Consider the following 138,240-nt stretch of genomic DNA (forward strand, 5'->3'; position numbering starts at 1 on the left):
GATTTGGTTTTCTTCCAGAATATTCCATGCAAGTAAACAAGCAAATTCATGGAAGTATTTACTAAACAAATGGCAGCACGCTCTTGACACTACTAGCACTCTGCTTTTCTTACCCATCAGTACAAACAGACTCGCCTCAGAACTCGTGCGATGGGCCGCCATAGCTGGCACCTGCTGACGACATTCAGGCCGTTTCCATCCGCTTCGAGTCCCGGCAACAGTGCCGTGACTATCTTCCTACATCCATCCTTGCTCATGGGCACAAATGTAGCTGTAGGATCGAGCCCCAGAATCGCTAGACCAGAGAGTATAAGCGTTTTACATTTTATTTCTTGTTGTGAAAAGGTAACGCATTCACATGGTTCAAAATCCAAAAGGCAAAAAAAGACAGAAGTGAAAAATCCTCCTCCCTCCTCTCCTGCCTCTCCCCACAGGAATCAGTGTTACTTTCCAAAGAGACTCAACGATGTCTAACATGGTTTTTTCCCTTTTTATAAATGGCAGCATGAAATACACCCCGTTCTGCACTATACTTACATCTTGGGGACTTGCCATTATCAGTCCATTATAGAGACGTCCTCATGCCTTCTTATAACAGCCGTGTGCTTTTCCATTGAATGGCGGCACCAGTGCCCTCGTGATGGCCATTGAGCTGTGTCTATGGTGTTGCCAGTACATGATACTGCAAAGAATATTCACTCTCATACATCAACAAACGCTTGAGACCACAATTGTTGGGTCGAAGGCAGGTATAGCACATTTGTAATTTTGCTGCTAAAAATTCTCCAATTCACACTCCCACCACCCATGAGACGCCTGTTCCCCGCACCCTCACAAACTCAGTGTTCTTGACGTGTGCCAAATTGATGGGTGAAAAATGGTATCTTACCTATCAACTTACAGAAATCAGTTGCATTTCTGTATGCCAATAATAAAGTAACAGAAAGAGAACTCAAGAAGACAATCCCATTTACAATTGCAACAAAAAAAATAAAATATCTATGAATAAATTTAACCAGGAAGGTGAAAGACCTATACAATGAAAACTTTAAGACATTATTGAGTGAAATCAATGATGACATAAAGAAATGGAAAAATATTCCATGCACTTGAATTGGAAGAATAAACATAGTGAAAATGTCCATACTACCTAAAGCAATCTACAGATTCAATGCAATCCCAATCAGAATCCCAATGACATTCTTCATGGAAATAGAACAAAGAATACTAACATTCAAATGGGGCAACAAAAGACCCTGAATAGCTAAAGTAATCCTGAGAAAAAAGAACAAAGCTGGAGGCATCACAATCCCTGACTTCAAAATACACTACAAAGCGATAGTAATCAAAACAGTGTGGTACTGGTACAAAAACAGACACACAGATCCATGGAACAGAATTGAAAGCCCAGAAATAAAACCACACATCTACAGGTAGCTAATCTCCAACAAAGGAGCTAAGAACATACAATGGAGAAAGGAAAGTCTCTTCAATAAATGGTGTTGGGAAAACTGGACAGCCACTTGCAAAAGAATGAAAGTGGACCATCTTCTTTCCCCATACACAAAAATTAACTCAAAATGGATCAAAGACCTAAAGGTGAGAGCTGAAGCTATAAAACTCCTAGAAGAGAATATAGGCAGTACACTCTTTGACACTGGTCTTAGAGGGATCTTTTCAAATTCCATGTCTACTCGGACAAGGCAAACAAAAGTAAAAATAAACAAGTGGGACTTCATCAGATTAAAGAGGTTTTACAAGGCAAATGAAACCAGGATCAAAATGAATAGACAACCCACCACGGGGCCGGCCCCGTGGCTTAGCAGTTAAGTGCCCGTGCTCCGCTACTGGCAGCCCGGGTTCAGATCCCGGGCGCACACCGACGCACCGCTTCTCTGGCCATGCTGAGGTGGCATCTCACATACAGCAACTAGAAGGATGTGCAACTATGGCATACAACTATCTACTGGGGCTTTGGGGAGAAAAAGGAGGAGGATTGGCAATAGATGTTAGCTCAGGGCCATTCTTCCTCAGCAAAAAGAGGAGGATTGGTATGGATGTTAGCTCAGGGCTGATCTTCCTCACAAAAAAAAAAAAAAGAAATGAATAGACAACCCATCAGCTGGGAGAAAATATTTGCAAACCATATATCCGACAAGGGGTTAATCTCCATAATATATAAATAACTTACACAACTGAACAACAAAAAAACAAACAACCCGATCAAAAAATGGGCAGAGGAAATGAACAGACACTTCTCCAAAGAAGATATACAGATGGCCAATAGGCACATGAAAAGATGCTCAACATCACTAATCTTCAGAGAAATGCAAATCAAAACTACACTAAGATATCACCTTACACCCGTTAGAACGGCTATAATCACCAAGACAAAAAATAACAAATGTTGGAGAGGTTGTGGAGAAACGGGAACCCTACTTCCTTGCTGGTGGAAATGCAAACTGGCACAGCCTCCATGGAAAACACTATGGAGATTCCTCAAAAAATTAAAAATAGAAATACCGTATGACCCAGCTATCCCACTACTGGGTATCTACCCAACGAACCTGAAAACAACAATCCAAAGAGGCATATGCACCCCCATGTTCATTGCAGCATTATTCACTATAGCCAAGACATGGAAGCAACCCAAGTGTACCTCGACTGATGAGTGGATAAAGAAGATGTGATATATATATACAATGGAATACTACTCAGCCATAAAAAAAGACAAAATCATCCCATTTGTAACAACACGGAAAGACCTGGAAGATATCATGTTAACCGAAATAAGCCAAAAAGAGAAAGACAAACACTGCATGATTCCACTCATAAGAGGAAGGCAAACTAACACACGGACAGAAAGAACTGTTAGGTGGTTACCAGGGGCGAGGGGGTTGGGGGTTGGGCACAAGGGGTGAAGGGACGCATTTATATAGTGACTGACAAACAATAATGTACAACAAAAATTTCACAATAAAGAAAAAAATCTATTATCTCACAGTTAAAAAAAATGGTATCTTACCATGTTTAAGCATGCCTCTGATCATGTGTTTTTGAGCCATTTGTACATTCTTTTCTGTGAGCTGTCTTCATAGCTTTTGCCCACTGTTCTATATGGTCATTGGTCCTTTTCTTACTGATTTGTCATTATTTCTCCCCATTTTGTTATTGCTTTTTACTTTTCCATGCTGAAATCGGCTTTTATGTAGTCTTCTTTTAATCTCTTCTTTCGTTCTTGTACTTGTCTGATCTTAGTTTTTGCATTTGGATCATGTTCCATCTGGGCTTCATGTTAGCAACGAGGTAGGATCCAACTTCCTCTTTTCCCAGATGGTTACCCAGTTGTCTCCATACCATTTACTGAATAATTCATGTTTTCCCCACAGATTTGAAATGTCATTTGTAGCATACACTAAATTCCCACATATATATGAGTGCTCTTCTGGACTCTGTTCTGTACCAGAGAATTTGTCTATTCATTGGCCACTGCATTTTTAAAAAAGTATTGTACCTTTATATTTTCATATTTATACTATCCTCTTAATCATCCTCTTTGCCCCATTTGAACTTTAGAACTAGTTTGTCTTTAAAAAAAACTGATGGGGGGCCGGCCCCATGGCGTAGTGATTAAGTGCACACGCTCTGCTGCTGGTGGCCCGGGTTCGGATCCCGGGCGCGCACCGATGCACCACTTGTCAGGCCATGCTGTGGCGGCGTCCCATATAAAGGGGAGGAAGATGGGCACAGACGTTAGCCCAGGGCTAATCTTTCTCAGCAAAAAGAGGAGGACTGGCGTGGATGTTAGCTCAGGGCTGATCTCCCTCACAAAAAAAAAAACAAAAAAACCTGATGGTATTATTTTTATTTGGATCACATCAAGTGTTTATATTAATTTATGGAGAATTGACATCCTGATATTGATGTCAGTAATAATATTAATCTTTATATCCAAATACAGGAGTAGATGCCTTTCCACTGGTTCATGCTTTTTTTATATCTCTGCAATATTTTAAGTTTTCTTCATTTAAAAGTTCTTGCATGCACATTTATTCTTACATAGATTCATGAGTATTTTTTAGTTTCTTTGGTAAATGGGCTCTTTTCCATTCTTTTCTACATATATTTGTGATGTAAATATATATTTGTTAATATGTAATCTAATATATAGCAATTATATTTATAGTATAAAATAAATAACAAATTATATAATATATAATTTTTAAACTAAACTCCAGACTTTATTGAGATTCCACTAGTTTGCCCACTCATGTCCTTGTTCTGTTCCAGGATCCTACATTCCGTGTGGTTGTCATGTCTCCTGAGTCTCCTCTGGTCTGTGACAGTTTCTCAGCTTTTCTTTGTTTTTCCTGACCTTAACAATTTCAAGGAGTACAGGTCAGGTATTTTGTAGACTAGCCTTCAATTTGGGTTTGTCTGATGTTTTTCGCTCGGTTAGACTGGGGTTATGGGTTTTTAGGAAGAAGACCAGAGAGGTGCCCTTCTCGTCACGTCCTATCAGGGGTACACACTATCAGCGTGACTTATCACTGTCACACTGGCCTGGATCACTTGCCCAAGGTCATGGCTGCAGCTTCCTGCACTGCGAAGTTACCTTCTCCCCCTTTCTGTTCTCTGTTCCTTAGAAGCAAGTCACTAAGTGCAGCCTACACTCAGAGAGAGCGTGGGGGCAGGGAGAAGCTGCATAAATTATTTGGAACTCTTCTGGAAGGAAAATCTGTTTCTTCTCCCACATTTATTTATTAATCCAATCATATCAGTTTGGACTCATGGATATCTATTTTATAATTTGGGCTTAATCCAAATGTACAATATTTATTTTGTTGCTTAAATTGTTCCCACTTTGGCCATTTGGAGCTCTTCCAGGCAGGCTCTGTGTCCCTTTGACATGCCACCATCCTTTTGTTTCTTTTGAGCACTTCCTTACTTTCTGATATTACGAGATGCTCCAGGCTCATCTTGTATTTGTCCTGCTCCAACCCTGGCATCAGCCATTTCTCCAAGGAGCTGGGTTCCTTTTCCTGGAGAGTGGTCTTAGAGACCAAGATCTGGGGGCTGGGTGTGCTTGTTGCTCCTGGGGTGGCACTTCTGGGCCCTCTCAGCAGACAGAACCAGGAAATATCTGTGTGCATACGTACCCATGTAGACACGCCTACCCCTCCATTATGTTTTGTAACTAGTAGCTATTTGCATATAAAAATGAAGTTGGGGCCTGCCCGGTGGCGTAGCAGTTAAGCGCACACACTCTGCTTCAGCGGCCTGGGGTTAACAGGTTCGGATCCCGGGCGCGCACCGACACACCGCTCATCAAGCCATGCTGTGGTGGCGTCCCATATAAAGTAGAGGAAGATGGCCACGGATGTTAGCTCAGGGCCAGTCTTCCTCAGCAAAAAGAGGAGGATTGGCATCGAATGTTAGCTCAGGGCTGATCCTCCTCACAAAAAATAAATTAATTAATTAATAAAATTAAATAGTTAAAAAATTAAATAAATAAAATGAAGTTGTTTCATGCGTACAAATTTTGTCCCCCCTCCAGCCTTACTAAATTTTCTTGTTTTTCTCTTTGTATCATCTCATTTCATCCCATGTCAACTCTATGAAGTCAAGACCATTATCATCCCCTTTACAGAGAAGGAAACTGAGGCTCAGCGAGCTTAAGTTACTTGCACCGATAACACATCCCCGAGAGGAGTTTTCAAACCCAAGAGGTCTCACTTTGGGGGCCTGGAAGCTCTACCCTGTGCTGCTTCCTTGTGTTCTGATGGCTGTAAGACCCCGCTGGCCTTCAGAAAGCTGACCAGCTACAATCAATGGGCAGCATTATGATGATGACCCGGGACCCACTAGGCACCAGGCATCTGAGAGGTAGGGGTTACCCCCTTTCAGGGTTTGGGGAGGTAAGTTACTGCTGGGACAAGTGGTGTGGAGCCGTGATCAACAGGCAAGACAGATCATGATGAATGGTCAGCAGAGTGGCCCAGATGGCCAGGCCAGAGGAGTCCAGAGCAAATACCCCTGGGAGTTGGATGCAATCCAGGGTGCTCGATCCCAGGGAAGGGCTGAAATCCGGGCAGTTGGGAAGAAGCTGTGTGGCAAAGGGCAGGCGGTGGGGGGGACGTCCAGCTATGGGGGACTAGGGCAATGATCTAGGGGACACAGAATTCTCCACCCAACGACTGCCCCTGTCCAGGCCCTCTCAACCGCCACCAGGCCACCCCACTTACTGTTGCTTAATTCTTCAGGGTTCAGCTTACGTGTGTCATCAGGCCCTTCCTGAGCCCCTACCCTCAGCCAGGCTGGTGCCTCCCCCGGGTCCCCTCAGCCCACAGGCCTGAACCAGCCCAGCGCTCCTGTCTCCATCTGTCTGTGCCTGGTTGCATGTCTGTCTCCCTCACAAGCCACAGAGGGCAGACCGTGTGCCCAGCACCAGGTCCCATGTGCTGAGGGAGCAGATGTGCGGATGCTGGTGGGTGCTCCCTCGAGCACTGGATGGGAGCATGTGAGGAGCATGGGAGCCGTGGTGCAGCAGATAGCAGCCTGGCCGCCTCTCCTTGGGGAAGGAGGGAGGGAACCAATGAGAGAAACTTCGAAATTCACATCCCACGCAGACAGGCAGCCCAAGTTCTCTGGCTTGCTCATCTTTGGGAAGCCTGGCACCACAGCTGCCCACTCCTGTCACAGCTAAGCTCAGCCCCCATGGGCGACAGGGGGGCTTCCTCAAAGTCCCTCCCCACAGGGCCACAGGCTCCAGCTCACCTCCTCCTGAAGCCCCTCTGGCTGCTGGGCCCAGATGAAGTTGGGCTTCTCAGAAAGTCAGGCTCGGTGGCCCAAGATCCTGGGTGCCAGTCCCCGTGCTGCCATTTTCCTGCTGGACAATTTTGGGCAAATCATGACATCCCTCTGCACCTCAGTGAGCACGCAACCACGGCTCAGGGCTCCGCACATCACAGGTCCTTGATAAACGGGAACTGCTGCCAGTGATGCTGATCCAAGAGTCTCCTGGGGACTGTGTCAGCCCTGTGGAGTTTGCAGGACATCGTGGGAGCTTTAGGACATCCCCTGTCCACAGTGTCCTCCATCATTCCAAAACCACACACTGAGAAACCACACTGGGGCTCAGAGACACCCACACACACACACACACAGCCCTGTTTATGGTTCCTGAAGAAGCCAAGGAGGCACTCTGTCAGCGAGTGAAGCAAGGAGGTTTTCCATAGGAAGGACACCCAGAACTGACTCCCAAGGGTGGGCAGGAGCAAGGAAAGAAGGTGCTCCAGCCAGGGAAGGGGGCCCCATCGAGAGCCTTAAGGAAGACCATCCTTGGGCCGGCTCCGTGGCTTAGCGGTTAAGTGCGCGCGCTCTGATGCTGGCGGCCCGGGTTCGGATCCCGGGCACGCCCCAGGGCACCACTTCTCCGTCCAACCCGAGGCCGAGTCCCACGTACAGCAACTAGAAGGATGTGAACCTATGACATACAACTATCTACTGGGGCTTTGGGGGGGAAAAAAATGAATAAATAAAATCTTTAAAAAAAAAAAAAGGAAGACCATCCTGACGTCAGCCCCACACCCTGCTGAGTGCCAAAAGGGAAGGGGGGCTTAGTTTATTTACTCCCTGTCTTGTTCCCCAAAGGAATTGAGGTAGCTCACAAAACCCAAAAGCCTGAAGAGGGGAACTCTGGTGAAGGAAAATATCATGGCTGAAAAGGAAGATGAAGTCAGGGGTCCCCACACACTGGGCTTGAAGACATGGAACACCTGCCAGAGGTAGCCACCAGTCTGGCTCTGAGCTCCCTAGTGGCTGAGGCGAAGAGTGAAAGCAGAGCCAGGTCCCTGATCCAGTGTGAGAGGATGACAACACACTCACTGGTTTGGAGAAACACCCTCCGGCTGCCATCACCTGCTCCCTGGAGGATGCACCCCCTCCACTCCAGGTTTAGCTCCTCCTCCCTCTTCCACTTCCTCCAGGCTGGGGTGGGCACTTTGTCTCTGCTCTTACAGTTCCTAGATCCCATGTGTTCTAGAACCTTCTCTCGTAAGGCAGGACTTTTTTCTGTCTTTCTTTTTTTAATCCATCTCAGCATCCTGGCAAGCAGTAAAATTGGGAATATTTGTTGAAAAAACAGATAAGTGAAACCCTTGGTCAGTGCAGAAACATAGAGATGTCTGGGCATTTCCCCCAGTGGCTGGGCATCTGGTCAGAGATGTGGGAGCCCCCTCTGCAAGGAGGAAGCAAGTAGAAGCAGGATGGGGGGCTAGACATAGCCAGACTTCCCAGGCTCTGATGGGGAAAGAGCTCCTCACCAGCCCCAGGGAGGGGGGATTCCAGCCTTGAAGAAGCTACAGGTGGAGACCCAGGCAGAAAACTCAGCTTTAGCAGTGATGAAAGTGGTGTCGACCAATTTTTAGATCTTTCAGCCTCGTTGGGACAAGGATTTGGGGCTGAGCTGCTGTGCCCCCGTGTGTGCTGTGCTCAGCACCCTCTCTCTGGCCCTCCCTCAGTGACGGCCGTTTGACATATTGTTTAGTGCTGGCCATCTACCCCTGTGGGCAGCAGGAAGGTGGGAGGGCTCCTCAGAGGCGACCGCAAGGCTGCGGGTCAGGGGCCATCCACTTCCCCTCAACCTTGAAGAGTCCCCTCTCCGGCCTCAGTGCTCTCTCTCAAATGGAGACACCAGGTTGAGCCTGTGGATTCAAGGATCACGCTCACGTAGGTACTAGCTTAGTGAAAAGCCCGGCATGTAGTAGGTTCTCAAGAAACGGTGTCTGCCTTTGATGGATGCGGAGCAGAGCGCCAGCGCAGTGCGGCGACTCGCCCAAGGTCACACAGCCGGGGCTGGACCCGACCCCGGGCGGCCTGACTCCGGCGGGCGGGCCGGGGTTTGTCTGGAGCCAGCTCGGGGGAGCGGTGTTTGGCGGAGCGGACGCGGACGTGGGCGGGAAGGGACTTCTATTTTGGAGCGGGTGAGAGGAGCACGGTTCGCCGAGGGGGCTGGGTCCCTCCCCGGGCTCCCTGCGCCCCACTCACCTTCTTGCGACCCTTCCCGGGAGGGGCGTCCTGGGCGGGTAGGGGGAGGTGGGGGCGGTGGGCGGGCGGTTACCTCATCGCTGCCTCCCCGAGGCTGCGCTCTCTCGCTCGCGCCGCCGGCTGGGGCGGCGACTCCGGGCGCTGGGGCGAGAGAAGGACGGAGGGACGGAGGCGCCGAGAGGCAGCGCCGCCCCCCGCGCCCCGCTCCGCTGCGGGACCCGCACGGCCAGGTCGGACCTCGGTGCTCCGCGCTGCCGGTGGCGCCTCCATCGCGCTGCGGGGCGGAGGCGGTGTCTGCGCGCCGCGCGCGGGTCTGTTCTGTCCAGAGCTTCGGCACCCGCCGGAGCCGCTCGTGCGTCCGCCGTCGCCTGCTCGGCTGTCTGTCTGCCCTCCCGCCGCCAGCTCCGTCCTCTGACCTGGCCTCTCCGGACCCCGGGTGCTCCGGGGGCCGATGAGGAGTGAGGCGGGGCTGGGGCGCACAGGGCAGGGCGCGCGTGGCGCACGGCGCGGCGCCGGCCCATGAGGCTTCCCAACGCGGGGCGCGGCAGCGCGCGCGGGCCATGGGGGGCAGCCTGCGGGTGGCCGTGCTGGGCGCCCCGGGCGTAGGCAAGACGGCCATCATCCGCCAGTTCCTGTTCGGTGACTACCCCGAGCGCCACCGGCCCACGGACGGGCCGCGCCTCTACCGGCCCGCGGTGCTGCTCGACGGCGCCGTCTACGACCTGAGCATCCGCGACGGCGACGGCGACGGCGCTGGCCCGGGTTTGAGCCCCGGGGGTCTAGAGGTAGCGGCTCCAGGGGCGGGCCGGGGCGTGTGACAGCGTGTGTGTGTGTGTGTGTGGGTGCTCGGTGCACACGTGTGTGTCGGCGTGGACGGCCCCGGGGTGCCCGACTGTGTTCATGCATTGAAGGGTGAATGTGTGTCCTGGGCTATGTGTGTCTCACCCCTTCTCGCCGGCCTGGAGGCTCCCAAGACCAGGCCCGAAGCCCGACGATTTTGCAAAGAGGCTTTTTCTCCCTGGCGTAAGTGCCTCTCTATTTGCCTGCCTCCGCTGGTGAGTCTGGATCAGGGCGAGGCGGAGCCTGGTGGCGCCTCCTGAGAGCGAGCCTTGTGTGCCCGGGGCCTTGGGCAGAGCCGCAGTGGGAGAGTCTAGGGCCAGACACAGGGGTGTACTTTCTAGGGGGGTCATTCTCTTCTCCTTCATTCCTGTGACCTGGAGCAAAGACTCGTTTAGTCATTTGTGCAAAGTCCAGAACAGACTTTGAATCCTTGGAGCTAGATGCCTCCAAGAGGTGAAGAGGAAAGAGCAGGCAGGATTCAGCAGGGCTTCCTGGAGGGAGTGGCATTTGGGCTGAACCTGGAAGGATGAGAGAAGTTTTGACTAAAAGCAGCAGCAGAAGCCTTCCTGGTGGAAAGAACAGCATGTACAGCTGCCAACAATCAGTGGTCCCTGAGAGCTGGGGGAACACGGGCCGGGTGCTTCGGAATAATCTTAAGGCAGTAATAACCAGCGAGGGCGTCTAGGGAGGGGAGGGGCCTGACCCGAGCTGAGCTGTGGAAAGCTGGGAGGAGGAGGAGGAGGAGGTGGAAGATAGGGGGTGGGCGGAGAGGAGACCGGGAGTTAAGGAGGGCTGGTGGCTGACCGGCTTCAGGCACCGCTTGTAAATTTTTGCCCAGACGCCCACGAGGGCAGTAGGGCCCAGGGAACTTGGGGGAGAGGGCGCACAGACGGGGATGCGGACGGCCGAGGCCTGAGGATGGAGTTCAGCGTCAAGGCCCCTGCAGAAGGTCAGGAGCGGGAGAGTGGGAAGGGGGCTCCGGCAAACCCCGGCCTCCCGCCCCCAGGAGTGGCCGGATCCTAAGGACTGGAGCTTGCAGGACACGGACGCCTTCGTGCTCGTCTACGACATCTGCAGCCCGGACAGTTTCGACTACGTGAAGGCGCTGCGGCAGCGAATCGCGGAGACCAGGTGGGGGCGCGGCCGGAGCTGTGTGTGGGGAAGGGGGTGAGCATTTGCCGGTCAGTCCGGGTCTTTGCCCGCGGGGAGTGGGCGGGCTCTTCCACCGTCGTGGGCCGGCTCTCAGGCCTGCCGGGCCAGGCCTTTGCCCATGGGAAGGTCTCCAGCTGTATCCGGTCTTTGGGACACACGGGTCTGGTGTTTGCTAGGGGTCTCTGGCCGCAGGAGGGGATGCTCCTGAGTGTCTGTACCCACTGGGGGGATTCAACGGTCGTGGGGTCCCGGCACCGCGGCCCTGATGCCCATCTGGCCCCCAGGCCGGCGGGCGCACCGGAGGCGCCCATCCTCGTGGTAGGCAACAAGCGGGACCGGCAGCGGCTGCGCTTCGGGCCTCGGCGCGCGCTGGCCGCCCTGGTGCGCAGAGGCTGGCGCTGCGGCTACCTCGAGTGCTCCGCCAAGTACAATTGGCACGTGCTGCGTCTCTTCCGCGAGCTGCTGCGCTGCGCTCTGGTGCGCGCGCGCCCTGCGCACCCGGCCTTGCGCCTGCAGGGGGCGCTGCATCCGGCGCGCTGCAGCCTCATGTGACCGAATTGGACGCCGCCGCCAATGGCGGAGGGGCCCTCACTTGCCTGGGACAACTAGGGACCCGGATTGGACGAGATTGCCCAACTCTCTCGGATTGGAGAGGACAGTCTCCCCCCTGATTGGATGAGGAAAGCTCCCACCCAGTCTCCTGGGCAACAGGCCTCTCTTTGAGCCTCATTGGACCCAGCCAGGCCCCAGGCCCCATTGGACAAGATCAGTCCTTTCTGGGACCTCATTGCGCCATGATCCCATTGGATGGAAGGGACTTGACTATGAATCTGATTGGAAACTCGCAGACGCTCCTGGAGTTTCACTGGACAAACTCTTAAGTCACACCTCTCAGGTGGTAATAAAGGAGGAAACAATTCACGTGCACCTGGCGTTTCTGGGCTGGGCCGGATAGTCTTAAACCTGGAGGTCAGAGCTGCCAGGCGTTGCGCCCTGTCAGTTAACTCCAGAACCCAACTTGTAGTGAGGGCCCCAGAAGGATGTGATGGCCCCAAGGCTGAGTCCCCAAGAAGCAGACACAAGTGGCTGAAACAATACTTTACTGTCAGGCTCTGCAGGGCCACAGGACCTCAGGAGGGGTCCTCACTGGGCTGGCCCAGCCTCCTCTAAGGCATTCAATAATATTAGTCATTAAATAGCAATGCTCATCCCCCAACCGGAATGTACAACAGAGGTCCCATTGTGCCATGTGGTCCCAAGGGGTCTGGTCCCATGAGGTCTGGTACCCGAGAGGCAGGGGGGGCTCCCTGATGCTGAGGGGTTAAGGCCACAAAGGAAAAGGAGAAAGAATGGGGACCTGGGGACAGCTGGGCTGGTCCATCACATCCAGGAATCCGGCTCAGCCCTTGGGCTGACTGAGTGCAGGGCATGCCAGGCCCTGGACTCTGTGGGTCCAGATGGGCGGCGGGGGCCCCGTGGCGTGGGAATGCGTGAGGGTTTTCGGTCTGGCTGTGTATCCATCCGGCCCCGAGCCCAGGTCCTCAGGGGTTCCAGGCCAGCCAGGGGGCTCCCAGGTGCATCTGGCGGGCCCCCTACACCAGGGCAGGGGCTGCCTTCATCAGAAGAGCTGGACAGGGCTGGGCCTCGGGGCCCGGGCAGCCCATTGGCCATCCGGCCAGAGTCCCCAGGTTGGCCACACTTGCCAGCCAGGACGCTGAGGGACGAAGAGGAGGAGCTGGAGGAACAGTAGGCCGAGTCAGGAGCTGGAGGGTCTGGGGCCCGAGCCGGGTCAGGGGCCGGTCCGGTGGGGGTCCCGCCAGTAGCAGCCTGCAGGGCTTGGGCATTGGCCAGGAACTCCTCTTCCAGGCGCCGGAACAGCTGCTGCTCCTGCTGCGGGTCAAGCTGCAGGGGTGTGCGGAAGACACTGGCCGGCGTGCTGCCCAACTCTGGACTGGGGCTGGAGACCCGGGGAGGCCGGGGGGCTGCAGGGCTGCGGGCACGGGGAGTCTGGGGGCTGCCTCTGCCCCGTGGCACCCACGAGTGCTGCCCATCTCGGTCCCTACGCACGAGCAGCACAGCCTGCTCCTCACGGCTCTGGCTCCGGGCCCGCCGGGCAGGGCTGGGCGCCGACAGCTGGGCTCCCCTGCCTCCTGAGGCCCCATGGGGCCGCCCCCGATCCAGCCGGTCTCGGGACTGGCTGCGCGGGGCGGGGGGCCGTCTCGGGGAGGCTGGGGTGCCTGTGGTCAGCCGCCGGCTGGGCCGCTCCCTCCGGGGGCCAGTGCCTGAGTCGTCACTGCGGGCACCAAGGGGGCCACTCTGGGCTGAGGAGGCGGAGGAGTCGCTGTCCCCGGAGTGGCGGCGGGAGCGGGGATGGGGGGGCAGCTGGTCCCGGGCCCTAGGGCAGGGGAACAAGAGAGAGGGATGGGGCACCATGGAGAGAGGACTGTTGTGCAGACAGAGCAGGGGGAGGAACGACCCAGCAGATCTGTGGTTGGTGAGGGGCCGGGAAGACACCTGTGGTACTGGTGGGGTGTTGGTGGGGGCTGTCAAGGGCTTCTGTCTGTCCTGGGAACTTCCAAAGAGAAGTAAGAGACTGCAGCAGCTTCTTGCGGCCAGCCTCCCCCCCACCCCAAGGCAGCGGAAGAAGTAAGGCCTCGCGGGCCCTAAGTGGCCCCTCCCCAGGCCTCCTGTTTCCTGGACAGGCCAGAGGGAAGCAGGGTTGGACTGGCCGCCACCCAGCCCCCAGGGCCCGCCCCAGCTGTGTTGTTCGTTTGGTTGGGTTGCCATGGAGATGGGAAGCCAGGCCTGCCCCCACCCACGGGAACTTTTCCCAGGGTGTGAGTCACTCTGGAGCACAGGCGCCTTTGTCATCCAGGCCAGGGCGGACACTCCTCACCCCCACCCTCTGGACCCCTCACCCCCATGTCCTCCCGCCTCTCACCTGAGCGGTGTCTCGAGCCCCTCCTTTGAGCTGCGTAAACTAATGGGTGTCACATCGGGCCGGGAGCCTCGGCGCTCACCCCCAGGGGCTGGGCTCCCAGCGCGGGAGCTGGGCGTGGGTGACACCCTCTGGGGGGAGAAGGTGCAGGCCCTCGGCTGGGGTGGGCGGTGGGCTGTGGGGAGAGAGGATGGGGGCGTGTGAGGGGGGAGCCACAGAGATGAGCCTCCCGCCCTCACCGTGGGCACTGACCCGAGGAGGAGCAGCGGCAGGGGTCGTGCTTGTCCAGGTAGTGCTCCAGCGTGTCCCAGCCGCCGCCCACGCGCACCATCACGTGGCTCCTCAGCACCTGTGGGAGCCGGCGTGGGCAGGTCACGGCCTGTCCCCTGGGGTGGCAGCCCACTCCCTGGGCAGGAGCAGCCCCTCCCTCTTACCCGCACAAAGATGAGCAAGCTGGAATCTCCCACGCGGTACTTCCCCTCCGAGACCTTGATCATGGGAAACTGGTCTGGACAGGTGCAGCAGCCTAAGATCTCCCTCACCTGAGGCCAGAGCGGAGAGGCCGGAGGTCAGGGGTCACGTCCCTCCTTCTGGGGCCTGATGTCAGCGGCTCCAGGATCAGGAGGAAGTAGGTCCTTCTGGGGAACGGGGGCATGGACTGTGTTGCCCCAGACGTGGGTGCAGCCTCTACACTTGACTTTTACCAGCTCTCCTTTCTCTCTGGCTATCAGGGGTCAGGAAACTGACCAGGAGAAGATGGTGGGGCTGTGGTCAGGCCAGGGCCTGGGACCCCAACGAGGCACATCCCGCAGCCCCTCAGCCTGGGGGAGCCCTGGAGCCTGTCACCCACTTCACAGACATGAAGGCCACAGGGAGGCCAGGTCCTGGGAGGAGGCAGGTCATGGACATGAGTGCTGGGGCCCACACCACACTGAGGCGGGGGTGCCACAGACACGGGGCACACGCACACACCAACACGCACACACAGGCCACCGCCCGGCGAGCACACGTCTACCCACACGCCCCCACCCCCGGCCCCGGCTGGAAGCTGCCAGGCTGGCTATGTGGGCGGCCCTGCCCACCTCCTCGCTCACAGCAGAACCAGAGGAAATGTGCAGGTGGAGCCTCGGGTGACCCTGGCCTGGGGCAGGGGTGGGGTGGCAGCCTCTGCCCACGGCCATGCAGCTCCCTCCCTCCAGGATGGGCACATTATAATCCTAACCTCCTGATAAGAAGGGAACTCTTGGCCTGGCTGCGGGAGTGTCAGGGACACCTAGGTCCTGGGAGGAGGAGGGAGCTGGGGGCATGGTCTGGCACCTCCTATGCGTAGAGCAGAACTAATCCTGCAGCTCCCAGCAGCAGCATCTCTGGGCTTGGCTTCCCAGATAAGTGATGAGGGCCCTGGGGAGCGGGAGGGGCCTGCAGAGCTTCCCTAGGCATTCACTGAGTTCCTACTGTGTACCAGGCACCTTGCCCAGGGCCAAGAGTCTCAGGCACCCACTCAGCCTCAAGCTCCGTGATGTTGTGGATGCAACTGTCTAGCGCTCTAGTGCAGGGAGGGCATACAAGAGGGGCTCCAATCATGCGCCCCCCCCCCCCCATGAAGGCATACACAGCACTTATCTGGCGCACGTTAGCACACAAAGGCAGGCGCGAGATAATTCAGTGGAAGCCCCGATTTTATCCCAGGCCCAGCTGGGCCTCTTCCTTATCTGGGCCTGCTCATCTCCTTGGGGCCAGGTATACACTTGGTGCTCAACATATGCAACCCTTTCCATGGGGCAGGCTAGCCTGCAGATACCCAGGTTCAGGGACCGGTTGCGGGCACCGGCTCTGTGTTTGGTCCCTGGCACACAGCACTGGGTGTGTGTAAGCAGGGGCCGCCAGGCGCGCGCACCCGTTGGAGAACTCACCAGCTCGTCGAGGTTGCGCAGGTCGCTGGGTGTCATGCGAGGCCCGCGGGTGGGAGCCCCCGGTGCAGTGCTGGTTTCGGCGGGGTCCTCAGCAGTGGGGGCGTTGGGGGCTGGGGGTGCAGCGCGCAGCTCCCGCTCGATCTCCTGTTCGAACTGCACGAGGCGAGGCGCGAGCAGGCCAAGGCGGGCCCCGCGCCGCGCCACCTCCAGCAGGCACAGCACCACACTCTTCTCGTTCTTTCGCAGCACCAGGTCCTCAGTCTCAAACATGAGCACTTCGGGCACACCCAGCTCCGTGCGGCACCAGCCGATGAAGGTGGCCACGTTGTCGCGGGCCATGAAGGAGCCGGGCGCCACGCTCTGCGCCTGGAAGGCCACACCACGGGCCGGGCGGACAGCTGCCAAAGCGCGGGCGGCCTCCGTGACAGCGTTGGCATGTCGGCACAGGGTGGTGCCTGTGGCTAGCCCCATCAGGAAGCCATCGCCGCCACTGGGCAGACCCAGGCCGTACAGGGCGTTGAGCCACTCGGCCAGGTCCTCCTTCATGGCCTCCACGTAGGCCTCACTTGAACGGAACGGCCGCACACTCTTGGCTGCAGAGCCCGCGATGCCCGCCACTGGGTCCGCCATGCCCGGGCCAGCCGAGTCACTGTGGGCAGGGACACAGGTCAGACTGGTGTGAAGGCCCCGCAAGCGCGCCGTACAGACTAAGCCGTTGGCCACCTGCACCCACCTGTCATCTCAGGCCAAATGCCTGGGTTTGAGTGCTGGCTATGAGAAACTTCTCTGTACCTCAGTTTCCTCGTCTGCGAAATGGGTACAATATTAACTTCCTCATAGGACCTAATGGGATAATTTTTATAAATGACTTAGTGTCCATAAGCGTTTGCTGTTTGGCTCTTTTGGGGGGATATTGGGGGACTTGGCTGAGTCCTCCCTCCCAGGCAGGGAGGCCCCCATCTTCATTGCCCTGTGTAGATGCCCTGTAGTTGAAGAGCTGAGCTCTAGAAGATGACGCCTACAGCCGTGGGCTCACAGGTGACAGGAGAGGAACCCAGGTCCCGACCTCAGGGAGGGGTTAGTTCCATTGCTCAGGGCTGCTGCGGATCCCACCTCTTCCCTCCCCCGGGAAGGTCCCGGGTCCTCCCTCAGCACCCCCCTAACCTAAGGACTGTGTCATTGTAACAACGGCATAGCAGTAATAGTAACCGTAACCGTAATGACCGTGGCCAGGGCGGAGCGCGCAGTGATATTATCTCCATTTTACAGATGAGGAAACTGAGGCGCAGAGAGGCTGAGAGCTCACTCAAGGTCGCAGAGCAGTGGGTGCCGGAGCCGGGCCGCGTTGCTGATCCGTGATCCGGCAGCCCGCTGGCGGGGCCCAGGCCCCGCCTCCTCCTCCGAGCCTCCCTAGATCCCCAGGCCGGGACTCAGAACGGCCTCCGCCAGCCCCTGCTGTCCTCCGTCTTCAGCCCAGAGAGGGAGCGGGGCCGTCCAAGGTCACACAGCCCGAGGAATAGAGGCCGCAGCCGCCAGGACCCATCAGTGCGCGCTGGGCAGGGGGTGCTAGGGGTCCCCACGCTCACCTGGCTCATCCCGCGGCCTCGGGGAGCATCGCCCCGGTTGGGGCCGGAGCCGGGCCGGGGCCGCCGCCCGAGCCACCGCGGATCCCGGTCCGCGCCGCGGCCTCCGCGCCCGCCGTCTCCGCCCCGCCTCCCTGGAATTCGGATCCGGCCTGGAGGGGGCGGGCGGGGCCGCGCTCTTAAAGGGGCCGCGCCGTTCCCGGGCTGGCAGGGCGGGCTGGGGGAGGAGCTGCAGTCTCCCGACTGGGGCGGGCCCGGAGCCAGGCGACCCTACCAGCCAGGACGGCCATCCCACCCAAGCTAGTTCCCACGATCCCTCCCACCCTCCTTGTTCTCTTGGGGAGAGGTTTGGGAGCTTTTAATTGCACCCCCTGCCCCAATAGTGGCCTCCCTGGGGGGGCCGCACGGCCCATTCCCAAGACCAACTCAGGAAGCGATAGGGGCCGGAGGCTGCAAAGTCACCTCCGGCCGGAGTAAACCTCTCTAGGTCAGATAAATGAGGCCGCCCACCCTCGGATGACCAGCTTCCTACCCGCAGGGCCAGCCTCCGAGAGGGGGAGGATGGCCCCCGTTTTCCCACTCCGTGTCCGACTGCTCACTGAATACTCATTTTTAACTCATGAGTTAGGGGAACCCGTTTCTCGGATGAGGACACTGAGGCTCAGAGGGGTAGGCAGGTGGCTAAGGCCCGCATATCTGACGCCGCTTCCCCTACCCTGCGGGCAGGGGAGAGGCCGGTCCCTGACCTCCTCTGGCTGCCCGGCTGGGCACAGAATAAAGGGGAGAAGAACCAGAGGGATGAGAGGCAGCCTGGGGCGGCCTGGCTCTGGAGGGTTAACCCCCGGCTGGTTTCTTTTCAAACTAGAGAGGAGGGACCTGGCCGGGATCAGCGGGAAATCCTGCCCCCTGCTGCTGCTGCTGGCCCGTCGGGGACGCCAGGACTGGCTGGGTGACAGCCTTGCTGGCCAGAGGAGGCCAGACTGGGGAGAAGCACCACCAACAGTAGCCAATGTTCAGAGCTTTAATAAAGCTCCTACTGTGGCCAGGCCTGCTCTGTGCCCTTGACCTGAAGGAAATGGTGAGTCACCCCTAGGAGGGACACTTTTATGGCCAAACTAGGGCTCAGTCAGGAGAGCAGCTGATGAGTTTGAACGTAACTGTTATGAAAATACCCTCATTCAAGGACCAGGGGCATTTGTCGAGTACCTACTGTATGCTAGACCTCCTCGTCTTACTGAATCCTCATGACCTTTCAAAAGGGGGGTGCTCCCCCCAATGCCCTGGACACCCAGGTGGTGCAGGTCCTGCTCTGCCCTCTCCTCCAGCCCCCTCCCCCCACCGCGGAGTGAGGAAGGCCTGTAACCAGTCATAATAATGGCTGACAGTTATGTGGCACCTACTGTGTGCTGAGTCTCTTGGCGCTGGAAACCAAGAGCAAAAAGCAGAGAATGAAACAGAGCCAGCTCAGGGCTGCCAGTCTAGCAGGGAGGCGGCCCCTGGGCTGAAACAGGGATGAGGTGCTGGGGAGAACGGACGGATGGAGCCAGGTGAGAGGCAGCAGGAGTTGGGGTGGGATGGGCCTGCAATTGAAAATCCGTGGTTGGGAAAGGAGGTGAGGGAGGCAGCCGTGTGATATCAGGTGGGTGTTTCAGGCAGAGGGAGCAGCCAGGGCATGTTCGGCAGGTGGGCAGGTGCATGGTGTGTTCAAGAAAGAGTGAGGAGGCCCGTGAGGCTGGAGTGGAGGGAGATCTAGGGAGGGATGAGGATAGATTGGGGGCAGATCAAGTAGGGCTTTGTGGGCCATGCCTCTTTTGAAGGACGTGGGAGCCATGGAGGGATTTAGAGCAGGGGAGGGGTGTGGCCTGACTTAGGTCTTAACAGGTTCCCTGTGGCTCTGTGGTGGGCAGGGCAGGAGCCCCAGAGGAAGCCAGGTGGTGCCAATGGGGATGGTGAGAGGGGGATGGATTCTGGCTGTTTGATAGGATGTGCTGGTGACTTAGGTGTAAATGTGAGGACAGAGTCAAGAAGGACTTGCAGGTTTGGTACTGCCAATATCTGAGGAGGAAAGGACTGCTGGAGATGGGTCGGGGGAAAGATCAGAGTGTGGATACTAAGTAATTTAATCCTCAAAATAATCCTATGAGGTATGAAGCTTTTATGTGTTCTCATTTTATAATTTGGGGAAACTGAGGCCCAGAATGGGCAAGGAATGTGTGGGGTCAGCAGCCGTGCTGGAATTTGACTCCTGTTCTGGACATAGGAGAGGTCGGACTGCACCCAGACTGAACCCTGCTGTTGGTCATTGGGCGAGATGGTTAAGCCCCCGAGCCTCAGTTGCACCATCTGTAAAATGGGGCAATAGTAGTAGTCACGTCATAGACTTGTGAAAAATGATAGCATTACTCAGCTCAGTGTAGCTGGGATGTGTGTCCACTACTCCTCTGAGGAGGAGGGAACCAGAGGAGGACTTGCTTCTCCCTACCTCCAGTCCCCTGAGCTGTGGCCTGCCATCACAGAGGCCCACGCTGACCATAGACTCTACCATTGTGGTTCTAGGACATGTGGCAGATGTGGTGCCAACTGGTGTGGCCACACCCCTGGCTTTGACCCTGTCTGTTGTGTGGTAACCTCTCCTGTTCCTTGCAGGACCTAGGGAAGCCACATAAACTGCTGGAGGGACAAGAGGTTTGGCTATGGTTGTCCTGAGCCCATCCCCGCAGGCCCTGGAGGCCACCTTGGTGTACAGAATGCTGTGGCTCCACTGCAGGCTTGGTCTTGCCCTTGGCCAGTGGGCACATGGCCGGATTTCATGCCCCCACTGCTGGGTGCCAGGGAGCAGCCTGCCCGGCCTTGGTTGCAGCTGGAGGTCGGATGATGGCCGTGGAGTGTTCAAGTGAAGCCCTCACTGGCAGGACCCGGCCCTGGCACTGGGCAGCTCTGGTGCTGGTTGGGTCCACTCAAAGCTCTCTAGGCTAGACAGAGCCTGTGAGCACAGCCTAGGAGGAGTGAGTGACCCGCAGGGGGCTTTAGGCTGCTCTGTCCAGATGTGGGTCCAACCAGGATGACTGCTCCTGCCCTGCCTGTGGACAAGTGACCCCAAGCTTCCCTGAGCTGCCTCCTCTGCCCTCCATGAGAGAAGCAGAATCAGACAGCCCGAGGGCCTGCTTTCCAACCTGCCCCCATCACACTGTGCTCACTGCCCTGTACCCAGCAGCTCTGTCAGGGGGGCAGGCTGGGGCAGCTCGAGAGCCAGCTGTTGGGCCCGGTGTCTGGGAGATTGGCTCCCAGTTGCATTGGCCTTGGCCAATGTCCTTGGCCCCACAGCCGCGGCAGCCCTGGAGCCCCACGTTCCTTCCTGTGGAGCAGGTGAGCCACTCGCTGTGGGCCTTTGTCCACGTGTGGGGCAGAGATCAGTCTCCCCATGGACCCCACAGCCCTTGCCCAGGCCGGCTGAGTGTGGCCTAGTGGGACCACGAGGCTCAGTTGGACATTTTGATTCTAAGTGTGACTGACCAGGAGCTCTTGGAGAGTTTGGAGCAGGGTGTGGGACCGAAGCAAGACTTTTTCTCTGACTTGTCCCTCCCACCTCTCCTGCTCCCCTCTGCCCCTGCCCATCCTCCACCTCCTCCTCCTCCCCACTGACCAGCCTTGTGCAGCCCTTCGAGACTGGGCTGGGCTGCCCGAGGGCATCTGAGGTCATTGCAGTCCAGACGTTTCTTTTGGCTGAGAGAAATTGGTCGGCCTGACATAAATGCCTCCATCCTAGGCCTAGGCCCCCAGGACCTGAATGCCTCTTGCAGGACTATTGAGCGCTGCTGACAAACCCCTCTCTAGGCAGAGACATGGGGCTTCTCCTGGGGCAGCCTCCAGCTCCAGGCAGGAGACAGGCAATGCCTGTCACATGCGATGGTTGTCTGTGCAGCAGCTTCCAGGAAGGGCCACTTGTTGTCCCTTAGCACCAGCTGCGGGCCTGGGAGGTGGCTGATCTGTAAGCTCCCCAGCCTTTCAGAAATAAGATGTGTGGGGAGGCAAGAGGGTGAGAGCATGGGAGGGAGGGAGAGGGCCCTCAACTCTCACCTCGGCCGCACAATGGCGAGCCCCACTCCTCATCTGAGGAACAGGGTATACTGTCCACCTCGAAGGGTTAGTAGGAATTAAACATGTCGGAGCAGTGCTTGGCACCATACAGGAGCCCAGTGATGTCGTGGTTAAGTCTGGGCCTCAGGGGTGTGAACACTGGCTCTGACACTTCTGACACCCGCCAAGGCTGAGGAGGGCGCGTCCTTGGCCCTTTGGAGGAACAGCACTGGCCCGTGTGGCTGGACTGCATTGAGCAAGGCAGAGCAGGGCAGCTGAGGTCACAGGGGCCCATGGGGGCCAGATCTCCTAGGGCCTTGTGGTCATGGCAAGCGTGGTGGGAGCCCCTAAAGGGTTTAGAGAATCGACTTAACAGTGTCAAGAAGTCACTCTGGCTTCTGTGGGGAAAGGGCTATGGGGGGGGGGGTACCGAGGGAAGCAGGGAGCCCCAGAAGCAGCCAGGTGGCCTGAGCCGTGGTGGAGGGGGAGGCGCAGGCATGATGGTTGGGCTGGGGCGAGTACGAGAGAACAAGGAATCGAGGACTCCAAGGTTCCGTTTGCTGAGATGGGGTGCAGGGAGGAGTGGGACAGGATCCAGCCCTGCTTTAAGCCCATCAGACACCCAGGAGGAGCTGGCACTTGGGAGAAGGGGGGCGATGTCAGCAGTATGGAGGGTGGGAGATCAGCCAGGCGGGGAGGGGGTTAGAGGAGCTCTAACACCAGCCTGAGGGCTCTCCTACATTTAGAGGAGGGGGCAGCAAAGGAGATCGGAGAACTGAGAAGGAACCACCATTGATTTGGCAACATGGAGGCAAGACTGATTGGAAGTGGGTTCTTGAAAGGGAGAGGACATGGAAACAAAGGAAACAGAAAAATGGTCTGGTGGCTGGAGGAGAATAATGAAGGGGTAAGGGAGGGTTTCCCAAAGCGGGGAGAGCAACGTATATTCACACAGGAAACGACCTGGCAACACAGAAAAAAAAGGAACCTGGGACCACAGAGATGTATGTTAAACATACGTGCAGGAGGGGTGCAGTGAGCGCTGAGGACCCCTCCCCGTCCACCGGCAGAGACAGGCCAGTGATGCAAACCCTGTGCCGGCAGGGCCACCGTGAGCCGTGAGGGATGCACCAGGTCCTCAGATGCTTCCCAGGGCCCTGCTGCCACCGGGCAGGGGATGGAAGGGAAGTAATTTCTTCCAAATTTTCTCACGCCTTCCCTTGGCTAAAGGTGACAATTTCTCCTGGAACCTTTGGACACTAGCCGGTGTTTTTTTTTTTTTTTTTTTTTTAAAGATTTTATTTATTCATTTTTTTTCCCCCCAAAGCCCCAGTAGATAGTTGTATGTCATAGGTTCACATCCTTCTAGTTGCTGTACGTGGGACTCGGCCTCGCGTTGGACGGAGAAGTGGTGCCTTGGGGCGTGCCTGGGATCCGAACCCGGGCCGCCAGCATCAGAGCACACGCCCTTAACCGCTAAGCCACGGAGCCGGCCCTAGCCGGTGTTTTTTGACTGGGGTGATGTGTTGAGGCCCGAGTTTGTTTCTTGACCGTCTGGTGATGAACTTCTTTATTCTTGGACTGAGTTTACAGTGCTTACTTGGAAAACCCCTTTCCCCAGGCAGGCATCTTTGAATGACTGCTGTCACCCCTGCATGGGAAGGCATCAAGACTTAAATCTTGGGGCAGGCCCAGTGGCACAGTGGTTAAGTTCGCAGGTTTGGATCCAGGGTGTGGACCTACACACCGCTCATCAAGCTCTGCTGTGGTGGTGTCTCACATACAAAGTAGAGGAGGACTGGCACAGCTGTTAGCTCAGCAACAGTCTTCCTCAAGCAAAGAGGAGGAGATTGGCAACAGACATTAGCTCAGGGCCAATCTTCCTCATCAAAAAAAAAAGACTTAAATCTACTGGCCTGGATCTAAAACAAACACTTGTCTCTTCTTGGACTTGCATAAACATAAGACTGACCAAAAAGGCCAACAGGTGAAGGGTCTGTGGCCCTTCTCATTTTCTTCCCAACAATTTTAGGAACGTGCCCATCTGACCTTGCACAAGGCAACCAGGGAGATCTTAACAGTAGCCTCCATTTTAGTATTAGGCTGTTTATCAAATTTTAGAACACTGACCCTGTAACATCAAGGAAGCTTCAGGGGCCAGCCCCGTGGCTTAGCGGTTAAGTGTGTGTGCTCTGCTACTGGTGGCCCGGGTTCGGATCCCAGGTGCGCACCCACGCACCGCTTCTCCAGCTATGCTGAGGCCGCGTCCCACATACAGCAACTGGAAGGATGTGCAACTGTCATACAACTATCTACTGGGGCTTTGGGGAAAAAACAGGAGGAGGATTGGCAATAGATGTTAGCTCAGAGCTGGTCTTCCTCAGCAAAAGAGGAGGATTAGCATGGATGTTAGCTCAGGGCTGATCTTCCTCACAAAAAATAAAAAAAATAAATAAGGAAGCTTCAATATCACTGAGTAGGAAGTGAAAATAAAAATGGTTCCCCTTTCAGCTGTCACTGAGGCTGACCTTTGTTCTGACGCGTGTGGAACCTGACTCCAAACGCCCACCAAACTGCACTGCCGCTGGAGAGTGGCATTCAGAGGCTGGCATGAACTGAAGGGGCTTCAGAGGGCAATAAGCCATGGTGACAGATCCTCCCCACACATCCCTCCTTGCTGCAAATTGAACAGACCTGGGCTATGACGTCCCCACGTCTCGAGACATGGCTCAGGGTCAAAGTGACACTCCAATCCCCTTTTCCTTGCTGGCAGCTCCGTGACCAACGCTGGGCATTCCCGCTTTGTTTTCACATCACTACCGTTTCAGATTTCCCCTCTCGACACTTGAACAAGCCTTTATCTGGGGCATGCTCCAGGCAGACATGCAGCGACTGCGGAACAGAGGCTGAGAAGGATGACTGTTTATAAACATTTGGAATTTTATTTAAAAAAAAAAAAAAATCACAACCATGAACATTGTTACAGTTAGAGGCCCTCTTGGTTCTCCACAACGATACTGAGCATGCTCACAAGGGATTCCCATTGTTAAGTCTTAGTTAAACAACCATCTTTAAATGAAGGAAAAAAAAACTCGGCACACTACCATTTAACTTGCTTTAATGTTTCTTCACAAATGGTGAAAAATACTAAAGTACAGACAAGGAATAATCATAATGTTGTGGCCAACATTATAAATATGGAATTATAAATTTAAAACATTTTCTGGTTTAAAAAATAAATCTGGTAGTCAATGCAGCTCTGCGGGGTCTCTGCGTCTAGTAGGGCCGGTCTCTGCGTTCCTGACGGTGCTCGCCTCTGCAAGGCAAAAGGGAGAAACGGGCGATGGGGTAAAGGGAAGGAAGCCCTTCCACAGCCCTGAGGCCTGGGCTGAGCCTCCTGCCTCCTCGTAACAGGGCGGGACTCGACCCAGGCAAAGATGGGCAGGGGCTGCCCCCTCGATGGCGCCCTGGAGCCCGCAGCTGGTTTTCACCCTCACATACTTATCCATTTTGCCAGGTCCTCCACGCCCGCCTCTTCTTCCTCCCATCTGTTCCATCAAAGGGCCAGGGGGCCCCCCGGGGCCACCTCGTCTTCCTCCACCAAAGCCACCTCGGTCCATGCCCCGGCCACCACGGAAGCCACCTCTGTCTCCACCACGGCCACCTCTGAACATTCCACCGGGACCACCGCGGTCCATGAGACCACCTCTTCCTCCCCGCATGCCACCAGGGCCACCTCTGCCACGGTCACCACCTAAGGTAAGGGAAAAGATGGGAGAGAACAGATCAGTGGCAAGAAAAAAAGAAGGGGTGGATGCAGAGGCTGCTCAGGATCTGCTGCCTTCTCCCAGAGCAGAAACAAAGCAAACTGTTTCCTTGATGCCAACATCTGGGTTACCATTTAGAACAGCTGACAGAAATATAATGAAAAGAGCCCCAGTGCTAGGGCTGCACTTACTGAAACCACTGATCTGGTTCTTAGCAGTGGGCAGCTAGAGTTTACCAAGCCCATCAAGTTAACAACAGAGGTTTAGTACCAAGAAGCTGAGGGAATGCTCACAAAACCTGTACCTACCTGGGGGTGGAAAGGGTGGCGGGAGGAAGCCTTCAGGCTTTGGGGCCTTACACTGGTTGCATTCCGTTCTCCAGGCGAAGTTCTGGTTTCCACACCCCCTGCGTAAAATTATATCACAACAGAAATCACCAATTGAACTAAGGAACTTGAATAAGCAAAGGCGACATGAGCAGGCACACACTGCACTCCACCACCACAAACACTGGGTCCTGGCTCAAACCATTAAGAGAATCTGTCTACAGAAAATGGCTTGAGAGCCACAGCCTCAGGCAGCAATGCACTCATAGGACCAGCGTCTGATCCAGCAAAATGTCTGTACAACCATGTACTTGTGGACCCTAGGAGTCCAGTGGAACCATGCCCTTCTTCAGAAGGCTCTGAAGCAACTGCTGAAGGACTGATTAGGCCACCTACCCCACAACAGAGCAATGAGGGTCATCATTATGCTCCTCTAGACAAAGAGAATCCAGCAGTCCTCCTCTCCCGAGTGGGAATGGGGTGACATGTAAGGTATCAATTTGCCAAGAGAAGTACATACGGATTGGGGCACTGCCAGTCTCCAGCTCGGTGCTGGACGTTTCCTCCTCCGGATGGGTTCCCTCGGGAACCCCGGGGCCCTCTTGGGGGGAAGCCTCCTCTGTCTCCTCCACGGCCTCCCATGCGACCCATGGGACCTCCAGGACCTCCTGGGCCGCCTGGACCTACAATAAGAAAAAAAAAAAATCTCTTTATAGCACCAGATTCGCTACAGGGAAATATATATCACTAAAATCACAGTTGTCACTGACCCATCACCTGCCCCATACTTTTCCACAGGTCCCAGGGCCTAACTCTGTGCTTTCCACGTACCTTCCTTCAGTTCGTTCCCACAACAACTGTCTGAGGGCAGGCATTTTCATACAGATAAGAAACCAAAGCAGAATAAATAAATGGCAGCCCCAGGGCTGACACCCAGGCAGAGTGGTTCCACGGGGATTCCAGCCTCCCTGACCAATCAACCCATGTTCTCTTCTTCCTTTTACTCCCACAAACTTTTACTGTCAGCATTCAATAGTCCAGTATTGATTATACACATCTTTATGTATTTCTGATGGGCTTGTCTTTACTCGAGAAATCATTTCTCAGACAAGTGTACTAAAAAGCCTTCAAAGCATCTAAGAAGTAGCTCAGAGAAAGTGTTCAGTAAATACCTCCACGGAGTGGTGGCGGCATCCCTCTGCCCTCACGGGGAGGCATGCCACCTCGCATGCTGTTCATTGGAGGCTTCTTCCGAGCAAGAGACACTTTAAGTTTGCTCCCTTGAAAATCTCTCCCTAGAACGAGATAACAGAACACCAATTACTCCCAACCTCCAACTCTTCCCTCCTTGAGGGACAGGGCAAGGCTACACTACTCCTTTTTCACCAACTCCATGTTATCAACTCAACCATCCCCGCTGCAGCAAGTGTGCCCCACCCACAATCTTCTCTAAGAGCTTCACCAGCAAGGCTAGAAAAGGCCTTCACCAGCATCAGTGTCGAGGCCATATATATATATATATATATATATATATATATATATATAAACTCAAATGTACACCGGCTCACATGTCTGTGGGGCTTTCTGTACCCTCTGGTATCTGCGCTTAGAGAACCATTTACCACTTTAAGTAAAGTGGATTTGTAATAGTAATGACTGAAAAGGAGGGATCTGCTAATCCAGGGTCAGTGACTGGCGTGTCACATGGCCGACGGGAGCCAGGCAAGCAGCTCCCTGCCAGCCATGCAGTCCTCTTCCAGGAGCAGACAGAGGGTCTCCTTGCTCCTATGGCTCTCAAGTTCCTCCTTCCTGCCATGCCCTATAGTCCTGCAGAGGGAGAATATATCTATCCCTTGCCCCTAGAGCCACTTCAAGAATGGTATTCTAACAGAGTTAAATACAGTAGCAAGACCCCATCTTTACTGGCGAGTTGACACATGCAACATTTGCTTCCAGACCCTCCGTGTGCCCCAGAGCAGGCAGAGTACAGAATGCCAGTGAGCACACCCTTGTCGATCTAGGGCTCCTACCATCAAACCACTCCACGGCTGCCTTGGCAGTTGGTGGGTCTTCATAGGACACTGTAGCATCGCCTTTAGGCTTTCCTGTTTCCTTGTCCAAGTAGATATGGATCATGGGTTGTCCAGTTCTCTTGTTCATCTAGGCATAAAAGCATAGTTAGGCTGTGACCAGAACATACTAGTTTGGAAGGAAAAAGTCCATGTGAAATTCAAAGAAGTCCCTTGAACTGTCAAAAGGAGTAATTTTTCAGACACACATTCAGTAAGATGTTAGTTTATCTCTGAGTAGTGGAATTATGGGTGACTTACTTCCTAAACTGCTACAACAAATATATACTTAAATGATTTTTTCCTCTTAGGTATGTTTTATCACAAAAACCAAAAGAGGCCCAAACCTCCCAAGTGTGTAAGTGAACAGAATGGGTCCCATTCCTTCCCTAGCCATCTTCTCCTGGTGTCCTCGCACCTGCCCCAACATTTTCTATGCCCACACTAACAGGGACCCAGTGAGAGCAGCCACCTCTTAGGAGGCACTCAGGCTTTGACGTCATCACATAAGACATATCTCACATACAGTAAAAATGACCCTTAAATCATCAAGTACAGTACACAGGGCTGTGAGTATGCTAAGAAGATTCTTGATTAACTCCAACACAGCCAGTTTTCCCTCCAGAGCTAGAACAGATCATGAGTTTTTCAGCTGAACACCAGATGCAGTTGGCTTGAATTCAGGAGCCAAAACGCACAATATGACTTCATGTGTGTTTTTGCATTAAATGTGCATCTGATCAAAGTCTAATCTATACATATTTGTTTATGTCTCTAGTGATACTTGATAGTGTCTATTTATATGGTTTTCTTTTTTTTTTTTTTTTGTGAGGAAGATCAGCCCTGAGCTAACATCCATGCTAATCCTCCTCTTTTTGCTGAGGAAGACCAGCTCTTAGCTAACATCCATTGTCAATCCTCCTCCTTTTTTTCCCCCAAAGCCCCAGTAGATAGTTGTATGTCATAGCTGCACATCCTTCTAGTGCTGTATGTGGGACGCGGCCTCAGCATGGCCAGAGAAGCCCTGCGTCGGTGCATGCCCAGGATCCAAACCCGGGCCTCCAGTAGCAGAGCGTGCGCACTTAACTGCTAAGCCATGGGGTCGGCCCTATGGCTTTTTTCTTAAAGGTGGAGGTTGTAATATATATAGCCTGATACCTATGGTTTTTATAAAGAACATATACATAAAGACTGAAAACAAATATTGCAAAATAGTGGTATGAATGATTCGATATGTTGTTTTTTTTTGGTCAGGAAGATTAGGCCTGAGCTAACATCTGTTGCCAATCCTACTCTTTTTGCTGAGGAAGACTGGCCCCGGGCTCACAGCCACGCCCATCTTCTTCTACTTTATATGTGGGGTGGGTGCCTGACACAGCATGGCTTGATGAGCGGTGCATAGGTCCGCATCCAGGATCCGAACCTGCAAACCCTGGGCTGCCAAAGCAGAGCGCGTGAACTTAACCACTAATATCCCAGTGGGCTGGCCCCAATGGGATATGTATTTCCAAAATCTCCTTTACTTTACAAAATTTTGATAGTAAACACCACAACTAGGAAAAAACCCCACACATAACATACCATATACATCACAAATAGAGATCTCCCAGAATTTAAGATCTACCAGAATTTAAGATCTACCAAAATCAACTATTTCTATCCAGCTGCAACAATCAGAAAATGTCATTTTAATAAGACCATTAACCATAGCAACTAAAAAATAAAACAAATCTAAAAATATAACTAATGAAGATTTGCAAGATCTTTAAGGAGGTGGTCTTTACTAAAGACCTAAAAAAACGGAGATCCACAATGTTCGTGGGGTGAAAAAAGAGACTACTCAGGGCCGGCCCTGTGGCTTAGCGGTTAAGTGCGCGCGCTCTGCTGCTGGCGGCCCGGGTTCGGATCCCAGGTGCGCACCGATGCACCGCTTCTCTGGCCATGCTGAGGCCGCATCCCACATACAGCAACTAGAAGGATGTGCAACTATGATGTACAACTATCTACTGGGGCTTTGGGGGGAAAAAAAAAGGAGGAGGAGTGGCAATAGAGCTCAGAGCCAGTCTTCCTCAGCAAAAAGAGGAGGATTAGCATGGATGTTAGCTCAGGGCTGATCTTCCTCACAGGGAAAAAAAAAAAAAAAGACTACTCGGTATTATAAAAATGCCAATTCTCCTCAAATTGTCTTATTCAGCAAACAATCAATTTTTAAGGAACTACATAAACTGATTCTCAAATGTATTTAGAAGACCGAGGATTAAATAACAAAATATTCCTGAAGAAAAACAACAAAACAAGAATTGGCCTTACTGGATATCAAGACTTAGCATAAAGATACAGCAATTAACTGTGCTGTTAGCACAGGATCATACAAATTAACCAAAAGTATACAAGATAGCCAAGAAATAGATCCAGGTATGTGTGGAACTTTCTATGTGACAGATATAGCATTATATACCAGTAGGGAAAGGATGGAGCTTTCAATAAATGTGGCTGGAACAAAAGGTCTTGCAAATAGAAAAAAATGAAGACACAAACCAGTAAGGAAAAGACTGATAATGAACAATTCAACTACCTTAAAATTAAGAACTTCTATTCATCAAAAGAAAATGAGTAAAAAAGTGAGCCACAAACTGGAAGAATATATTTGCAACAGACAAGGATCAGCATTCAGACAACATAAAGAACTACGAGTAAATCATCAAATGACAAATGACTCAATGAAAAATGAGTACAAGACACAGACATTTCAGACGATGGTATGCAATTAGAACAACATTACTAGCAATGAGAAAAAAGCAAATTAAAACCACATTTCCATTTTCTTCTACCAGATTAGCAAAAGTTAAAAAGTCAGGTGATTCCCAGTAGTGGTGAGGATGTGGTGAATGTGATCCCAGGAGTGCTGGTGGAGTCTAAGTTGGGTAGCCATACTGTTATCTTGTCAAGTGAAACATGCACATACACCTTAAGAACTAGCAAGTCTACACCTGGGTACAGCTGATCCTCATTATTCATGGATTCAATATTTGCAAATTTGCCTACTCACTAATATTTATCTGTAACTCCAATACTTGTAGCACTCTGTGTTATTTGCAGACATGCACAGAGCAGCAACAAAATTTAAGTTGCTTGATGGACATGTTCCCAGCTGAGGGAGAACACGATGATGTTCTGCCCTCTTGTTCCAGCTCTTGCTAGAGAAGATCAGAGAATGGAAATGGTATGGGACAGGGCAGTACAGTGCAAGAAGTACTGGCTCTGGGGCCAGCTGGATGAATTTGAATACCAACTCAGGGAAGTCACTTAACACTTCTGAACCTTGTTTTCTTTGTAAAATAAAATCTACCAGGATGAGCTGTTTTCAGAATTTATGATTATAGTCTATGTGAAATATGTGTGTGTGTGTGTATATATATGTGTGTACATACCTCCCCTATGAGCAGTGGTTAAGCATTCACTAATTCAGTATGTGTACTGACTTCACAGAACTTAACTACCGTGAGTAACAAGAATCAACTGTATACGTACACACTAGAAACTACTGCACCATCCACCAGGAGACATGTACAAGAACGTTCACTGCAGCCTGGTTTACATACTAAAAACCTAGGAACAACCCAACTGTCTAGTAAGAGAATGTATAAATAACTTGTGATGTGTTTATAAATGAAATACAGGATTCCCAAACATTTGAGCTTCTGACCTAGAAACCCCTCCTCCACATCTCAAAATCCCAATTTCTCTTAGTCTTCCTCATCTAACTAACAACTCCACCACCACTCTAGTAGCTCAGACCAAAACTTTCTAGTCACACCAGCTTCTTTGAGCTTGCCAGGCAAGCTCCTGCCCCAGGATCTCTGCCTTGCAATTCCCCCTCACTATTCTGAAATACCCTCCCCGCTCTGAGCTGTATGGTTGCATTCCTCATTTTACCTCTGCCCTTCTTGTGGTTACAACAGTATAACATTTACCATCATGTAACATAATGTATTCCTTTTTACTGTATGTTCCCCACTATATATAAACTCCAAGGGTTCTTATCTGTTTGTTCCTGGTATATTCCCAGAATAGAGCTGCCTTATAGTAGTGTTTAGTAAACATTCTTCAAAAGTATGTGAAACAAACATTACTGAGGGCACATCTATAAACAGAAGAAAAGGAATGATAAAATTCAGGATGGGGGGGCCGGTCCTGTGGCATAGTGGTTAAGTACGCGCACTCCCCTTCAGCAGCCTGGGGTTCACAGGTTTGAACACCAGGCACACACCAACCGATGCATGCTTGTCAAGCCATGCCGTGGCGGCGTCCCATATAACTAGAGGAAGATGGGTAAGGATGTTAGCCCAGGGCCAATCTTCCTCAGCAAAAAGAGGACTGGCATCAGATGTTAGCTCGGGGCTGATCTTCCTCACCACCACCACCACAAAAAAAATCAGGATGGGAGTGAAGAAGGGATAAAACTGGGAAGGGAAGAAATATGCCAGGTACTTCAAAGGTACTCATAAAGCTCTACTTCTTATGCTGAGAAGTGGATACATAAACATTCATTTTATTTTATTTATTTATTTATTTATGATTTTATTTATTTATTTTTTCCCCCCAAAGCCCCAGTAGATAGTTGTATGTCATAGCTGCACATCCTTCCAGTTGCTGTATGTGGGACGCGGCCCCAGCACAGCCGGAGAAGTGGTGCGCGCCCGGGATCCGAACCCGGACCGCCAGCAGCGGACGGAGCGCATGCACTTAACCGCTAAGCCACGGGGCCGGCCCTAAACATTCATTTTAAAAATGATATATTCTATATTTCACAAAAGTAGTGTCTATATGTGTTCTTACAATTAACTGATAATTATTTAAAAAATGACGCTGAGTTATCAAATATGCTTAAACCATGTTTAGTATTTCTTTTCTATAAAAAAAAAAAAGACTGTTTTTTGGGGGGGTATTTTTAAGGAGTAAACCACAGTATGTCCAGAGAGAAAAGTCAGACAACTTTGGAAACAACTCTCAACGTCAATTCGGTCTCTTTAAAATGTTCTGCGGTTGGAAGATCTGTCAGATCAAATGGTTACGCTTTTACTTACCTTAACAACTCCACACTGCTTAAAGAAATCTGCCAGATCATCTAGAGTCACATTGTCATTTAATCCTTGCACATAAATTGCACTGTTGTCAGAGTCTTCATCTGGATCTACAGGTGGGCCTTGCAGAGAAAAGACAGAAGGGAGTTACTGTCATGTATCTATAGGGGCTCATTAACCATCTGGTCACTACTGCCTACTGGTATTCATCATAGACCTAAGAGAACTACCAACTAAACTCACAAGAATGCCACGGAACCTCTGGTTTACTTTGCTTAAGGCTATTATGAGTAGACGCTTATGATAAAGGAAGCTCAAACTGCCCCTGACAGCAAGAATATCACACTGATCTATCAAGCTCTTGAACTTTAGCATGTACTTACTTCTGTGCTATTCGTTTATAAAGCACAATATAAAACTCAAGAATTCAAAATTACCTAGATCAAGATCTGGTCCTTCATCCATAGGTCCTGCCAACCAGGAAAGATCATATAAAATATTATTAGTGCACGCCTTGCAAGCTACAAACCTTACAAACACACATAACTATCTACTACACCACCATTTGATGGGGCTTCATTAAATTCAAAATGACCCGCACTGCTAAAATGGAGCAGTGCCCCTTTAACATTTGTGAAAGGTTTGCTAGGGTTTTTTTCTTTGCTGGTTTGCTTTTAAACCATTAACCAAATACACTCTCAATGGTTATGTGCCAAATTAGTGTTAAATTTAAGTCAAAAATTTTCCTCCAAATAAACCAAATTTTAAAAATGTATTCTCCCCCATATTACAGAAGCAGTTGCTCAATACTTCAAGTTACCCTTTGTTTTGTAACCATAGGTTAACCTTATTACCCCTAAGACAATGCCGGCAGTACCCATTAGTCTCTTTTGTATAGATCATTTTTAAACCACTTATGAAACTAATAAAAAATTATAGTTTTCTAAAAACTGACTGTATTTTTTTTAAACACTATCCATGGTAATACTCAAAAACTTACCACCAGGCTTATTGAAGCCACCTCGCTCTCCAGCGCTGCTGGGGGGATAAACGAAGAAATGAAGGCCTTTCCCTTTAAAAGCCAGTACCGCTCTGAGCCTTGGGGGGGCTCGTGGGGAAGAAGGGCACTGGCTAAACACATCTCCAAACAATGCATCTCTCTCATCTTGTCACTATGCCTTTCTTCAGGGCAGCTTGCTCAAATTTCCTTTATATACAACCTTGCTTGTCTGATTGTAAACACCAGTGTGGTTGGTTCCTTTCGTTTCGGGGGCTGGTATTAATAGTGCAATACTTGGCAAATTAGGGGGAAAAGAAATAGATTCCCAAACACCCACCCCATCAGCTGAAAAGTAGGGAGAGCTTGGTGTAGAGAGGGGGAGCGAGCTGGGGCAACTGCTGTGATGACCCTTTCCATGTTCATAAAGGTGCACCCTCAACCTCTCCCAGGGGAGAGCCAACTGAGGCCCTGGGCTTCCTAACAAGTCACAGTACAATAAAGCAGGAGACAACCACATTAAATGCCCACAACACACACCAGAGGACGCATCCAGCCAATCTTCAGCATAAAGCCATACATTTCAGGGCACTAATGGATTTAACAATCGCTGTGAAAGGAGAATTTACAACAAATACCAAGGCTCAACGGACTGGGGGTGCAACTTTATAGACACATTAGTTGAGAATAATGATGATGGCAGTGTAAAATGACTGCCTTATATATTTTAAAGGGGGAGGGAATATGAATTGGGTTTTTTTTTCCTTTAAAATTAAATAAAGGCAGCTCCTTAGTGGGAGGCCCTGAGCTTTTAATAACCAGTATTGCACCTTTAATACCTGAATATACAATTTCAAGCTGTTGCATGCAGCTTTGTTTCCTTTTTAAAAGTACACACCATAAAATGTTCTCTCTCTTTAAACACAAAAGTTTACACTTTAATGTTACACAATTCTAGAGTATTATACCTCCTCTGGTTGATTACCAAACAACAAGTATGCAGTTACCAAAGTTACAGAAGGATTCCATTTATACAATGAATACATTTTGTTAAAAATATTCTATGTATATTTTTCCTCTCCATATGGACACCGTGTCTAGTCCCACTTTTCATTATGCTGCCGGCTGAGTACTGAGTACGGGTACTTTTTAAGTATTGAAGTGTATACAAGGCTCTCACTTTGTAACCTGTAGCATATAAATGCGACAAAGCATGTTAAAAAGTTTCCACGTTTAACAGCCAATGAAAATATCAAAATATTGAGGCAATGAAAAAAGGGCATGTTAACAACATTGAGTGCCTTACCTGCAAAAGACACTGAAAACCATCACCACACCACAATAAAAAAGAGGAGAGGGAGGAATGCCCCTGTCCTGTCCCCAGAGGATCCAACCGACTGCTTCACAGTCTGTTGAAAAACCTATGGGGAAAGCCATGAGTTTTTCTATGGCTCCAGGAGAGACTTCTTCTCCAGAAAGAGGGGATGCCTCTACTAGCCAAGTCTAGCAAAATTAGTAGAATTATTATTTCTGGAGTATTAAAATGAATAAACTTGAAATTGGTTTTGCAATTGAAAAATACTAAGAATTCTAGGTGATTGGAGACGTGATGATAGTAATTTCAAGTGTCTATGTCTATTTTAAAACATCCATAAAGAAGTGAAACCTTTATAATGGAATGACATTCTCCAAATCAGAAGACTGGTTTTACTTTATATCAAATTATTCATAAATTTTTGCATGTTGTAAAATGACTGTTTCTTCCAATAAAGATTTCACCAAAGGCTTTTTTAAGTTATGCAGAATATGCAAAACAGTATTTTCAATCAATATCTTTCAATAGTAAACAGATTCGTTAATATAAAAATTAAAGGTCAACTTTTTATCTATTTAATTTTGAAGTCCACTTCTATAAAAAAGAAATCCTATTCAATTTTTCCTTGAATCAACAGTGGTACCAAACCCAATTTATGCTTAATATATAACATTCTGCATAACTTTTTTACTAGTTGATATAGGGACAGAACACACACAGAACTGAGCCTTCTGGATTTGTTAACCACCAACATTATACCTCACCTTCATCAAAGTACAGACACCAGAAAGGGAAGAGGGGATGGGAGAAGGGAGGGGAAGGGCAGGCACAGGTAGCAGGGTTATGTTATCGATCTAAACAGTTTTCTAAACCAGATTGTGCCATCAATCAAAATGGTCAAACCGATTTAGACTTTTCAAAATCTCCAATGGGGAGTGATCCTATAATTATATACATTACTCTGCAAAAAACTATTGGATTTTTATGTGTACCAGATGCACCTGAGGCCATGTTCAAGGGTTATGGGACCAAGATCTTCATCATTATGTTCGACAGTTCCGAGTACAGACAGAAGTTGGGGACAAACATTGTGGAAAACAGCTGCATTCCTTTCCTGCAGTATATACACCAGGTATTTCAAGACAACCATTCAGAGGCAATTAGTTAAAAACCTAGGATTGTTAGAAGGGTTGTGTGTGTTCCATCCCAAGTCTATTACCCACAGAGGCTTTTGACCTCTGGACACCATGAAGGGAACTGAAAGCTCTAGTTTCAAAACCATTCTTTGTTCTCCCCAACCCAACCAAGTAGATTGGCAGGGAAAAAAAACAAACTGCCACTTAATATATGCCACAAAGATGACATTTCCATGTTTTAGAGGATGGCTTGGGCTCAACAGATTGTCCATGGAAATGTAGAAATAAATTTCTTATGTCTTTCAGTCCCTTCTTTCCATTGAAAATCCTATGGATGAAACAAAATTAGGTAAAAGGAGAAAAAGGTTTGCTCTTACCCCATTCCACCGCGTCCTCCTCCCCGCCCACCTCTGCTCATGCCTCCACGATCAAATCCCCCTCTTCCCCTGCCCCGGTTATCAGGGCCACTCATGCTCCGGTTCTCTCCTGGTCCGGAAAATCCTCCAGACTCCTGCCCATAAACACCCATGCTACTGGGGTGGTCCTGTCGGAATGAACCTGAGGAAAGAGTCACATCTGTAAGCCAAGGACCAGCATTTACATCACTGCCTGTTTGTACTTTCTCCTGGAATCACAGAATTCTCAATTGCAAGGCACTAATCAAGGCACCATCTTCTTTACACCTGACAAAGCACCCCTAATCAGAAGGCTCTTATAAGTTCACAAAAAAAAAAAATGCTGGTTCAGAAAGGCTGAACTAAGCTTATAATAAACCTACAATAAACCACTCCCAAATAAAAAAGAACCCTCTGGCCAACAGTTTACAGGGTTCTGTATACTAAGACGAAAGTCTCCAAAAGCTGCTTCTTTAAACTACACTCAAAAAACAAAAGTAGAGCCAGGTGTCTTAGGGTTTTAGCATGTTGCTAAGAGGTGGGCTCCATCAAGCAGCACTACTCATTTCATAGTTGTAACGAGACATGCCCATGGATGGAATTAAAAAAAAAAACAACAATCCAGGCAGAGATTAAATTGTGAAGACAGCTTTGAGTTTTGGTTACTTCTCCACATAACCAAAACTCTACTCTGTGAGGAGGATTTTATTTTTCTTAATGAATATAAACAGAAAACAAAAACAAAACATAGCATTTCCTTGACTATTGAAACTGCAGTAGTCTTCAATAGCTACCTGCTCACTCTCGCTTAATGAGTTGGGGTGGGCAGGCCATAAGGAATGCTGGCTTTCCTCACTGCATATGACCTCCCCAAAGAGAGCAGGGCTGGCAGTCTAGAACATTTTCTCTGGTCAGTTACAAATTCTCTTTTCTCTTTCTTTTGCAAGGCATATTAATTAACAATTAAATGGTAGAAAAGCACTGAAGTCTTTACTGGGACATCCAAGCTGTTAGCCAGGATGTTACGCCCTAAAGATGCATCCTGGAGTCTAAAAGTAAACAACGGTAAAGATCATTTCCCCATGTTCAGAAACGCCAAACATAATCATTCTTATTTGGTTTTCTCTCTTAGCAACTCACTCTGCTGCCCGTAGCTGCTGCTCTGTTGACTATATTGACTTGGAGCCTGGCTGTAGGATCCAGTTTGGGGGGGGTAACTAGTGGGCGGCTGCTGCCCATAGCTGCTTTGTTGACCATAGCTACTCTGCTGTCCATAGCTGCTCGGCTGCCCATAGGTGTTCTGCTGAGAGTAACTGCTCTGATCATAACTAGTCGGCTGTGTAGAGGAATAGCTGAAAGAAAAAAAAAAGAGCTTTTTAGGAAAGAGAGGCTTATTTCTTTAAGCTCTCTACACAGAAGAGACATTCATAGCATGTGACACAGACACCCTTAAAAATGCCCTTACTTTCTACATATCAACGGTTTGAATTTAAAATAAGCAAATATTTTTGTATTTAGAACAATAAAGCTTTCAATGGGAGGGAGAGGATAATTAAAAACAACCCCTAGAGAGTCTCCCCTTTTGCCCCCACCACCATTAAACAACAGTTCTTTTCAACTACATTCAAGGCAGATTTGGGAGTTTAGGTGCTGCTTGTATTAAAGGAAGAATATGCACATGTGCACTCAGGGAAGGCTGACCCAGTGAAAAAGACATTGAGAAAAAGGAGGCAGACTAAAGTGAGGCATTCAGTCTAAGCCTGCCTCCAACAATTCCCTTGAGGGATGACTTTTCTGAAGGTACAAGGCCTTGGGGTGTGTGTCCACATAAAAATGGCAATTTTCTCTTGAAGATTTGTCTAAGTTTCAAACTGCTTTGCTATAGTTTCAAACTTTCAGAAATGTCTGATTAATGAAATCTGGACATCAATAAAGAGAAGATAGATAAGGAAACTTCAGAATCAAGGCACTGTATGAAAGATGAATATTAGACTGATATTCATCTTTCAGTATGTTAACTACATGGCAGGGAAACTAACCAAAGATACATTCTTACATAAAAATAAAGCTTAAAAGAACTGGTATTAAACTCTAGATGAACCGTGATAATGAAAAACAAAAAAGACAATATATTTTAAAGTACAATTAAACTAAGCCTCCCTCACCACAGTGGTATGGATTCAAAAGCCTCTCTTCACCAAATGTACCTAACCACCTTGTCAGATTAACTGCTCTCGGCATAACAGGTATGGGTGAGCTCTGTGGAAAAACTGCTGTAAGCCCTGACCCCTGTTGCTCCAAGCTGTACAGAGACACTTACCCAGTTAGCTGTATTTGCTCCTAAACCTGTTCACGTTTGTTGTACTTTAATGTGTAAACCAATGAAGTAAGTGCAAAAGAGGAATTGTTACTTCTGGCAAAACTAAGCACTTTAGGACACAATTCAGACAATTCATTTGAAAACTTGCTTCAAATTAAAGGTGAGTGAGACAACTTGCAGTTCTTCCTCTACTTTAAAGAAATCAAAACTGGACACTGTAGCTGCTGTGGGGTTAACATAAGACATCGAGAATGCAGAACAAATAAACCTGTAGTCAAAAGAAAAGGCCTTGGCCCAACCATTAAAAGACTAGTGCATAAATGGATCTCCGGGTTAAGTTAAATACAAAATGATTAAGGAAGTTTCTGTTTTTATAATGTCCTGCACTTTACCCATCCCAAATGCATCAGAGAAGGTGGCTTCTACGGTTCTGTTTACCTGCTTTCATATATGTCTATTTCTCATTCACCTGAATTAACTAAAAGAGCAAAATTAAAAGAACCTAGAGTAGTAAAAATGTTTTTGTTTGTATTTAGAGAAGAGAGTTATCGGCTGCCAGGTACTGCTATGGGAACCTAGGACTGAGGTCTATGTAACAATATGTGGTCAGGCTTATCACTGGGAGAGTCAGATAATGTATCTCACTTGAGGAAGCAGAAGGAGGCTGGTCAACAGCCTGAAAAACACTGTTTTGTTATCCTACTAGCTCACTGGCGACAGAATGAAGACACTGACCTGGTAGGAGGATAGGATGGTGGCGCCGTGACTGGCTGCATGGGGTAGCTCCCAGGCACCTGGGGATAACTGTAGTTACTCTGTCCATATCCTAGGCTGGGCTGGTTGTAACCACCTGTGCTAGATTGAGGTTGACTAGTCTCAGCGGGTTTGTTACCATCCTGCGGTCTAAAAGTAGAAATAAAAAAGTGAGATGTTTTTTCTCAATCACAAAACTCTTGGGTAAGAACCCTACAATCTATGAGCAATACGCAATGTTAGGATTGAGCTTAGAAATAAATACAAGTGTAAAGTGAACTACATGTCAGTCCAACTGTATCTGCTGGAAAAGAACACTAAGGAATGAGGACAATTAATCACATCCACAGAAGAGACACCAACATGCTCCATTCATTCCATATAATAAACAGCTATAAAAGGCAGTCACCGTAGTCTGCGTTGCCAGTTTAAGTGATCCGGGAGGAGAGGTGGTTTGTTACGGAGAAATGCTTTTTCTTAAAAAGGACTGTTTGAATACAAATAAGAAACTTTAACAATAATGCAAGTTTTGGGTTAGCATAACATTTATCTAAGTCCATGGCATTTATAAGTTTGGACTATCTGTGGGTTTATGTTTCTCATTTACTAAGAACAGACCTGAGAAAACATTTCCTAACGTGGACTGCCATAAATTAATCTAACCTTGCCTCAAAGTCTCCATTATGGAAATATCAGAGTAGGGCAGGGAGACACACACCCCTCTCATGCTCAGATGAACTAGGAAATATCCTTGTTAAGTGGTAACAATCCCAATTGCAAGGGAAAAAACACAGGTGTTTCTATTACTCTTAGCCCTAACAGTTTGCAACAAGGTTGTAGCAAAATGAGCTTGAGCTATTTTAAGCAACGCCCCAAGAATCAGGAGGCAGACCAGAGAGGATGTGGAAGTACTATACTAGTTTCTCCAAAAAGCTGAAATGGGTCACAAACCCCTCTTTCCAGCGGAAAAAGAAGCAGCTGTCACTGATCATGAGAGACAGCTGTTTTAAAGTGGTAAGGATTGAAAATTAAGAGAATAGGAACCAAAAAGGATGATTTATAAAAACCCAGTTAATACAGAACCCCCTCCCCCCAGCTATGGCTTGGATATACTATTGCAATGAAGCATCATATGGGGCTTCAAACACTTGATAACACTCTGAAATGCTCAGGTCAACTGAAATGGGGCCCTATAGGAATCAGTTTAACCTAACTACTGCACAGGCTGTCTAGCAGATGTAAACTACCAAGTAGCTCTGATTACTCACTATGCATTTTAGAAGTAATTTCACGAGTGTCTGCCAGAGCTAATTTCTCACTTCTCAAGCAGAAAAAAAGTCTAGGTTATAAGTTGATCTCGTTTATTCCCCAGAAAGTCTCCTTTCAAATCAGAAATCTGGGCCGGCCCCGCGGCTTAGCGGTTAAGTGCGCGCACTCCACTGCTGGCGGCCCGGGTTCGGATCCTGGGCGCGCACCGACGCACCGCTTCTCCGGCCATGCTGAGGCTGCGTCCCACATGCAGCAACTAGAAGCATGTGCAACTATGACATACAACTATCTACTGGGGCTTTGGGGGAAAAAAAATAAATAAATAAAAATTAAAAAAAAAAAAAAAGAATTCAATGTTCCTTCAAGACTGTATGCAGAAACCATCTAAGTGCACTGCCTAAAGCAAAGACCTGAAATCTTCTGTTAAGTAATAATCAATACTGTTTACCTGCTAATCAGTTATGGAGTATGAACTTCACCTGAATAGTCACGGCATAGCAAGGTACACAGTTATGAACTTATACTTGCCTGTGATATTTATATTACCAAGCCCCTACATAATACAGAGAAAAATCATGTCAACTCCTTAAGCTGAGACACCAATGCTTGACTTCTGGATACAGATATATCCTTTATTGACAATTGGATCATATGACTATTTCTGAATCACATGATGCTACCCCCCACCCCTGCACTGTGAACTACCATGTTTTTCCCAAAGAGAAAGCTGACACCCATTTACAGGGGCAATAACACCACAGGTAAAAGCATCAAAAGTACCAGTCTATGGGCCGGCCCGGTGGCTTAGCGGTTACGTGCACGCGCTCCGCTGCTGGCGGCCCGGGTTCGGATCCCGGGCGTGCACCGACGCACCGCTTCTCCGGCCATGCTGAGGCCGCGTCCCACATACAGCAACTAGAAGGATGTGCAGCTATGACATACAACTATCTGCTGGGGCTTTGGGGGAAAAAATAAATAAATAAAATCTTTAAAAAAAAAAAAAAAGTACCAGTCTATCAGTTCTGCTGTGAGGGAAACCTCACTCTCAATTTTCTTCTGGGTTTAGATAAATACAACAGCCTCCTCCTACCCTAAAAGGTCACTCTTTTGAAACTAGACAACACTTCAGTAACGTTTCTCATTTTGGCCCCTGGATGGCACCATTTCTCTACTAAATGGAGAATAATGTGTTTGCGGTGTGCTCTAGCACATTACTGTAATGATTATTATTATTTTCGTGTGTGTGCATGAGGAAGATCAGCCCTGAGCTAACACCTGTGCCCATCTTCCTCCACTTTATATGGGACGCCACCACAGCATGGCCTGACAAGCAGTGCATCAGCGCGCGCCTGAAATCCAAACGTGGGCCGCCAGCAGCGAAGCACGTGCACTTACCCGCTATGCCATGGGGCCGGCCCCTACCGTAATGATTATTAAGAACACAGTCAACACCTAAAAGAAGGTGAGAGTAGCCATTAAAAGAGAACTAAGTCACGGATTCTCGAAGTATGCACAGTTGCTTTCTTTTCTGAAAACCTGAGGCTGGTGCTCTATAGACTTAGGAGTAGAGAGTGTGGCCTTACCTTGCAGGTGCGGTGGCTGCCGGCTGCTGCCCATAGGCTGGATAAGCAGGCTGAGTGCCATATGCAGACTGAGCTGCATAGGAGGCCTGGGTGGTAGTCACCGTAGCAGTGGTGGTATCATAAGCACCAGTGCCGTACCCCTGGACAGGCTGACTGTATGCCTGGGGGGCAGTTGGAGTAGTATAACCTAGAACAAAGCAGAGCTACATCAGATTTCTGGCTCCTCAGAGATCCACCTAGACACTCATTAACAGAACAATTTGTAAACCACCTATTTGCAACCATCATGATATTTAACTCCTTTAAGTGTCTTCCCTTCAGGTAGAATAGCAACAATCCAATATTTAAAGCCTAGGTTCTCTGAAAGTATCCAGTTTTCAGCAAAGCAATGTCTCTTTTGCTCTAAAACCACACCTAACAGAAAGGAGGGGACAGAGGAAAAGTATTGGTATAGAAAACAGGGTTCCTTCTGCCCCACCCCTCAAGATTTAAACAGGAGACAAGTCTGCTTTTGCTAATTCTACACCAGTTTTGCTAGCAGGCCTTCCTAACAGGTTTCTCAACTCATTACTGAAGTACTCAAAAAAACTCTCAAGCAGGAATAAAATGTCCCCAAAAGGGAAGTAAAAGGCAAATGACACAGCATCTTAAAAGAGCTACAAAATAATGATCCAGGTACTAGTTTTAGCATTATAGCTATAATTTGGAATTACTTGCTTTCAGTCCCAAGTACTGCACCATGGGCAGTTCATGATTAAGGAAACTGGAAATTCCAGAGAACATTGTTTAATTTTCAGTGGGAGATGTTAACAATTGACTGAATATGCTAAGAACTGCAAATTTTGTTTCAGGTAACAAACAACTAAAAAAAAATGCTTGCTACCTGCACTAAGATTTGAAATGGCAGAGTAATAAAGATACACTGCAAATTATATTTGCTTAAGTATAACCAAAGGTTCTCTTATTTAATTTTTTTGGTAAATTAAATTAAACTTAATACTCCCAAAATAAACCTTTAAAAGGCAAATGGTTTTCACATAATAAAACTCTGAGATTCTAGGCTGGTCATCAAATTACCCACCTTCATCCCTCTCGTATTTACCCATCACAAACAAAAGGGTCTTCTTCCTGCTCACCAGTATTGATGGTTGCCCCTAGAAGCCCCCTTGCTATTTCCCTAACCAAATGTCACAAAGAGACCTGCTCTCACAGGTGTGCACCAGACCAAGACAGGTTCTCTCCCTAGTTCCTGCCTCTGCCAGACCAGGCAGGATCCACGCCCTTTCACCTGGAACTTGGGGTTGGAGCGTGACAAAAACCCAAAAATCTGCAGCTCCTAACTTGAGGCCCTTTCCTGTGAGAGGTGTTATAACCTTTCCAGGTGCTGGCTTCTCCTCCCTCCTACTCCTCCTCATGGTCAATGGGCACAAGTATGCCATGCAATAAAAAGTTGGGTCCACTCTGCATTTATATCTATCAAAGAAAAATCACAATCTCACTAAAGTAAAAAAGAGCTTCAGTACTTAAAACAATTCTTGAATTAAGACTGTTCATTTTAGTTAAGATTTAGGGTTTTAAACTTCAGTTAGAATAAAGTGTCCTCACTATACACACAAACTTCCTAGCCAAAAACAAATACTAACTTCCCTTTGTACAATCTAAAGTGTCACCCTTTGTAGCACAGAGTATAATATTTTCTTCTCCATCCCAGATATTTTAGGGAAATTCTGAAATTAATTATACACAAAGACAGTAATTTCCTTCTCAAAACTGTTGGACTGAAATGTATATGAAAGCATATTTCACAAAACAGGGAACCTCAAGCAATGGAAGTTTTTTGAGTTGGCATGTTGTTCATCTGAACTGTTTATTTAATTTAAAAGTTCTTTGCAGAGCCCTAATGTCAACCATATAAAGCATTCATTTATTTACATTTAACTGGAATCTAATTCCACCTACCCTATTACTACACTACTACACAGATTTTGTTTTTCCCTACATGATGACAGGCCATCTATAAGATTTACAAGAAGAGGAATTAAACAACAACAACAAAAACTAAAACTGATCATCAGGGCAATAACTCATGTCATAAAACTATGCAGCAACAGTTAGAGCCTCGTAGTGCTAAAGATTACAGTAATAAACACTGGGTTAATTAATAATCTTTTAATTAATCTGTAGTACCCATACAAGCAGCCAAGCAAAATGACAAAAATTAACAGAGCAAAATAATTCAATGACAATAAAAAAGACCAACAGCAAAAAGACAACCATCTACTATGTGCTGACGACTTTAAGGAAAAACGTATTAGGAAACATTACACAAACCCACCAAAATTTTTGTTCAACCTCAACAGTAAAAATTAAAGATTTCTATTCCAATTAATGAATTGAGATTTATATAGCCCCTTTCTCATGAAGCCTAATTAAAAAGTTCTAGAAAAAGGAAGTGTCTTTTTATACATCCCTTCCAATAACGATCCAATGACTTTTATTTTTTTTATTTTTTTTAAAGATTTATTTATTTATTTTCCCCCCAAAGCCCCAGTAGATAGTTGTATGTCATAGTTGCACAGCCTTCTAGTTGCCGTATGTGGGACGCAGCCTCAGCGTGGCCGGAGAAGCGGTGCGTCGGTGTGCGCCCGGGATCCGAACACGGGCCGCCAGCATCAGAGAGCACGCACTTAACCGCTAAGCCACAGGGCCGGCCCTCCAATGACTTTTATATGTAAAGGCAGCATGAGGCAAGGAAAAAAGTACTAAGTGTGCTTGAACCCACTTGCTACCTCTACCTGTTAGGGTCTGTTACAACTTAGTTTGGTTCAGCCTCAGTTTGCTCATCAGGGTTTAATTTTGGTTCCCACACTCCAAAGGATGATGGGAGAATTAAGGGAGATATGAAGGGTCCTCCTTAAACTATAAAGTCTATACCAAGATTTCCTTATTAAGCGCAATCTCTTGCTCATCAAAGTTACTAGTTTCTGTATTAGAATGTCCTACACTTTCCATGCCCATAGTCACGATGGGATTTTTTTTTAAATTTTTTTTTTATTTGTTTGTTTATTTTTCCCCCAAAGCCCCAGCAGACAGCTGTAGGCCATAGCTGCACATCCTTCCAGCCGCTGCACGTGGGACACGGCCCCAGCACTGCCGGAGAAGCAGTGTGTCAGTGCGTGCCCGGGATCCGAATCCGGGCTGCCAGCAGCGTAGCGCATGCACTCAACCGCAAAGCCATGGGGCCGGCCCAATGATGGGACGTTTTTCAATCAACGAACAATTCAAGTAACGTGGCTCTAGAGAATCTAGAAGACCACTGTGTTTCCTACAAATGATGTTATCATGTCCCTATAAAATAATCTAGAGACTCAAAAGGCTAGATCTAAGCTGTATTTATTTTCAAATGATACTTGCTTTAAAAAATGGGCAAAGGTGGTCAAAAGATACAAACTTCCAGTTATAAAACAAACAAATCATGGGGATATATCATACAGCATGGTGACTATAGTTAATAATACTGTATTGTATATCTCAAAGCTGCTGAGAGATCTTAAAAGTTCCCATCACAATAAAAAAAAAAAACCTAACTATATGTGATGATGGATGTTAACTGGTGATCATTTCACAATATATACAAATATCAAATCATCATGCTGTACACTAATATAATGTTATATGTCAATTATATCTCAGTAAAAAACAAAATAGCTTGAATACGAAAAGTTCATCTCACAATTTCAAAATGCTGTGCTAAAAATTTAAACTCCATAGTTTTAGTTCTAGCTTTTCCTACAGTTGCAACTAACACCAACAGAAAGTTTAAATATTTCCCATCCTATTCAAGATATGCATTTGATAGACAGATTAGGAAGTACTTCTCATTAAATCCAGGACATTGTCACTCAAAAAGATAAATTATAGATAGATTTCCCCCCACTAAAGCCTCTTGCAGAACTGAAGATAGTTTGAAAATAAGAGTTTTTACATCTCTAAGACTTCTGTATTAGATATTCTTTTATAATAATAATAATAATAAAGATGGGAGTGGGTGGGTGGGGAGAAGGCAGGGATCCTGCAACGTCACACAGCACTAAACATAAAAAAATTATTGTAAAATTTTCACATACTGTACTGTCAATCCCAGTATTAGGATACAATTTATTCTAATTCTTAGAATAGTTTATTTTTTAGCTCCCTGGAATATATATTTACATAAGACATACTATGGATTAAAATAATTCGTTAACACTTAAACAGAAAATAAAATGTGTCTGGACGGGAAACCAACCAACAGACAAACATAATACATGCAGGGTGGCAGTCTGCTCCTCTAAATAATCTAATCATGCAACCTATCCTTCAGGGAATAGGGGGAAATCAGCTGGGGAGTAGTCATCTGAAATACCTTTGGGAAGGTGAACAACTATTATTACAGCTTGACACAAAATAAAGTCAAAATAAAATAAAGCAAAACTTTTCCCAAAATCACATGAAGAAAAGGACATGGATCTGCAAATGGCACCTGAAGCAGTTTTCCATTAGCACCTTGTGTGTGATGTTAGAAAGTCTGAGGGTTAAACAAATGAAAACACCTAAAGGGTTAACATTACAGGGTTAGACAAGATGGAAAGCATTTCCCATGCAAGAATGAGCAGGATAGTCAAACCTGTACTGGTCCCTTCTACTGTGGAAAGCACAAAACAAAAAGTAGAGGGTACACTATCAGATGAAGCAAACAGATGCGAAAACCAGTTTGATTTTTAAGCAGCTCAGTTAAAGAAGGCTCATTCTTACCCAGTTTTAGCATTAGCACAATCTTTTACATATTCTTCATTTTGTCGTGAGATTATTCAATACACTGTATAAAATAGTTAAAAGGAAAAGTTCTTTTCTCCCTTGGAATTGATCCCACCCAAATTCTATTAGAGATTCCTCACGGAGAACACAAGGGAAAGGAAAAAAAGAAACAGCTCATCTGAAGAATACACCCAAGATGCCAAGGTATGGACCAGAATATACACCTGAGAGCACAAGCAACAAGCTTCTTAGTAAACACCCTAGCTGACGTGACCCAAGTGTTTTCAAGGCAGGCCTTACCAGTGGGAGGCTGTCCATAAGAAGTTGCATAGGCGGTCTGCCCATAGGTCGCAGTGGTCTGAGCCTGGGTATAGCTGACATCAGTGGGCTGTCCATAGGTTCCATAACTTTGTTGCCCATACGCCTGCTCGAAGAAAATTGATGCAAGAACTTCATATATGAACCTTATACTTTAGCAATAAAATGGACTGACTTCTAAGTTTCTAAATTGGAGAACCAAAATCAAAAAACTGCTTTCTAGTAAAAAGATTTTTAAAAAGAGACAAGTGATCACAATACCATGAATGCTTTTTTCCTCTTATCTAATTCACTCATATTTTTGTAAACTTAACCACAAAAAAGTTGCTGAGATAACTAGGCAAAATCTCAGTTAACTATACAAGATATTAACAAGACACTCTCAAGGGAGGAGCAATAAGGCAACAGGTGTATAACTGCCAGCACTCAGTGTAGCACAGTTTTAGCAACTAGAAACAAATGTTAGTAAGACAAAACAGAGAAAAAAACGAAAACGGGGCTAAAATCTGTCAGACAATTTTGAAAACCAGATTTTCAGCATGACACAAAGATCTGAAAACTACTACACCACTTTAAAGAAAATGACCTAGACACTGCACGTCTCCTAAGGTTAGCACACCTCAAGCACTGTCTTTTGAACTTGGACATCAGTAATACTTAAAACTTGGCAAGGAATGAGGTGTTCTTTCAGATATTAGCAAGATCATATTCTAGATTTGAATGACCAGTTATGTAAGATCTGCCAGAGACATCACATTCTGCCCATCTTAGAATGTTTCCACAGCAGAGCTGTTACTGTCCATTTTATGTCATGGACCATGCCAGAATGTGAGGTGATCTGGAGAACACCAGGAGGATAATTTCTAGAATCTGTTGGCTTAGGCTTTTAAACAAAGATTCTTATACTGAAAAGATCTCAGAAGCTCCATAGCTAGGGCAGCCATAAGAGATAACCCCACCACTTACTGTGCGACCACTGGCAAATGACGTAATATCTGTGCACTACAACTTTTTCATCTGCAAAATGTCATAATATCACTTTCCTTTGCAGAATTGCTGTATGATTAACTTAAATAAATTTAAACATAATAAAATATGTAGAAGAACCAAGCAAGGAGCAGAGCACCTAACTTGAGAAATGACACTAGAAAGGTATGGGGAGCGAGTAATTCCTAGTTTGGGGATGGTCTCATTTACAATGGCACTCCCACTGTGAAAGTTCTAAATGTCTGGGTATTTTATGATTACAAGCACATCACACATTTCTATTACCTAATTTTTGAAAAAGATCTATGCTAGCTATTGTTTTAATGGCTGAGAGAAGTATTTTACTTGGGGATGCAGCCACATATAATTATTTTAAAGATTACCTGGGTGGTCTGTGCATATCCTTGAGTGGGCTGGGCGGTGTAAGCACTGTAGCTGTAAGAGAAATTAAATGCAAGAAATGAATATAGAATATTCAGATTCCATTACTAAATCCTCTACAACCATAGGAAGCTCCGTACTCTAAAAACATTAATCAATCACATCCAAAACACTGTTGTAAATAAAAGACTGACTTACCCCTGCTGGGCTGCAGCTTGGCTATAGGTACTGTAATCTAGAGAAGGAGAGAAAATAGTGTGAAGTCAGCAGAGACAAGGACAAGGGAAAAAAGGGGGAAGGAATTCAGATGACAGGAAGATGAATTCTTTAAACCATTTAGAGGGGGACCTACAGGCCAACAAAGGTTGAACTGAGTACCTCTCATCTCTCAACACCAAACTAAAAAATAAGTCTAAGCCAGTTAAACTCAGAAAGTTTGAATATAGTGCCAGCTAATGAGGTCAAGATCAGCTGATTTGGCAGAGATACTTTGCATGTTCCCATGACCACAACCCCCCTTAACCACAGGCTGTCATTTCAAATACATGATCATCACCCTGAGACTAACAAAGAACAACAACCAACAGGATCAGAAGTTTTACCCTCATATAAAAAGGAGGCATGCAACAATATTAATATTACAAAGTCGAACATCAGACTGGTTACATCAGACTGGTAGCTACACCTCCTTAAAAACTAATTTTTCTATCACTCCTTCACTTTAGCAAGTTAGACCAACTATAATTCCCTAACAGGACTGTGAGATGGAAGGGCAGAAAACATGAGGACAGGCATCTCAACCCAGTGTTTTAAAGAGTTTGCTGACCATATCAGGGCTACATCTGCACAACTCAGAAGCTAGACACATTATAAATCCCAGTGAAGCAGAGTTAACGTAGAATTGTGATAATCCGCAGAGGAGAAAGCATTTAATCTTTTTGGGAATAAACTGGTTTTAGGTAACACCATCTTCTTAAAACTCAAAGTGATTTCAACTTAAAAAAAAAAAAAATCACAAATTTTCTTTCCCTCTCTTCTCTAAGTATACCTTCCTATAATTTTCCTTTTCATATGAAATTTACAACATGCACAGAAAGGGACTAAAAACTGTGGTCCGGTGAGGTGTCTAAGAGTAGTGAAAACAGACAGAAAATAAAATGGTTAGGAAGTTTTCACAGCACTACTGAATTAAGCTTACATTTAAAGGAGTTAAAATAATTATTTTAAAAAATTCTACCTAATTCTTTGCTCTCCACAAGCAATACATATCTTATTCTATGTTAGAAAACAGTACTGCCAATAGGGCTGAACAAAAGTCTCCTTTCTTTTCCAACCAGAAAGTAGTCCCTCATCTGAAAGCAACAGTTGACATCTCAGCTCTTCATGGTGGAGTTTCTACCTCAACTCCATCCTGCCTCACAGTCCACCTGGCCTCAGAGCATTTTCCTGAATCCATCTTTTCAAGTTGGCTCATCTTTCTACCTCTCTACACCTCACTTGACTACTTTCCTTCCTCTGTACACATCTTTAACTCAGAACCCTGAATCATTAACATGATCAAATCAAATGCCCAAAGGCTATGTATAATGAACAAACTGATTTTTCCAAGATGACCCTAAGACATTTTAAGGTTAAAACTTAAGGCATTTTCAATAGCACTACAAGTTATGCTCTCTGTGGCATATAAAAAGTAAATGCAAATCACTTCTTCCATGTGGTATTCACAAACACAACAGTGAAGCATCAAAAATCAAATATTTCAACCTACATTTTGCTGAGGTTTCTATGTGAGAAATGATTCTAAATCACTGACATGTAAGTTCAATGTTTGCAAGAGGACTTTTACACAAGAATAGTTATGTAAAACATAAAGTTGGCAAAGCTGATGTGGAACAGCGAATGATCTCCGATGTGCGTGTGAAACCAGCAGATTTAGCCCCACATTGTTCGGCTAAGTGAGGTAGCAAATTTGTTTCATGAGAACTTATATTATCAACCTACTGCACATAAACACTATTATACCGCCTTAAAAACGTTCCAGTTACACACTGGTCAGATTATTTAGCCATCAGTTATGTTTTGCTTTTAACCTCCAAACTTGCAGCTGAAGATTTCACTAAAAATAACAGGCCAGGTTGAGGAGAGAGGGGCTGTGATCCAGGGGGGCCTCTAGAGTGCTGGCAGTGTCCTATTTCCGGGTCTGAAAGGTGGTTACTTGGGAGTTTGCACTGTAATTCTCTGTTAAACCAGACATACACTTTAGGTACTTCTCTATATATGATATACATAAGTAGGAAAAACATGGAGCATTATCCAAGGTAGTGGCTTTTAGATACTTTAGGGCAGTCAGTATGCAAACTGCACAGATTTAGAGCTTCATACCACATAATAAGCTAAAGTCAGTATGGGGGAAGTTTGTGGGAGCCCAAATGCTTTGCTGTAAAGACAGAAATTAAGGGCTTAAAAAGCTCTTAAAACATCTAGCCTAACTCCTCCATTTCAAAGGAAAGGAAACCAAAGTCCAGATAAATTGCGGGACTCGCCAAAGGTTCCCCAGCCAGGCCTACTGCTGGGTGTCTACATAAACCACAACAGTAATTCTAACACAGTACCTGGTGGTTACCAGTAAAGAGTTTGAGCAAAATAGACCAAAAAATTGGCACGTCCAGCCACACAAAAATTTCAACATACACATTCTGACTCCCCCTTACATAATTCAAACACTGCAGGGAAGAGGAAGGTGGAAAGGCCTCTATGGAAACCACTTCCCACCAGGATGTGTATTGGACTGTGGTATTCCAGAGTCCTCTCTTCTAGGGGCACTCTGTACCCTGGCACTAACAGTCAGCATTTACTTGCCTGTTTACTGACCACACAGTTCGGGAAGAGTTCTTAAACTGTCCCTAAGTTCCTGGAGTCTTGAACCTTTTCGAATTAAAACTGTGAAGGACCCAGAGCTTCTCCTGTCTTATCTCGTCTTCTCCCACTGCCTCTAGGGCCTGGAATTAGGCCGTCTAAGAACTCCCCCGGAGGCAATAATGCCCCATCCTACCAATAACCACAGCTTAGCCCTAGAACAAACCGCAGGTGATGTGGAGGCTACACTCTCAAACGCTCTGTGCAGCAAGAACCACCCTAGACATCACGTCCGAGCTCCCACCCCGAGCTTTCTTTCCAAGCCCACTGTGTGCCTCCTTTCCCTCTTTTCTATCAGTCCACGAAATAAACAAGCCTGTCGGCTTAACATACGAGAATAAACGTGCGAGACGATTGCTCGAGCACAACTCAAACGCCGACTCGGGCCTTTTGTTTCTCCTAGGTCAAAGACACCAGAAATTTCTTTTGGGAGGGATTTCTGGCCTCGCGATTCGGGCTGACCTTATACAACAGATCTCCCTCAGCGTCTACTGAAAAATGATCCTAGGAGGCTACTTAATTACTTTCGGGGGAGGGAAGAGGTGGGATTAATAATTATAAAAACGGAGAAGCCCAGGGGGCAGCCGATGGGGAAGCTCTAAAGGGGGAGCACATTCCCTCTAAAGCCCATGCGGGCAGAAAAGTTCGGCTCGGGGCTAGAACCCGCCGAAGGGGCAGCTCGGCGGCACCGTACGCCCCAGCCGACCCGGCCATCAGAATGACGGGGCTCCCGCTCATCGGTCGGCGCCCCTCGGCCCACGGACCCGCGATGCCTTTTCTGTTGATATGCTTCCCCCCACTCGTGCTTCTCACTGAGGCAGACTCGCCTTCCAGCTCGAGCCGCCTCCCTGGAAATGGGGGTAGGGAGGGTCAGAGTGGCAGCCCCAGAGCCGCCGTTGGCCCCCCGCCTCCGGTTTCGGGGCGCCAGGCTCCAGGCTTGGCCGAGCCTCTCCCCCCACGCGGGGCCCGGGAGGCCGCAGGCCCCGCCCACGTGGCGGGCAGCCCGGAGCGCGGGACCCGACGGCCGCCACACAATAGAGACCACCGCGAGCCCCCCGCGCGCCGGGGGCGCCAGAAGGTTCCAGAACCGGCCTGCTCGGTGGGGGGAGGGGAGGGGAACGCAGGCCCTCGAGCTCGTCGGGCCGCGGCGGGTACCTCACACGCTTCTCAGCAAGTCCACTTAGTTGCCCCGGCCACCCCCGGAGACGAGCGGCCCCCGATTTGGGCGACCCAGCCGTCGCCGGCGCGACCGCAGCTCCACCACACTCACCCGTGGACGCCATTTTCTCTCCTTCCTTCTCGTTCTCTCAACGTCCGTCTCCCTCTCGCTTTCCCTTTAGGCGCCGCACTGCGCAGGCGCGAAACCCGCAACCTCGGGCGCTACCATGGGGCCAGGCCACGGGGGTGGGGGAAGAAGGGATGAACCACGCTTTCTGGTCCTTCCCGCCCGCAACTCTTGCGCTATTCCTCTCTAAAGAGCGCCGGACGTGACGCGCGGGCCAAAATAGCACCAAAGGGGCCGGAGCGGCCGGTGAGCGTGTCTTGGTATCAAGCCGGAGTGATTCTCCGCACGAGGCTAAGTCGTATGGAATGGTTACGTCCGCTGGCTCTAGGGACCGTCTCTGAAGAGTCTGCCTTGGAGGGAAACGGAGGCCGGCGGGAGGGCTGGGGGAAGGGACCCGGGCCTAGAACAACTGCTGACTAATCGGCGGGCGGCGGCGGAGGGGGTGGTGCGCCGGCCGGTCGGCAGAGGTCACGCGCCCGAGTGCGAACAAAATGGGCTCGGGGCGCTCGCGCCGTGGCGGGAAGTTAGAGTCCCGACTCCCAGGCGGGAGCCCCCCCCGGGCTTCCGGGGGCGGGGGGCGCGCTCCGCAGTGAGTAACTCCGACACGTGGCCCAGGCCGGCGGGGGAGGGGGCTGAGGCCGGTGGGCTGGATGGGAGGCCCCGAATGTGGTGCCGGGCCCGAGAGCCGCCCCCCCTCCCCGGTAACGGTCGAGGTTGAGAAGGCCCTTTAATATCCCCCATCCAAAACTCTTGTTTTTACAGAAGGGGAAACTGAGGTCCAGGGAATTTGGGTACTTTTCCTAAAGTCACAAAGCTGAGTCTGACCTACACCTTGGGACCCCCATTCTCTTCATCACCCGGAAGACTCTTCCCCGTCTTTATCTTCCCATTCTGTCCTCCTGGCTTCTCAGTAAGGTAGGCAGGGCCTGATGGTGCACAGCCCCATTTTATAGATGAAGAGACTGAGGCCCGGAGGATTCAAGTCCCAGTTCTGTTAGTCTATGGGCAAGTCCTTAACTCTTGCTGAGGTACCCAGGGAGGGATGGTTGTGAGGGTGCAAAAGGAGGCTGGCAGTGGGTGCCATGGCTCCGGACGAGGCTGGCACCTGTCTGCCTTCCTGGACTCAACCCAGTCTCCCCAGGCAGGTTCCCAGGCCCAGTGAAGTGCAGAGCTCACCCAAACCCCTCAGTGGGACCTGGAGCAAAGCTAGTGGCTTTATTTCAGTCAACACATATAGAGCACCAGCTATGTGCTGGGAGCACCCTGGGGAACTGGGGGATGAGTAAGAGCACCCCTTTTCCCCAGCTCAGACCACCTGTCTAAGGAGAAAGGCCAAGCTGTGCTCATTAGATAGGCTAAGATCCATGATGTGGGGGGCCAGAGGAGGGGAAGGGGACATTTGAGCTGGGCTTCAAAGCGTGAATAGGAGTTTGCCTATTGGCGAGATGGAGGGAAGGACATTGCAGGCAGAGGAGCTTTCTGCATTTTTCCTGCAGGAAACTGGCAGGTGGGTTTTGATGCTGAGGATGCCCTTAAGCAAGGGAGCAGGTGAGGTAGCCTTTGGGTCTCTGTGGGATTTTGCTTCCTGCCCTATGAAATCAGCTCCGTGGGAGTCCTGAGGCAGGCCTGGCCAGGGGTGAGGGGGGTTCCAGCAGGGCCTGGAGGACAGGCTAGATGTGAGGGAAGAGAACAAGGAAGAAAAACCTTTGCCTTGTGGGCAGGGAATTGGCATGTTTGAGGGCCAGAGCTTGAAACAGCTAGGCAGGAGCAGTTGCCTCTATGTTGAGGCCTCCTCTTGGTGGGCCAGCTGCTGGCTATATCTGCCTCCCACAATTAGGTGGATGGCTGCAGTTCATTGAGCAGGGTCTGTGGGCCCCGCCCTGCATTATCCCATTCCTTTTTCTCATCCTATAAGGAAAGGATTTTCTTAATCCCCATTTTACAGATGAGGAAGGAGAGGCTCAGAGGCTGGAAAACTTGCCCAGGGATGCACAGCAGGAAAAAGTGGAGTGGATACTAAAACCTTCCTGTGAGAAGAGGGGCTAGGGCTGGAGGGGCTGTGCTCAGGACTCACGAAGGGGATGTGTCAGTCCGGTGTCATTTTGTATGCGCTCAGGGTGAGGGACTCCTGTTGCCCCTCCTCCACCCAGTCTGCCCCGCCTCCTCCCTAATCTGCCTGCCCATTGGCTGGCCTCACCTCCTCCCTTAAGTGCAGCTGAGGCCATCTGGAGCCCTAAGGCTGAGCCCGGTGGAGGGGAGGAGGGAGGAAGGTGGCTGGTCCACAACCAGAGGGAAGAGGGAAGCAGAGGAAAGCTGGAGATGGCCCTGAGTTTGCCATGGGGGGCTCCACCCCTCTTTTTGGGAGTCCAGGGCCCCCGTTAAACTTCCCTGGCCCTGTGCCTCCCACCCCAGACTCCTCCTTAGGGCGCATCAGGGCTCAGGGCCCATCAGGGCTCAGGGCCCTTTTGGCCTGGCCCCTCCCCGTCTTCACACATAGGCAGATGGGATGGCAAAATGGCTAGGAACGTGGTTAGGATCCGAGCTCCTCCATGGCCAAGTTGCTGGGCCTGCCTCTCCAGCCTTAGTTTCTACTTCTGTAAAATGGAGCCGCTGGTAGGGTGGTTGAAAGGAAATCAAAGAAAAGCTGCAGAAATAACTGTTATTGTTTTCCTTTACCTCTAGCACACACCCCGAAGACCACCCTTGACCACCTTCAGCCCAGCTATGCCTGCCAGAGGCCCCCATGGCCTACTGTCACCAGCGCTGCCTCTCGCCTCCTCGGTCCTGATGCTGCTCATGAGCAGCTTGTGGCTGATGGGGGCTGGCCCCAGCCTTGCCCTAGCCCCAGAGCTGCTGCTGGACCCTTGGCAAGGTGAGGGCTGGCCACATGGGCCTTGGAGGAGGCAGGAGACTTGCTGTAGGGCCTGAGACCAGTTGGCAGGAGTAGTGTGCCCTGGGGAAGGTCAGCCTTGGACGGGAGCATGCCCAGCTCATTCACAGCCAAGAAGGGAAAGCAGAGGGGCCAGCAGAGGGGTGGGAGCCTGTGAGTAGGAATTCTTTTCAGATGACTTCCCTTTTTGATGACCTTTGCTGGAAATAAGAACTAAGGCTTTCAGCTAAGCATGAGAGTGGGGAGGAGGTGCTGGGGGTTCGAGGAGTGACCCCAGCTGAGTGCCTGTTTCCCAGTAATAACAGCAGCTTCCATTTACATTTGAGGAACCCAGCTAATGCTCACAGAGGTTAAGTGACTCATGCACAGTTGGTTGCTTTTGAGAAGACTGAGTGGTGGGTCCGGCTTGTTCTGTTTAATACAGCAGGGGAGCAGTCACAGTGTTTGAAGGTCCTTGGTCCTGGTCCCCTGCATGCGTGATTAAAGTGCTGGCAATGGGCAGACTTTGACTCCTGGAGAGGGGAGGCTGGCTTAGCAGGTGGCCCTGGCAGCGTAATTTCCAACCTGGAACACCTGGGACAGCCTTAGGGGTTAGGGCCACTAACCTGGCACATAAACCCCTTCTCTCCCCCAGTGCACCGGCTGCTGACCCATGCCCTGGGCCACACGGCCCTACCCGGCCTGCTCCTGAGCCTGCTGCTCCTGCCTACACTGGGCTGGCAGCAGGAGTGCCACATGGGCACACTGCGGTTCCTGCATGCCTCTGCCCTGCTCGCCCTGGCCACCGGGCTAATGGCCGTGCTGCTGGCAGGCCTCGGGGTGTCCAGTGCAGCCGGTGGCTGCGGATACATGCCTGTCCACTTGGCTATGCTGGCGGGGCAGGGTTGTCACCCTAGACGGCCCCATGGGGCACTGCCACCGTGGCTGCTGCCATGGCTGCTGCTTGCCCTGACGCCGCTGCTCAGCTCCGAGCCACCCTTCCTACAGCTCTTCTGCGGCCTCCTTGCTGGCCTGGCCTGTATCTTTTGCCTGGGCCGAGGGCCCATGCGGACATGTGGGTTCTGTGGCTGGGCCCCCAGGGTGCCTGGAAAGGAAGTGGCACAAGGAGGTAGCCCCAACAATGCTGGGAACCTGTGCACACACATTCTGGGAGCATCTCCGAGTCCTCCTCTAGCCAGGCTCTGGGCTGGGGACTGGGGGCTCGTGGCCGGGTGGAGGTGCCGAAGTGGCCCAAAGAAGCACCTAACCTGGACTTCCGCAGTGGAGGCAGCATCTACACTGAGATGTGCAGGATGAGGAGTTCAGGTGAAGAGAAGTGGAAAAGGAGAGAGTGGGCCAGGCAGAGGGCACAGAAAGGTCAAAGGCCAGGGGTGAGAGTGAGCCTGGGGCTGTCTGGGCACTGAACGGGGGAGCCGCCTCTGGCTGGTGGTGCAGGTGTGTTCAACACAGGCTCTTGCTCCAAAGATACTTAGTGCCTGACAAGGAAAACATTGCAGTTGGAGAGAACAGTGGGCACAGGCTGACTCCCTGTAGGCATTTAAGACTGGGGATGCCGGCTGCCCAGGCCTGGTTGAATCCTGGAGCATGGGCAGCATCTTTCCCTGGCTGAGGGCAATAGGGGATATGTCACTGGGCCCAAGAGTTGGCCTCAAGTCACAGACCTCAGCACGCCACAGGGCTCTGGGAACAGAACGGGGCAGGGGGTGGCTGAAACGGGATGAGACAGCTTTTGGGGTGAGGCATATCTGGCCCCACCTCTTACAGGCAGAGTAGCTTCGGGCAGGTCCCTTTTCCTTTCTGAGCCTCCACTGTGGACTAGGGTCACGACACATCCCTTGCACGGCCGTAGTGAGGAAACAGGAGGGAATGTCCATCACACACCTGGCACAGGGCCTGGCATGCAGTGTGGGCTCACCCCTGGCTGCTTTTGGTTTTCCTTGACCAGTGCCCTACCCTGGGCAGACAGATGCAGCTGGGGCTTTCCGGTGGCTGGAGCTCTCTGAGCGGCGGCTGCAGGCGCTGCAGGAGGGCGTCTTGTGCCGGGCCCTGGCGGGGTGCTGGCCACTCAGGCTTCTTCCCCCGACAGGCAGCCTGGCTGAGCTGCCTGTCACCCATCCTGCTGGAGTGAGGTGAGGGTGATGCCAAGGACACCAGCCCTGGTGGTGGAAGCTGTGGCAGTGGCTGGCAGTCAGGCCCTCTTCTGCTTCTGCTCCTCCAGGCCTCCCAGCCCCGGACCTCCTTACATGGCCTCCTCTAGCCTCTGGTTCCGCAGTGAAGGCTCAGCCACACTCCCGCCAGGCCTGGGGCCTGTGCAGCCAACCTGGGAAGGCTCCTCAGAGGTGGGCCAGGCCTGGGCTGGGCCCAGCTTCCCCCCAGGGACCCCGCTGTGGGCGGCCCTGGATGAGCAGATGTTACAGGAGGGGATCCAGGCCTCGCTCCTTGAGGGGCCAGCCCAGGGTCCTGAGAGCCCACTATGGCTGGCCAAGTCCTCCGTTTCCTCTCTGCGGTAAGGCAGGGTGGGCAGGGGTGGGGTCCCCTGGTGTGGGGGCTGGAAGTGGCCCTGACACTCCCTCCCTGCCCCTGCCATCCCACAGGCTGCAGCAGCTGGAGCGCATGGGCTTCCCCACAGAGCAGGCAGTGGTGGCACTGGCAGCCACAGGCCGCGTGGAGGGTGCCGTGTCACTGCTGGTCGGGGGGCAGGTGGGCGCCGAGGCCCTGGTGACTGAGGGGAGGGGCAGGCCTGCCCACCCCGAGGGCCCTGGGCCCCCCTAGCACAGGCAGGCCCTCAGGTGATTAGAGGCCTGGCCTGTGGGTAGGTAGCCCCAGCCCCTGCCCTGTGTGCTCCGAGTCAGAGTGGGACGTAGGGGCACCCCCGGGGGCAGGAGAGACCCCTCCAGCTCCCCACCCTCGTACTGTTTAGAATAAAAACCAGTTCACTTTTCAACCTGGACCTCCTTGGGGGCCGCAGTCTTGTCTGACTCTTCTGTGTTGGCATTAGGGGGATGAATGAATGAATGACTGAGCGGTGGACGAACAGCCAGTTGCAGCAGAGCAGCTCCCGGAGGTCCAGAGACGTGCGGCCTCCTCGAGGAAGCTGTGTCTTCCACCTCAGGGCTTTTGCTGGGCTGGAGCATTCTTCACTGCTCATTTCCCAGCTAATTTCTGCCCATCCTCAGGTCTCAGCCTATTCCTGATTCACCAGGAATAGCTTCCCTTCACTGCCCATGGCCCCCAGTGTCCCCGCTGGACAGGGGCCGAATCAGTTGGTGGCTGGTGGCTGTGTGACTTCGGGGCCCCGTGGGCAGGAAGCAGTGGGTGGTGGTGGGGGGAAAAGCTTCCTTAACTTTGCAGCAGCAGTTCCTCCCTCCTGGTCCCCTCAATTCTTGCCCCTTCCCAGGGATGGCTGGTGTAGACAGAGCCAAGAGGGCAGAGGGCGGGGCCTGGGAGTGTTTTGCTGATGGGCTGGGGGGAGGGGTAAGGTAGAGGGGGCTTAGGAAGCTGGACTTGGTGGGGTGGTGCAGGGAGCTGCACATCCTGGAACAGCCTATGCTCTGGTCACCCTAGGGACTGTACCCAGGCCAGGGCCAGAGTGGAAAGGCCACAGAGACTAAACCAGGGGCCAGAAACAGACTTGGAAACCTGAAGGCCACGTTATCAGTCTCATTTTACAGGTGAGGAAACTGAGGTTCAAGAGAGGGAAAGCTGTGGGTCATCCAGTCTAGAAGCTTCCCAGAGGTCTGGCAGCTCCTTGCTCCCCTGGCCTCTCAGAAGCTGCAGCCATTGCTGGACACCTGGCCAGGGGGTGGGGATGGCCTGAGCCTCTGCTCTGCTCACCTACCGCCAGGCCCCAGCTGCCCAGGTGATGGCCAGGGGAGCCGTGGCCCACTATGAGCCGTAGCCTCACAGCCCTGCTTTGCAGTGGGCAGTGAAGGCCACGGAGAAGAGGGAAGAGGCTCCTGGCCCTGCCTGGCTGCCCCCCAGCTAAGCACACACTGAGACCAGACGGGTGGGGAATCAGGCTGGGGGCCTTTATTGGCCGGTACACATCTACCTCCTGGTGTCCATAACAAAGGTTTGTTGGAGTAGGTGGCCCCTCCCTCTCCATGCCTCCACCCCCCACCAGGGACATGGGAGGGGCTGGGGGCTCAGGGGACAGAACTGAGGCAAGGAGCCCTGAATATCATGTCAGATTAGGTAGCTTGACTTCAGGGTTGGGCACCCAGCACCAAAAAAAGGAGAGGAGGGGCGCAGGTGGGCTGCTCGAGGTGTGGCTGGGGAGGAGGGGGTGACAAGCCTGCCCTCCCTCATCCCTGCATGTGCTGAGGGCCAAGCAGAGCCCCAACTCCTGACTCCCTCAGTGCCTGGGGGCCTGGATGCCCAGGGGGCTGATGAGAAGACAAGCCTCGAACCTGCCACTCCCCTCCCTGCAGGCCTGCATCACCCCACTTCACAGAGGGAAACTGAGGCCCAGAGCCCTGAGCAAGGTCTCACCTCTCACTTGGGCAGCCCCTCCCTCTCAGGCCCCAGTCCCTGCTCAGCCTCATCCGAGGCAGATATGCATGGGGTGCCAAGACAGACCTGCCTACCCCAAAGGGCTAGGTGGCAGAAGGGACCCTGAGGACATTAATAAATATGGATGGGTGGTCTCAGGAGACAGCTGGCCAAGTCCTGCCTGGGAAGGGAAGCCTGGCCTGGCCCACCCCGAGGGGCTGCCACTGCCCTCAGCCTCTCTCGTTGCGGCTCCTGGGGGCCACGATCCGGTAGCTGGCCACGTGTCCTCCCCTCTTGCCCCGCAGGAGGGTGGGGGTGCCCAGGCCGGCAGGGCCTGCCCCCGACCCCTCTGGTTCTGCTGGAGGGAAGGAGAGAGGCCGGGTTAGTGAGGTCTGTGTGAGGCACCCACCTCCCCTTGGCCCTCTGGGGGGTGGGGAGACGGGCACTCTGCCAGGGGCACTTTGCCCTGGCGTCCGGAGGCAGAGCTGTGGGAAAGAAGGGGGTCTGCAAGCTGGTTAGTGTCTCCCCCAGGAGTTATTAGCCCCCAACCCAATGAGAGCACTCAGGGCCTCTGTTTGATTTTCTGTCAAGTGGGGATAATGAACGACCATGCTTCTGAAATGCTCAGCACATAATGAATGCTCCATAAAAAGTACAGCTCTTTTTTTCTTTTCCACATTTTAGGGTGAAGGTATGCCCTCAATCATCCCCATTTCATAGCTGGGTAAACTAAGGCCAGGGAACAGACTCACTCTTCCTCTCTCCTCAGGTCAGGCCACCTGTAGTGGGGAAGGGTTTAGGCAGGCCAGGCTCTGCCACTGACCTACTGTGCGGCTTTGGGCAAGTCAAACTTCTTTCAGGGCCTCAGTTGCCTCATCTCTAAAACCAGGGGACAGTGCCAGATGTACTCTGAGGTTCCAGCCAACTCCAATAATTATTAAGTCATTGTTAATTTGGCTATGGTGAGATATGCCCCAACCTGGAAATAAGCTGACCCTCAAGAGTTAAACTGAATAATTGGCATTCTGGCCACCTGGAAAACTCCTACACATCCTTCAAAACTCAGAGCAGGACCTCCCTCCTCTGGAAAGCCTTCTGTGACTATCACCTCAGTCCCTCTCACAGTTAAATGAGCAGGTCAGGCAGGTGAGAAGGGTGGGCTGCTTTTCCAGGGGGAGAGGGATGCTCAGGGAGGAACGCCCCAGGATGGAGGACTTGGCTGAGCCTCCAAAGCCCTGTTCACAGGACAGACACTTGGACTTGGAAGTACCGGCTTCCCACTGAGGGCACTGCCAGGGGAGTGGGCTGTACCCTCATAATTATCACTGTCCAGCTCCCTGCCCCTGTGTGCCCCAGCCTCCATGCACCTCTGGGCTGAGATTTGGGGTCCCTGGGACAGACAGGCATGTGCGGTCACAGTCAAGGGACATTTCATGCCCTAACTCAGGGAGCATAGGAGGAGGGTGGCACAGAGCTTGGGCTCCAACATCAGCTAGGACCAAGTCCCAGCACCCCGTGTCCCAGTTATGTGGCCTTGGGCTAGTCACAGAACCTCTGAGACTCACCTGGAACTGCTGTTGCCACAGCCTTGCGGTGTTTAAGGAGACCAGGAGTGGAACATGGTTTTCAGAGTGAGTGCTGATTACTATGGTCACTGGGCTGGTGTGCTTTTGACCCAGGGCTCCTGCAAGTCTGGTCTCTGGGAGTCGGTCATGAGACGCCGTTCTGACATGACCAAATTCGGGACCCTTGGTTTTCCCCGGGCCCCATTCAGGGCCTGGCCAAGCAGAGTGTCAGTGAACCTTTGTTGATGGACCCAAAAGAGCCAGCGCTGTAGAGGACAGACCTGGGGTGGACCCCTGGCCTTACTGCCACTATCCCTCTGACCCTGAGGGAGTCATGTATGTAAGCCCTCTGAACCTGTTTCTTCATCTGTAAAATGGGTGCCCACCTAGCAAGCTTGTTGAAAAGACCAGAGGTGATCAGTGTAAATCCCCCACCCTGGGTGGGCCAGATGTGTGACAGCTGTTACTATTATCATTATTGATTATAACCTAAACATGAGCCCCATCTGGGGCTTTAGTTAGCACCTGCTGTGTACTATGGGCCAATGGGAGGCTTCCATCTTCTCTGCATCTTCATTCCAGGCCCACACCCCAAGCAGGCTCTTGGGACCACTCTCCCAGGTTCATGGCCACCTGAGAGAGAGGGCGTGGGCCTTCCCTGGTGACCAGCACTTCCTTCCTGGGCTGCGGAGGCAGTTGGCTGAAGCGGGGCAGGGTACAGATCCAAGGCCACAGGGCCCTGAATGTGTTCCTTCTGGCTCCTGCCCCAATCCTCCTGAGAGGAGGTGGAGGACACCTGAAAAGGTGCTGAGAGCCTGGGAGTTGGTCCTTGGTCTCTCCTCTGTGAGAGGGAAGGAGGTCTGGGAGATGGTCACTGATGTTTCTGGAAGTTAGAGAAGCCAGGTGGCGTGGTGGGAGAAGCTTTGGAGGCAGACCACACACATACACACACACACAGCCCCCTTCCAACCTCCAGGCCTTTGCCCATGCAGGACTGTCTGTTAGGGTTGCCCTTCCTTCCTTCTGGCACACTCGTAAGGATCTTCCATGACCCAGTGCAAGTGTTCCCTCTTCCAGGAAGGCTTCTGAACCTCCCAGCTCCGCACCCACATCCTTGGGGCTCCTGTACCCCATGGGCTTCATCTCTACAGATACAGAGGATTCCCTGCCACTCGATGGGCAGCTCTCCAAGGCAGGTACCCTTGGGATCTGCTCTCTGGGGCCCCAGTGCCCACCCAGACCTGGCACTCAGTAGGTGCTCCCTATCATTTTGCTGAATGAAGGAGGCTTGACTCTAACCTTGGTCCTCCTTCCTGGATGGGGCCTCCGTGTCCCCATCAGGTTGGACCTGATGTATGAGGCCTGTGTGCACTGAGGCACTAGGATTGGGCTGTGAGATGCGGAGGCTGGAAGTGGGAGAAGGGCTGCTGGTGAAGCCTCTTAGCAGGTCAGTGAGGGATGGGGCTCAACCCCAAGGGCAGCCAATCCCTGCCGCTCTCCAGGGCCAGCCTCAGGCTCCAGTTTAATGGGGAGTCCTCCTTGGCCCCACCTTGAGGACACAGGCACAGGGATGGATACTGCCCACTTGGTGTCTAACCTCCTCCTGTGCCTCCCCAGTCTGCCTTCAAGAACCTTCTCAAACTGGGCCCTGCCAAATCCTCTGGCCTCAGCTCTCACCCCTCAGCAAACTCATGGAACAATCCTTCTAGGCTCTCTCTGGTGTCTTGGCTTTTGCCCATGCTTTTCCTCTGCCTGCTCACTCACCCCGATCCTTGCCCTTCAGGTCTCCACTTAGACGACACCTCCTCCAGGAAGCCCTCCCTGAGTTGCCCTTCCTCACCCCCCAGCCTGGGTCAGAGGCACTTCTGTGTTCTCCTGGCTGCCTATACTCACTCTGCTGTGGTATTCCTCACCCTGGGTTTAACGGCCAGTTCCAGGGCTCCCCTCCTCCCTGTACCCTAAGCTCCAGGAGAGCAGGACTATGTCGGTCTAATATGTTGAAGCCTCTGCCAGCAAGGTGCCTGGCACACAGCACGTGCTCATTCACTCAAGAACTAGTTACCAGAGCCTTCTCTATGCCAAGCACTGTCTGCTGGTTGATGGAAGGACTGAAGAACGAGTGTCTGCTGGCCTGGGTCCAGCATTGGGAGGCGCCTTCTGTGTCCCCAGGCCCTTCCCAGGCCCTTCCTGGAAGGGGCTGCCCCTGCCTGCCCACCCTGCCGTTACCTGGCCAGATGATGGCTTCCAGCAAGGTGACCCGTCTGGCCAGGAGCTCCAGCTGAGCCTGCTGCTGCAGGAAGCTCTGTAAGCTAGGAGCCTGATGGGAGATCGAGAAGAGCAGACGGTGCGAGTCCGGCCTCCGAGGGCTGGGCCCGGGAGCCGAGGGTGGGTGGAGGGGCCAGGCACCAGCCAGCTTCAGGGCAGGAGCCTGGGTGTGGGTCTCTGTCAAGACCTCGGGCTCCCCTTCTACATGGGGACAGGGCTTGCCTGGTTCCTCAAGTGACCAGATGTGGAGAATTGGTAGGTGAAGGCCTGGGGTGAGGATCTGGCTCTCTCAGGCCACTAAAGGGACCCGCAGGGCAAGTTAGGAGGCCCAGAATGGGAAATGAAACTGTAAGGGGGACACCTGGGGCCAGGAGTGCCTGCCCTGTGAGAGCCTCTGGGGACTTAGGGGGGAGGAGAGGTCAGAACTGGTGGGTGGGGTATTACCCAGAGTTCCCTGGGGCCTGAGCCTGGCTCTGTCACTCACAGTCCCCCACTCCATGACCTATTGTTGTGGGCCTGGAGACTGGCTCTGTTACCCATGATTTCTCTAGAGCTGAAGCCTGAGTGGAATCTGGATCCATTACCCATAATCCTCCTGTGGGCCTGGGCTCTGACTTTATTACCCACGATCCCCTGCACTGTGGCAGTCTGGCTCTGTAACCCACAATTCCCTGCTGCTCTGGAGTTTGGCTCCATTGCCAATAATTTCTTCCAAGCATGAAATCTGTCACCTCTGGTTCCTCGGCAGGCCTGGAAACCACATTTCCCACAATGCCCGGAGGCGCAAGTCTGATCACAGGGGTGGGGCCGGGGTTTCTCGGTCCCCCTTCATCTGTGGAGTAGGGACCAGTCACTGAGGGATGGGTGGTCTTGGCCTCCCAGGTCCCCACTGCCTGGGACAGGTACCTTCTCCAGCCTCATGTCTGGGCCCAGGCAGCTCCACCCTGGAGGGCCTGGGGAAGGCTGGCGGGCGGGGGCCGGGCTGTCTGTCCGTCTGTCTGTCTCTACTCACCATAGAGCCCAATCATTGTTTCCAAGATTAAAACCCTCTCAGCTAAAATCTTCAAAGCCTCGCGTAGTTGGTGCAACCCCTCCCCCTGCGGAGGAAAGAGACAGATGCAGCCGTGAAGGGGGCAGGGGAGGGGGCCCTGCAAAGCCTGTTGGTGGCCCATGCCCCACCCTGGACATGCACCTGCAGCCCCACACCATCTGCCACAGCCCAGGGGCCACAGACAGCCAGGACAAGAACAGGAGAGGACAGGACGGGGAAAAGGCAGGCGGAAGCAGCCCCTTCAGTAAGTCCTGATGGATCCCAGCTGGCTGCTCTCTCCCCACACCCCTGCGAATCCTGCTGCGCAGGGGGCGCGGGGATGCCAATCTGCAGGGGCAGCGCTGCTGTCTCAGAGCCTGCCACGGAACCTGCCACGGAGGTTGCCACAGAGCCCCGACCCCCATCTCTGTTGCCTGAAACCAATTGTTCTCATGTCACCACTGTGATTCCTGCCACATCCCTGGGCCACCTGTACTCTTGTTTACTTAATACTCTTTGAATCAACTCACTTTTTGCCTTAAATACTACATTAGTCTCACCCTAATTAACTCCTTCAGTGGGATCAGGCTACTTACCAATATCATTTCCATTCACGCCAAAAGGAATACATACGAGTAAAATTAGAAAATGTTTGAGTGGCATCCTTGTTGGGAAGCTGGGCTTAAAATGAAGGAAGAGCCGAGACTCACGCCCGGGTGCCCCCTCCCCAGCCCTTCTCACTTTGGGCTCATGCCTCCCTGGGCTTTGACTATTCCGGGTCCATATTCTGCACGCCCTGGAGTGCGGCCCTCAGCCACGCCCTCTCTTCTCAACTGCATCTCTAGCGCTCAGGCCCAGGGATGTGGCAGCGGACCCACAAAGCACCCCCCAGGCCTCCCTGCTGTGGGGCTCACCACTCCCAAGTGTGCCAGCTGCTGCCCAGGGCTCCTTGCCAGAGACCACTGGCCGGCCCTCACCTTCACTTCCTCCCAGTCTGTCTGTCCTTTCCTTCCCCAGCATTGGGCCCACAGTCTTGCAAAAACTCCACACTCCCTTATTCCTTCCTCTTTCCTGTCCAGACTAAAGCTATTTCCGGAATGTAGATATCTTAATTCCAACAGAGCACCAGGACAGCAAACAGACCTATTCCAGCCCTGATGTATCTGAGAGTCCCTTTCAGTGTCCCTTACTTAGTACAGATTAAATGAAGGGATGATGTATAATATGCATCTTGGTACAATTATAATCCAACCCTTTAAGGTGGCTGTTCCAAAAAAAACATCTAACAACCGAGAGGCCCCCAACATGTCTGTAAGCCTGCTGTGGCCTTGCTCGGACAGTCTGTTACCATCTAGCTGTCCTGTCCACTTCACATGGATTGGGCTACCCTCAGGCCACCAACAGGCCACTGAAGGCTAGGGGTCACAAGGTCACCACGGGCTGCGCACCAAAGGAATCCCTCTTCAAATATTACAGGAGCAGGATCTAAAAATGGATGACCTTCAAAAATTACATTAAGCCACTCCCGGCATGGACTGTGGGAGAAGCTGACATCATGAGGCTCCTGATGAGACACGGTAAGAGGGCTCCACATCCCCCGCCAGTGCTCCTGCCTAGAGTATTTCATCTGCATCTCATCATGTGGCAACAATCAGACAAATCTAGACAGTGGGACATTCACAAGAAGACAAAGTCAAGAGAAGAAAAGGGCAGGGGGCCTGTTCTAGATTAAAAGAGACTAGAGATGTGACAACCAAATGCAATGCATGAATCTTGATTAGATCTTGGATTAAAAAAAAAAAAACAAAAAACCAGGGGCCAGCCCAGTGGCCTAGTGGTTAAGTTTGACGCACTCCACCTTGGTAGCCCAGGTTCAGTTCCTGGGCGCAAACCTACACCACTCCTCAGCCATGCTGTGGCGGCAACCCACATACAAAATAGAGGAAGATTTGCAACAGATGTAGCTCGTGTTGCATCTTCCTCAGCAGAAAAAAAACAAAAACAAAAACAAAAACCCACTATAAAAGGCATTTTGGAGACAACTGGTAAAATTTATATATGTTATATATTAAATGGAATCATTTCACTAAATCAACATCAGCTTTCTTAGGTGTGATAGTGGTATTGTGGCTCTTTGGGAGAATGTCCATATTTTTTCAAGATATACGCTGATGTATTAGGGGAGATGCAGATGAGGTTTGCAACTTACTTTCAAATGGATTAGGGAAAAAAAGGTCTGTAAATATTTAGAGAGAGAAAGATAGAGTAAATGTGGCAAAACTAATAATTGGTCAGTCTAGAGGAAGGGGAGAAGGATGTTCATTATACCAACTTTTCTACATGTTTAAAAATTTTCAAAATAAAAATCTGGAGAAAAAAATGTAAAAAAAAAGAAGTTCTGCTATTTGGATCTCTTTCTAGATGGGTGGTCTGTGTTTGTGCTGATGACGCCCCAGTCCCCTCCTGGCCTGGCCTGATCTAGGGCCTGCTGGACACCTCCATTCAGCTATAACAGAGACATCTCCCATTTTCCATGGACACACGTCAGTGCGCCTCCTTCTCCCAGCTCTCTTATACTATTGTAAAAGTCTCCCTGAACTTCTCGCACCCACTCACAGCCAAACTAGCACTCAAGTGTCTCAGCTCTGCTGACAGCTCTCCATCCTCGCTGTCCCCCTTCCCGGTTCTGGCCCCCACAGTCTCTTGCCAGGATGACCACCACAGCCTCCCACCTAATCTCTCTCTTTCTGCATCTCCCATGTTGCCACCTTCTCCCATCCATTCTCCACATAGAAATCAGAGGAATTTTTCACAAACAAAAATCTGACCAAAGTTCAAACTCCTCAATATGGCCTCCTAAGTCCTGAAAGCCTCTTTGACCTCTGTCTCACCCCTTGCCTGTCACATTCTGCCACTCCAAGTACTTACAGCTCCTCGAACACCCCAGGCTCACTCTTCAGGGCCTTTGCATATGATGTTCCCTCTCCTCTGCCTGAACACCCTTTGCCTGGTTAATGCACCTTTTGGGCCTCAGCCTGGGTCTCTTCCTCCAGGAGGATGCTAAATCCTCCCTTATCACAGCTGAGCTCCCTCTGGCCTGTCGCTGCTGGTTACTGGTCTGTTTCCCCCCACCCCACTGTGACCACTCTGAGGGTGGGGACTGTGCCCAAATCACATCTATGTCCACAGTGCCCAGCCAGGGGCCTGGCACCATGGAGGAGATGCTTGGGGAATGTTAGCTGGTTCCCCTGATCCTGGAAGCTGAAAAGCCTGGGCTTCAGTTCCAGCTCTGCCAACAACTCGCTCTGTGGAATTGAGCCTCAGTTTTTCCTGTCTGTGTAAGGGGTATGAGCTCTTTCTGAATGGGCTGGCTCAGCTCAAACACATGCAGGCAGTGCCTGTAGTGCCTCCCTATGACCACTGGGTGTCACTGCTGAGCCCCGGCAGGGCCAGTGGCACCTACAGCTTCATCACGTGGGGGTTGGTAGGTGGAGTATGTATAGGAGCCCTCAGGGCCCTTCCCCACGCTGGACCTCATCCTCATCTGCCCCCAACAGAGCTGATCCCCCAGCCCCCAAAGCCTCATGCACCCCCAGCCCAGCAGGTCCCCTCCCAGGCAGGCGGCAAGCAGGGGCAGAAGTGCAGGTGGATGAGGGGGAGGCAGGTGGATGGGCAGGGGCCCTGCTACCTCTTGGGGGGCCCCTCTCACATGTGGTCCTGAATTTGAGGCCTGGTCTGGGATAGTTCAGGCATCTATTCTCCTGCCGGGATCCCCATGCAGGGATGGGGTTGCCCAGCCTACTTCAGACTTCACCTCTCCTCTCCCACCTCTCCTGGGCTCGGTGAAAACTATGTTCCCAGACTAAGGGCCTCTGGAAGAGGCCAGTGAAGAGGCCTAGGGGTAGCAGAGGGCTGGGCTTACACAGGTCTCCCTGACCTGCTCATGCTCATGAGCCCAGCTCATGCCCATTCTGGCAGCATGTTTAAGAAACTCTGGAGCCACTGGGGGTAGTGGAGGGGAGTGGAGGCTGGGAGAGGCTTGCCAGAGAGGTAGCAGGGCCCCAGAAGTCACGGAAAGACATAGGGGAGGGCTCGTGCAGGGTGGGGGGCTCCCACGGCTGTATCCATCACTGACCCCACAATCAGGAGCAGAGAGGGCAGGGCAGGCGCTGGGTGCTTCCCATGTCTTCACTAACTAGTGCCTGCTAGGAAGTAGGGCGTCCCAGCCAGACTGCACCAGAGAGCCGGGCGGGGTATGGGGCACGATACTAGCCTCCAAAAGAGCTTCCCAGTTGTCTCTCCTGTAGGAGTGTCTGCCCCCCACCCCATCCACTTTCCAAATGTCGCCTATGTCAGTGATGGTTTCCAGGTCCCTGCATTGTGGGGCTTTTGGTCTTCCTCCTATGTGTCTCTCGGGTCGGCGGATTTCTAGGCCCCGAAATTCATTTGCTGCAACTATCTCCAATGACTGTAAGGTTTCTAGAACTCCACATGTGGTTTCCAGGTCCCGTTTCCCATTCACTCTGTGTCTCCTGTATATGTGTCAGTTTCTAGGCCTCCCCTCCCATTCTTCACGGGCTTCCCTTGTGTATAGTGGTATCTAGATCCCCTCATCTCATTTTCCATGGTGCTCTTGTGTGTATCACAGTTTCTAGGCCTTTCTTCCCATTCCTCCTGGGTCTCCCATGTATGTGATGATGTCTAGAATGTCATGTTAATGACAGGTCTTTTGGGTATAGTGGAGTCTATCTAGGTCCCCTGACCTCATTTACCATGTACAACGTGTACATGATGGTTTCTAGGCCTCCCTTCCCATACTTCATGGATTTCCTATGTGTATGGTGGTGTCTAGGACCCTTGTTCCTTTTACCAAGGGCCTCTTGTCTACCTCAGTGTTTCTATGCCTTCCTTCCTCTGCTTCCTGGCTTTCCTGAGGCATGCTGTCCCATTCTTCTGTGTGGATATTGTGCTCATGCTTCCCTTTCTTCTGCAGACAGGGGAGCAGAAGCCAAAGCCCTTGCTGGGAGGGGGCTATGGAAGCAGGGGATGCAGTCTGGACTGGGTCAGCCCAAACCACCCAGGAGGAACAGGCAGGGTCACCCTGGCCCGAAAAGGCCACAGAGGGAAGGCGGAGACAGGGACGAAGACAGAGACAGAGAGCGAGGGGTCTGCTGACAAGGCTGGCCCTGCCCAGTGGGGAGGGACAGGATAGGGGAGGGGGCTAGGGCTGAGATCTGTCAAGGCTCCTCCCTGGGAGACCAGGTGGCAATGGGGATTTGGTTGGGGTGCTCCCACTCCAAAATAATCTCCTGAGTGCCCAGGGTAGGAGGGGGCAATGGGAGGTCAGTGCTGGGCTGGAGCTTACCCAGTGGCTCTTCTCACCAGGGTCTCCTTTGGGGCCAGGTTCTCCCTGCAAGGAGAGATAGAGGTAGAAGCAATGAGAGAGGGAAGGAGAGAGGGAGGGAGGGAAGGAGGGAAAGAAAAAGAGAGACACACACACATATATTGAGAGAGGCTGAGAGATTGAGAGAGACAGAGTAGCTTGTATTGGACTAACACTAGACAAAATGCAAAATACAACTGTTTGAAGGCAATAGAAAGAGATAAAAAGCAGCCAGAAACTGGAGGACATTTTAAAGAATGGAACTGCATTGGGTAAAATCCACATATTTATGGCTTTTCCTCTGATGGCACACTCCAGCCCCCTCAGCCTGGCAAACAGCGCAAGCAGAAAGCTGTAGTCTTATTGGCCTGAGGAGTCAGAGGCTTTGGAGTTGAGACTGCCAAAGGAGGAAATGGAGGGGAAATAATGGAAAGCAGGGAACCACAGTAGGGGAGTGAAGTCTGCATAAGTACACCCCTCTAATTCTTGAATGGTCTGTGAACTGCCCATCCTAAAGTCACAAAGCTGAGTCTGATCCACACCCTAGACCAAAAATCAACACCAAAAATAACAGAATCCAGATTCTCTTTACTATATTATCTATGTTGTCCAGTATGCAATAAAAAATTATTAGACATGTGAAGAAACAGGAAAATTTGACCAATACTCAAGAGAAAAATCAGTCACTAGAAACAGATCCATAGCCAACATAGATGTTGGAATTAGCAGACCTGGAGTTCAAAATATCTATGATAAATATGTTAAAGAATATAGTGGAATTGATATAATGGATAATGAGATGGGGAATTTCAGGAGAGATGTGAAAACCGTAAAAAAGAATCAAATGGAAATCCTGGAAATGAAAATGATAATACTTGAAATAAAAAATTCATTAGCTGTCCAACACCCAATTTTGATGACAACTCTAAACAAAATGGGTATAGAAGGAAAGCACCTCAGCATAATAAAGGCCATATATGACGAACCCACATCACACTCAACAGTGAAAAACTGAAAGCCATTCCTCTGAGAACAGGAACAAGACAAGGATGCCCACTCTTATTCAACATAGTACTGGAAGTTTTAGCCAGAGCAATTGGGCAAGAAAAAGAAATAAAAAGGATCCAAACTGGAAAGGAAGAAGTGAAATTCTCACTGTTTGCAGATGACATGATTCTATACATAGAAAACCCTAAAGAATCCACCAAAAAACTATTAGAAATAATCAACAAATATAGTAAAAAGCTGGAGGATATAAAATCAACATACAAAAATCGGTTGCATTTCTATACACTAATAACAAATCAGCAGCAAGAGAAGTCAAGAATACAATCCCATTTACAATTGCAACAAAAAGAATAAAATACCTAGGAATAAATTTAACCAAGGAGGTGAAAGACCTATTCTCTGAAAACTATAAAACAATATTGAAAGAAATAAAAAAAAAAAACATAAAGAAATGGAAAGATATTCCATGGTCATGGATTGGAAAAATAAACATAGTCAAAATGTCCATACTACCTAAAGCAATCTACAGATTCAGTGCAATCCCAATCAGAATCCCATGACATTCTTCATAGAAATAGAACAGAAGAGAACAAAATTTATATGGAACAACAAAAGACCCCAAATAGCCAAAATAATCCTGAGAAAAAAGAACAAAGTTGGAGGTATCATACTCCCTGAATTCAAATTATACTACAAAACTATAGTAATCAAAACAGCATGGTACTAGCACAAAACAGACACACAGATCAATGGAACAGAACTGAGAGCCCAGAAATAAAACCACACATCTATGGACAGCTAATCTTTGACAAAGGAGCTAACAACATACAATGGAGAAAGGAAAGTCTCTTCAATAAGTGGGGTTGGAAAACTGGACAGCCACATGCAAAAAAATGAAAGTAGACCATTATCTTACACTATACACAAAAATTAACTCAAAATGGATTAAAGATTTGAATGTAAGACCTGAAACCATAAAACTCTTAGAAGAAAATATAGACAGTACATTCTGTGACATTGATCTTAGCAGTATCTTTTTGAATACCATGTCTACTCAGGCAAGAAAAACAAAAGAAAAAATAAACAAATGGGACTACATCAGATTAAAAAGCTTCTTCAAAGCAAAGGAAACCATCAACAAAACAAAAAGACAACCTACCAACTGGGAGAAAAATATTTGCAAATCATATATCCAACAAGCAATTAATTTCCAAAATATATAAAGAACTCATAACTCAACTCAAAAAAAATGAACAATCCAATCAAAAAATGGGCAGAGGATATGAACAGATATTTTCCAAAAAAGATATACAGATGGCCAACAGGCACATGAAAAGATGTTCAACATCACTAATTATTAAGGAAATGCAAATCAAAACTACAATGAGATATCACCTGACACTGGTCAGAATGACTACAATTAACAAGACAAGAAATAACCAGTGTTGGAGAGGATGTGGAGAAAAGGGAACCCTCATACACTGCTGGTGGGAGTGCAAACTGGTGCAGCCACGATGGAAAACGGTATGGAGATGTCTCAAAAAACTAAAAATAGAAATACCATATGATCCAGCTATTTCACTACTGAGTATTTATCCAAAGAATATGAAATCAACAATTCAAAAAGATTCATGCACCTGTATGTTCATTGCAGCATTATTCACAATAGCCAAGATGTGGAAGCAACCCAAGTGCCCATCGATGGACGAATGGATAAAGAAGATGTGGTGTATATATATACAATGGAATACTACTCAGCCATGGAAAGACAAAATCGTGCCATTATGCAACAACATGGATGGACCTTGAGGGTATTATGCTAAGTGAAATAAGTCAGACAGAGAAAGACAAATATGGTATGATTTCATATGTGGAAGATAAACAAACAAACACATAGATATGGAGAACAGATTGGTGGTTACCAGAGGAGAAGTGGGGTGGGTGGAGGGCAAAAGGGGTAAAGGGGAACATGTGTATGGTGACGGATAAAAACGAGACTATTGGTGATGAACACGATGCAATCTATACAGATTGCTATACTATATATAATATACTATACTATATATAATACTATATATATACTATGTATAATAATGTACACCTGAAATTTACACAATGATAAAAGCTAATATGACCTCAATAAAATTAAAAAAGTAAAAAAAAAAAGAATACTCATATATGTTGTTTATTTATTTATTTTTTTCCCCCAAAGCCCCAGTAGATAGTTGTATGTCATAGCTGCACATCCTTCTAGTTGCTGTATGTGGGACGCGGCCTCAGCATGGCTGGAGAAGCGGTGCATCGGTGCGCGCCCGGGATCTGAACTCGGGCCGCCAGTAGCGGAGCGCGCGCACTTAACCGCTAAGCCATGGGGCCGGCCCTCATATATGTTGTTATATGCTTTACATTTTATAACTAAAAACAAATGTGAAAATAGCTTTCAGTTGCTTTGATAATAAACAATTTTCTTTATTTGGGGAAAAAAGAGGAGTATATGAAAAAACACTGGAGGAGAAGGGTGGAGAGCAATGAGACACTCAATTTTTCATGTTGTTTTTTTTCAAATAATAAATAGATTTCATTATTTAAAAGAAAATTCATTAGCTGGAATTAACTGAAGATTGACCATAACAGAAGAAAGAATCAAATAACTTGAAGACAGGTCAATGCAATAATTCAAACTGGAGCACAGAGAAGAAAGATTTTTTAAAAAATTAACAGAGCCTCAGGGATGGCCCCATGGCCTAATGGTTAGGTTTGGCGTGCTCTGCTTTGGCAGCCCAGGTTCAGTTCCTGGGCACGGCCCTACACCACTTGTCAGCAGCCATGCTGTGGCAGCAACCCACATACAAAATAGAGGAAGACTGGCACAGATGTTAGCTCAGGGCGAATCTTCCTCAGCAAAAAAAAAAATTAACAGAGCCTCAATGACTCATGGGAGATAATATATAGTATTAAGTGTAATTGGAGTTCCAGAAGGAAAGAAGAGAGCATAGGAACAGAAAAAAATTTTTTCAAGAAATATCAACCAAATATTTTCCAAATTTGATTTAAAAAAAAAAAAAGACAGATTTCTGGTTTCTGGTCCAGCACATAAAGAGCTAGGAAGTTGCCATTCTGTCCTAACAACAAGTAAAAAGCTGAACAAACTGAAAAATGAACAACTCTTCTTAGAGCCATCAAAGAAGTGAGGTCACAGGGCAAACCACTGCCCCCAAAATTGTAGAGACAGACAGGCAGATTACAATTTACTGGAGCAGAGACCTCCCTGAGAACCAATGCCAGGGTAGGAAAACCTAAACATAATCGATGAATTGCAGTGTGGACACCTCTGAGAATTAAAAATTCCAGGGGAACCCAGTCTTTGGCAGGCTTCCACACTTTTGTGCGTTTTACCTCCAGGAGCTCTATCAGGTCCTCAGTGTTGGAGAAAAATCCCCGTGTGCTTTTGGCAGGGGGAGGGGGAAAGGAACCATCTTGAAATATGCCAGATCATTCTGTTCTTAACAAGGCCTGCCATCAGGAGAAACTATTTTGCCAGAGTCTAACCTGCTGGAGTCTTATCAGAGCCTAATCAACCTGGGGTAGGGAAATACCCAACTCTAGGCAGCTCTAGCTTTCCACATGGGGGAAGGAAAATATCCCAACTCCAGCCCCCTCTAGCCATCCTGTCCCACTTAAGGGGGAAAACAGAATAAAAGAAAACTGAGAAACAGTGGTGAAGTTCAGAGTCCAGGGGCACAGGCTCACCAAAGACAGAGACCTAATCATAGGACTGTAGAATGCTTCCTCTCTCCCCACAGCTCACCACTACATTACTACAGGCCTATTTACTGCACTCCCTTTCACCCAGGCCATCATGTCTACCTTTCAACAAAAAATTACAAGGCATACTAAAAGGCAAAAAATAGGTTCTTTTTTTTTGGTGAGGAAGATTAGCCCTGAGCTAACATCTGTTGCCAATCTTCCTCTTTTTGCTTGAGGAAGATTGTCCCTGAGCTAACATCTGTGCTAGTCTTCCTCTATTTTGTATGTGGGATGCCACCACAGCATGGCTTGATGAGCGGTGTGTAGGTCCACACCCGGGATCTGAACCCACGAACCCCAGCTGCCGAAGCGGAGCATGCAAATTTAACCACTATGTCACTGGGCCAGCCCCCAAAAAAACAGTTTTAAGAGACTGAACAAATATCAGAACCAGAGTCAGATATGGCATGAATGTTGGAATTATCAGATAAAGAATTAAAAAAAACGATTATTAATAAGCTAAGGGGGGCCAGCCCTGTGGCGCAGTGTTTAAGTGCGTGCGCGCTCCACTGCTGGCGGCCCAGGTTCGGATCCCGGGCGCGCACCGATGCACCGCTTGTCAGGCCATGCTGTGGCAGTGTCCAACATAAAGTGGAGGAAGATAGGCACAGATGTTAGCCCAGGGCCGGTCTTCTTCAGCAAAAAGAGGAGGATTGGCATGGATGTTAGCTCAGAGCTGATCTTCCTCATAACACACACAAAAATATGCTAAGGGCTTTAATGGAAAAAATAGACAACATGGAAGAATAGATGGATAATGTAAGCAGAGAGATGGAAACTCTAAGAAAGAATTAAAAAGAAATGCTAGAATTCAGTTGAAGGTCCTCTTCATACGGTCAATCAGCTCAGAGCAATCACATTCTTCCCAGGCCTCTTAGGAAATACTCCAACCATAGCAAAGGCCCTTCTTTCTGGTATCAGGAGTCGTGGTCCAGAAACACAAACCCAACAGGATTTCAGCCATTCATTTACCAGATCATCCCCTCCTTGAAGTTCTACCCAGAGCAGGAAAAAACAATGAAAACACTACCTGCAGTCACAAGTCCTTCAGTTTCCTGGCCAAGATTTCATATTCCCTTAAAGATACCTTTCAAGGAGGAAGTGACGGGGAGGGGCACATGGGGGCCTTCAAAGGTACTGATAAGGTTCTGTTTCTTAAGCTTGGTGTTGGACACATACGCATATGGTTTAATATTATTATTTAGAGTTTCCAGGTTAAAAAATATTTTGCATGTATATTTCAAAGAAAGAAAGAAATGCTAGAGATCAAAAAAAGTGTAACAGAATGAAGAATGCCTTTCCAGGGTTCATTAGTAGACTGGACATAGCTGAGGAAAGAATCTCTGAGCTTGAGACTATGACAATAGAAACTTCCAAAACTAAAAAGAAAAGACAAAAAAGACTGAAAAAAGCATAACAGAATATCTAAGAACTGTGGGACAACTACAAAAAGTATAACATACATGTAATGGGTAGATCAGAATGAGAGGAAAGAGAGAAAGGAACAGAAACAATATTTGAAGCAATAATGACTGAGAATTTTCCCCAAATTAATGTCAGACACCAAACCACAGATCCAGACAGCTCAGAGAACACCAAGCAAGATAAATGCAAAAAAAACCCCCCAAAACCTTACACCTAGGCATATCATATTCAAACTTCAGAAAATCAAAGGTAAAGAAGAATCTTAAAGAAGCCAGAGGAAAAAAAATCTTACCTATAAGAGCAAAGATAAGAATCACATCCAACTCCTCCTCATAAACCATTCAAGCAAGAGAGTGGAGTGAAATATTTTAAGTATTGAGAAAATAAAACCACCAACCTAGAATTCTGTACCCTGTGAAAGTATCCTTCAAAAGTGAAGGAGAAAGAAAGACTTTCTCAGACAAAGGAAAGTTGAGGGAATTTGTTGCCAGTAGACCTGCCTTGCAAGAAATGTTAAAAGAAGTTCTTCAGAGAGAAGGGAATGATATAGGTCAGAAACTTGCATCTACATAAAGAAAGGAAGAGCACCAGAGAAGGCATAAGTGAAGGTAAAATAAAAACGTTTATTTTCCTTATTCTTAATTGATCTAACAGATAACAATTTATTGAAAATAATGTATTTGATTATGTATATAAATAAATAAATAAATATATATATATATATACACATGCATACAGAGAGAGAGAGATGCAATGATACAAAGAATGGAAGGGAAGAATTGGGAATATTTTGTTATTGTAAGGTACCTGCACCATGAAGCAGTATAGTGTTATTTGAAAGTAGACTTGGATTATTTGCAGATGTATATTGCAAACTCTAGGGAAATCACTTAAAAAAGTAAAAAAGGAAGTATAATTGATATGTTAAGAAAGGAGAGAAAATGGAATCATATGAAATGATCAATTAAAACCACAAAAGGCAGAAAAAGTGTGGAAGACAAAAAGAGGAACAAGGGAAAAAAAAAAAAAAGAACAAGGGCAACAAATAGAAAACTGTAATAAATATGGTAGATATTAGTCTAACTATATCAATAATCACTTTAAATATCAATGGTCTAAATACATCAATTAAAAGACAGGATTGTCAGAGTGGATAAAAAACCAAGACCCAACTACATGTTGTGTACAAGAAACCCACTTTAAATATAAAGACACATATAGACTAAAAGCAAATGGATGGAAAAAGATATACCATGCTAATACTCAACAAAAGAAAGTGGAAGTAGCTATATTAATTTCAGACAGAGCAGACTTCAGAGCAAAGAAAGTTATCAGGGATAAAGAAGGACAATACATAATGATAAAGGGATCAATACTCCATGAAGGCATAACAATCCTTAACCTGTATGTGCCTAACAACAGAGCATCAAAATACATAAGGCCAAAGTTGATAGAACTGCAAGGAGAAACAGATGAATCCACTATTACAGTTGGAGACTTTAACATCCTCTGTCAGAAATGGACAGGTCCAGGGCCGGCCCCGTGGCTTAGTGGTTAAGTGTGCGCGCTCCGCTGCTGGCGGCCCGGGTTCGGAACCCTGGGCGCACACCGACGCACCGCTTCTCCGGCCATGCTGAGGCCGCGTCCCACATACAGCAACTAGAAGGATGTGCAACTATGACATACAACTATCTACTGTGGCTTTGGGGGGAAAAAATAAATAAATAAAATCTTTAAAAAAAAAAATGGACAGGTCCAGCGGGCAGAAAATCAGTAAGGACCTAGTTGAACTCAACAGTACCATCAATCAACTAGATATAATTGACATCTATAGATCACTTCATCCAACAACAGCAGATTACATATTCTTCTCAAGCTTACATGGAACATTCACCAAGATAGACCAAATTGTGGGCCTTCAATATACCTCAACAAATTCAAAAGAATAGAAATCATATAGTGTATGTTCTCAGATCACAATAGAATTAAACTAGAAATCAATAACAGAAAGATAACTGGAAAATCCCCAAATACTTGGAGATTAAACAACACACTTCTAAATAACACATGGGTCAAAGAAAAACTCTCAAGAGAAATTTAAAAACAGTTCAAACTAAATGAAAATAAAAATACAACTTATCAAAATTTGTGGGATGCAGTAAAAGCAATGCTTAGAGAGAAATTTATAGCACTGAATGTTAATATTAGAAAGGAAGAAAATCTAAAATCAATAATCTAATTTTCCACCTTAGGAAAGTAGAAAAAGAAGAGCAAATTAAATCCGAAGAAAGCAAAAGAAAAGAAATAATGAAAATCAGAGCAGAAATCAATGAAACTGAAAATAGGAAATCCAAGAGAAAATCAACAAAACCAAAAGCCAGTTCTTTGAAAATATCAAGAAAATTGATAAGCCCATACCCATGAAAATTAAGAAAAAAAGAGAAAATACACAAATTACTAATATCAGAAATGAATGAGGGACCATCACTACAGATCCCTTGGACATTAAAAGGACAATAAAGGAATATTATGAAAACTCTGCCCACAAATTTGATAATGTAGATGAAATGCACCAATTCCTTGAAAGACACAATCTGCCAAAACTCACACAAGAAGAAATAGACAATCTGAATAGGCCTATACCTATTAAAGAAATTGGATCAATAATTAATAATCTCTCAAAACAGAGAGCACCAGGTCCAGAACTGCTGAATTCTACCAGACATTTAGGGAAAAAATTACACCAATTCTCTACAATCTCTTTCACAGGATAGAAGCAGAGAGATATACTTCCTAATTCATTCTATGAGGCCAATTTTACCCTAATACCAATACTAGACAAAGACATTACAAGAAAAGAAAACTAAAGACTAATATTTCTCATGAACATAGATGCAAAAATCTTCAACAAAGTATTAGCAAATAGAATCCAGCAATGTATAAAAAGAGTTATACACCGTGACCAATTGAGATTTATTGCAGGTATGCAAGTCTGGTTCAACATTTGAAAATCAATTAATGTAATTTGACACATCAACGGGCTAAAGAAGAAAAATCACATGATCATTTTTTTTTTTTTTTTGTGAGGAGATCAGCCCTGTGCTAACATCTGCCAATTCTCCTCTTTTTTTTTTTTTGGCTGAGGAAGACTGGCCCTGGGCTAACATCCATGCCCATCTTCCTCCACTTTACATGGGATGCCGCCACAGCATGGCTTGCCAAGTGGTGTGTTGGTGCGCGCCTGGGATCCGAACCGGCGAACCCCAGGTGGCTACAGCAGAGTGCACACACTTAACCGCTTGCACCACCAGGCCGGCCCCACATGATCATATTAATAGATGCAGAAAAAGCATTTGACAAAATCCAACACCCATTCATGATAAAAACTCAGCAAACTAGGACTAGAGGGGAACTTCCTTAACTTGATAAAGAACACCTACAAAAAGCATACTTCTAACATCTTACTTAATGGTGAGAAATTCAAACCTTTCCTGTTAAAATCAGGAACAAAATATGCATGTCCCCTCTCACCAATGCTTTTCAACATTATACTGGAAGTCCTAGCTAATGCAATAAGACAAGAAAAGGAAACAAAAAGTATACAGATGGGGAAGGAAGAAATAAAACTGTCTTTCTTTGCAGATGACATGATATTCTATGTAGAAAATCGGAAAGAATCAACAAAGAAACTCTTGGAACTAATAAGTAATTATAGCAAGGTTGAAGGATAAAAGTCGATCACTTTCCTATATACCATCAACGAACAAGTGGAACTTGAAATTAAAACACATTGCCATTTACATTAGCACCCCCAAAAATGAAATACTTAGGTATAAATCTAACAAAATACGTATAACATCTATATAAAACTCTGATGAAGGAGATCAAAGAAGAACCAAACAAATGGAGAGATATTCCAAGTTCATGGGTAGGAAGACTCAATATTGTCAAGATGTCAGTTTTTCCCAATTTGATCTATAGATTCAATGCAATCCCAATCAAAAACCCAGCAAGTTATTTTGCAGATATTGACAAACTAATTGTAAAGTTTATATGGAGAGGCAAAAGAACCAGAATAGCCAACCCAATATCAAAGAACAACAAAGTCAGAGGACTGACACTACTCAACTACAAGACTTACTATAAAGCTACACTAATTACGACTGTGCAGTATTGGCAAAAGAACAGACAGATCAATGGAACAGAATAGAGAGCCCAGATATAGGCCCACATAAATACAGTCAACTGATCTTTGACAAATGAGCAAAAGCAATACAATGGAGCAAAGACAGTCTTCTCCACAAATGGTGCTGGAACAACTAGACACCTACATGCAAAAAGATGAATCCGGACACAGACCTTACAGCCTTCACAAAAATTAACACAAAATGGGTAACAGACCTAAATGTAAAATGCAAAACTATAAAACTCTCCTTATGTTATAAAAGATAACATAAGGAGAAAACCTAGATGATCTTTTTTACGGCAATGCCTTTTTTTAGATACAACACCAAAGGTATGATCCATGAAAGAAATCGTTGATAAGCTGGACTTCGCAAAAAGTAAAAACTTCTGCTCTGCAAAAGACAATGTCAAAAGAATGAGAAGACAAGCCACAGACTGGGAGAAGATATTTGCAAAGACACATATGATAAATAACTATTATCCAAAATATACAAAGAACTTTTAAAACTCAACAATAAGAAAATAAACAACCCAATAAAAAAAGCTTTTGTGGGCCAGCCCCGTGGCTTAGCGGTTAAGTGCACACGCTCTGCTACTGGCAGCCCGGGTTCGGATCCTGGACGCGCACCAATGCACCGCTAGTCCGGCCATGCTGAGGCTGCGTCCCACATACAGCAACTAGCAGGCTGTGCAACTATGACATACAACTATCTACTGGGGCTTTGGGGAGAAAAAGGGAAAAAATGGAGGAGGATTGGCAATAGATGTTAGCTCAGGGCCGGTCTTCCTCAGTAAAAAGAGGAGGATTGGCACGGATGTTAGCTCAAGGCTAAAGAAAAGAAAGAAAAAGAAAAAAAGAAATTCTAAAAAAAAAAAGCTTTTGCACAGCAAAGGAAACCATCAACAAAATGAAAAGGCAACCAGGCCAGCCTAGCGGAGTAGCGGTTAAGTTCGCGTGCTCCGCTTCAGTGGCCTAGGGTTCATGGGTTCGGATCCTGGGCGTGGACTGACACACGGCTTATCAAGCCATGCTGTGGCAGCATCTCATATAAAGTAGAGGAAGATGGGCATGGATGTTAGCCCAGGGCCAATCTTCCTCAGCAAAAAGAGGAGAATTGGCAACAGATGTTAGCTCAGGGCTAATTTTCCTCAAAGAAGAAAGGGAAGGAAAGGGAAGGGGAGGGGAGGGGAGGGGAGGGGAGGGGAGGGGAGGGGAGGGAAAGGAAGGGAAGGGAAGGCAAGGAAAGGCAACCTATGGAATGGGAGAAAACATTTGCAAGCCACATATCCAATAAAGGGTTACTATCCAAAATATATAAGGAACTCACACAACTCAATAGCAAAAAAACAATAACCCAATTAAAAAATGGGCAAAAGACCTGAATAGATATTTTTCCAAAGAAGACATACAAATGGCCAATAGGTATATGAAGAGATGCTCAACATCACCAATCATCAGGAAGTGCAAATCAAAGCCACAATGAGAAATCACCTCACACCTGTTAGGATGTCTGTTAACAAAAAGACAAGAGATAACAAATGCTGGTAACGATGTGGAGAAAAGAGAACCCTTGTGCACTGTCAGTGGGAATGTAAATTAGTACAGTCACTATGGGAAACAGTATGGAAGTTCCTCAAAAAATTAAAAATAGAACTACTATATGATCCAGCAATCCCACTTCTGGGTATATATCCAAAGGAAAAGAAATCACTATCTTGAAGAGATATCTGTACTCCCATGTTCATTGCAGCATTATTTACAACAGCCAAGAATGGAAACAACCCAAGTGTCCGTTAATGGATGAATGGATCAAGAAAATAAATAAAGACAAATACTGCATGGTATCACTTATACGTGGAATCTAAAAAAAAAAGTTGAATTCATAGAAACAGAGAGTAGAATGGTGGTTGCCAGGAGATACAGGGGTGGGGAAAGGTTGGTGAAAGGGAACAAATTTTCACTTATAAGATGACTAAGTCTGGGGCTGGCCCCATGGCTTAGCGGTTAAGTGCACGCTCTGCTGCTGGCGGCCCAGGTTCGGATCCCGGGCGTGCACCGACGTACCGCTTCTCTGGCCATGCTGAGGCCGTGTCCCACATAACAGCAACTAGAAGGATGTGCAAATATGACATACAACTATCTACTGGGGCTTTGAGGGAAAAAAAAAAAAGATGACTAAGTCTGAGGATTGAATATATAATGGTGACTATAGTTGATAATACTGTATTGTATAATTGAAATTTGCTAAGAAAGTAGAATCTTAAGTGTTCTCATCACACGCATACACACACACACACAAAGTAAGTATGTGAGGTGATGGAGATATTAATTAACTTGATTGTGGGAATCCTTTCACAATGTATATGTATAACAACTCACCATGTTGTACACTTTAAACAAATTACAATTTGTCAATTATATCTCAATAAAGCTAGGGGGAAAAAAGGGCAAAGGACCTGAACAGATACTTCACCAAAGAAGAGATACAGATGGCAGGTAAGCATATAAAAAGATGTTCAAGGGGCTGGCCCCACGGCGTAGTGGTTAAGTTCAGCGCACTCCACTTCAGTGGCCTGGGTTCGTGGATTTGGATACCAGGTGCAGACCTACACCACTCGTCAGCCACGTTGTGGTAGCAACCCACACAAAATAGAGAAAGATTGGCACAGATGTTAGCTCAGGGTGAATCTTCCTCAAAAAAAAAAAAAGAGATGTTCAACATCATATGTCATTAGGGAATTGGAAATTAAAACAAGATACCACTACATATCTATCAGAATAGCCAAAATTAAAAACACTGACAGCAACAGATGCTGATGAGGATGTGGAGCAACAGGAACTCTCATTCGTCGCTGGTGAGAAGGCAAAATAATATATCACTTTGGAAGACAGTTTGGTGGTTTCTTACAACACTAAACATAGTCTTACCATATGATCCAGCAATCACACTCATTGGTATTTACCCAAATGAACTGAAAACTTACTTCCACACTAAAACTTACACATGGATGTTTATAGCAGCTTTATTCATAATTGCCAAAACTCGGAAGCAACCAAGATGTCTTTCAGTTGGTGAATGGATAAATAAATTGTGGTACCTACAATGGAATATTATTCAGAGCTAAAAAGAAATGAGCTATCAAGCCATGAAAAGGCATGGAGGAAACTTAAATGCATATTACTAAGTGAAAGAAGCCAATTTGAGAAGCCTACATACTGTGTGATTCCAACTATATGACATTCTGGAAAAAGAAAAACTATGGAGAGAGTAAAAAGATTAGTGGTTGCCAAGGCTTAAAGGTGAGGGATGGATGAACAGCCAGGGCACAGAGGATTTTTAGGGCAGTGAGACTATCCTGTATGATACTATGATGATGGATACATGTCATTATTCACTTGTCAACACCCACAGAATGTACAATGCCAAGAGTAGACTCTAATGTAAACTATGGACTTTGGGTGATAACATGTCAACGTGGGTTCATCAATTGTAGCAAATGTACCACTGTGGTGTGAGATGTTAATAGTGCGAGAGGCTGTGCATGTGTGGGGACAGGGAGCTCTCTGTACTTTCCACTCAATTTTGCTGTGAACTCAAAATTGCTCCAAAAAATGAATTTTATTAATTAAACGAAACAACCAACAAAAACAAAAACAAAAACAAAAAACCCCAGCAATCCAACAGATCCAGGAATCTCAGCGAACACAAAGCAGGATAAACACAAAGAAAATCAACTCAACCACATCACAACCAATCTGTTGAAAACCAAGGGTAAAGAGAAAATCTTAAAAGCCAAAGAAAATACACATATTATATCCAAGGGAACAACAATAAGGAAGATAGCCAATTTCTCATGAGAAATTGCAAATGTCTACATAAGCCAGAAGACCATGGAACAACATCTTTAAAGTGCTAAAAGAAGAGAAAACTGCCAGCCTATCATTTTATATCCAGTGAAAATATGTTTCAAAAATTAAGGTAAAATAAAGCCAGTTTTAGATAAACAGATACAGCAAGGATTTGTTGCCAGCAGACCTACACTACAAGAAAGGCTAAAGGACATTCTTTAGGCTGAAGAGAAATGATCCCAGATGGAAATCTGGAGCTAAGGAAGGTATAAAGAGTATTAGAAATGATAAATACATCAGTAGATGTAAACGACTATTTTTCTTTGTTTTCTTAACTTCTTTAAAAGTCAACTGAGTGTGTAAAGCAATAATAACAACAATGTTTTGAGGGGTTTACAACAAATGCAGGAGTAAAACATATGACAGCAATGGCTCAAGGAGAGAAGGGGGTGAATTATACAGTTGTAACATTCCTACTTATGCATGAATTGGTATAACATTAATTCAAGTAGACTGTGATAAGCCGAGGATGCATATCGTTATCTTTAGAGTAACCATGGAAAAATAACACAAAGAAGTATAGCTAAAAAGTCATATGAGGCAATAAAGCAGAATTGCAAATAGTACTCAATCCAAAAGAAGGCAGGAAAAGGGGAAAAAAGAAACAAAGAGGTTGGGGTAAATAGAACACAAATAACAAGATGGTTGACTTAAAGTGAACCATATCAATAATTATACATATCATTAAATGTAAATGAACTCAACAGTCAGACTGTTTAAAAAAAAGCAAGTATATGTGGTTTGCCAGAGATGCACTTTAAATAGAAAGACACAGGTTGTAAGTAAAAGGATTGAAAAAGATATACCACGCAAACCCTAAGCATTACAAAGCTGGTGTGGCTATTTTAGTATCAAAGTAGAATTCAAAACAAGGCATATTACCAGAGAGAAAGGTATTAATTTCATAAAGATAAAAGGACCAAGAAGACATTAAAATACTGAATGTGTATGCACCTAAAAACGAAGCTTCAAAATACATGAAGCAAAAATTGACCAAACTAAAGGGAGAAATAGACAAATATACAATCATAGTTGGAGAGATGGAGGGTGAAAGAATGAAATACAGAGAGTCAGAGAGAGACACAGAGGGAAAGAGAGAGAAACAGATACAGAGACAAAGAGCCAGAGTGAGGGAGACAGAGATGGCCTGATTCTAAGAGGCCGACAAGACGGGAGACAGGGAAATAGAGGCGGAGCATGCCCTGGACAGGAGGGAGGGTCAGCAGTTCTGGCCCCCGGGGGTTGGAGCCAGAGCAGGGGTCTGTGCCTGTGGGATCCTGGAGGGGGTGCTGCAGGCTGGGCAGCATCACTCACCCGCTGCCCCGTGGAGCCTTGGGGGCCAGGTTCCCCCCGCAGTCCCTGTGTGAGAGGGAGGAGAGGAATGGAGTCAGCTGTCGGGGGTCTGACCCTGGGCCCCAGGACTCCCCACCTCCACCCGAGGCCGCCTCAGTACTCACTCTTTCGCCTTTCTCTCCTGGGTGGCCAGAGGTTCCTCTGGGTCCAGTGGGGCCTGGGGGTCCCTGAGCAACAAGACAGGACCTCAGCCTTGTACTGGGGCATGATGGAGTGGGCAGGGACTGGGGCGGGGCAGAGGGCTCGGGGAGGGAGCCCCAGCTTTGCCTGGGCCCAATGCTGAGCACACAGCGGGCAGTTCACACAGCTTGGGGTTATGGCCCCAGAGTTATGGCCCTGGAGTCAGACAGTCCCCACCCTGATCTGGAAGTTGCCATGTGCTGGCCACAGCCTTAGGGCAAGAATCTCCACCTTTCTGAGCCTTAGGTGATAACAATACTTGCTTCTTGTTACATAAATTGAATGAGAAAATGTACGGAAAGGAGTTTGCATATTAAGTGCTCCATAAATGCCTCAATAAATGAATAAAAGGATGGATGGATGATGTATAGGTGGGTGGACGGACAGAGGAGTGGGAGTACTTGCAGAAATACTCACCATATGTCCAGGACTCCCAGGGATGCCCATGGGACCAGGAGGTCCAGGGGGACCTGGAATGAGACAGGATGTCCTCAGGACCGAAACAGAGTACAATGCCAGGAAGCCCACCATCAGCTCCCTCCTGATAGCCACAGCCCTAGTCCCTCTGGCATTCCTCAACCCCACTCCTTACCCTAGACCTGGACTCAACTTACCCATGGGCCCTGGGGGGCCTGGGGGTCCAACTAGTCCCTGGGGCCAGTGGCTGCTGGTCTCAGTGAAGGTGTTAGACAGAAATGGGTCCCCTGGGGTAGGAAAGACAGTAAGTGAGCAGGGCTGGGCTGGGCTGGGCAGGGCTGGGCAGAGTGGGGTGGTTAGTCTTCACCTGCCACCTCTGCCAAGCCAGCTTTGACTGCCCTGTGGGACAGCCTACAGTGTTACTGGGGCCAATGGGCACCTGCTCCAAGGATGGGGAGAGGGGACAGTGTTGGCCACGCAGGACCAGGAGGCAAGGAGACCTGGGTTCTAACCCTGCCACAGTCTAGCTGGTGACATCCAGCAAGACAAGACTCTCCACTCTGCTGATCCTGTACTGTCACATGTCGAATGGGAATAATAATAAAAGATCCCATTTATTGACCACCTACTCTGTGCCAGGCTTCTGTGGTTGGGTGTCACAGAGCTCTGGGAGGCCAGCACTGTCACTATCCCCATCATACAGATGAGGCAGCAGGCTTGGAGAGAGAGAATGAATGGTGAGCTGGAATGAATGGGAGAATGAATGAATGGCACCTGGTCATGCACCAAAGATATGGCACAGACAGGGTTGAATCTGGCACTCCAAGCTCTGACCACTGGCAGCACACGTGTAGGTCAGGCTGGGGAGGAGGTGAAGGATGCACACCAGGGCCCAGCTGGGTGGAGGGGGCCGGGGCCTCTCTGAGCTCAGGTCCAGGGCCGTGGCCTTGGGAGCTCAGGGCTCACTTCCTGCTGCCAGGCCTTGAGCTCCCAGCGCTCTGAAGGCTGGATCCTGGCCAGCTCCACGGCTGGAGGAGGGCCTGATGCTGGGTGGTTCTGAGCAAGGCTCCGGGTTTGAAGTCAGTCCCCCATGGCCCAGCGTGACTGCCCTTCTCTGGCCCTCAGTATTCCCCATCTGTGAACAGAGGAGGACAACAGCACCTGCCGGAGGACTGAGTGACACGTGGCTGACCAAGGGCACGCCTGGTATACAGAAGGTGTCTGGTAGACGGCAGTAGCATTGTGGTAATGGTTATGCCAGCCTCACCCCACCCCACCTCAACCTGCCGTGACCCTGGGGGACTCACCATGCTGGGAGATCCGGGCGTGGGGTGGTCCAACAGGGGCTGGGGGGCCAGGGGGGCCTGGAGGCCCTGGTGGGCCCGGAGGTCCCCTCTCTCCAGGGGTGCCCATGGCTCCAGCCTGGCCAGGGCTCCCTGGGGGGCCCTGCGGACCTGCAATGGAACCAGGGGTGTTGGTGGGTGTGCAGGAGGCAGGGAGGCCCAGGGTGGCTGCGAGGGGACAGGACAAGGTAGCCTGGGGCAGCGGGTATGAGAGGGCTGGAGGCCACAAGCCTGGGCAGGTCCTGGCTCTGACCTCCCTGGTCGTCTATTAGGGTGATGAACACAGCCCTCCCCAGGGGCTTTTAACAGACACTTGGTACACAGTAGGTGCTTAGCAAACACTGATTTCCAGAATGTTCTCTTCTCTCCCTTCCAGGCTTTTGCATGAGCTGTTCCCTCTCAGTCCTCCCTTTGCTCTGCCTGGTGTCCACTTCAGGTCATCCTTTAGGCCTCACCTAAGATGTCACTCCCACTGGGAAGCCCTCCCCGGCCCCCACCCCATCCAGGCTGCGTCTGGGCTTCCTTCCTTGGGGCTCCCATACCTGCAATGTCCCCCAAAGAAGCCTGGTCACATGGTGGGGGGCACTGCTGTTTCTCCTCTGCCTACTCCCCCACACCCCGAGTCTGGGAGCTCCAGGAGGGTAAGGACTGGTCTGACCCCACCCCAGTGCCCAGCTCAGAGCCTGCTGGGAGTGGGTACCCAGGGAGCAGGCGCTGAGTGATTCAGAAGAAGGTTTTAGGGAGCCCAGGCATGAGTGGAGGGATGGTGAGCTGAGAGACAAGTGGTGGACGGAGCCCAGGCCACCTCTGGCCACATCAGGGTCCACCTGGGGGGCTGGCCATGGGAGCTGGGGGAGCAGTACTGTGGGCACTCACCTGGCGGGCCTCTCATCCCCATCGGGCCACGGCTGCCGGTGTCTCCCTTGGGGCCAGTGGGTCCAGGAAGCCCCCGGGTACCAACTCCACCTGGAGGAGAAAGCTCATCAGCTTAGCAGCTCCCACCTTGCTCTCACCCGGACCCTGGTCCACCCCGCTAGCCAGCACCTACCATCTCGAGGGAGCAGCGGGGCCCTCGTGTTTTCTCTGGCTCCAGGTAGCCCTGGGGATGGGGGGCGGGTAGGCAAGGGTCAGTGTCATTCAGAGTCCCTGCCCCTAGCTCCACCAGGGGGCAGGGGCAGGAGCTGCTGGGCCTCCCAGGACGCCAGTGCTCAGGGCCCCTGGGCCCCTGGAGACCATCGCCTCAGGCCCATTGGAGAGCTGGAAACAGCGGCCCACAGGGGGTCAGGCAGGGAGTCAGCGGCAGAGTGGGGACTGGACTCTCGCTCTCCTGACTCATTCCCACATGGGGGTGTGGTCCCCACTGCCCCACTCACCTCGGAGGCCTCCATCCCCGGGGCTGCCCTGGGCAGCTGGAGAGCCCCAGAGCGGGGCGGGGTCCTCAGGGGCAGCTCGAGTCGGGGACATTGCCTGCTCGGTCACAGTCAGCACTGCCACCTGTGGAGGAAGAGGAAGATAGGGACGGGGTAGGTACCAGGGTCTCACCAGGGACAGGTCAGCGAGGGGCCCTGGTGTGGGAAGCAGGAGGCCCGTGTAGCCAGCAGAACCCAGCCTAGAGTAGAGATGTGGGCTCATGGGCCCAGAACTCCATCAGAAGTGACTGTGGTTTTCAAACTGCATAATTCATCCCATTCAATGTAGAAGAGTCATTACACACCATCACTGCCACCCAAGTTGAATTCTGTGACTGTCGCCGTGTTTGCTGGGCCATGTGGTTTTTTCCTATGCTTACCTACATAAATAATACGAAACTTCTCTTGGTCTGTTAAAGCACCACAGGCTGGAAGGATTTTTACTAAATTTGGAGGGATGTTTGGGAGAGTCTGACATGACATAAGAGGACATGAGGTATATACAAAACCACTTTTGGACCCAGTGTTGGGGAGACTCTGAAAGGCCCCCTGAGCCACTGACTGAGGATGAGAGAGAAGCCGGAATGCCCACTAACCAGGGCAGGGGACCACGTGGGCCTGTCCAGAGAAAAGCTGACACTCTTGGACAGACCCAGAACTGAGAACCACACCCCAGATCTGACTGCCCCTCATGCCAGCTTCTCCTGGGAGGAAGTTTGGGGAGCAATGGGGGGTTCCTGGGGCTCCCAGGCCTCACAACTGGTGTTCCAGCACACGCTGCTCAGAAGCTTCGCTCTTCCACTGGCTACACCAGGGGCATCTTTTCTCGTTAGAAGATGGAGATGTTGTTAACGGCTGTCTACTATTCCACAGAGCCATGTTCCCTAAGTGCAACCGCCCCTTCTGCTGTCTGGTTCTCAAATTTCCCTCTTAAGAGTAAACACTTTGGTAAACATCTTCACAGATAATCTCCTTGAGATAAGTTCCCAGAGGAGGGAATGATGGAGGAAAGCATATGCAGATCAAGTGCATATGCCTCTACGTGTGTTTAGAAAATCTGGATGAGAAGACGCTCAAATGTGGATGGTCGCTCTCTCTGGGGCACAGGCAGCTGTCACAAGTGGTTTTTCGGTAGGTTTTTCATGGTTCTGAATTTTTCCTGTTTCTACATTTAGAATGTCTTACTTTTTAATGGTTAAAAACCTTTTATCTTGAAATAATTTGAGATGTGCAATAGATGTTTTGCTTTTGAAACCGGGAAGATGATGTTATGGGAAGGAGGACAAAGGATGAAGGTGACAGGGCACAGAGGGGACCCAACTATGAGCTCTGGGGGGTGCCTATGAATATCTGGCTGGGACGGGGATGGGGGTGCACAAGGGGAGCTTCACGGGCCTCCTGGAGGAGAAGCAGGCCGGGCTGGCTGACGGTGAGCAGGGCTCCCGGGGAAGGGCACTGGAGGCAGGGCCGAGAAAGCTGGGTGGGAACCAACAGGAGGCAGGGAAGCCGCCTGCCCGTGGGTGTCGAAGCTCAGCTCAGAGCTGCAGTGTGGGAACGCTGAGTGGGCTGGGCGGGGGTTGCAGGGAGGGGTTGGGGAGGTGGGGGGCAAGGGGGCAGCTGCTCACCCACCTTGGCCTCCAGCACCTTCAGCCGCTCCGTCAGCTCCAACACTTTGCTGCAGTTGAGGCAACCTGCAGAGAGGGAGGAGGCTGGGGCTAGGGCCAGGGGTCCAGGTTTCCCGTGGAGCCCCTGGGCCTCTGGGGGCAGGATGGGTGGAGGGAGAGACACTTGATGACCCCAACCCATGAGACAGCCCAGCTCAAGGAAGGGGTACAGGGTCACAGCCTGTCCAGGGTGGGCCATGCCCTGCGGGTTTCCTTTGGCTCCGGAGCCTGCAGAGTGGACCGTTTCTCCCACAGCAGGACCAAGGACCCGACTTGGGCAGCCTCAGCATCCAAAATGACTCCTTTCCGGGAAGCCAGGGCAGGAAATCCTGTTGCTTCCCACCTGGGCGGGGCTGGCCTGGGCTTTCTGGCTTTGGAGACCAACACACCACAGTCTGGACTGGGCTGGCCTCAGAGGTGTCACCCTCTGACCGTCCCTCCAGAACCACCGTCCGGAAGCCTCCCCGTGATACCCCTAAGTCATTCATAACAGATCCTGTGATTACAGAACGTCCCGGCTGCCAGGCACCCTGGGGCCGAGCGCTTTACAAGCTCATCTTTCCAGTCTTCACCACAATGCTGTGTGTTAGGACCAGTGTCATCCCTGTTCATACCTGAGGACGCTGAGCTCAGAGCAAGGGTGGGGTGAGTGCTTGACAAGCACAGAGCCTGGGGTCGAGTCCCAGAGCTGCCCTTTCCTGGCTGTGCGGCCTCAGGAGGGCATGTCTCCTCTCTGACCCTCAGTTTCCTCCTCTTTAAAATGGGGACAATGATGCCTTCTGGGGGGTGGGGAACAGCGGTGAGGTTTAAACAAGTTGATGATGGAAAACACCTGGCGAGATGCCTTGCACATTGCAGACGCTCAGAAAAGTGTAATTTAAATAAAAAGAGGAAACTAGGGGCTTGGACCTGCGTCTGTGGGTCATGGGTCTCAGGGTTCCTGGGCTCAGGTCAGACTTCCCTCTGGGGCCCATCCTCTCCCCCTCACAGTTTCCTTTCTAGCCTGTGCGGGGGGCAAGGGCGGGGCACTATCCCTGACCCTCTACTGCTGGACCCGGCTGGCTTTTAGACAATCACTGCATTGCCTGTGCCCTCTCCACACCTCCCCTAGCCCAGGGGGACCCCAAGCAGCTGCCCCAGGACCCACCTGAGAAGGCTGTGGGCCGTAGCGCCATCCGCCGCAGGGTGTTTCCCGACCACCCAGGCTCCACGAAGCCAGAGGAGCCTGCAACTGAGGGACAGTGGGGTGAGAGCCCTGTGGCCTGCGCCACCCGTTTTGTCAGACCCCCTCATCTGCCACTGCAGCCCCAGTGCAGAGGGAGACAGAGGCCCAGAGAGGTGGGGGAGCTTACCTGGGTCACACGGCATGAACTGGGCTGAGCTGGAACAAGACTGCCAACTTGATGGGGGTGGGGAGAGGGGCTGGCAACGGGTCGGGGCTCTGAGTGAGGCTGGGGGCTTCCCCAATGACCCCAGCGAGCTGTATGGGTTAAGAGCTTAGAGCTAACAGATTCGAGGTCGCGTCCCAGCCCTGCCACTTGCTGACCTGTGTGATTTGTCCTCTCTGGACCTGCCTATTTTCCCATCTGTAAAATGGGATCATAAGGCCTCTACACCTTCCAGGCTGGTGTGAAGCTTGAGGATGGTTACGTGTGCAAAGCGCCCACTGTGCACACACAGGGCCTGGCACACAGTAGGCACTCAATAAACAGCAGCTGCAACATCACTGTCCACCCTCTCCCTGCCCCACTTGGTAAGAAGACACTGAAGTGGATCCAGCCCTGGTTTTAAATGAAAACCAGAGGGAGTCTGGCTGCCTTGGGGCGCAAGGGGGACCCATTCCAGGAGCCCACCCCTGCCGCCACCCCCACGAGGAGCAGGCCGCCCTGGCTGGTCTGGCTTTGGGAGCCTGGTTTTCTCCACAGCTGGAGGGATGGGCTGGACAAGCCAAGGACAGGGGGCCGCAGCTGGAGCCAGCAGTGGCTCTGCTCCCCCCACCCCCCCAGGCCTGCCTTTTAAGGCCACGAAGTGTCGTCTCGGGGGGAGACAAGACCCAAATAAGGCGCAGGCCTGGCAGCTCCAAGCCAGGCTGCGGGTTGATGCAGGGAGTGAGAGGCGCCAGGAACTCAAACCAGACGGGTCCCTCTGGCCCGCCCCCAGCGGGGAAGCTGCCAGACCCTGCTCCAGGTCCCACCACGGGGCCTTCACTGGGCTGGGCCTGCATCCCCGGCACACCCTCCCTGGGCGCCTGTGACTTGCCCCGGCACAGGGGGTAAATCTCACCCAGGGCGGAGAAAGGTGGGTTGGCAGCCCAGGACTGGGGCAGGGGTTGGGGGCTCTGTGGGCGGGGGGACGCCACTGTGAGCCATGCCCAGTGCTAAGCACTTTACATAGCCCAGCTCTATCCTACAAGGTAGGTAATAATAATGACCCTAAACACTCGTTTAGCACTTACTCTGGGCCCGGCACATTCTAAGCACTTGACATATACAGTCTTAACTCATTATCCTCACAAAACCCTGAGAGTGGGTGCTAGTATCATCTCCACTTTACAGATGAAGAAACCGAGGCACAGAGCAACTCAGTATCACCACTCCTCTGTCCCCCGTGCTCAGATAAATGGACGAGTGAATATGAATATTTCCCCTTGGAGGAAAACGAGGCAGAGAGGTGAAGTGATTGATCCTTTGTCGTCCACCTGAAGGCCGGAGCCTGGATTTGAACGCAGGGCCTGACCTCCTCTCTCCTGGGCACCCTGGAACCTCAAGTTGGGCCTCAAGCCCCACCAGGCAGAGGCAGGGAGGGCCCCTCCTGTTGGCTCCTGAGAAGAATGGCCTCTCCAAGCCCTCCTCATCCTCTTTGCTCCCAGGTGAAGATGGAAAAGGCCATTTTATCATCTTTTTCAGGAAGTCACCCAAAGGAAGCGGCCATCCTTCCAACCCCGTGGAAGTTTCGGTTTCCTCTGGGATGAAGCTTTGGCAGAGCATCTACCACCCCCCCGCACCCCCCCCCCGCTATCATTTTCTTTTTTTCTATGGCACTTTCCACCCTCTAACATGTCATTTTCTGTGCCGCTTTCCCAGTTTCCTGTCAATCGTCCGTCCCCCTGGCTGGGCCACAAGCCCCACCAGAGCAAGGACCTCATCTGTTTTGCATATGGTCTGCAAAAGTGCCCGGCGCGCAGTAGGGCCTCAGCAGCCTCAATAAACCTTTTGTTGGGGAATGCGTGAATCACTGGCTGAAAGTGAATTTACAGTAGGCAAACAAAATGAAAGGCAAAATAAAGGCAAAAAACCTGCAGACGGTAGACACAACTGTCTTGAAAATGCGCATAAATCTTCTACTGTCACACTAGGGTGTCCCTGAGTTATTAATCTGTGAACTTGTTGTTGGAAATTCTTTTTAAACCGATTTGCTTTCGGACATTTCACCGGGGAGCCAGCGAGAAACTAGAAAAACTAATGAAAACGTGGCCTGACCAGCAGCGCAGACGTAACTGGCTCAAAGTAATTGCAAGATAACATTACAAAAAAGAGTTTAAAGAAATAACAAGGCCGGCCCTGTGGCTTGGTGGTTAAGTGCGTGCGCTGCGATGCTGGCGGCCCGGGTTCGGATCCCGGGTGCGCATCGAGGCACCGCTTCTCCGTTCATCCTGAGGCCGAGTCCCACATACAGCAACTAGAAGGATGTGCAGCTACGACATACAACTATCCACTGGGGCTTTGGGGGGAAAAAAAATAAAATAAATAAAAAAATTAAAATTAAAATAAAAAAAAAAAAAAAAAAAAAGAAATAACAAAACTGTCAAAAAACCCAGAAAAGGTTGGCTCTGGATTCAGGATGTACAAAAATTATCCCCCCAAATCCCCCAAATTCTGAAAAACAGAAATAGTTTAAGGGACAAACCAGGTTCTACAATGGACCCATACCACACAAAATTCCAGTAGGCAAAAAGCCACAGGTTTTGTCCCCCCCACTGGTGTTGGGCCAGGGCCACTGGGGCAGGCCCCAGGGAGCTGAGAGCCCCTTCACCGGGCCTGGTGGTCTGTCCTGAAGGGCCCCTCCCCAGCCCCAACCTCGCCCTCCAGGGAGATCCACGCTCATCCTAGGACCACAAACCCAGCTCTACTCTGGGATCCTGACTGTGGGCCACTTCCCACCACCTGGGAGGTCCCCGCCAGCCCTACACACACACCCACACACCCACCCACACACTGCCTCCCCACCCCCAACCCCACAGCTGCTGCTCCCATGTCACTTTCTCCAGGAAGCCTTCCCGGGCAGACTAGGGAACTCACCAAAGCCGCCCCCTTGAAGCTCTCATCACTCCCTGTCTTGACCTGCACGAAAGGCCAGTACCATCTGCAGTTTCCAGCCCTGGGCCCCATAAGCAGCTTCCTTTCCCTCCGCCTGCTGCTGGGGGTGAGCCAAGAAGCCTCCGTGCCCCTTCTCCTCAGATCCTCATGAGAACACTGAGGGCCAGAGAGGAGAGGCTGCCTGTCCACACAGGCGGTGGAGGGGGGTGGCTGGGATTCAAATCCTGCCCTCAGCTGGAAATGGGGGTGTGAGAAATTAGGGGGTGTCCTTGGGCTCCCCTTCTGACTTTCTCTCCAAGGAGAGGTGCCAGGAGAGGGGCTTCCTCGTTCACAGGCCACCTCCCAGGTCTGCTGGGTCCCGTGACCACAAGCCACAGGGGTGCAGCCTCCCCGGCCCCAGCCCAGGGCTCCTCCTGGGAATTTACTTTGCAAATGTAAATATTTGCTGCTGTTGGCCTGAGCCGGGATTGAGGTCAGGGCTGTGGCCAGCCGGGAGCTCCAGGAATCCTCTGGCAGGCCTCTGGGAAGCCTTGTCTGTGTCCAGCCTGGCCCCCCCTTTGGGTGAGATGAGGTTCCCATTCGTTTCCTGTGCACCCACTTTACACCAGGTCCGTGCCAGGCACTGGAGAGACGGGAGTAGTGATAACAGGGTGGGGGCCACCGTAGCCAGATGGGGGCACCAAGAAAGTCGCAGGCAGAGGGGACAGCCACTGCCCAAAGGACTCTGAATCTGCAAAGTAAAGCACAGGCTTGGCACTGAAAACTGGCATGTGGTTAGAGGGAGAAAGATGTGTGCAGGAAGCGCCCAGCCCTGGATGCAGGAGAGGCCAAGGGCCCAGGAAGGGCCTGGGCTGGAACCTTGAGTCTGCTCTTAAGCTGTTTTGCTGTGTGACCTTGGGCAAACTTCTTCCCTTGCTGGTTCCCCATCACGGAAGAGAAGGGCTGTGGGGATCTACAGATGGGGAAGAGACATGCGTTGAGAACAGTCGGGACAGTGAGGGGGAAACAGAGGCAGCCTGGCTCTAGGGGGCCCGTGAGAAGAAGGCGGCGAGAGATCCCCCAGCTCCTCTATCTTTCCATCTGGGAGGGGCTGGGGCTGAGAATGGCTTCTGCCAGCCTCAATGTGCCCCCACTGTCTGAACTCGCTCCCCCTGGAAGTCCTCAGCCAGCATGGCTGCAGAGGAAAGATCCCGGCTCCGGGCCAGACGGATGGGCTTTGAATTTGGCTGTGATCCCGAGCAAGATCCTCTTCCAGCCTCAGTTTCCACATCTGGACCTTCTGTACCATGACAAGATCGCATGACACAGGTGAGTACAAGTCACAGTACCTGGCACGGACAGAGGACAGTGGCAGCTTTCCTTCCTCTCATCATTACCACAGGAGGGTCTGAGGCAGGGGGACACCGCAGACCTCAGGCCAGAGCCCTGGGGAGAATCTCAACCATGATGCTTACTTGCTGTGTGACCTTATGTGAGACCCACACCCTCTCTGAGCCTCACTTTCATCATCTGGACAGTGGGGCTGACAGGCGAGAGATCTGTCTGCAGGGAGCCCCAGAGGCAGGGTGACATGGTGGCCACAGCAGCTCAGCTCTCAGCAGAACCCACCAGCCCAGGCTGCTCAGGGCCCATGTCCCAAGGCATGGAGGCACCGACAGAAGCTTGGTCAGGCAGGTCCCAGTCCTGGCTCTCAGGCATTGAGTGAGCCCAGGCCAGCCTCTTTCCCTCTCTGAGCCTCAGTTTCCCATCTGTAAAATGGGGCCCATTCTAGCCCCTTCCTCAAAGGTTGTCACGAACAGCAAGGAGACCATCCTCACTCATCATCTCAGTGAACATTCCCATTCTACAGATGGGAAAACCAGGTCTAAGAGCCATGAAGTCTGCCGGCCTCACGAACGTCAAGCCTGGAGACTGGAGGCCTGTTTGCGGAGCAGCTGATTGAGAAGTAGGGTCTCAGAGGTGGAAGGCAGGGTGGTCCCCAAGAGCCAACACAGAATCCCCAGCACAGGGGGCTGAAAGGGAGAGCAGGACATTTATTGAGCATCTACTATGTACAGGCGTGAGTCTCTAGTCCTCATGATAAGTTATGAGGTGAGCACTTTTCAGTCCCAGGTGGCTTCCAGATAGAGAGGAGGTTCAGAGAGGTGAAGTGACTTGTCCCAGGTCACACAGCAGAGCCGGATCCAGGGCTGGATGCTGGGATGATGGGTGTTGCCTCTCCTCCTTCAGCTCACCCCAGCTACTCTGGGCCCTGTCGCCCCTGGTGACGCAGCTCTACGGCCCCAGGGTCATGTCACAGCACTGGGCAGACCACGAGGGCGGTCACTGGCAGGGGAAACAGCTGGGGGAGCCTGACCTAAATCCGGCTGTCAGAGGAAGGGCAGGGCCCGGGATGGGCCAGCAATGTCCCCATGCTTCCCCAGCTCTTATTCCCAGGGCCCAATACAGCAGGTTTCCAGAATATCCAGGCCTGGGCATCCCTTTTCTCAGCTCCGACCCTGTGGGTGGGGAGAGGCCCCTCCGTCCCACGGGTCATCACGCAGTGCCCACCATGGGTGGCCACATCACCTGCAAGGTCTTTCCTGCTTCATTCCATCCTTGCAACATCCTGGGAGGCAGACTCTATTATCCCGCCCACTTCATAGATGCGGACACTGAGGCTCAGTGCGGGGGCGCCCCAGGCTGCTGCAGGTGCACACAGCAGCGCGGTGCCCTTTAGAGAAGATGCCCCTCCCTCTGGTGGGCGTGAGTCGAGCGCCACCTGAATTGCAGCCTCCCCACCCCCTAGTCCGGTGCCCTTGCACAATGACTTGCACAACGCACTGGGAGTCCCTGGCCCAAGGCCATGCAGCTGGTGTGTGGCAAGGCTGGCCTGGCCCATGAAGCCCTGGATACCCCCGTCCTCAGGTTGGGACCTGAAGGCCCCGCAGAGGGAGATGGCAAACGTCAGGGTTGGCCTGGCCCAGCCCCCGACTTGCATCCCTGCCTCACCATTGGCAGAGCCCCCAGCCCTTATCCTGGCTCCTGGACACATGGCCTCCAGCTGCTGGACTCAAGGGCATGGGCGCTGCCCCCACCTGTCCTCCCCCCTCACCCACTCTATGACCGCCCCATAGACCCAGGAAGGTCTGCCCTTGGGAGGGGAGCCAGGGACAGAGTGGCCTTTGTCTGGGCAGGTCCTGCCTGGGCTCAGGCTTACCAGGCCTAGGCAGCCCCCACACCCTGGGATTCACCCCTTCCCACTATCAGCTCCTCTGCGGCCTCCTTGGCAGCAGCTCCTCCTGGCGGGCTCTCCTCCTGCCCCTGGGGCCCTTTCACCTTCCCCTTTTCTTCCCAGCAGGGAGGGGAGGGTGCTGCTCCTGGTTCCTCTTCATGTCTGCCCCCTGCCCCCCAGCCTCCCACACCAGCCTTTAAGCCTGCCTCTCTGTACAGGACCCCTGTTAGGTGTCGGGGTGGCTCTCTTCTCCCTCTGGGTGTCTCGCTCCTCCCCGGCTCCAATGGGGACTCCTCCACCCCACATCAACACTCGCCAGGCCCCTCCTTGCCTCATTTTGTGGTGAGCTCTGCCCCCCATCCCGTGTAACTCAGGGCACATGGCCACCACTCTGGGCCTCTGTTGCCCCCTCTGCGAACCGGGGCTGTTGTGGGGTGCCAGGGAGGTGAAATGTGTAAATCTCTCGAGAAGCCCCTAGGAGGGGCGACTTCCGTTAGCATCGCGTTCCCTCGATTTGGAGGCTGTGTTTCACACGTTCATGTTTCTGGATTCAGAATGCGTCCTGTGGCTGATGTTCAGAACATACTGCCTCGGGGGCCCTGAACATCTCTTTCCATTGAGGCGCCGACAGGCCTGGTTCTCACGCTGGTCCTAGGCCAGGCCATCCTCTTTAGGGCCATTCTTGGGAACACAGCCCTTGGTGTCCAAAAACCTTCCTCTCACTAGGTTTAGCCAGCCAGTGAGGATGGGAGTGGCCTGGAACGCTCAGCAGAGGCAGGTGCCCGAGAGGACAGGGCTCTCTGAGTAACTGTGTGGCCAGGCTCCAGGGAGGCCGAGCTGCCTGCTCTGCGCCCCTGCTCGGTGCTCGGCCCTGCGCCACCCACAGTGCACACAGGGAAGGCGGGTAGGGTGAGAAGGGTCCCTCTGCCTGGGACATGCTCCACACACGCAGCGTCCAGGGGAGTCCTCCCATCTCTGAGACCCTGGGGGGAGCCAGGTAGACTGGGGTTCGAATCCTAACTGCCTCTTAGGAGCTATGTGCCCATCGCCTTCTTGAGCCTCAGTTTCCTCACCTGCAGGACGGGTATAATCACCCCGACCTTGACAACCCCCTGACCTATCTGTTACCTACCACATCAATATCCTGAGGGGTTTTCTCCAAGGTTGGAGGAAAGGCTTGGGATGGTGTGACTTAAGACATGAGCTACACAGCAGGTATGAAATTCCTCCAGGGGTCCTGAGAGGCCCCCAAGAAGCAGGCAGTCAACGCCCAGGGGACAGCAGGCACCAACTGGGTCTGAGCTGCACCTCACCAGCACCTCTACGCAGCGGACCCCAGTGCGCACGGCATCTACCAACTCAGCAACAGTTCACCGCTCCCTCCCGCGCACCCAGGGGAGACACCTGGCCTGCACCTCGGGGCAGTCCTACCTTCCTCGCAGCTCGGCCCCGAGTGCCCCGGGCAGCACCTCCACTCGCGGGCGGTCACTGTCTTGTACATCACCTTGTATGTGGGTCTCACCACGGTTCTGTAGCTGCAAGAGTGCCCAGGGGGCCAAGCTCAGACAGGGTCTTCCGTCGCCTCTCCCACTGTCCGTGGGGACAAACCCAGAGCCTCCAGGGTCCTCTGCCCCCTCCAGGCCCCTTTGGAGCCTCTCTCCTCCTGCATTCTGGGATTCAGCCCTTCCACTCCTTCCCAACCCCCCAGCCGGGGGTATCTGGGTATCAGCTGGACAGGAAGCCTCTGCACGCTGAGCTGGCCTGTCCCCAGCAGTGAAACTCACTGAGTGAAGGCATGTGGGTGAATGGTAGAATCCCTCCCCCGGGAAGCCCTCCAGGGTGCCCCAAGAGCACAAGGGGAGGTGCTGAGACTGGGCAGAGGGCCAATGCTCCCTTTGCCCCACCCACCCCTGGGGGCCTCGCCTTCCCCCGCACTCCCGATGCAGTCCCACTGCTAGGCCTCTGCCCACTGTGCACCTCCCCCTGCAACACCATCGCTCCTTCTCCACCCTGGTCTCACTCACCTGTTCCCCGGGCAGCTCATGGGCCAGGGGCAATTCTGCAGCACCCGCTGAAGGTAGGTGCCATTCTGCACGTGGCATGAGATGGTGCGGGTCACCACGTATGAGCACCAGTTCCTGAAACAGATCCAAAGTGAGGAAGCTCAGGTGCAAGGCGCAGCCCCCTGCCCAGGACCCCAGGAGGACAGGTGAGGAGGCCCGCCTTCTCTCCAGGAGCCCCGAGTCTCCAGGCAGAGAGTCCCCTGAGCTCTCAGAGTCCTTTGGGCCCCAGTGGGAGTCTCTGTGCTGCTGTGGCTGAGGAGCGAATTCCACAGCCCTAGAGGGGGGGACCGTGCACTCTCGGGAGGTCTTGGGGAATGAGCCGCGGGGGGCGAGATGGAAGCATGGCATCTCCAATGGGGGACTCCCCTCCTCAACATCTCTTCTCTCCAACCCTGACCTGTCCAGGTCACCACTGCCTCCCGCCTTCCATCTGGACAACAGCAGTGGCCCCTCCATCTCTCCCTAGAGATAAACGGAAACCTGGCCGTGTCCCTGCCTTGCCTACCCCCACCCTCAGCACTCGGGGTCTCCCGCGCCCACACCTGGATCCCTCACCTCCAGGCCTTTGCTCACACTGGGCCCGCTGCCCGGAGCACCCGCCCTCCAACTCTCCGCTCGGCACCTCTCCCCTTGTCCCTTTCCACCCCCACCCCAACCTGAGCAGAACTGATGGTTCCTGCCCTGGATCCGCACCACTGTGTATACCTGTCATGTTGAATTAAGCTGGTGACTCATGTCTGCCCCCTCCCTCCCCTGGCATGCGAAGGAGAGGCCCTGTCTCACTTGTCCTTGTGTCCCCTCTGTGTGACGGCCGGGATGCACAATCAATGTCTCAAGGGTAGAGGACTGACTTCTCCAGATGCCAACTAATAATCATATTGCGTTGCATATATTGAGCACCTACTGTATGCATCTTCTCACGGTGAGCCAGGAAGGCACCTCCCCCACCATTTTATAGAGGTGTAAACTGAGGCTCAGAGAGGGGAAGACAACTGCTCATGTCACAAGAGCTGGTGCGTGGTGGAGCTAGATTTAAACCCAGGAATGTGGATGGCGCTGCCTGGCCCCTGACTCCATCCCAGAGGCCTCAGCTCCCGTCTCCTCCCCATCTCCTGAGCCACGGTCCATGGCTCTGTGAAGGCCCCAGCCTGGGAACCTGCTGACCCTGGGCTTGAGGCCACAAAGGCACGTCTGGTGGGGTGGGGGGCTTGGGCTGAGACAGGTCACCTGAAACGGCCCTCCTTTCCCAGCTCTGGCAAAAAAATCGTGACCCTGTGCAGGGCTGAGGGCTGCTGAGCACCTGGAATGTCCCAGCCATCACAGAGGTGCCTGCCACCTCCGAAGTCCAGGCCCCCCAGCTGCCGCCCCGCCCCCACCCCAGAAGGAGAATGTCCTTGGCCAGGACCAGTGGACTAACTCGCTGTGGGACCCTGGGGAAGTCCCTTCACAGAATCAGTCCAGAAGGAGGAGACAGCCTTGCCAAAGGCATGGAGGTAGGAAAGCCAGGAGAAGGGATGGCTACGTTTGGCCCAATGACATGGCAGGAGCTCAAGAGAGCCCTTGGCCAGCCACCCCACGGCAGAGATGATAGGTGCTTATTACAGCACCATTGGGAACAGCAAAAAACTGGGAACAGCCTAAATGAGACCACTAGATGCAGAGAACCAGACACTGTGGCAGAGCCCAAGGTCTCCACGTGTAGACCTCTGGGCCTGGTGACAGAGAAAAAACCACGTGCAGACCGATAGAGAATGACTGCATTTCTATTAAAATAAGAAAGGAAGAGAAAGCCAAAAGACTATTTATACACGGATGCACATATATAGCTATGTGTGCATAAAGTTAGGGAAAACCACATGATCACATCAAATTACCACCTCTGGGGGCAGGGATGTGTTTTCCATCCCCTCTGTCTCCTGCGCTAACAGCAACCACCGGTTACCATGCTTGCTGCCTGCCAGGAGCTGCGCCCAGGGCCCTCTACACCCAGATTATGAGCCACTTTACAGATGGGAAGACTGAGGCTCTTGGGTCTGGGACATGCCCTGGGCACCCAAGATAAGCAACACAGTCACGATTGGAATTCAGGTCCATCTGACCCCAGAGCCTGCAGCCTTAATCTTAGGCTGGAAATGCTTCTACTAATGAGCAGGTGAGGATTTTATGTTTAAAAAGATACATTTCAAAAAGGCCCCCACCCTTTAGAGCGTCTGGGTCCCTAGAGCTGTGGTTTTGAACCTGTCAGGGTTTTGTTTGAGGGGGACATAAGCCCTTTTGGGAAACTGATGTGAGTTGTGCCTCCTCCCCAGAAAAATACATAAAACTTGGGGTACAATTTCAGGGTGGCTTGGGGGTGTCCCTGCAGCCTGTGTGACATCCCCTAGGCTGCCCAGGGGCTCTGAGAGGGAAGGAAGGAGCAAGGGAACAATCTGAGTAGGGGATAGTCAGAGCTGTCCAGACACAGGAGGGGGCCCCTGGGCACGGAAGGAAGGCTCCACGCCAGTGTACAGATGCACACACAACACACACACGCAAATGCACGCACACACATCAATACGCACACACAGTGAGCACACACGCACATGGACACACTCATATGTGCATACAACTCCTGGACACACCTGTGCCCATGTGCACACACACAGACCCACATAAGCGCACACACACACACACACACTCAAGCACAATCAGACTAAGGCAAATCCGGCAGGACATGAAGCCACAGAAATGCCGTCCTCTCTGCACTCAGGTCCACACCTGCAGACACAGCGCCATGCGCCCTTACACACACATGTGTGCACACCCCCACATGCCCAGCCCCTGACCTGGGCTTGGGGAGGTGGGCCTGTGACTGCCCACAATTGCCCGAGCTGTCCCTCTTTTTACCAGGGCGGAGCTAGGGATGATTTTCTTCTCCTTCCTGAATTAAAATCTCCCCCACGTGGGTCACTGCCTGGCCCCCTGGTTTATTTCCCACGTGCTGGAGTTTGCCTGAATCCTCTGCTTTGGAGACACAGAGCTGATGGCCGGCTAGACAGGAGGGGACACTCAGGCCAGGTAGGGTTCAAGGTCAGTCCCTCACCCCTTCCATGTGGGGGGGTCACCAATAACCATGCCCTGCCCCTCCCTGGCCTTGAAGACCCCAGCGCCCCTGCCCCCAGGATAAGCCCGAACTCCTCTGCAGGGTCCTGGCCTGGTCCTGCCACCTTCTAACCTCTCTGTCCACTTTCCAGGGGCAGCAGGAGCTCTTTCTAAAGCACAGACCTAAAGTTGCCACTGCTGGCCTGGAGTCTGCAGCCCACGCCGGCTCCCCATCGCCCTGCGAGCCCTGACTGCCCTGTCCTGAATGCTGCTCCCCTGTCCTGCACAGCAACACTCACGCTGCCCCCCTTCGACCTTCCTGCCCTCCCTCCCACGCGCCCTGTTCTCCCCCACCTCAGATCTTTGCATACGAGATTCTCTCTGCCTGGAAAGCCCCTTCCCCCACTCCAGCAAACTCCAACTCATCCTTTAGGTCTCAGTCCTGAGGCCCCAGGAGGGGTCGGGCACCTCCAGGGGGCCCCCTCAACCCCTCATAACAGCCCATAGCTTTTCCCTCCCAACAGATGCTGGGGGACGGTATTGGCAGGGACCAAGCCAAGAGGCTCAGCCCAAGGGTGCTCGGGGAGGTTTGCTGAATGACTGAATGACTGAGAAGAGACAGCGGCCCTGGGCAGAGGAGCCAAGACCCAGGTTTCCAGACATGGGCGCAGTACTTGGAAGGACCGCCTCCACCCTGCTGCCCCTGGGGGCTTCCTTTCCCAGCTTGTGGTCTGCGATAAGCTGCCCAAGAAGCCCGGTGTAGCTGAGCCACCTCCTGCAGGACCGGCCTAGGGCAGGGGCTGGGAGGAGCAGCACTTCCCTCCTGGGTCTGCCCCTTCTGCCCACTCAGCAGCTCCTGGGCCCCCAGAGGCCGGCGGAAGGAGAGAAAACAGGCCAGACCAGCTCCGCCTGGCACCGGCCCCCCACACTAGGGCCCCCCACCTGCCCTCCACTCCCTGCCACAAGGGGCCCAGGGGACTTTGTCTCTGCAGGGCCCAGGGCTGCCAGCCGGAACAGTGATAGGGCTAATTGCAGGAGGCAGCCAAGCGGGCTGTGGGCCAAGGGCCGTTATGGAAAGGAGAGGGGAGGAAAGAAAAGAGACATACGGCGGTGGGGGGGTGACTAGGCCAGAACCCCACTCTGGGGGCCGAGTTCCAGTCCTAGCTCTGCTGCTTCCTAACTCGGCGACCTTGGACAAGGCCTGACCCTATCTGGGCCTCACTTTGTCCATCTGCAAATGGGGACAGCAGAATCTCTTCCGGCGGTGGAGGTTTCAGCAACCCACTTAGCACAGTGCCAACAGCTGTCGGTAATTCTCGTTCCTGGACTGTGGCACGGGCCCCTCACCCCACAGCTGTGGTCCAGGGGCTTCCACACACGAGGTCCTCCCCTCAACTGCAGGATAGGAATTGTCAGGCTCTGCATTTTACAGAGGGGGAAACTGAAGCTCTGAGAGAAATCACCTGCCCAGGTCACCCACACGGGTGTAGAGCTGGGATTTGAGCTCCCGAGAGAGGGGCTGGGGAAGAGAATTCTCCGCTCTCCACTGATCCTAGGATTTGCCCAGAGGAAGCCAGTCTTGCAGGGGGAAGGGGCCTGGGCCAGGACCCCAGTGATGGCTTCAACTCTACAGCCACAGTGCTGAGACGGGTCGTTAAAGGAAAAAGAGGTTCAGGCTGGAAGGGACCTCAGAGCGGCAGGAAGCAGCCCCAGCAGGGACTGGGGGGTGGACAGGGGCAGGGGCGAGCCAAGGCTGCTCTGCACAGCCCCCGGGCACCCTGGTTCCAGGGGTCTCAAAGTCTCGCCACATTCCTCGGGCTGGGGGCGGCCCCTTGGATGCCTTCCCAGGCCTCCCCCTCCCCAGGCACAAAGCCTCTTTTCTGCCACTGGTCCCTCAGCTGCCAAAGGGCACCTGGGGCGCCGGGCTGGGGGTGGAGGGAGAGCTGATGGGGTGTGACATCCCCATGCTGTCTCCAGTGATGCCACGGGGACGGGGCCACAAGGGGAGGTAGCTGAGGACCACAGATTCCTCCAGCTAGGGGTCCCTTCCTCCACCTAATGTTGGTGATACAGGAACAACTGAATGTCAGGCCCCACGCTGGTCCTTCCCATGGGACGCCATCCACCCTCAGAGCAGGCCTGTGAGCAGGGGACAAGGGGAAGAAAGAGGGAAACAGCGAGGAAACTGAGACCCAGGGCTGTGAAGTGACCTGCTTGAGGTCGCACATCAAGTGGTGACAGAGCCAGAGCCAGAGGGCCAGGGTCTGGTCCTAACCAAGACATGCAAACCTCTCCCAGACCCACAAGCTGACCACCTCTGCGGGGGTGAAAAGAACACAGGAAACTGGCTGGCCTGGACCGAGGTGCCACTTTTCCTCTCTAGGTCTCAGTCTTCTGATCTATAAAATGGGAGCAACAGCACTGCCCATAGGGCTTTTGTGATGCTCAGGCCACTGTGAGCCTTCTGTGAACAGATGGGGTGACAATCCTCAGTGACCACCAGATACCGGCCCATAGCCACCATCCTGCTCCCACCCAGGAAGCCCCGGTGGTGAGCAGCCCAGGCTGGGGGACGCTGCCGTGGATTGGCTGGAGGGCAGCCCGGACCTTAAGCCCTCTCAACCATCAATCTGAGCCTGACACTGGGAATTCTGAGTTCAGAGTCTCGGTCATCTTAGAACCCGGGACCCTGGGGGCTCACATCCATGACCTATGCAGGTCATATCCCTTCTCTGAGCCTCAGTTTCCCTTCTATGAAATGGGGGCCCTAAAAATGCATGCCTCCCATGGCAATCGGGAAGATTCTGGAGGTGATGGATGCAGGTAAAATGCTCAGCCCAGGTCAGCTGTGGTGAGCATACAGTAGATGATGGCTGTGACATCTGCCACCCGCCCGTCCCTGTCTCAGACAACTGCTCTTCTGGCCTCTGATGCCTCGGCCACCTCTGCCCTCCAGTGCTGCCCACGTCACCTGCTCTTGCTAGCCCAGCGGGGGCATGCTGGCCCCTGACCACTGGGAAAGGGGCATTTCTGAAAAGAAGTAAAGAATTGAGGCCGTAGGGGGTGGGGGTCAGGCAGGCCTTTGAATGGGATGAAAAGGCCTGGCTACTCCGTATTGTCTGCCTCAGACAACAGTGGCTGGCCCTGGAGAGTGGACCCCAGCAGGCGCAGGGGCTGCAGCCAGGACAGTGGCCGGGGCAGGTTCAAACACTGTCATCAAGGCCAGAAAGACACAGATTCAAATCCTAGCTCTTTTATTAACGGCCCATGAACCTAGAAGATTATGTTAATTCTCTGGGGCCTCAGTTTGCTCATCTGCTAAATGGGGACAGTGCCCCCTACCTCATTCAGTCTTTGAAGGATTAATGATGACACTGCACATAAAAGGCCCCCTCACAGGTACTAGAAGATGCTCCATAAACAGCAGAAGAGAGACTGTTCCCAGCTCCTGAGAGAGCGGCAGGAAGACGAGAATCCCTTGCCATATCTGTCCAAAATGCCAGGTCCCTGGGGGCTGACACTGACCCACGGGCAGAGAAACTCCACCCCAGTCTTCCTCGGAGGGAAATAAATAGCCCGGGTACTAAAAAAAGCCAGGAGCAGGGCAAAGGGAGAGGGGTCCCTGGAGCGACGGCTAGGGGGTGTCCTGGGCTTTTCCCATGTGCAGGGAGGGGCGCCCTTGGACTAGGGCGACGGAAGTCCTGGGGGGTTTCTCCCTCGTTGTGCCCCTTCCTCCTCCTCTCGGGCTCTGGAGGTGAAGTGGTCGGGGGTGGAGGAGGCTGTCGGGGGCTGCCGTCTCCAGACACCTGGTGTAGGGGACCCCCTGCACTGCCAAGAGCCTCTGCCAGATAGCGGGGCGGCCAGGGTCCCTGCCCCCACCCGGGCTGGCACTGCGCTGGAGGACTGGGTTCCCTTCCCAATCCCGGGCTTGCACGGAGGCTGGGGGTGCCTGGAGTCCCGGCTCCCAACCCGGGGCGGGCAGGACACAGAGGTGGTGGTGCGGGGCAGCCCTTACCTGCGCCCGGAGAACTGGGCTCCCCCGACGCTCCACGCGGCGCTGCCTCCGGGGAGCAGGAGCGCGAGGCAGAGCAGCGCCCAGGCCCGCGGGCCGCCCATGCTGCGCCCGGCGCCCTCCGCGCGCGGCCCCTTGCCGTCGCCGCCCCCAGCCTGCCGTCCCCGCCCGCCCGCGCCGCCAGCCGCCCCGGACGCGCGGATCCCGGTTCCCGGCGCAGCGGCGGGAGGGCGCGCGGGAGGCGGGCGCGGGGCGGGGGCGCGCGTTCCCGGCCTCGCCCGGCCCCTCGGCGGCCCCCCGCCCCCTGCGCCGCCGCTGCCAACCCGGAAGGAGCCCCGGGGGGCCGGGCGCCCCCTCCAGGAGGCCTGTCAGGTGCCCACCTGAACCTGGCGTCCTGCGCCGCGTGGCCCTTTTGGGGGCGAGGTGCCCTCCCACGTGTTGCAGACCGAGGAACTGAGGCCGGGGGCACGGTTTCAGACGCAGCGAGCACCCAAACCCGCCACGTCTGAGCTAATGATGCAGGGGGCCTCATCCCCTCTCAGGGATCCCGTTCCCTGGGCACGCGAGATCTGTGCATCCATGCAACAAAGGCTTCCTGAGCAGTGAGCGCCACTGTGTGCAGGGCACTTCAACTCCGATTCACATCCTGTCTTGGTTTAATATTCAAACCACTTTGGGCGAGGTGGGCACAATTATCCCGTTTTACAGAGAAGAAGACTGAGGCCCAGGCACTTGTCTCCCTGGGGGGAGAAGACCTGGGCTGACCCCATAAGGTCAGTGTCCAATCTTATTGCCATTTTACAGATGGAGAAAGCGAGGCACAGAGAGGAGATGTCATCTACCTAAAGCGCTCCATCAGTGGTTGGAAGAGCCAGGATTTGAACCCAGATCTCCTGACTTCAGAAGGGGTAAGCTCTTAAGCACGGTTACGGAAGAGTGCAGACAGCATGTTGGTCTGGGCCTCGGTTTCCCCATCTGTAACAAGGTAAGGATTGGCTTGGAGTGGAGTTTCTTCATCAGGGGTACATGGATGAGCTTCTGCGGAGAGGGCTGTGAGTCCTGCAAAGGTGTATGCAAGTGTGTGCACACAATGGGTGTGTGCGATGCATGTGTGTGCAAGTTGATGGGTATGTGTCATGTGTGATGCCTGCGTGCATGTGTGTGATGTGTGTCTGTGACAGGAGTGTGTGTTTATGGGGAGAGACCACAGCTCTCATTAGAGGGGACCCGGAACCCTCTAAAGCTCTAGGACGGTCTCTAACCACCCCTTTGGCCTGGATTGAGGTGCAGCAGGCAGTCCTGGGCTAGGGAGCCCCCTGCCCAGCTTGGTGGTGCACCAGGGATCTGTCCCATGGGATCCTGCCGTGGCTTGTCCAGATCCAAGATCTCTGCTAGCAACACTCCAGCAGGAAGGATCTGCCAGCCTCTCCCTCTGATTCCTGGGGACTGCCTCTCCTGACTCACCAGGGCCGGGCCTGAGTCAGGACAGGGGAGAGTGTGCTGATATAGAGGGAGGTATCCCCTGTCCCCCGAGGGGGCAGTGAGAGCTGGGTTCAAACTCTGCCTCTGCCACCTCTGCCCAAGTTAGCTTGGCCAAGTTCTGCCCCTCTCCAGCCTCAGTTTCTCTTTGTAAGGGCAACAGTTGCACATTCCTTATGGGGGCGGGGCGGGATTGACATGTCACGGTAATGCCCTGGCACCCGCTGGCCGCTGGTTCATGTGGTCGCCCAAGGACTCCCCACTTCCTCCAATGACATCATCATGGCACCAACTTTGCCCGCTTGGGGAGCTGCCTCCCTCCCTTCCATGTGTGATTTTGGGCGCCTACTGTGTGCTATCTGTCTGACCCCCAAGAAACTCAGCTTTGTGCCTTTCTGGTTAGCCTTTGTTTGTGACACGACTAGATCAGTGACTCCATAACCGTGGATGATTTGTCACTCCCAAGGGGCCATCTCCTGAGAGGCCCAGGTCCATCTGCAGCCTAAGTCAAGTGGCTGGGGTCAAAAACCATCTCCCCAAAGGTGACACTGAAGGGCATGCAGCTCTTTAGGAAGAAGTGCTGGGCAGTGGCTTATGTCCTGGGGAGTGCCTTGGAAGGCCCACGAGGTGTCGGGGACACCTGGGATGGATGTCTCAGAATGAGGCACTACCAGGTCTGTTTGCAACATGTCGAGATGCACCTGTGATTAATGGCATACACATTCCTTTACCAAGGCCACCAAATTCATGGGAGCTTCAGGCGGCTGTGGATTTACCCAGCGAGGGACACTCTCAGTAAAAGCTGTTATCCACATATTGACCTCAGAGGAGGCCCTGTCCTTGCTGAGGTTGGGATCCCCTGGTCCAGGGAATTGATTTATAACTACAGCCACACCCTGTGGAGGTGCAGCCTGGTGGTTACCGCACAGGCTCAGTGCCCCATAGGCCTAAGTGTCAATTCCAGAGCAACCACTGGGAGCTGTGTGACCTGGGACCAGTCACCTCCTCTCTCTCAGCCATATTTCCTTGCCTGAAAAAACAAACCACAGGACCTTTTTAAGATCCCTCTGGCTTAAGAGTTCATGCTTCTGGGCAAGTGTGAGAGCTTTGGGTCTCTGCATGGTGGTCCTGGGGCACAGCCCGAAGCCCCTTTTCAGGGTGCACTTTCCTGGTGGCTGTCAGCCTGTTTTCTGGTCCTCTCTCCTCCCTGAGCTGGAAGGGCAGGAAATGCCGCAGGGGCCTGGGTCTTGGTCATTTGAGGTTTCAGTGTTTGCTGAGACGGGGGGAGAGGGGCCTGCTCCCTCGAGGTCTCAGGCCTGTCCCTGTGGGCGGGGCCTCTTCCCTGGGGGCCTAGTGGTCTCGTTGCCAAGACCAGACCACAACCGCCAGTAACGACAGCAGCTTCCGTTCCCGAGCGCTGACCGTGTGCCAGGCGCTGTGCTAAGCATTTTGCCTGCATTGTCTCCTGCCCCTCTCTCTGTCACCGGGGAGGCCGCCTCATTCCCCCCGGGTGGGGGGCTCGCCCCAGGTCCAGGCTGGTGAGTGATGGGTGCCGGCCTGTGCACTCACCCACCAGGCCACACTGCCGCCCTCTGGCTGAGCCGTGCGGCGGGGCTTCTTTGGGGAAAAAGAGAACTCAGCTCAGATTTGGACTCCCATCTGGGAGCTGATGAGGCGAGAGACGACACATGGACACACACACGTGTGGACCACACAGGGACACGGACTCAGACACATACACACACACCCCTCCCGGAGCAGGCTGTGGGGTTTGGGAAATACAGCCCTTCTGGTATGGAGTCACTGACACGTCCCCCGGGGCTAGTCCAAACAGGAAATGCTGTTCTCCAGCAAACGACCTGGGTCGAAGCCTCCCTTCCCTGTGAACTCCCACCGGGGCCTCGCTAAGGGCCCCCCTCCTCTGCCTGTGTCCCTCAGGACAGCCTCCCTGGCTCGGGGGTGCCCATGATATCAGTCCTGTTGCCCGGGCACCCCATCTCATCTGTACCCATATCGTGCCCATCCTATAGGTGAGGAAGCAGCCCGAGGGAGACAAGTGGGCCCAGAGCCTGTGGCAGCAGCCCCCAGGGGCCCAGGCCTGATGGCAGTGCCTGGATGTCATGGAGAAGAAGGGGCCGTGTAAACCCCAGTGGCCTTCAAAGCCTCTGCCCAGACAAAGGGTAGGGCTGGAGGGCCGGGCCTTCCCTGCGCTTCCAGGTTGGGGAACAATGCCCGCTTTCTGCGCCTTTGATCTGGAGGCCTGGCCCTGTTGTCCCTAGTCCCAGAGTAGGGGGCACCCCACTGGGCCAGGGCGGGGCCCTGGGGGACCCGGAGAGCCTGCAGCTGCCTGGCCAAGTTATTTATGCTCCGTGGAGCTGCCCTTCTCACCCAGCTCATTCCTTCCTCACGGAGCTGGGACGGGCTGGAAGGGAGCGATGGGAGGAAGGAAGCTGTCGGAAAATCATAATTTAGGGCTCCGAGGGGGCCTTCCTGCCCTCCTCAGGAATCCCCAGGCGGAGAGGCTGCACCTTGGGGGGGAGGGAGGACAGCAGAGTGACAGGCGGGGCACGAGCAAGCATGGCAGCACAGGGTGCCTGTATTTGGAGTTAAGAGACCTGGATGTTCTGTGTGATCTGGAGCAAGTTCCTTCTCTCTGGGCCTCAGTCTCCCCATCTGGAAAACAGGGGTGATGAGAGACTTGGGGACTTTCCTGTGACTGTGCTTTGTTGACTGTGAGGAATGCACAAATGAGAGGCCTTCTCCTTAATGTTTGTCCCACTTCCCTTCCTCTGGTACCTTCCCCCAAATCCCCTCCTTTCTGCTCCTCACCTCTGCCCCACCTGCCTTCTCTGAGGTCCCTTACTCTGCATCTCTTTCCACACCTCTCCTCCTGCAAAAATGGACTAATGAGGTCTCCTTAGGCAGCATCCACCCAGCTGGGGGATAGAGGAAGGAGCTATTGGTTTGTTCATACTAGAGTGTTAATGACTGATGTGTTGAATGTTGTTAAATGTTGGGGGGCAGTTAGCAGGATTTCTTCCTCATTTAAGCCCTAAATCATTGGTAGTGGAACTTCTAGGCTAGTAAGGGGGATGCTTGCTGACCAAGGGTCTAGGAACAAGGTCTGCCAGGTGAGAGGACCTTCTGTGTGGGAAGGTGTTCATCTCCCAGCCCCAATGAGGTGAAGCCCACCTCCTGCGGGACACATCTGGAGTGGCAGCCCTAAGTCCCTTTGGTTAGATGGATCTGGCAGGCATGAAGGGCAGGCAAGAGGAGCCACTCAGAGCTGAGACCCTGGAGCTGCCCACCAGCCCTGCCAGGTCCTGGTGGCACCTGTTGGGCCACGAGCACGTTGGCCCGCCCCACCTGACACCCCCAAGATGAATGGTTTCCACCTTCAAGGAAGTGATTCTGAGGGGTAAGAGGAGAATGAGAGGAAGAGGAGAGAAAAGAATCAGAGAGAGACAGAGAGATACAGAGAGATACTCAGAGAGACAAAGAGAGCCAGCAAGCCAGAGACAGAGGGAGACAAAGTGAGCCAGAGAGATATAGAAAGAGACAGATGGAAAGACAAGGAGAGACAGAGAGACAGAAAAAGAGACAGACAAGCAGACAGACAGATAGACACAGAGAGAAGGGCGCTTTGGGAAGAGGACCCCAGGTCATTGGCTCCTGTGGGAGCCAGGCAGAGGGGGCAGGTCCAGGGTGCCCCAGGCCTCATCCATCCCTCTGTACCCTACAGGCTCTGGCCTTCAGACCCCAACCCCCACATCCCCAAGGGTGGGGAGCCAGTCCTTCCTCCATCTTTCCCCCATGCCAGGCACTGGCTGGCCGATGGGCTCTAGGCTGTCTAGAGCTGGTATAAATCATGCTTGGGCAGCCGTCTTAGGCAGACAGAGCCACTGGGCCCAGGAGAAATGGATTCCTAGCCTGGGGCTTGGCCTGGGGAGTCTTAAGTGGATGGACAGCCATATGGGGGATGTGTGCTCCTCGAGCACCTGGACTCCAGGCTCTCCCTGCCCCGCCCTCTGGTCCAGCCCTGCGGGGCTAAGCCTGGATCCTCTCTCCATCTGCCCCCTCCTCGGCTCTGTTCCATCCAGCATCCCCACTTTGTGGGATGTGGCCTTAGTCTCCTCGGTGGCCTCTCACCTCCTCTCTGACCCTCCCAGTGCTTTAGGATCTTCCCAAAGGCACATGGAGCCAAGTAACTCTGTGAGGGAAGCCTTCAGTCTCCCTGCTGCCCTCTGGTTGAGAACTGAACATGGCCTGCCCTGCTCAGCCTCCCTCTGCCCCAGGCCCTGGACACCAAATGTCTCTCAGTTCCCAGCCCACCTTGTGCTCTCCAGCTGGCCGCAGAGCTTTCCCATCCTGTCCCGTCACTCACCCTTCTGTCTCAGCTCAGACATCACCCTTCCCTGCCTCTAGGAAGGTGCCCCACACACCCAAGACTGAGTCACGTGTCCAGTGGGCTTCCTCACTCACAGCATTCTGTGCTGGAGCCATCTGTTTATTTGTCTCGTTGCTCTGATGTATCATAAATAGGCAAAGATTTTTGTAATCTTTATAAGAGTTTTAGGAAAGATACATACCCCAGAATGCACAAAAGATACATTTGGGTACATAAAAATTTCTGCACAGAAAAAAAGTAATATGATTTAACTGTGGAAAAATTTGCAACATATCAATCAGATAAAAAGGCTAATTTCCTCCATATATAAAGAGCTCTTACAAATTAATGACATCAATCAATGAACCAATAGAGAAATGGACAAAAGTATGAAGACAACTTGGAATGAAAACACATTTAACCTGACTCAAAAGAAAAGCAATGTAGATGAAAACCACAATGAGACAGCACTTTCCAAAACTGATGGTAAGGACTTAAAATTTTTGATAAAATGGGTTGGCAAGGAAGGGTGTGGGGAAAATGTCACTTCACATATGCCCTCTTTGGAGTACAGTTGGTAATATATAATGAAATGTAAAATATATACTCCTCTGACTTAACAATTCCATACCGAGGATGTTTCTCACATGTATATTTGGAAAGAATACCAGGAAATTAACTGCAGCACTATTTGTAGTAGCAAAAGATGGAAACAACATAAATGCCCATTGCAGGAGACTGGTAAATTAAGGTACATGCATCAGTGGAATGCTATATTGCCATTAAAAAAAATGAGAGAATAAACAAATGCGGTATATCCATACAGTGGAATATTAGTCAGCCATTAAAAGGAACAAAGTACTGACACATGCTACAGCATGGATGAACCTTGAAAACATGATGCTGAGCGAAAGAAGCCAGACACAAGAGGCCACATGTTGTGTTTATATGAAATGTCCAAAATAGGGGTATCCATTGACACAGAGAGTAGATGAGTGGTTGCCAGGGGCTCGGGGGAAGGGATGGAGAATGACTGCTAATGGGTACAGGATTTCTTTTTAGGATGATGAAGATGTTCTAGGATTAGATAGTGGTGTGGTTGTACAACTCAATATACTAAAAAAACCACTGAAATGTACACGTTAAGGGATGAATTTTGTGGTATGTGAATTTTATATGTATAAAGACGAGATAGCTCTAAGTGATTTATTATGAAACGATCTCCAAGTCAGTTGTTAAATGAAAAAGGTAAGTGCAGCCGTGTGTAAAGGATGCTACCATTTTGAGGAAATTACAGGAATATATACCCATAAGTACTTGAATCACGCGCTCACTGTCTCTAAAAGAATTCTCAGGAAACTGGTAACGGGCTGCCTTTGGGAAGGGGAACTGGGGGATTGAGGGTGTTAGTTTTCATCGTGAATCCTTTTGCATGGTTTGAAAAAATTAATACCAAAAAGTATGCATACGAGAGTCACCTTTTGCCCTAAGAATTAAACACGTGCGTGTGTGCACATGTAAAATGGCAGCTCTTACAGATCCAGCTCTGGTAGCTATTGCCTGCAGCCTGGGAGGGCCCCTGGGTGCTGGGGTGCGGTTTCGACAGGTTTCCACCTCCAGGCAGGCAGAGGATCCCCTAGTGCCTGGGCTGGATCAGGAGCTGTACCTCTGAACCAGCTGTCCCCTGAGAAGCGACCCCCTCCCTGTTCTCCCAGGGAGGACGCTGTGCCTCTGTCCTCGGCAGGTCTGGCACAGCGCTCCTGGTTGCTCACGACACGCCTGCGTGGAGGCTGTTCCGGGAGGTGGTAGAGGAGATGGGGGCCCTGGCCTGAGGGAAGGACCTGCCCCATGGGGCGGGCTGGCAGTCAGCCAGGGCTGTCCCCGTGTCTGCAGGCTGCAGCCACAAGAAGCTGAAGTTGGCTGTGTCCTCCCAGATCCCAGGGAGGGAGGAAGAGGAAGACAGGGGGAGGGAAGACAGAGACAGAGACGAGGAGAGTGAGAGAGAGACAGGGAGAGAAAGAGAGACAGAGAGGCTGAATGTCAAAGACAGAGATAACAAGAGGCAGAGACAGAGAGATGGATGATAAGAGAGAGCGAATGTCAGAGACAGAGAGAGAAACACAGAGACAGAGAGAGATTGAGCCCTAATGTCAGCACAGAGGCGCTCGAGCCTGAGATGGAGAGAGAGCAGCTCAGAGTAGAGTCACACAAGCAGAAACAGAGATGCTGAGAGAACAGAGAGACCAAAGGAGGACAGGAGAGTGGAGAGGGGCGTGGGGGCCAGCAGTGACCCGCTTCCTACCGGGTCAGCCCTGAGCCTTTATCTGCGACTGCAGACTGCACGCATTATCACAGCCGCCCATGCAGAGGTATTTTGCCTGGGAAAGGAGGTTAATAATAGCAGAGTGGGACTCAAAAGTCTGGCTGCAGAACCCTGGAGCAGGTGGCCAGGATAGTCCAGGTCGAGAATCAGCCCTGCGATCCTGCACTGTGCCCGTCTCCCTCCTGACGGGCCTGTTGGCCCCACTGGGCTGCTTGTGCCCAGCCCCGGTGGGATGTTCCCAGGAGCACAGCTGACCTGCCTGGACTCCTCCAGCAAGAAGGGCGGCGCCTTGTCAGGAGGGGGCTCAACGTGCAGCTAATGTTGTGGGCTCTGTAGGCACTGCTTGGCCAGGAGGATTCAATCCTGCCTATGTCTTCCTCACTGTGTGGCCTTGGCCAAGTTTCTTCCCCTGTCTGAGCCTCAGTGTTCTCCCCTGGAAAATGGGGATGGCTGCACTTGTTTCAGGGTAGGTTGCTGTGAGGAGCCTTTAAATAAACTCCTTGCCCTGTGCTCAGGAAAAAGTACCCATGTTGAATCCAAAGCATGTTACCTGTAGTTTGCGGAATGAGAAATCTGGGCAGACTGGAGAAGTCAGGCCTGGGTCAGACAGAAGGGTCAGTCTTTGGCAAAGAGAGTATTGGGGCAGTATCTGGGGGTTCCCAAAGGCCCTTTGCTGCTACTAATTGTTGCCCTGAAATGCTACTATTGGCCAAGCTCTTGGGCTAAAGCAAGGAAAACCCGTGTTGAAATTCAGCTCTTCTCTAGGAGAGCTATTGTATTTACACAAGACTAGACTGAATCAGTCGTTTACTGTGGATTTGTCTGGCTTTGCAAAGCTAGTTCAGGGAACCCGTCCTCTTTCTAGGAACTCTGCCTGCAATTAGGAAGCTCTGCCACTAGGTGGCGTCTTGGGTTTGCACCTGCACAGAAATGAGATATTTTTTTTTTTTTTGGCCCCCTCTGATCCACTCCTAGAGGTTGCCTTTTGAGAAGAATAGACAGGGATACAAAGACAGTTTTTAGATTGGTGGAAAAGAGTGCACTTAGCAATGTCTGCCCTTGGTGAAGGAGTAGAAAGTGCAGCTTCTGTGCCAGGGATCCGGCCATCTCTAGACCGTGCTTCTGAGCAGACAAGGATGTGTTTCTATTCAACGGTACTTTTTTTTGTGTGTGTGTGTGAGGAAGATTAGCCCTGAGGTAAGATCTGTTGCCAATCCTCCTCTTTTTACTCAGAGAGATTGGCCCTGGGCTAACATCCATGCCCATTTTCCTGTACTTTATATGTGGGACGCTGCCATAGCACGGCTTGATAAGCGGTGCATACGTCCGCACCTGGGATCTGAACCTGGGAACCCTAGGCCGCCGAAGGGGAGAGTGCGAACTTAACCACTATGCCACCAGGCCAGCCCCCAATGGTACTTTTTAGAATAAGTGAGACTCTTTTTAAAACACCTGAGCATAAATATTAGAATTACTAATCACTGTTTCAGAAGGGATGCTTCTAAGAATGATTTTTTGTTATTCTGTAATAAAGACCATATAGTTTGGGAACAGATCCTTATGCAGCAAGATATTTAAGAAAGCAAACACGAAAGTACAGCCTTTCTTACTAGTCATGAATGGTTAAGAATTTCCATTGTTTTCCACAATAGTTTTAAAGAGAGGAACCTTTAATGCCTCTCTTACCTGTTTTTTCCTACATGCTCACAAGCAGCTGTCCCCTTGGGAGTCGAGATAGTCACAGCTCCCCTCAGGTCTGCGGCTGTCTGCTCGCTCGGCCGCTGCCTCAGCGAACCGGTTCTTGGAAGAAACTATAAAGGAGCAAGAAAGCCTTTTTGGCTGCACTCTTCTGAGGAATTGCTGAGTTTTGTAAAATCATTCTTTTTCATCCCTAATCCCTCAAAGCCTTCTTAGAATCTTTTTAGGGTTAAAACATTATAATAATATAATATCATTAAATTTTTTTTAAGAAAATAAATCACTTGTAATCCATCCACCTTGATATAACGATTCCCCAGGTGTTTGTTTGGGGTTTTTGCCTCGCTTTTTTTTTTTTTTTGCCAAAGACAGAGAGGTTCTAGCGCCTTGGAAATCTTTGCCCTGCTTCCAGGCAGCTGAAAATCCTCCTTTTTTGTCTTACTCTTAGCCGTGTGTCCTGTGAAGTCAAAGCTGGTTTCATTTTCAATCTGCACTGAATGGGTCTTTATTGATAGTCACATGAGGGATCAAAGGAAGCCAGACACAGGCTGTCTTCTGCAAGGGTCGGGAGTTGTCACAGTGTCCACATACATGGCCGTCCATTCATGCTCCATATATGTAACTGTGAGCAAAGGGACGTCTGCAAGGCTGGACCCCAGATATCTTTGTGGGGATTATGGTTGTGTCTATATTTTCTTGTTTCTACTTTGCCATTAGTGATCTCTAATGGATCATGTTTGTAACTTAAAATGTAAGTTATTTTTCGTTTAAAAAACACATTCACCACTCCTAAGTGTATATGCAAGAGAAATGAAAACATATGTCCACACAAAAAACTTGCACACAAATATTCATAGCAGCATTATTCATAATAGCCAAAAAGTGGAAACACCCAAATGTCCATCAACTGAAGAAGGGATCAACAGTGGTATATCCATATAATGGAATATTATTCAGGCAATAAAAAGGAATAAAGTACTGATACATGCTACAATGTGGATGAACCTCAAAAACATCATGCTTAGTGAAAGAAACCAGTCACAAAAGGCCACATATTGTATGATTTCATTATGAAATGTCCAGAATAGGGAAATCTATAGAGACAGAAAGCAGACAAGTGTGCCTAGGGCTGGGGAGGAGGCACAGTTGGAGGGAAATGGGAAGTGACTGCTAATGTGTATAGGATTTCTTTTTGTGATGATGAAAATGTTCTAAAGTTGATTGTGGTGACAGTTGCACAACTCTGAATATCCTAAAAACCATCGATTGTACACTTTAAGTGGATGAATTGTATGGTATGTAAATTATATCTCAATAAAGCTATTATGTATAAAACACACAAACGGAAAAGTTCAAACAGAACTTGAGATTTTAAAGGAAAGAAAAAAGTGTTCCTCAAGACTCTGAGGAAGGAAGCTGGGCAGGGGTGGGAGGTGGAGAGAAAGATTCAGTGATGTCTGACCTTCCTGCCCACCCCGAAACGTCACAGGACACCAACTGTGCCCTGCAGCGGGTGGCGGCCATTCTGTGGTGAGCAAGACGGATGTGGGTAACGTGGGCCCTGCCCTGGCTGAGCTCCCAGTCCAGAGAGCGAGGACAGGTGAACCCACGTTATAACCCACTGCCATAACCCATGACGGTCAGAGCCCTGGGGCTGTGGGAGCTCAGAGGAGGCCCCTGACTCCGCAGGGTTGTCGGGGGCGGGGTGGGGCTATCTAAACTGAGACTTGGTGGATGTGCAAAAGTCACCCAGGAGAAGCCCAGGGGAAGAGTCCCAGGTAGAGGGAACAGCAGTAACAGCGTGGGGGAGGCCTGAAGGCAGGAACAGGCTTGGCCCCCTGCAGGAACCAAGGGCAGGTCAACGTGTAAGAAGAGGATTGGGGGCGGGGAGCCGGAGAGAGATGCGCAGCCTGAGTGGTCAGCAGGGCCGGGCCCTGGGAGCTTTGGGGGCCGCGTCTGAGCTGCTTCCTGAGGCCCTGGGAGTCACCATGAGACTTAATGGAGAGGGTCTTGGGTCTGGTCTCTGCTTTTGAAAGATCCCTCTGGCTGCAAGGGCCAGAGGCTGGGAGGCAGGAGTGGTTGCAGTAGCCCAGCTTGGAGGATGGTGTCTGGGACTATACTGATGGGTTGAGTGGTGACGCTCAAAAGATATGTCCAGGTGCTGGAACCTGAGAATGTGTCCTTTTTTGGACAAAAGGTCTTTGCAGATGTAATTAAATTAAGGAGCCTGAGATGATATCACCCTAGATTACCTGAGTGGGCCCTAAATCCAATGACAAATGTCCTTATAAATGACACCCAGAGGACAGACAGAGAAGAGGAGAAGGTGAAGGTGAAGACACAGGCAGAAGCTGGGGTGACGCAGCCACAAGCCAAGGAACGCCTGGGCCACCAGAAGCTGCAACAGGCAAGGAAGTATCCTCCCCTAGAGCCTTTGGAGGGAGCGCAGCCCTGCTGACGCCTTGACTTCTGACCTCCGGCCTCCAGAACTGTGAGAGAATAAATTTCTGCTGTGTTAAGCCACCAAGATTGTGGTAATTTTGGGGGGCAGCCCTAGAGATTTGGGGGAGGTAGAAATAACCTCCCCACACATACCTCTTCTTCCGCCCGAATACTTTTTACTCTAACTGCAATATTTTGAGTCTCATTCCTCCAACTGAGAGCTGTGTTGCTCACCTGTATAACGGGATGATAACAGCCGCCCTGCAGCTAAGGCTTGAGGAGCACGGATGCCTCGTGCCTGGCACACAGCAAGCATTTGCTACAGGATAGTGATGGTTATAAATCCATAAAACCTTAGAGAGCGTGTGAAATAGCATTTCACTTTACAAATGTCCTCGACCGTCAGAACCTTCTCCACTGGCTCCTGGGCAGCTGAGAGGAGTAACTGCATCGTGGAACAGAGTAGGATTGAATTGTGTCCCCACAGAGGACGTTGAAGTCCTGACCCTTGGTACCTGTGGATGTGGCCTTATCTAGAAATAGAGTCTTTGCAGAAGATCAAGTTGAGATGAGGTCATAAGGGTGGGCCCTAATCCAATATGACTGTGTCCCTATAAAATGGGAAATTTGGACACAGAGACAGACATGCATAGCGGGAAGATGATGTGAAGACACAGGGAGGAGCCCTTCTATAAGCCAAGAGATGCCTGCGGCCACGAAAAGCTGGGAGAAAGCAATGGAACAGATCCTCTCTCTCGGCCCTCAGAAGGAACCAATGCTGCTGACACCTTGATTTCAGACTTCTGGCCTCCTGAACTGTGAGACACCAAATTTCTGTTGTTTAAGTCACTCGGTTTGTGGTACTCGGTTATGGCAGCCCCAGGACACTCATACTGGCGGGAATAAGATGGGTCTCACCGTCTGAGGAAACTGGGCAGTATCCAGGGCCTGTGGGAATACCTGGGGGCTGGTGCCAACCCCCCGCCCCCAACAGTCACTGTCCAGGCCTGTGGCCAGGCTTGGCTGCCTCTCTGGCCCCCACTACCCCAGCAGGAGGGCAGACACTTCCAGAAGTCTGGGATGCATTTGGTAAACCCTGGCAAAGGGGTTTCAAGTTCGGCCCCATCCCAGTCAGTGGGGGAACCGCCATCTGGATCCCGTTTGCTGTCCCCTGGCAGGGGAATCTGAGCAGAACTGTGGAAAGTGGTCAGGGAGGGGCAGCTCTCTTTGTGGCCAGGGCCGCGGGTGGGGAGACAGCACGCCTTGCCGCTTACTTGCTGGGTGACCACAGGCTGCTCATGTCACCTCCCTTGTCTTGGTTTTCTCGCCTATAAAATGAGGACAATAGTAGAATTTACCTCCAAATGTTGCTGCCAGGATTCAGTGGCATAATGCAAAGAGCAGGATGCTTCATGAAGGGAAACTTTAGATTTTTTTTAATCTTTTTAAAAAATTGTGGTAAAATATATATAATATAAAATTTATCATTTTAACCATTTTTAAATATACAGTTCAGTGGCATTAAGTACATTCACATTGTTGTGCAACAGTCACCCCTATCAGTCTCCAGAACTCTTTTCATCTCCCAAACTGAAACTCTGTACCCATTAAACACCCATCCCCTCCTCCCCTCGGCCCCTGGCAACCACCTTTCTACTTTCTGTCCATGGATGTGACTACTCTAGATACCTCTTGTATAAGTGGAATCATATAATATTTGGTCTTTCGTGACAGGCTAATTTCACTTAGCATAATGTCCTCAAAATCCATCCAACACGTGTTGTAGCATGTGTCAGAATTTCCTTTCGATTTTTTTTTTTAATGAGAAAAATATCATTAGTTGCTCTATGCTGCGGGAAGTCCCGCCACCTTGGGCAGAAGTGCTGAGCAGCCTCCCTGCCAATGTGGCTGAGGGACAAGCCGGCGCCATGGGCCTAGAGGAAAAAGCCCTGCGACAGGATCTGCTCTTGGGGCCGCCTGCCTCCCTACCTCTTGTGTGGGAGAAGGAAGGGGGAATTTTCTTAGGGATGCTGGAGCTCCTGACTCATTCCTTTTGAGTTTCTAAAGTTTCTAGAAGGAGATCCTTGGGTTCCAGGCACCAGACTGGGCTGGGGGTCGCTGGTTCCCCACCTGCCCAGGGGTGGGGTGGGGTGAGGAAATGGCTGTGTGCGCAAACACTATGTGTGAACTAAAAAGGGGGCGCGGCTAAAACGCTGGGGGGACTGGGCTAATCTGGGAGTGCCTCAGCCAGCATCTGGCAGGGGTCCCAGAAATCTCCCCTCCAGGGTTGCGTCTGAGTTCAGGTTCTACCTAAGTGCAGCCAGGCTGGCCCCTGCCTGAGAGAACCCTGAGGTTCCCAGACATATCGCAGGAGGGGGACCCACGCTGCAGCGGGGACAGAGCCTGCTCATGATGGAGGGTGGGGGCCAGCCTCCCTGGGCCAGGGTCCTAGTGGGTGCTCCCAGAGGACCGCATCCTTGTTCCCTGGGTCATTGCTCCCTCTGACCTCCTACTCCCAGGGCCCAGGGAGCCTTGCTCCCAGCACATAAGTGGCCTGGACACTGGTCCCCACACCCCGGAATGGGTCTTGGATGGATGGTGGACTGAAAAGGCCTGGGGTCTTCTGCACAGCGATCTTTGTTGTCATCCAGAGGGAAGGGGTGCAGAGGAAGGTGGGGTCAAGCATGGGGCCAGGAGGTCAGATAGACTTGGGCCACCCATTGGCCTGAGCAGGGCTCTTCACCTCCCTCCACCAGCTGCAGTCTCCTCACCTATAAACTGGAGATAATAACTGTGGCCACCTGCTGGGGCGGGCAAGGACTCGGTGGGGTGACGTACAAGGTCCAGCCTGAGCCTGGCGCATTATGGGTAAATGGCCTGGAGAGGGGACAGCTGCCTGGACTGAATGCGCATTAGGATGCCCTCTGGAATGTTTTTTTTTGGATGCATCAGCTCACTTTCTAGCCACTGGCCTCTTCTAGAAGTTGCACACAGATAAAAGATTCCAGTTAATGAGGATTCTGGTTAAAGTTTTAAAATTCACAGCAAGCCCACTCCGCATAATAATGTATCAGAAACACAACAATCCTTTAATCTAGAAGGAATTAATTGCTGGGCCCAGAAATTCAGGGCACGCTGACAGAATCCTTAATTTCTTAAACTGATGGTTTCAAAAAGCGACTGATTTTAGACTGGCTTCTCTCGATGCGGAAGTCAGACTCCCACAGTTCCGACAAAGGGCGGGATTGTCTTGATGTCTTACTCAGAGAGAATCATGTATGTGGGGCCTGAATTAATGTCAGCTCTGAATTTTTCTTGCTGGGTGGAACGTGGCAGACTTGAACGCCTAGGAGATTCAATGCTGGCTCTGTGGCCCAAACATACCGGGCGCTGTACGGGGCATGTCATCGCTCGTCCCACACACATTTGCTGAGCGCCCACTCGGAGCCCAAGTTCATGTTCAAGGTCACGTTCGTTGTTGGCAATGCAGGAGCAGGCGTGACCAGCCTCGAAGACAGACCACGGTCAGATAACTGTAATTATCTACATAATAAGGAAATATTATCTACATAATAAGGAAATTATGTTCAAGAAGGAATCAGGGCATATGAAAGAGAATAACAGGGACGTAATTTAGATGTCAGAGCTTGGAGTGGGTGGGTCCATCTCAAAGAAAACCTTTGTAAGCCGAAAGCTGAAGGACGAGGGGAATTAACTGGTGAAGAGTGAACAGGATGGTGTCACTGGGCGAGGAAACACCCTGTGCAAAGGCCCTGAGGTAGGAATATGCGGTTATAGGAGCAAGGGGCTATTCTCAAGAAGCTGATAGTCACTGAGGCATGGAGGCAAGAAAAGAAAAATCATGATCATCATTGTAGTAGTCAGACGAAGGTGAAGCATCATAAATGCTTCAAATGGGCTCGTGTGCTCTGGGCTCTGTGCTATGCCCAGGGGACTCTGAGCTCCATTTAGGTCCCAAAATGGACCATCCTCGGTGCAAATTGGGAGGCAGGCGACAGTTAAGGGCACAGGTTCTGGGTCAGATGACCTGGCTTTGCCTCCTGACCCCCCTTTTAAGACAAGAGAAAAGGCCTCCAACTCCCAGCACAGCAGCTTACTTTAAAAATTTATGTTATATTGTCCTATGACATTAGTTATTTTAAACAATTTTGATGAGGTATAATTGACTGCAATAAACTGTACGCACTTAGAGTGTACAATTTGGTCAGATTTGACCTATGTCTACACCCGGGAAACCATCTCCACAATCAAGATGATGAATGCATCCCCCCACCAGAGTTTCCTTGTGCCCTTCGTAATCCCTCCCTCTTGCCCCTTCCCTGATCCCCAGGCAACCACTGACCTGCTTTCTGTCACTATAGATGACTTTGCGTTTTCTAGAGTTTTCTATAAATCACATGGTCTGCACTGTTTTTTGGTCTGGCTTCTTCCACTCTACATAATTATTCTGAGACTCATTCATTGCTGTGTGCATCAATAGTTCATTCCCAGGCCGGCCCCGTGGCCTAGCGGTTAAGTGCACGCGCTCCGCTACTGGCGGCCCGGGTTTGGATCCCGGTCATGCACCGACGCACCGCTTCTCCGGCCATGCTGAGGCCGCGTCCCACATGCAGCAACTAGAAGGATGTGCAGCTATGACACACAACTGTCTACTGGGGCTTTGGGGAAACAAAAAAAAGAGAAGTTGCCATTTGTACTCGAGTTTGAAGAATCAGCAGAAGGTTTAAAAAAAAAAATAGTTCATTCCCTTTCCTTGCTACGTCTGTTCCACAGCTTGTTTATCCATTCAGCTGTTGATGGTGTGGATCCAGTCGATGCTATGGCTTTCACTTTGGGGCCACTATGAATAAAGCTGCTGTGAACATTTGCATACAAGTTTTTGTGTGGACATACATTTCTTTCTTTTTTTTTTTGGTGAGGAAGATCAGCCCTGAGCTAACATCTGGTGCCAATCTTCCTCTTTTTGCTGACGAAGACTGGCCCTGGGCTAACATCTGTGCCCATCTTCCTCCACTTTATATGGGACGCCGCCACAGCATGGCCTGACAAGTGGTGTGTCGGTGCACGCCCGGGATCCGAACCTGCGAACCCAGGGCAGCCACAGCCAAGCGCGCGCACTTAACTGCTACCCTACCGGGCCAGCCCTGGAAATGCATTTTCATTTCTCTTGGGTAGAGACCTAGCAGTGGAATTGCTGGGTCATAGGGTAGGTGTTTGTGGACTTTTAAAGAAATTGCCAAACTATTTTCCAAAGTGGTTGTAAGACAGACTACGAGAGCTAGAGTTTCTCCTCATCCTCACCAACACTTAGTATTGCCATCATTAATTTTAGCCATTGTAAGAGGTATGCAGTGGTCTCACTGTGGTTTGAATTTGCATTTCCCCAATGAGTAATGATGTTGAGCTTCTTTTCATGTGTTTATTTGCCATCCATACATGTTTTTTGGTAAAGTATCTGTGCAAATTGTTTGCCCCCCCTTTTTAAATTGAGTTGTTTGTTTTCACATTGTGAGTTTTGAGAGTTCTTTATATATTCTGGATACAAGTCTTTTATCAGATATGTGATTTACAAATACTTTCTGTCAATCTGTGACTCATCTTTTCATTCCCTTAACATTGTCTTTCAAAGAGAAGATGTTCTTCATTTTGGTGAAGTCCAATTTATTGATATTTGATTTGTGGATTGTGCTTTTGGTGTCATATCTAGGAAATCTTTGCCTAACCCAAGGTTGCAAAGATTTTTTTTCCCTACCTCTTCTTCTAGAAGTTTTATAGTTTTAGATTTTATATTTAGGTTTATGATCTATTTTTGAGTTAATTTTTGTATATAGTGCAAGCTGTGGATCAAAATTCCTTTTTTTTCACATGTGGATATCTGTATTAATTGCCTGAGGATGCCATAACAAGTTACCACATACTTGGTGGCTTAAAACAACAGAAATTTATTCTCTCACGGTTCTGGAGGCTGGAAGTCTGAAATCTGGGTGTTGACAGGGCCATGCTCCCTCTGGTGGCTCTGTGAGAAAATCCATTCCTCGTATCTTCTAGCTTCTGGTGGCTGCCCGGCATTCCTTGGCTTGTCCTCACACCACTCCCCTCTCTGCCTCTAACTTCACACCACCTCCTCCTTGTATGTCTCTCCTCTGTGTCTCTTATAAAAATACTTGTCATCGGATTTAGGACCCACACAGACAATCCAGGGTGATCTTCTCATTCAAGATCCTTAACTTAATTACATCTGCAAAGACCATTTTTCCAAATAAGGTAATATTCATGAGTTCCAGGAATTAGGATGTGGACATATTTTGGGGGTGGGGCCACCATTCAACCCACTATAATTGTTTCAGCATCATTTGTTGAAAATACTATCCTTTCTCTACCAAATTGCCTTTGCACCTTTGTTGAAAATCAATTGACCATAGACATATATGAGTCTAATTCTTGACTCTTTGTTCCATTCCATTAAACTACTTGTCTATTTTTACACCAATGTCATACTGTCTTAATTGCTGTAGTTTTATAATAAGTCTTGAAGTCAGGTATGTACGTCCTCCAACTTTCTTCTTCTTTTTTAAAGTTGTTTTGACTATTCTAAGTCCTTTGCATTTCCATACAAATTTTAGAATCAGCTTGTCAATTTCTACAAAAAAGCCTGCTGGGATTTTGACTAGGATTATGTTGCATCTATAGATTGATTTAGGAAGAACTGACATCTAGACAATTTTGAGTCTTTCAATCCATGAACATGGTATACCTCTCCACTTATTTAGACTTTTTATTTTTATTTTGCTGAGGAAGATTGGCCCTGAGCTAACATCTGTGCCAATATTCCTCTATTTTGTATATGGGACGCCACCACAACATGGCTTGATGAGTGGTATGTAGGTCTGCGCCTGGAATCCTAACCCACGAACCCTGGGCTGCTGAAGCAGAGCATGCGAACTTAACCACTATGCCACCAGACTGGCCCCTTTTTAGACTTTTTAAATTTCTTGCAACAATCTACATTTTCTGTTATATTTATCCCTAAGTATTTCGTATTTTTATGCTTTTTAAATTTTTATGTAAATAGTATTTTTAAAAATTTTAACTTCCAATTATTTTTTGCTAGTAATACTATTGATTTTTGTACATTGATCTTGTATCTTGCATCCTTATTATACTCACTTATTAGTTCTAGTTGCTTTTTTGTAAATTCCATCAGATTTTTAACATAGATGTACATGCTATTTGCAGATAAAGGCAGTTTTTCTTCTTTCTCTCAAATACGGATGCCTTTTATTTCTTTTTCTTGCCTGATAATATTGGCTAGAACCTCCAGTACAATGCTGAATAGAAGTGGTGAGAGTAAACTGGCCTGTCTTATTCATGATCTTGAGGGGAAAGCTCTCAGCCTTTCCCCATAAAGATGGCGTTAGCTGTAGGGTTCTTTTCTGGGGTGGTAGATGTAAGGAAGTTCCCTTCTATTCCTGATTTGCTTAAAGTTTTTATCTGCATTTATTGAGATGATCTTATAGTTTTTATTTTTAAGTATGTTTATATGGTAAATCACACTGATTGATTTTCCACTGTTAAAGCAACTTTGCATTCTTCAGAGAAACCCCATTTGGTTGTGATGTATTACTCTTTTTGTATATTATATATATATATATATATTTATTTATTTATTTATTGTTTTTTTGTGAGGAAGACTAGCCCTGAGCTAACATCCAATGCCAGTCCTCCTCTTTTTTGCTGAGGAAGACTGGCCCTGGGTTGACATCCATGCCCATCTTCCACTACTTTATATGGGACACTGCCACAGCATGGCTTAGCAAGTGGTGCATCGGTGCGCGCCCGGGATCTGAACTGACAAACCCCAGGCTGAGTGCGCACTTAACTGCTTGGGCCACTGGGCCGGCCCCTATATTTTTTTATATATTCAATTTTATATTCATTATATATATTCAAATATATATATTTATATATTATATATTCAGAGACAGCTTCTAGAATAATGGTGTCTGGTCCCTCTCCCCAAACCACTAAAATTGATAAAAATTATTTGAAAAAAACAACCATTTAAAGTGTCTGGAAATTGTCCTAAGTGCATACAGCAAACAAAGACACATGTATTCAAGAAAATCTACTAAATCTCAGAACAGCAAGAGTCAGTAGCATTTGAACTATGGCCCATTCTCTCCCTCTCCCACCCACCTGAGCTTGTAAAGAATCAGCAAGCTTAAGGATAGACTGATAGAGATTATGCAATCTGAAGAATAGAGAGAGAAAAGAATGCAGAAAAATGAACAGAGCCATAGAGAAATGTGAGACACCATTAAGTGCACCAACACATGCATAATGGGAGCACCAGAGGAGAAGAGAGAGAGAAAGGAGAAGAAAACTACTTAAAGAACTAATGGCTGAAGACTCCCCACATTTGATGAAAATATTAATCTACATATCCAAGAAGCTTAATGGACTCCAAGTAGGAAAAATGCAAAGAGATCCACACCCAAATACATGGTAGTAAAGAAATCCAAAGACAAAGAGAAATTCTTGAAAGCAGCAAGAGAAAAATGAGTCATCATATACAAGAGACCCTCTATAAGACTAACAGCTGACTTCTCATCAGAAACAATGGGGACTAGAAGGCAAAGTGCTGAAAGGAAGAATAAGTCAACCAAGAATCTTTTATCCAGCAAAAACTATCTTTCAAAACTGAAAGTGAAATAAAGACATTCCGAGATAAACAAAAACTGAGATAATTTATTATACATTATTGGATTCAATTTGCCAAAATTTTGTTAAGAATTTTTGTTTTGGGGGCCAGCCCCATGGCGTAGCAGTTAAGTGCATGCGCTCCACTGCTGGTGGCCTGGGTTCAGATCCTGGATGCACACCAATGCACTGCTTATCAGGCCATGCTGTGGCGGCATCCCATATAAAGTGGAGGAAGACAGGCAGAGATGTTAGCCCAGGGCCAGTCTTCCTCAGCAAAAAGAGGAGGATTGGCATGGATGTTAGCTCAGGGCTGATCTTCCTCACAAAAAAAAAAAAAAAGAATTTTTGTTTCTGTGTTCATGAGTGATATTGTGGTTTCTATTCTTATAATACTGTTGTCCAGTTTTGGTATCAGTGAAATAACGACCTCATAGAATGAATTGGGAAATATTCCTTCCCGTTCGACTTTATGGAAGCTTGTATAGAATTGGTATTATTTCTTCCTTAGATGTGTGGAAGCCATTTAGGCCTGAAGTTTTGTTTGTAGAAAAATTTTTTACTACAAATTCAAAGTCTTTAATAGATAGAGAGATATTCAGGTTATCTCTTGGTTCTTGAATGAGCTTTGGTAAATCATATCTTTCAGGAATATGTTCATTTCATCTAAGCTGGCAATTTTATTGGCGTAAAGTTGTTCAAAATATTCCCTTTGTGTCCTTTAAATATCTGTATAATCTATAGTGATGTCACCTCTGTCATGTGTCTTCTTTCTTTTTCTACCGGTCAATCTGGCTAGAGGTTAATCAATTTTGTTGATCTTCTCAGAGAACCAGCTTTGGTTTCAGTGATGTTCTCAATTGTTTTTCTTTTTTCCATTTATTTGATTTTCACTCTGATTTTTGTGCCTCTCTTCTACTTACTTTGAGTCTCACTAATCTTCTTCTTTTTTAAATTTCTTAAGGTGGAAGCTCACTTCAATCCTTTTACATTCATTGAGGTTTGTTTTATAGCCCAGAATATGGTCTATCTTGGTAAATGTCCCATGTACACTTGAAAAGAATGTGCATTCTGCTGTTATTTGGTTAGGAGTCATATAAATGTCAATTAGGTTGAAAAGATTGTAGAGAAACCCTGGGCCTATCCAGGCAGTGAAGAGAAGGTCAGGGTTGTTGTGGAAGCTGCAGGGATATTTCTCAGCCATAGTGAAGGCTGAGGCTGTGCGGGGATGGTCTGTCCAGGGCCTCTGGCCAGAAGAGGTCCAGGAGGCAGATGCAAGTTTGGTGTGGTCTTGGCCCTAGGCTGGCCCCCATGGCTACCTCTATGGCTGACCCCTCTCAGAGGTCCCCTGAGCTTGGCTTGTGCCCAAGTTCCAGTTTCCACTCTCTTGAAGCCCCCAGGCCTACCAATGAAGCTCTGGGCACAGAGAGACTCACACTGGATTCTGTGCCCATTCAGATGGGGTACAGGCATTGTATGTTTGGGTCCTGCCTGCTCTATTTCCCAGAAAGGTATCTGTGGCAGGTAGCCCACCCTGAGCCTCACTCTGCTTCTCTGATCGTGGGTCCTGTTCTCACACCCAGTTCTGTCTCCTTCATGTTCCTCCCTGCTGCCTGCAGCCCCTTGGCTCAGCAGGACTAAGCTCTTATCAGCTGTTATGGGCTGAATTGTGCCCTCCCCACCAAATTCATATGTCCTAACCCTCAGTACCTCCAAAAGGAACCATATTTGGAGATAACGCCTTTAAAGAGGAGATTAAGTTAGAACGAGGCCATTAGGGTGGGCCCTAATCCAATATGACTGGAGTCCTTATGAGAAGAGGAAATTTGGGCACAGAGAGAGATACCAGGGGTGCGCATGCACATGGGGACAGCCAGGTGAAGAGGCAGCAAAGGGGCAGCCATCTTCAAGCCAAGGAAAGAGGCCTCAGGAGAAACCAAACCTGCCAGTGCCTTTATCTTGGACTTCCAGCCTCCAGAACTGTAAAAAAATAAATTTCTGTTGTTTAAGCCACCCAGTCTACAGTATTTTGTTATGACCGCCGAAGCAAATTAATATATCACCCCCGATCCCCTTGTCACACACATACACACACACGCACACACACGCAAGCCCTTCTCATCCATTGAGGCAGACAGCCCAGCTGTACCCTCATCCAGTCTGTAGACCTGGACATAGATATTTTTTGTGTGTGTGAGGAAGATCAGCCCTGAGCTAACATCCACGCCAATCCTCCTCTTTTTGCTGAGGAAGACTGGCCCTGGGCCAACATCGTGCCCATCTTCCTCTATTTTATATGGGACGCTGCCAAAGCATGGCTTGACAAGCAGTGCATCAGTGCACGCCCGGGATCCGAACCTGCAAACCCCAGGCCGCTGCAGCGGAGCGCACGCACTTAACCGCTGTGCCACCGGGCCGCCTCCAGCAGTCTCCCATATTTGACATCGAGGGAAGCCAGGTCAGATCACAGCACGAGGGGAGCGCAGGGCATGTCCCCACACTGGGTCAGCGCACCTGCTGTCTGATGGCAGTGTGGATGGTGGCGGGAAGAGCTGGGCTCTGCAGCAGACAGGTCTGAGTGCAAATCCCGCCTCGGCCTCTGTGTTGCAGGCCCCATGACTCAAGATGTTCCCAAACTTGTAAGCTGAATCCCAAACCCATGCCCCCACCGTGTCCTCCTCACCCGCCCTATTCAAGCCAGCCCCCACCCAGCTGCCCACAAACTTGTTCTCCTTTACATACCACCTGCCTCTCCAGCCAATCCATCGCAAGTCTCCTCAATATTCCTTCCAAAATGCCTCTCCAACTGAGCCCTTCTCCACCCAACACCACCCGGGTCCAAGACCCCATCACCTCCTATCTCAATGGCTGAACAACTTCCCAGTTGGTCCCCCATCAGCCTTCAGCCTTGTCCCTCCCAGTGCATTCCCGACCACACCCCTCTGAATATGTGCAGTGCAAATCTGACCACACCACCTCCCAGCCTAACCGTCATGGTAGCTCCCCTTTGCTCTTGGAGCAAATGTCCAGCTCGGCCTGGGAGTTTCTGCCAGCCAGTGTGCCCTGCCCCTGCGGAGGCCTCCAGCCCCCTCTCTTGCACCACAAGCTGCAGCTGGATGAGCATTGTTTGGCTCCTCAAACTTGCCTCCATCTCCAGCCTGGGGACCTTGGCACATTCGGTCCCCAGCTGCCTTTCCCCTCCCCTGCCCCGGGATAATTCCTACTCATCCTTGGACACCAGTTCCTTCAAGGAGCCTGCTCTGACTTTCTGGGCTGGGATGGAGACCTCCACTCTGCCTTGCAGTCATGCCTGGGCTCATCTCTGCTGGGACCCCAACCCCATCCCAGGCCTGGCGCAGAGAGGGGCTCAGGAAACGCGCGAGAACAAGTGAATGAGAGCTCCAGGGGCCAAGGCTTGTCCATGGGAGGTCACCCCACAGCCAACCGAGAAAGGATTTGCACGTGACGACGAGCCAGGAGACCGTGGTAGCGTAGACAGGACACATGTTGACAGTCAGGGCCAGACTCTCAAAAGAGGTAACTGCCTAGGATTTAATGCGAGGCTCTTACTGAGGTGTGGCAGGGTGAAGGGACCCACAGAATGGGTGTCACAGGTGTGTGACCTGCACAGTCACACAGGGCCCCGTGCTCAGAAGGGCCCTGTGCTTGGTTTAATGCTCTGCTGTCTTGAAATTCTTCATAATTTTTGAATAAGAGGCCCCTCATTTTTATTTCATGCTGCACCCTGCAGATTATATAGCTGGTCCTGGGGACCCAACAGGGAGGGACAGGCGCTCAGGAACTCAGGGTCCCCAGGCCTGAAGGGGAGGGGCGTCACAGGAGCCAAGGTAGAGTTGGAGCCATGGAGCAGGGACCGCCCCACAGGACCTGTCACCACCAGGGGGGCTCAGCCACTGCCCACATGGCCACCCCTCTCCTCCCACCTCTGATCACCCTCATCCGGCTTCCTGTTGAGTTAGGCTCCATGTGACACAGAGCAAAGCAGAGACACGTGGAAGCAAATGGAGAGGAGCTGGTACAGCATCTTCCTGAGACTTAGGGGAATCCCCAAAAGCTTCTCAGAAGACAGGACAGCCTTACTGGGCACTGAGGGAGGCATGGGCCTTCCCTGGCAAAAAGGAAATGGAGGCGTGTTCAGGGCTGAGGGAAGAGAGCGAGAAAGAGCGTGGGCTGTACAAGGATTGAAGCTTGGAAGGTGGGGATGGGGGAGACCCCTGTCCTCGTAGCTGTTGAAGTGGGTTAATGCACTGGGGCATTTATACAGTGCCTGGAGCTTGGTAGGTGCTATGTAAGTGTTGGTAATCATCATCATCATCAACATATTATTATTATTATTATTAATGAGGTTGGAGAGGTCAGTTGAGGTCAGATCATGGAAAGCCCTGGAAGCCCTGTTATTCTGGGACTGCTGGGGAGCCATGGAAGGGTTTAGGCAGGAAGGAGCTAGTTAGCCCTGGGTTCAAAAAGCGCCTGCCTATGGGAGGATGGAGAATGGACGGGAGGGGGAAGAACAGGGGCAGGGAGACCGTTGAGGACACTGCTGCTGTCACCCAGCAAGGGATGGTTATGGCCTGACCTCGGGCGGTGGCAGAAGGATAAAGGGCAGTGGATAAGATTGAGAGAATGGTCAGGACAAGGCCCACATTGCTGGGACAACAGAGTCCGAGGGCTGGATAGACAAGAGTCACGCCTGTCGAGTGCAGGAGCAGCTGCCTCTAGAGACATGAGCTTCCTGCTCCAGGAAGATGCAGCAGAGGTAGAGGGCCACCTGCCCAGGATGCCACAGGGGGTTCCTGCACTGGGACAAAGGGTGACCTCCACTCTGACAGTCTATGAGCAGACTTTCTGGATTGTGACTTTCAGTTACTTGGCCCTGGCATCTAGGAAGGCATCTGTGGCCAGAGGTACCCTAGGTAGGCCTGGAGTACAGATGGGGTGGCCAGCCTCCCTCAAAGTCTCAACGAGTTGTCTGAAGGTCCCGAGGCTCTCTCACATGCATGCATGGGCCCATCCACCAGGTTCATGCTCCATCTGGCATCGCCCACCATCCTTGTCTTCCGCTGGGTGCCTGTGCCCACCCACTGGTGCCAAAGACCTATGCTTGAAGTCATCATGGGACTGTGGTTCTCAGGGCTGGTGTCCAGCTGGGAGCTCCAGGAATGCCCAAATCCTGCTGCCCGTGAGGTCCTCCAGTGAGATAAATGCACGAGGACATTGACAAACAGGAAATCAATGTGCGACTTGGTCTGGGACACTCTCAGAAAAGCCCACGGTGGGTGCGGGCCCTTTGACGTCACTGGGTGACAAGTCTGCCTTTGGGATTAAACGACTGTGACCATTGATCCTGAGCAAACCACACAAGGCTTTATGTGCCCTTCCAGATGATAAAACATATTGCAACCAGAGCTGAATAGATCCTACGGGAAGTCCTTCCTTCTGCTGTGGCATTTGTGGCTTGCTGCGCGCTGTTTCTATGAGAGAGCAAAGCAGGACTCACCTCCAGGGGTCCCAGATGAGGCAGGAAAGTTGTGACCTGCCTCAAGTGAGTCAGACTGGCAGTGCTGAGCCCACCATTCCTATCTGAGAAGGGGTAATGAAGACATCCCCTCGTCCTTTGAAGTCGCCACCAGTTGTGCCCACAGAGCTCAGCCGTGGTGAGTTACATCACTGCCGAGGCCTGCACTGCCTGGATAAAGAAATCCCACTGCCAGCAGAAGGCAGGAAGCAGAACGAGTCATATCTAAAAGCTGCTTAGCACGGTCTTGGGCAAGGAAGGAAAGAACAGCAAAACTTTGATCTTTGTTTCCTGATTTCTGGAAAGTTCTATCTCATATTGACTCAAAGAGTCAAGAGAGGATGGGCCTCTATAACTTTGGCAGGTTCTAAAATACACGTTATCATTAACTAGGCTAATGATGGATTCCATACTGTGGACCTCTGGTAAAGTGGGCCAGAGGCCAAGGCTCAGGTTCCATGTCTGGGGGCCTTCCCAATGCCTGCACCAAATGCTGAATGGAGCGGGGGAGTGAGCTGCAGCTGATGCGAGGGGAGGAGAAGGGACCCCCGGCAGGCCAGCCCCACTCAGAGCGTATGACCCCAGGCTTCATACGAGCAGAGACCATGTCTATTTTTTTTTTTTTTAGAGCAGTTTTAGGTTTACAGCAAAATTGAATGGAAGGTACAGAGCTGTCCCATACACTCCCTGCCCCCCTCCACATGCAAAGCCTCATCAATGTCCCCCACCAGAGTGGTACACTTGTTATAATTGATGAACTTACATTGACACATCATTATCACCCAAAGTCCATAGTTTACATTAAGATTTACTCTTGGCGTTGTACATTCTGTGGGTTTGCGCAAGCGTATAATGACATTTATCCACCATCGTAGTATCATACCGACTATTTTCACTATCCTAAAAATCCTCTGTGCTCCACCTACTCATCCCTCCCTTTCCCCCAACTCCAGGCAACCACTGATCTTTTTGCTCTCTCCCTAGTTTTACCTTTTCCAGAATGTCATAGAGTTGGAATCATACGGTATGTAGCCTTTTCAGACTGGCTTCTTTCATTTAGTAATATGCATTTAAATTTACTCCACGTCTTTTCATGGCTTGATAGCTCATTTCTTTTTAGTGCTGAATGATATTCCATTGTCTAGATGGACCACAGTTTATTTATCCGTTCACCTACTGAAGAACATCTTGGTTGCTTCCAAGTTTTGGCGGTTATGAATAAACCTGCTATAAACTTGTGTGTGCAGGTTTTTGTTTGGACATAAGTTGTCAGCTCCTTTGGGTAAATTCCAAGGAGCACAATTGCTGGATCACATAGTAAGAGTATGTTTAGTTTTGTAAGAAACCACCAAACTGTCTTCCAACGTGGTTGTACCATTTTGCATTCTCACCAGCAATGAATGAGCGTTCCTGTTGCTGCACATCCTCGCCAGCATTTGGTGTTGTCAGTGTTTCAGATTTTGGTCATTCTAATAGGTGTGTAGTGGTATCTCTGTATTTATGTGCGTCTCTTTCTGGGCTCTCTATTCTGTTCCATTGATCTAATTGTTTATTATTTTACCAATACCAATACCACGCTGTCTTGTTTACTGTAGCTTTATAGTAAGTCTTGAAGTCGAGTGGTGTCAGTCCTCTGACTTTGTTCTTCTCCTTCAGTATTGAGTTGGCTATTCTAGGTCTTTTGCCTCCCCATATAAACTTTAGAATTAGTTTGTCAATATTCACAAAATAACTTGCTGGGATTTTGATTGGGATTGCACTGAATCTATAGATCAAGTTGGGAAGAACTGACATCTTGACAATATTGAGTCTTCTTATCTAGGAATGTGGAATATCTCTCTGTTTATTTAGTTCTTTAATTTTGTTCATCAGAATTTTGCAGTTTTCCACATACAGATCTTTTACATATTTCATTAGATTTATAATTAGTATTTCATTTTGGGATGTGAATGTAAATGGTATTGTGTTTTTAATTTCAAATTCACTTGTTCATTGCTGGTATATAGGAAAATGATTGACTTTTGTGCATTAATCTTGTATCCTGGAAGCTTGCTATAATTGCCTACTAGTTCCAGGAGTTTTTTGGTTTTTGTTGTTTTGTTTTGTTTTTTGTCATTTCTTTTGGATTTTTCTACATAGATAATCATGTCGTCTGCAAGTGAAGATAGTTTTTATTTCTTCCTTCCCAATATATACACCTTTTATTTCCTTTTCTTGTCTTATTCCATTAGCTAGGAGAGACCACGTCTATTTCTCAGGCCACTGTATCCCTCGCACCAAGCACCATGCAGGTATACAGCAGGTGCTCAATAAGTTTTTGTGGAAAAAATAAATCACCTGGTCACTCAGAGGCAGAAAGCCTAAGAGGAAAGTATATGGTGTATGTATGCGTGTGTGTGTGTGCACACGCATGTGTGGTGTACATGCACATGCACCTGTGTGTGTGCATGTTCTGTGTCACGCACACTTGTGAGGTGTGCATGTGCATAGGACAGAGTAGGCATGTGTGTGGTGTACATGTCTATGTGGTATGTGTGTGTGCATGTGTTAAGGATCTTTTAACAGTGACCCTGACCATAGTAAATTTGATTCAGTCCCTGTTCTAGAATCTCATTCTGAGTAGCAGCCCCTCCTCCTCAGGAGAAGTGAGGGGGGGTTGGAGAGAGGCAGTACTTTTCTCTACCTGCTACTCACTGGTGCCCTCCTAGGGCCAAAACTCCCCGCAGCATGTGGGACAGCTGGGGAGAAGATGCCTCTCCCCGTTGGGACTCCGCAAAGGAGAGAAACACAACATCTTGCTGCTTGGAGTCCAGTGTCTAACAGGGTTTTGTGAACATTTATGTCCATCCTTCCTTACATCACCCCTGCTCGCCACAGAGCTCAGACATATCCAAGGGACAGCTGGGTACAAATCCCAGCTCTACTACTTATTGTTGTTTGATATTGAGCAGAGTTTCCTCCACTAGTAAGGGAAAACATTATTACCAACTCTGTTGTGATGATTAAATGAAAAAATGCAAGTAGCATGCTGTGGTAGCCAGTGTCCAAGATGGCCATCATTGATCCCCACCTGCTGGTATTCATGCTCTCGTGTAGTTGCCTCCCACACTGAATAGGGCAGACCTCTGTACCAACAGGATATTGCAGAAATGACCGAGTGTGATTTCTGAGGCTACACCATAAAAGACATTGCAGCTTCCATCTTCCTTGCTTTTGCATCACTTGCTCCAAGGGTAGTCAGCCACCGTGTCTTGAGGATGCTCAAGCAGCTCCATGGAGAAGTTCAAGTGGCAAGGAACTGATGCCTCCTGTCGACAGCCAGTGCCAACTTGCCGGCTACATGAGTGCACCATCTTGGACATGGATCCTTCAGCTCCAGTCCACCTGACACCTT

At 50.2% G+C, this 138,240-nt stretch overlaps 5 protein-coding genes across 18 annotated transcripts; 2 read left to right on the forward strand and 3 right to left on the reverse strand.

The window, feature by feature from the left end:
* The first annotated feature begins 9,203 nt into the window (after positions 1 to 9,203).
* RASL10A (RAS like family 10 member A) lies at positions 9,204 to 11,957 on the forward strand. Its single transcript, XM_004429820.3, has 3 exons — positions 9,204 to 9,833; positions 10,895 to 11,019; positions 11,325 to 11,957. The coding sequence occupies exons 1-3, from the start codon at positions 9,609 to 9,611 to the stop codon at positions 11,590 to 11,592; spliced, it is 618 nt and encodes a 205-aa protein (XP_004429877.1). The 5' UTR covers positions 9,204 to 9,608; the 3' UTR covers positions 11,593 to 11,957.
* A 166-nt stretch (positions 11,958 to 12,123) lies between these two features.
* On the reverse strand, positions 12,124 to 17,606 carry GAS2L1 (growth arrest specific 2 like 1). 3 transcript variants are annotated; one of them, XM_087423996.1, is made up of 7 exons: positions 17,478 to 17,600; positions 16,625 to 16,697; positions 15,892 to 16,540; positions 14,413 to 14,520; positions 14,231 to 14,327; positions 13,982 to 14,153; positions 12,124 to 13,435 (listed from the first exon to the last, which is right to left on the reverse strand). In XM_087423996.1, the coding sequence occupies exons 3-7, from the start codon at positions 16,519 to 16,521 to the stop codon at positions 12,421 to 12,423; spliced, it is 2,022 nt and encodes a 673-aa protein (XP_087280122.1). In that variant the 5' UTR covers positions 16,522 to 16,540; positions 16,625 to 16,697; positions 17,478 to 17,600; the 3' UTR covers positions 12,124 to 12,420. The 3 variants fall into 3 exon arrangements, with proteins under 3 accessions (XP_087280122.1, XP_087280121.1, XP_087280120.1); XM_087423995.1 differs by having other exon boundaries at positions 16,625 to 16,734; XM_087423994.1 differs by lacking the exon at positions 16,625 to 16,697 and having other exon boundaries at positions 17,478 to 17,606.
* Positions 17,607 to 24,652: 7,046 nt separating this feature from the next.
* Positions 24,653 to 53,382, reverse strand: EWSR1 (EWS RNA binding protein 1). 3 transcript variants are annotated; one of them, XM_014787016.2, is made up of 17 exons: positions 53,235 to 53,382; positions 49,247 to 49,283; positions 49,051 to 49,102; positions 47,663 to 47,786; positions 42,566 to 42,752; positions 39,696 to 39,863; positions 37,781 to 37,992; positions 36,623 to 36,803; positions 33,798 to 33,832; positions 33,235 to 33,267; positions 32,801 to 32,919; positions 27,675 to 27,804; positions 26,817 to 26,939; positions 26,165 to 26,327; positions 25,627 to 25,724; positions 25,053 to 25,305; positions 24,653 to 24,867 (listed from the first exon to the last, which is right to left on the reverse strand). In XM_014787016.2, exons 1-17 carry the CDS (start codon positions 53,245 to 53,247, stop codon positions 24,828 to 24,830), a joined length of 1,968 nt encoding a protein of 655 aa, XP_014642502.1. In that variant the 5' UTR covers positions 53,248 to 53,382; the 3' UTR covers positions 24,653 to 24,827. The 3 variants fall into 3 exon arrangements, with proteins under 3 accessions (XP_014642502.1, XP_004429883.1, XP_004429885.1); XM_004429826.3 differs by having other exon boundaries at positions 33,798 to 33,835; XM_004429828.3 differs by lacking the exons at positions 24,653 to 24,867; positions 25,053 to 25,305; positions 25,627 to 25,724; ... (3 more) ...; positions 32,801 to 32,919; positions 33,235 to 33,267 and having other exon boundaries at positions 33,799 to 34,982.
* Positions 53,383 to 53,400: 18 nt separating this feature from the next.
* On the forward strand, positions 53,401 to 59,083 carry RHBDD3 (rhomboid domain containing 3). 4 transcript variants are annotated; one of them, XM_087424002.1, is made up of 7 exons: positions 53,401 to 53,495; positions 54,012 to 54,164; positions 55,932 to 56,121; positions 56,774 to 57,157; positions 58,106 to 58,268; positions 58,358 to 58,645; positions 58,734 to 59,083. In XM_087424002.1, the coding sequence occupies exons 3-7, from the start codon at positions 55,974 to 55,976 to the stop codon at positions 58,909 to 58,911; spliced, it is 1,161 nt and encodes a 386-aa protein (XP_087280128.1). In that variant the 5' UTR covers positions 53,401 to 53,495; positions 54,012 to 54,164; positions 55,932 to 55,973; the 3' UTR covers positions 58,912 to 59,083. The 4 variants fall into 4 exon arrangements, with proteins under 4 accessions (XP_087280128.1, XP_087280129.1, XP_087280130.1 ...); XM_087424001.1 differs by lacking the exon at positions 53,401 to 53,495 and adding an exon at positions 53,710 to 53,838; XM_087424003.1 differs by lacking the exon at positions 54,012 to 54,164 and having other exon boundaries at positions 53,442 to 53,495.
* A 1,639-nt stretch (positions 59,084 to 60,722) lies between these two features.
* EMID1 (EMI domain containing 1) lies at positions 60,723 to 108,434 on the reverse strand. Of its 7 annotated transcripts, none has more exons than XR_015549959.1 (17): positions 108,264 to 108,434; positions 101,129 to 101,242; positions 100,536 to 100,639; positions 92,722 to 92,805; positions 91,540 to 91,601; positions 89,875 to 89,995; positions 89,550 to 89,600; positions 89,378 to 89,467; positions 88,466 to 88,612; positions 87,356 to 87,445; positions 87,159 to 87,211; positions 86,666 to 86,728; positions 86,523 to 86,567; positions 70,856 to 70,900; positions 64,422 to 64,512; positions 62,196 to 63,078; positions 60,899 to 60,985 (listed from the first exon to the last, which is right to left on the reverse strand). XR_015549959.1 is itself a non-coding variant. In XM_087423997.1 (17 exons), exons 1-17 carry the CDS (start codon positions 108,362 to 108,364, stop codon positions 63,067 to 63,069), a joined length of 1,407 nt encoding a protein of 468 aa, XP_087280123.1. In that variant the 5' UTR covers positions 108,365 to 108,430; the 3' UTR covers positions 63,003 to 63,066. The 7 variants fall into 7 exon arrangements, 6 of the variants coding, with proteins under 6 accessions (XP_004429887.1, XP_087280124.1, XP_014642505.1 ...); XM_087423997.1 differs by lacking the exon at positions 60,899 to 60,985 and adding an exon at positions 65,473 to 65,557 and having other exon boundaries at positions 63,003 to 63,078; positions 64,422 to 64,561; positions 108,264 to 108,430; XM_004429830.3 differs by lacking the exon at positions 62,196 to 63,078 and having other exon boundaries at positions 60,723 to 60,985; positions 108,264 to 108,430.
* Positions 108,435 to 138,240: the final 29,806 nt, after the last annotated feature.

Source organism: Ceratotherium simum, chromosome 35 (genome assembly GCF_057802395.1).
Source record: "Ceratotherium simum simum isolate JZ-2026a chromosome 35, ASM5780239v1, whole genome shotgun sequence".
Classification (NCBI taxonomy): Eukaryota; Metazoa; Chordata; class Mammalia; order Perissodactyla; family Rhinocerotidae; genus Ceratotherium; species Ceratotherium simum.

What these genes read in the sequence shown, in the direction of transcription:
- RASL10A (XM_004429820.3), top strand. Translation starts at nt 9,609, where the DNA reads ATGGGGGGCAGCCTGCGGGTGGCCGTGCTGGGCGCCCCGGGCGTAGGC. An exon ending in TGAGCCCCGGGGGTCTAGAG is followed by an intron (nt 9,834 to 10,894) that starts GTAGCGGCTCCA and finishes TCCCGCCCCCAG; the next exon opens with GAGTGGCCGGATCCTAAGGA. An exon ending in CAGCGAATCGCGGAGACCAG is followed by an intron (nt 11,020 to 11,324) that starts GTGGGGGCGCGG and finishes TCTGGCCCCCAG; the next exon opens with GCCGGCGGGCGCACCGGAGG.
- EMID1 (XM_087423997.1), bottom strand. Translation starts at nt 108,364, where the DNA reads ATGGGCGGCCCGCGGGCCTGGGCGCTGCTCTGCCTCGCGCTCCTGCTC. An exon ending in CTGGGAGTCCTGGACATATG is followed by an intron (nt 86,729 to 87,158) that starts GTGAGTATTTCT and finishes CTTGTTGCTCAG; the next exon opens with GGACCCCCAGGCCCCACTGG. An exon ending in AAGGCTCCACGGGGCAGCGG is followed by an intron (nt 70,901 to 86,522) that starts GTGAGTGATGCT and finishes CTCTCCTTGCAG; the next exon opens with GGAGAACCTGGCCCCAAAGG.
- RHBDD3 (XM_087424002.1), top strand. Translation starts at nt 55,974, where the DNA reads ATGCCTGCCAGAGGCCCCCATGGCCTACTGTCACCAGCGCTGCCTCTC. An exon ending in ACCCATCCTGCTGGAGTGAG is followed by an intron (nt 58,269 to 58,357) that starts GTGAGGGTGATG and finishes CTGCTCCTCCAG; the next exon opens with GCCTCCCAGCCCCGGACCTC. An exon ending in TCCTCCGTTTCCTCTCTGCG is followed by an intron (nt 58,646 to 58,733) that starts GTAAGGCAGGGT and finishes GCCATCCCACAG; the next exon opens with GCTGCAGCAGCTGGAGCGCA.
- GAS2L1 (XM_087423994.1), bottom strand. Translation starts at nt 16,521, where the DNA reads ATGGCGGACCCAGTGGCGGGCATCGCGGGCTCTGCAGCCAAGAGTGTG. An exon ending in TGCGCAACCTCGACGAGCTG is followed by an intron (nt 14,521 to 15,891) that starts GTGAGTTCTCCA and finishes CTCTGGCCTCAG; the next exon opens with GTGAGGGAGATCTTAGGCTG. An exon ending in CTGCCGCTGCTCCTCCTCGG is followed by an intron (nt 14,154 to 14,230) that starts GTCAGTGCCCAC and finishes CTCTCCCCACAG; the next exon opens with CCCACCGCCCACCCCAGCCG.
- EWSR1 (XM_004429826.3), bottom strand. An exon ending in AGCCGTGGAGTGGTTTGATG is followed by an intron (nt 26,940 to 27,674) that starts GTAGGAGCCCTA and finishes ATCTCGTTCTAG; the next exon opens with GGAGAGATTTTCAAGGGAGC. An exon ending in GCCACCCTTTCCACCCCCAG is followed by an intron (nt 25,306 to 25,626) that starts GTAGGTACAGGT and finishes CCCTTACCTTAG; the next exon opens with GTGGTGACCGTGGCAGAGGT.